The sequence below is a fragment of the Wolffia australiana genome, chromosome 7 (genome assembly GCF_029677425.1).
Source record: "Wolffia australiana isolate 7733 chromosome 7, ASM2967742v1".
NCBI classification, from domain to species: Eukaryota; Viridiplantae; Streptophyta; class Magnoliopsida; order Alismatales; family Araceae; genus Wolffia; species Wolffia australiana.
The window spans coordinates 6,926,312-7,070,490 of record NC_135841.1 but is presented as its reverse complement, the minus strand read 5'-3'; the positions used below and the strand labels follow the sequence as shown (position 1 = coordinate 7,070,490).

The following is a 144,179-nucleotide window of genomic DNA, read 5'->3' as shown; positions in this document are numbered from 1 at the left end:
TGTCATTCTGTGCCATGGTCAGCGCATGTATTTATTGCAATAAAAATTCTTCCTTTTTTATTGGTCCATGTCGCCCCATGCCAAAGAAATTCGAGATTCGATGTGTCAGAATTAAATGGAATCATCGCGTCATAAATCACAAAGTGATGATTAAATGATTGGCTGGCGTCAATCATCAGTGATCGTGATGATTCGTCGCCACTCGATTCGTTGAACGGCTATACATGGCGGCACAAGATAAAGTAAAGGCTAAAATCTCTAAAAACTTATATTAAATAAAATTAAATCCCGCAAAATATAAACAAATGTATACTTCAACTTAGAAAAATCATATCTTTCCAAATTTAATGTCCAAAAACTCTAGAAAAATCATATTCTGTCTCAAAAATTATATTCTTTTAGAATCTATTGTTTGAAAAACTCCAAAAAATGCCAAAAATTCAAAAAAGCATTCTAAAAATAGATTTAATCATTTCAAGCTTGATACCATGCAAATATGGGTGATTTACTACAAATAGACATGTGAATACGATCATATTAATGTACTAAATATGCATGTTATCGGTAGTACATGGATATGAGAGACTACACTCAGAACAAATAGTTTATAAATACATTTATATTGTTATTCTTGATTTCTAACTTGGATGTCAAGAATTTTAATATATCTCAATAACACACTTCCATGAGAAAAAAACATTTGCTCCAATTTTGAAATATTTTGGTCTCATTCAAGAACTTAAATCAAGATTTTGACTTCAGAAGTAATTTTGGATCAAGAATTAAGAAATTGAGACTTCAAAAGCAGCAGTTGTTTCTGTCCTAGCCAACTAGGTTGAAGTAAGCTTCCTCGCTGCTCTCTATCTGTAATTTTATAATATAACCATATGTATGGATAGAGGGTCAAAAGATGAACGTGCCTTCAAAGTTTTAGCTCATTCTAAGAGTTGGATGTCAAGGTATCTAATGGAAATATATGTGGCGGGCAAGCCAATCACACATTCCACATGTCATTCCATCTTCATTAATACAACATATTCATTATAGTGCACGTGTGATGCTTATAATGAAGTCTGTGAATACATGATCAAACTTAGTGAATTATGATGAGATTGCAATATGGAGATCACTATTCTTTAAGCATGTGTTCTAAATATTCCTATTCAAAGGATACGTTAGAAGGACATCAAATTATCCGAATAGAATAACACTATCTAGCCTCACTCATATGATGAGTATGGTCGGTCTCGTAGCCCTTAGGTGGAGACACTAAGGATAGATAGTGGGTGCTCTTTAGCGGAAAGAGTTCACTGAAATGATCCGTACGAATCCCTAAATGGAATTATACTGAACTGTCAATCAGGTTGATTCATGTCATGATTGTGTAAGTGGTCCTTAGACCTGAGACACAAAAGACAGCTTGTGGACGGACAGTTGTACTTTGACTATGACCAACGAGTCTCTAATCATGGGATTCTAAACGATAATAATAACATAACTTAAACTATAGTACTATAATGATAATATTGTTATTAGGACTCACTAACACATGAAAATAATATTATATATAACATATGGATTCGTGATACTTAGTTTGATAGATAACATGGAAATTATAGTGTTAATACCATGATTAGAAACTTTTATTAATTTAAATAGTTATACTTTTCTATTTCAAAGTATAAATTGGTTCAATCTAGTTTTAACGGGATATTATAATTTTATGGATTCACTCACTCATATTTTTTACGAATTTTCTAACATTACATTCTTAAATATTCCATATTCTGATTTAGAATATGTTTCTTTTGAACTTTTGACATTATATTCAGAGAAAAAGATTATAGAAGTAAAACCTATATTTCTGACAATTTTATGACTTATAATTTATTTAAATTAAATTATTTAATCTTTTATGCTCCCACACTAGCATGTTACCATTCAATTTGTTAGAATGGAGACCAATCATGCTTTTTAGAAATGACTGGCACAGTTAACCATAGAACAGGGTTATTATGGTCTTAATTTTTTGTTAATGGATTTGATTTTAATCATTAAAAACGTAAACCTTTGCTCAGTTAAGTAAAATTAGCCTGTGGTATATACTGATTTTCTCCACAGAGATTGGTAATTAAGGACTTATTATTATTTACATAGTGATTGATGAGATGAGGGGATATACGTAAAAAATATGACATCGGTAGACGAAAAGGTAAGGCAAGAGGGTGATAATTATTAATGAAGTATTGATGATTGTAGTAGATAGGGATAACAAGAATATTAGAAGAACAAGTTTGAGGGAGAGGGGACTAACGATAATGAACTAAAAGGTCAGTAATTATTATATATTATTCGTGTAAGGTGAATGTGAGCAAATTGACAGAGATACAATGACATGATAGGGTTAAGACGTGAAAAAAGGTACAAAGACATAATGTGATGGTAGAATTGTGTGACAAGATGCATACAAACTGATGTTGATGATGAAAAGAACTAATGTAAGGCGAGGTTGCTTACTGTAAATCCTTATGTTATGCCAGGATATGGAAATTTATGAGTGCAGGTAATCTCTCTCTGTTCTCTGTTGCCTCTTCTCAAACACTCAGGACACCATGAATGATCTTGATGCATCTAAAAAACTCTTTATGTTTCAATGAGCCAACACATGTAGGAAGCAAGTTTAAGAATAACTTTTAAATATCCCTGCCTAAATTACAGTTCAGCCTGGATAAAAAGAGTGGGTAAAGATCAATCTACCCTCATTAATTCAGACTAATCAGCCTTCAGGGTTGCCAAATATCAAGTTCTGAAGTTGGGGACATCTTGGCCATTCATTTTTCCTCTCCATGAATGCGGTGCTATCGCCTCCTCATTTTCTAGTCGCAGTCTAAAATCTCCAAGCATCCATATCCGGTTTGATGATGACATTTGAGCCCCAAATATGAGTGTCTAGTGACTGGGCTAACTCATGAAGGAGCATGATATTGTCTTGGATCTATTGACCCTTAATAAAACTGCACTGTTTAGGCAAAATAATTCTATGAAGGAAGGTCTCGAGTTGATTTGTAATGATCTTGGATGCAACTTTATAGCATACATTACAAAAACTAATAGGGCAAAAGTCTCTAAAAGAAGCTAGAGTGTCCACTTTTGAAATAAGGGCCAAAAAAGTGGATTTCCAGCTTCTAGGTAGGACTTTACGCGTAAATGTTTCCTTGATAGCAAGCACCAAGTCCGTTCCTACTATATCCCAACATGCTATGTAGAACTTTACAAAAACCCATGTTGTCCCGAGGCCTTGTTATGACAAAAGGATAAGGCCACCTCCTTGATCTCTGCTCACGCGTAGCAAGGGCTGTAAGTAGGGTGTTTTCTTGGTAGTCACCAAGTGGTGGATAGAATCTTATAAATCCTCACTCGTAATGGTTGGCTGTGAAGCAAGGAGTGTACTAAAGTATACGACACTGGATGCCAATAGCTGGACTAGGTTTTGACTATGTATCCCTAACAGGGTCGCATAATTAGGATGAGCTCTATGATGAATCGAGGCATGAAAGAAACATGTACTTCTGTAACCTTCTTGCAACCATAGGATATGCAATTTCTGGAGATAGAAAATCTCTTGTCTTCACATGTCCTCCTCAAGTTGTTCACTAAGCCTAAGCTTGCGCTTCCCCGCATTGTCTATCCAAGCATCTTGTAGTTGTCGCTTGATAGCTGTTAGCTCCGCCTTGAGCTCTTCGATTGGTGCGTGCACGTCCCCAACTACATGTCTATTCCACCTTTTCAAGTGCAACTTGAGGTATCTCTTTCTGTAACATAGGTTCTCCATGGTTGACGTAGAGATCTCGCCATGCTAGTGGTGATGCTCAAAGCTTTGAAAAGCTTCATGCTCCAACCACATAGATTGAAATCGGAAAGGCGGACTACGAACATGAATACCCACGTCCAAGAGAAGGAGAATCGGTGAATGGTGAGAGTGATATCGTGATAAAAGCTCAATAATAATATTGCACTACATTAGTGCAATACTATTTGTGAAGCAGCGGTCAAGTCGTTCATACATACGCATTTTGCTTGGCGTTCATTACACCACGTCCATCTCTCGCCTATAGTAGGGGACTCCACAAATGAAGCGTAATGAAGACAGTCGTTGAACGCTTGCATGGATCTTGACGTAGGCTGTCAACCTCCCTGGCATTCATTGACTCCTCGTACATAGTTGAAATTCCCCGCCATAAACTAGGAGAGATCAACAAGACACGGATGGTTGTGAATATGCCCGACAAGTTCCTCCCATAGGGCCTCGCGCTCGAGGTATCTATACGATGTGTATTGGGTCCCTTCGTCAAGGACCTCCAAGGAATAGTCTCATGTCCAAAATAGCCATATTTTATTTGAGGAGTGGCAATAGACGTGATCCATTCTGAGTTTCCTCATAATGGAGTGTGTGCTAGCTGGTATTGTCAGCGGTTCAATAAACCCAACTATTTTTGGTATGTTCGTATTGATGAGTAATAGGAGGTGTGACAAAGTAAGGGGGTTGCCTATCCCTCGACAATTCCAAATCAGACTTCGAATCCTAGAACTATTGGCTCACATGGCGGACCCTCGATCGGGTGTTATATATGCAGCGAGTGTGAGGTGTATCTTAGTGATGCCCAAGAGATGATGGGGTGTCCGTATCTGAGTCCTCAGATATGGAGGCATCTTCCTCCTTGCTCGTGGAAGCAAGCCCACTAGTGTCCCCACACGTATCATCGCTAGGGAGAGAGGCTTGACGTTTAGTCAAGCATTCCTCCATAGCAAGTGGTATATGACGTGTGTGGGGGTCACGTGGAGTGGGTGGGTTGGGTGGGCGGGGAGTGGATATGTCCGGAGGGTGAGGGTGTGGATCAATGGTTGGGCGTGAATGGGAAGGTGGGTGGTGGGAATGGCAAGAGTCAAGGGACGTCAAATGGCCAAAGGAAGGAGTTGGTTGGCTGGGAGATGGGTGATGAGGGGTACGTGTGGTGAATGATGGCGGGCATTAGGGAGAGGGAGGATAATGTGGGGAAGGTGGAAGAAGGGAATGGCTAGCTACAACAAGCGATTGGAGGCAGAGGGCATGGGGATAGATGATGAACAACGGGTGGTGTGGGGTGTGAGGATATAAGCCTAGAGGAACTGAGGGACGAAGAAATCAGATCAGCATGTGGGGCACTAATGTGAGTCATTCCTACATCATTGCGGCCTGGACTATTAGATCCATCTGCTACCTCTTAAAGGGAAAATGCATTCGAGGTTGGTGTAAGTCACCTAACCTCTATCCCTTTACGTGATAAGTGGCTAGTAGATGGGGTATCTCTAGCCTCAGGTGGGGTTTTGGGGAACTTATCAGCACCCTTCTTCACCTAGTGACCAAGTGTAGGTGTAGGTTGAACCGAAGTAGGTTTGGCTGATAAGGGTCCCTCGGTAAGGGAGGGCGGCACAATCGACACACCTTGCATTGTGGGGGTGGGCGGTGCAATAGGCAGTAGTCTCTGGTTAGGGCGACACCCTTAGGTTGTGGATTTTGCCTCTACGATATAATCATTGTAGGTTAATGGGGGAAAGTACTTCGTCGAGGAGGATGAGGTGGCATGTAGCGTCTTTTGGCAACACGTGTGGATGGTGTGTCCTAAAAGTGTACACTATGTACAGAATTATGGGAGATTCTCGTACGCTATGGACTGGTGGATCATCTCATCCCTGCTCATAATAACTATCGTGTGATGAATAGGGGCTAGTAGATCAATCTCCATAAGAACTCACACATATCCAAAGCGATTGAACAGATGTATGTCTTTATCAAGACATATAAATGTGCCTACAACATGGGCTAGGGATTCTAAGGTTGTGGGCATGAAGAGATGATGTTGTAGTCCCGAGAAGCCTATCCACACTAGGACAGATTGAGGGGAATGATCACGTGAGGTGCTCGTCTGCTCTGTCGTCCATCGGTACGTATGAATGATGGAATCATTAATATTCCAGGTGGTACGACTCCAAGCTTTCCTAAAATTGGCTTCTATTTGGAAGTGGACATAGACTCTTCGTTGGTTGCGTGTGCCGATGGCCGTCAGTCTCAGGATGTGTCTTGGCACTAAATATATCAGTGTGATGTCATCTATAAGGGGGCGTTGGTCGCAAGCCGCCCTATCAGATTGTAGGCAAATGTCGCTGCCGTTCTCGTGACCTCCTCTTTGGAAAATGCAACAAATCCCATTCCCTCAGATTTGTTATTACCTCCCGTTGGGGTCATGTCATCATAATGAGGGTGAAGTATAGACTCTGGGAGTGGTTGTTAGTAGTCGTCTCTATAGGTCCATCAACCCTCGCTATCCATGTTATCGGTGGTGTCGGTTTGTCCTCCCTATCTCGACCTGTGCGTGTGCAAGTTGTGCAACCTGTTCACTCATAGTCTGCCCAGGGTTACTCATTTGGCCGATTGGATCAGCAAAGGCAACAACTGAATCATACTCAGGATTGGCCTGTTCAACGGCGCCAGACCCAATCAGGTCGCGGGAGTCGACTCGGTCATGATCAGTCTGTGCAATCGGAGCGGACTTGGAAACGGGGGTCGGGTTGACCCGGGCATGGTGGACCGGTTTGGCCACATCAAACCTGGATGAGTTAGCCAGGTGTGTCTAGTTGGGGTTGACCGATTCAATCTGATTGAGCCCGACCAGATCAGTCCGTACGATTAGGGTGAGGTCAGCCCGGTCGAGAGCTCCTAATTCGATCCTGTCAAACATAGGATGGTCGGCTAGTGCGACCAGGTCCAGTTCAGCCGAGAAATATATGGGGTCAATCTGGTTTGGAATGATTGGTACAAACAAGTCGACCCTGACTGGGTCGATCGGGTCAAAACGGCCAGGTCCGACCTGGTCGACTCGACCAACAAGTCAATTTTCGAACACAAGGGCGATGGTCCACAAGTCCATCATGTGGACCATCGCGATCATGACACATGGGTGGGACAGTCCAGATGGGCATGTTGACGGCTTCGTTCACAACAACATTTAATGTTGTCAAGGGCGTGGCAGGAGGGGCTTGTTTTTTTTCTTTTTCTTTTTTTTTATTTCTATCATATCTAATGGCGTGGATGTATTGATGGAGGACCATCCCACTGAGCATACCTAGATACGTCTTCAGCCACGTCGTGGAGCCCGAGGCGACTTGAAAAACCTGAGTTTTTGCAACAAGGTTTGAAAATCACATTCGCATTTTTTAGTTCATGTTTGGCTGTTTTTATGGTTTTTATGGAGATCCTACACGTGTATGGTCCTCCACCCACATCGTTTTGCTTTTATTTCGTCACCCCTTTGATTGTAGGGAGGCCCCCTCTGCATGTGTACATGCCTCCCCCATGTGATTTTTTGGTTCCTTCATGTTTTCATTTACATCTTTGAGGGGGGGAAGCCCATGCATAGCTTCTTCCCCTTAAAGGACCCTTTAGCGGGGAAGCCCACTAGGCTTTTCCCCCTAAAGGAGGCAAATTAGGGTACTCCTAATTTCCCCCCTTTCTTTCTCTCACTACAAAAGAGAGGGGAGGCCTCAACTGATACTCTAACTTGTTATTTTTGAAAGAAAGAACAATACATCGTAGAGTTGTTCGTTGACCTCCTTCATCTCCCATCCTCTCTCCTTGGGCTTCTCTCTCTCGTGTTGTATTAGGGTTCCGACAGGTTGGAAAGGCGTTGGGTAAGCTGTGGAAGAAGATCGTGGGGTTGCCCAAACTATCCACCCTTCTCCAATGAGGGTGACTTGGCCATCCTTATTTCTCTGTTGACCCCCAGCAAGCGTGGTTGCAAGAAGAAGACGTACCGTCAACGCCACCCATTGATAGCCACGTTGTCGTCTGCATGGATTTCTGCACTTCCTGCAGACTCTGGGTCATTTTCAGAGTGTGAGTTACTTTGACCCCAAGTTGAAAGCTGCGCCGGACCCTGTCGGCGTTGCACCCATCTATGCCACTTCTGGAGTGTTCATTTCTTGTTTGTAACCCTCCGTTGGCTGCAGCTCCAGCACGGTCGTGCGGTGGTTACTATTACATTAGACACACCTTGTGGCTCCTCTGACTCATTCATCCCCCTCCCCCCCAACTGGTCGTACTAATCCATGATCCCTGTCAGGCTGCAAACGCAGCATGCCCGTAGGGTTTTTTTACTGCTCGGTGAATCTCTAGGATGACACCAGAACACTAGTAGTCTGACTTCCCTTCCCACTTGATCCAAGACAATCGACACGATACTTTCTGGCCATTTGAATAATGAAGCGACCTCAATCGCCAATTTCCCAAGCCACTAAACCCCGATCACCTGCTCCACTTACTCACAGTGCTTCGCGGGTTCAAGGCGGTTGCTTAAGTCAACCAAGCTGACTCTGTTGACTTGAAATCTGTCTCTAGTGTGGATTGTGCTTGGCATTGACCTAACTAGCCCGATGCACCAGATTAGTGTCACAGACAACGTCGACTGTCCCGCCAGGATGAGGTCAGCGAGGCATCTCCTCTCTTTCCCTCCATGTCCGACTAGCCCGCCCGACCCTCAAAAGGGCCTAGAACCAGTCTCTCTTGCTGACTGGTATCCAAAGCTTCTCGCGCCTCATCTTGAACATCCCAATGGCACCTGCAGGTCATGCCCCCTTATCTTCCCTCCCTCTTTTCAGTATTATTACATCTTTCAAAGCCAATTTTCTATTGCTCCGTTGCCCGAGAGATTTATACGTGATGTAGGTTTAGCTATCATACTTGTGATAGGGAATTTTATTGATGGATTCGAATCAATATTGCTCGCGGCGATGGACGTGGACGTGCATGGATGGTGTTCATCCCCCACTCTATCGGCCTTTGAGCCAGCCACTCGGTACATTGGGCGTTCGTCCATGACACGATTCCTTGTGTCGTCTATCCGTCCCAACGCCAGATCTATCGGTTTCTCGTACTTCTCGTTATGTTTTAAAACTATCGCATCTTTAATTCCCTTTCATCCCATATTCTCGTTAAGTGGTACATACGTTGTACGACCTTGGCATGTCGTGTTACATCATGAATCCTAAGGAGGATGTGGCTGAGCAACCTTATGATGTGGGCAACTTGTTAGAGGACCGGGGTGCCAAATTTTAGGGATTTTTCCTGATTTCTTTGTAATTTTTAAATGCAGAAAATAGTTTATTCTGAATTTTCCTATTTTTAATAATTTTAAATGCAGAAAATGAGGAGAATACCTGCTCCACTGACTTCTGGTGGTAGAGACGTAGTAGAGAATGGTGGAGCAGGGTAGGCATTTTCGCCGACCACACGGACTATCGGGACAGACCCGGCACTACGAGCATAGTGCTTTGTAGCGACCCTAGGAGAGTATCTCTCGGGCCTAGACCTGATCAGGATAAAATCTCCCTCGGTGTAGCTAAATGACCTAGGACCCCCATCATCAGTGACCTTGTACTTCTCATTTTGCATGACGATGCAGGAATGAATGCCATGATGTAACTCTCTCACATGATGCTCAAATGCAACTTCATATTCTAAGAACTTAAAATGCATGACTAAGGGTGTACGTTCAGATGGCTTACGTGGTATCTGGCTGTACATGGTTTTGAACATAATCATCTCATTGATAGTGATAAGGTAGCAAAATCTACCCAAGGAATAACCCATTTCCACATCATAAAATCTCTTGTATCACAAGAACATACTAAGTAATATATGAGAGAGACATCTGCCTCAATCCATCTATCCATGGCAGAGGGGTGAGTCATAATAAGACCAACTCGTGCATCTTGGAGAAGCCACATCGGCTTCCAAAAGTAACTCACGAATAGAACATCGCGATTGGGAAGGAAATACGGAGGTGTATCAGATCTCCTCTCGTGAATGTGATTCACATCCATGGGGATGCAGTGTATAGGTCTTAGCTTGAAAAGCATGGCTATCACCATCTCAGTCAGGGGGTCAATAGCGCGCATAAACTTATGTAGTGATCGTGAATCGTCCATAAACTCTCTTAGGATATAAACGTGAAGCATGGCTAAAAGTGGGTTTAAGTCTTGATCGGTACTAAATCCAAACTGCAACATCGCTAGGGGTAGGCTCTTCAAAAGACCCTACTTGGAATCGATAATTATAGGTAACCAACGATTCAACTAACTCTAGGACTACGGGAACAGTATATTGTTGCGTCTGTAGTGGTAGAGGCTCTTTCGGTTGCTTGTCTGGGAATCCATCACTAGACTTAGCCACGAGTTTAGCTCGCTCAGGTATATCAGGAGAGGTAAACTGAAGTTTCCCAAGTAGAGGAAACTCTTCCAGACGGTCTTTCAGGAAATCACAACATCTCGTAGCATCGAGCTCTACTAGCTCCAAATCAGTAGGTAAACTACCCCTCATGGTCTGTTGCGGCTTAGTCTTTATCAGAGTCTCTACCAAGGGGTCATCACTAGGCATGGCATCGAGCGCATCTACGTTTGGCTCGGTAACGAAAGTAAACTATAGCCTCGACAATGGCAGAGGCCCTTCTAGTATGTCTACTAGGGAAGTAACACTATAGGTAGTCTTGAGCTCATCTAGCTCAAGCGCGGCAAGGACATGAGCAACTCGTGAGGACTCAGTAGAAGTCATGAATGTACGTGCATATGGTGCATAACGAGCACTTCTCCCAGTCCTCCTAGAGAACCTAGCATGACGTGGTCCACAAGGAGGCTCTACAACATCATTGTAATACTCGTCGACGGATAATTACGGATAAGAATCATCATACTATGGACCGTAGTAGTCCTCATAGTTCCATTGGGGCTCATCATACCGAGTGTCATACTCTAAAGCAATGTGAGAAGACTGGTATGTGGTCGAGGGCGTAAAAGTTGCCTGAGGCACATGTTGTGCCAATGGAGCATACTGTTCGAAGGGTGTCCGCGGCGCGAAGGATGCATATGGCGCAGGTGCTATAGGTGGCAGTGAGGGCGCCGGGGTCTGGTAATACCCCGCCGGTGGCACAGAGTGTGCAGTCACTGCATAAGGCACGGGCACTGCAGGTGGATCATTCTGCCCATAAGGAATCGGCAATGCATGTGAGGGATATGGACTGGGCGCAGCTGGTGGGTAGACATGCAGCGGTGGCATGTCGGGCGCAACATAGGGTGTTGGCTGCGCATAGGGCACAATAGGCGCGAAAGATGTATAGTGGACGGGGGTTGTGAGTGGGGCCCCATAGGTGTGCACTATAGGAGGTATCCTTGCCCATGCAGGTCCGGGCAACATAAGGTACTAGTGGTGGATATGGTGCACCCAAAGCTGGGTAGTGGACAAAAATTGACTCAGAATGTAGGCCCAAGTGGTCGTAGGGTGGTCTTCGTGTCTGATGTATGTACTGATGTATGTTCGATCTGGACTCTCTGCCACACTATGTTTTAATCATTTTTTCAATTGAGTCATGAATAAGTTTTGTCAATGCATGAATTTGTGTTGAAACAACCATGAATTTTACTCATTAATCCACATCCTGGTCAGCAGCCAGTGCTCTATCAATAATTCACCAAAAAATTGGCTTGATGCTTGTTTGGATCTCACGGTTCTCATTAACTGCCATCACCCAATCTGTTTTCAATGAGAAAAAAGATGGTTATATTTCACTTATATTATTATAGCATTTGATTACGTCGGATCTCCTGATCTCCTCCACTGTGCGAGTCAACACTGTCAAGAATACAATCCCCGGTCCACATGGCTGCACAAAACCGTTTGTGTCCATATTATTGCACTGATAATTGACTCATCAGCGTTACATAAATCAGCTTTTGTGATCAGCCATTGTCTCTCCCTAGTGACGCCAAATAATTTTCTTTGAGATTTGAGAAAGAAATTGAATCGTTTTGTGGAACCTCGCTGGCTGCATCTAATTCAAACGACTAAAGCTCCATCTGTTGATATCACTCGTCAAACATATCATCCTCGGATGTAGGTATATTCGTACTCCTTCCACTTATAGTGTTACTTATCTCTTTCAGTATCAGTCTCTAAATTTCTCATCGCCTTCGAGTGAGTTGAAACACAAAATTTAGGATTAGCCAACAAATTTGAGTTAGAGATTTCTTGACAGTATTGGGTTTTGATCGATTACATTGTTAGTGCGGACACTCTTGGACGATGTCGTTCCCCACTTGTCGTTTTTTGATCTGTTCACACGGGTCATTGGGAGCTTGCTCGTGACACAAACCCATTATGTGTCATTCAATTGAGCTGCATCTCGCATCATCCGACGACTGACGTACTTCTCGTTAAATTATCTTAAATATACGCATCACTACCTTGCATTTTTTGACATTTTCTAAGCATAGTTTCTGTAGTAGACACGACGCGGCCGAACCTGGTCGTCGTGTTAAATCAAATTGGTATCAAAGCTGATCGTGCTAACCTTCGTGCTTAGCACTATCGGTCAAGGGAAAAAATTAATTAAAAAAATTAAAATTTTATTTATCTCATCTTTTCATGTCTTGCACGCATTCATTTTTCAAAATTCATACCATGTGCATTCATGCATATACTCGTCAACTTGTCATTGTAGGATCCTTATCCTATACGTAGTATCTGGCGAAGAGAATGGTTACCATTCACATGATCGATCATGGATGGGAGAATGACTCCATCACTTACGATCTTCCGATGGAAGATCAATTATACATTCATTGTTTGTGCACTTGCTCGGACGAAGACTACTCGGACACCTATCCGGAGGATAGGGATCACGCTTTTGTGATTCTACCACACCTCAGAGACCGAGTTGGCCAAGCCGACGACCATCCTAGCGCTACCAGTCACCCGAGCCGGTTACTGCCAGTACTTATGGAGTGAGCCCGACAGGTGGGACGATCTTTGCTTTATGATTTCCTCAGCCCTGTCACTTGCCACGATAGACGGACGACAGTTATCGACAGCGAGATGATCGTTATTACAGGCAGGTTGATCACCACCATGACGATCACGATCGCTACCAAGATGATTGCCATCAGGGAAATCACGATCGCCACCCAGACAATTGCTACCATGGCGATCGCCATCAATACAATCACTATCAACGTTAGAATGATTGCCAGCAAGACGACCACCACCAAGAACGATCATTATCGACAATGAGACGACCGTTACCATCTGCAGGATGACTATCCTAGACAGTATGATGATCACTATCAACATCCGGACGATCACTACTTTGACAATCACCGCATGGACGACTCTATCGCCCACATGACGATTACTATGGATATCTGGATGATCGTCCCCAGCTACAAGATGAGCGCCGTTGGCAACAGTACATACATCAGACAGGAAGACCACCCTACGACCACTTGGGCCTACATTCTGAGTCAATTTTTGTCCACTACCCAGCTTTGGGTGGACCATATCCACCACTAGCCTCAGCCATTGCTTCTCCCCGTCAAATACGCGAGCTATTCACAATAATACTACTCTACTGTGAACTCTCCCAACCACATGTGCTTTTTGAAAAATACCTTGACGCAATGTCAGATGACATCCGTTTAGAGAACTATGCTTCACAAGTGACTAACCATATACGACAAAAAGTATTGAGGGCGCTCCATTCAATCCTTTACCACAACGGATCTTCTCTTGCAGCATACCCAGTGTTTCCCCAAGTCATTGAACCTCAAGTTATAGATGCAGGATGTAGTCCAAGCCATGGAAACAACAATCAAAATGCAATGATCGCAACAGAACGCCTACGAGACATGCTGAATGTGGAACAAAGACAACTTTACGATGCAGTATTTGATGCCATCGAATGTCTACAACAGAAGCCAAGGCAATCCTGATGAGAGACTGTGCAGCAAAATATAGATATGTAAAAAAGAAAAACACTGAAATCATAACAATTCAGAAGAATATATTGAAATTGATCCCATTAAAAGGATATGAAGAATCGGCGGCCAAGATCGGGAAAATACCCGTTGAGATGAGGGAAAACTATGAATTTAACGCGATGGATAGGAGGGAAAAAAAGGAGGAGCGATGAGGACAAGTGGTTTGATGAAAGGGAGAGGGAGAGTGAATATTTCTGCACATTATCGCAATACAGAGGAAGGAAAAAAGATTTGAGTGAATAAGAGGGCACCTAGAAATAGAAAGAGAGAGTAAGATACTAACAGAGATACTGAGAAAGAGATTAATAAGAAAGGAGAGTGAGAGAGAGAAAGAGAAGGAGAGAGAGAGAGAATAAGTGGAGTAAGAGAGTAGGAGAGGGAGAGAGAGATAGTAAGGGGGAGAGAGTAAGAGGGAGAGTGTAAGCAAAGTAAGAGAATGAGAGAGAAAAAGAGAAAGAGTGAGAGAAAAAGTAAGAGTAAGATACTAAGAGGGAGAAAGAGAGATAGAGAGAGTCACTTCTTACAGTGATTTCATTATCAGCGAGCCTTAACTCCTTCAAATTAATCATGGACGGTAGCGACGATCCAAGCGTTTGGATCTTACAACTCGACAGCGAGAACTGTGATAATAACTTGAGTTTAGTCATCATAGAGCGAAATGATCAAAAGTCGGAGAAAGAGGAAAGGTCGGAATTCACCTTGGTGACAGAATTCGACTTCTTCAAGCATGAAACAGTGTAAAAAATTGGATTTCGAGATAAAACTATGACGGAAAAAAAAACCATCAAGTTAGATACAAATATAATTTCCAACAAATGACTAATCATAGGTCCTAATATTAGGAAAACAGATGAGGAATCACGCCAAACCCACCGATCGTGTTGAAGAACTTCAGCTGGCCAAGGTCGCAAATAGAGCTGATTTGATTGTCTACAACAGAAGCCAAGGCAATCCTGATGAGACACTGTGCAACAAAATATAGATATGTAAAAAAGAAAAACACTTAAATCATAACAATTTGGAAGAATATATTGAAATTGATCCCATTAAAAGGATATGAAGAATCGGCAGCCGAGATCGGGAAAATACCCGTTGAGATCAGGAAAAACTATGAATCTATCGGAGGGAAAAAAGAAGGAGCGATGAGGAGAAGTGGTTTGGCGGGGAGAAGGGGGGCGGAGGGCTGGGAGAAAGGGGGCGGAGGGCTCAAACGGAGGGCGGAGGGGAGGGGGGGGGGGGGTGGGGTGTTGGCGGGGAGAAAGGGGGCGGAGGGGGGCTGCGGGGAGAAAGAGAAGGAGAAAGAGAAAGAGAAAGGGGGAGGAGGGCTGCCGCGGGGGGCGGAGGGGGGGTTTGGCGGGGAGAAAGGGGGCGGAGGGCTGCCGCGGGGAGAAAGAGAAAGGGAGAGGAGGGCCACGGGAGAAGGGGGGTGGCGGTGGCGGGGAGGGGGCACGGACTGTAACGGGAGGAGAAGGGGGGCACGGCGGCTGGGGAAGGAGGGCGGGGCGGCGGTTGGAAGGGGGCGCTCAAGACTGGGACGGGGGTGCTGAACACTGAGAAGGGGGTAGCGGGAGCGAGGAGGGGGCGCTTTCGGCGGGGAGGGTAGCGGAGCTCCTCATATTCTCTCTCTCTTCTCCCTCACTCTCTCTCTTCTATGTCATTCTCTCTCTTTTCTCCCACTACTTTTTCAGCCAATCAGAGCGCAGAAGCGCACATGTATTTCTATTATAGTAGTATCAGTGCAATAATATGGACACAAACGGTTTTGTGCAGCCATGTGGACCGGGGATTGTATTCTTGACAGTGTTGACTCGCACAGTGGAGGAGATCAGGAGATCCGACGTAATCAAATGCTATAATAATATAAGTGAAATATAACCATCTTTTTTCTCATTGAAAACAGATTGGGTGATGGCAGCTAATGAGAACCGTGAGATCCAAACAAGCATCAAGCCAATTTTTTGGTGAATTATTGATAGAGCACTGGCTGCTGACCAGGATGTGGATTAATGAGTAAAATTCATGGTTGTTTCAACACAAATTCATGCATTGACAAAACTTATTCATGACTCAATTGAAAAAATGATTAAAACATAGTGTGGCAGAGAGTCCAGATCGAATCCACAGAGAAATAAGGATTTTTAGACTAAAACAATGCGTAGGAATGATAATTTTAGGGAATTTGAGGGAAGACCAACCAGCTGATCACATCAAGACTCATCGCCAGCCCTTACGCGGAGCCAGAGCCGACGTGAAGAACCAACACTTCCACTATCGAGCTTGAAGCAACAGTTGTGTCATCTTGGAGAGTGCCGAGATGTCTTGTTCTTTTTTTTTTCTTTTCATTGTTTTTGGATTGTCGAAGGCCCCTCCTGCATGAGTACCGGCCTCCCCCGTTGTTCGTGTTTATTTTAATCGTGTTTAATTATCATCTTTAGGGGGAGGAAATCCATAATGGGCTTCTTCTCCCCCTAAAGAATCCCTTTTAAGGAAAGGCCCAATAGGCCTTCCCCTTAAAGGGGGCCCAATTGGGCTTCCACAACTGCCACTTCCCCCACCTTTATGAAGAGGGAGAAGTTGAAGTTAGAGGGAAGTCATTGCTGTCTTGTTGAATGCCAGATTTCGTTGTTCATGTTGGCAGTTATTGTTGTTCTTTTTTGAAAGAGTTGATGTTTGTGTTGAAGTTGTTCATCGTTCTACATGGTGCTTGTTATCTAAGAGAAGAATAACTCATCATCGAGGAGGAAATAGATCGTTGCAGAAGCAGAAAAGGCTTGCTCATTTTGGAAAAGTTCAGATCTGTTTTTTTTCGTTTTTCTTGGGGCTTTATTTGTTGTATGCATCGTGTGTGCTCTCTGAAGAAAATCGTCGAAGAAGAAAGAAATCGTCGCAGGAGAAGAAGAAGACTTCAACAAAGAAGAAGAAGACTTCATCAAGGAAGAAGAAATCGTCGTAGGAGCTGAAGATTGCAGATTTGGCATGATACCCTTCCGATGAATCAGTTTTTGCCACGGCCATGATAAATCCCAGGCCTCTCAATGTTCACGGTGAAGATCAATGATGGAATTGTTCTTTGACTCCGGCTTTTGAACTTTCATATTTGGCGAGAACATCTATCGGCACTGCTTGTGACGATCTGGGATTCTGTCATCTATAGTGCCTCGTTGGATTTGGCACGGTCACCAGCGGCCGATGGTCGATCAATACCAAGGTGTCTTCTCTGCATATCGCTTCCGCCGTTTTCCCATTCATAGGGGCATCAATCCCCTCCCAACATAGCCTGTAAACTTTTATCCTAAGGTGGATCCTACATGGTGAACAACCCTTCCGCGGCTGTTCAATTCATCCTGGTCTACGAGAAGACTGTGTCCGGACCTCTCCTCTGTGATTAGAAATGGCCGTCTGAGCCTCTGTGTTTGATCATCATCATCATCACTCGGCTCCATCGACCACCTTGATCGTCAATTGCTGTCATTAAAACAAAATTGCCTATCAGTCCACTTGGTTGTTAGGGCTACCTGCAGACTGGATATTGTGTTACTCGTTGATCATCATCCGACCTCTCTGAACACCGAGAATGATTTTGATCGACAACTGAAAACATACGGGAATCGGAAGCATATCTATTTTCTTCGGTGGAGCTCAAATTCTTCCAACGCTTAGTCACAAGTTCGTCTGCTCCGCTAATCCTTTATAGTGTTACTTACTTTCTTCAGTGCTGAATCTACGACTGCTCCGCTGCCATGAGAGGATCTTTACTTGACCATAGGATTAGCCACAATATCTAGAATAGAACTTTTCTTTATCGATACTAGTGTGGCCGCCTTGCAATGCTCGCTTGGAGTAGACGGAGAAGAATAAAATATGATTGATATCCACCAATGTCAGCCGTTGACTGCTATAATGAAAAATGCGTTGGGAAAAATCCAAAAAGCTCACCAAATAAATAGATTCAGGTAAATTGAACTCGGAAGATCACCAACTGTGACACATCAATTCCACCTGCCAAGAGAGACAGAGTCATAATCATGACCAGACATAGATTCCCGATTAGGAGGCAGTTACGCGCGAGGAAATATGAAAAGTGCACGCTCTTAAAAAATAACCAAAAACGTGGAAGAAGCTAGCAGAACCCCAGCGAAATTGTAAAATGAGCGCTAATTGTTCGGAGGGAAAAAATTCTAAGAGCAACATGACAACTAAAGTGCGCCGATTACAAAAAAATTGCAGAGAAACCCTTGGAGAGCAACAGACGAAGATAGTTAAATCAAGGACTGTAGACGTACCCATGAAAGAGAGGGTCGCCTCCGTCGAGCTTGGAGACAGATGCAGGTGAATGGAGGAAAGAAACCTACTTCATTTGGAGAACATGTCGAGGGTAGCTTAGAGAACTGGTGGCCCGCTCGCAATGCTCGCTTGGAGTAGACCAAGAAGAAGAAAAAATGATTGATATCCACCAATGTCAGCCGTTGACTGCTATAATAAAAAATTCTTTGTGAAAAATCCAAAAAGCTCACCAAATAAATAGACCTTGCTTGGTCCCCATGCGACCGTTTCGCCGATCCAGTATTTGGCGCTCTTTTTTTCGTTCTCCAGTTCTCTCTTTCGTATTTTCCCTGATATTGCCGATAGAGATAGAGAAAGAGAAGGAGAGGAAAAGAGGGGAGGCAAAGGGAGAGAGAGTTAGAGACGGTGAGAGACGAATAGAGTGAGCGTATGAGGGGGACAGATAGAAGGAGATGCGCCGTGGTAGGGAAGGAGGAGATTTTATATAGAGATAGAGGGAGCAGTGGAGGGGGAGAACATAAGAAAGAAGTTTCTTGCCTTTTTTATGTGGAGGTACGTTGTGCTGTATTGCGACGGTGGGAAGGTCAGACGACGAAGATTGTTTCTCATGCTGTTTTTGAGGCGTACAATACAAATGAATGCAACCCCGCGCTGGCACGTCACATTGAAGAATTTCTAGGCCTGGGCCTCTTTGACAGGATAGATTTTATGACTCGAAGATGGTGTAATAATGATGTGGACGATGATGATGTTGTTCTGTTTAGTGGAGCGCAGATGATGGAACGGCTTCATGGGAGCTGAAATTAAGAAGTATTTTAGTTCTTGTTTTTTATGGGGATGAGAATTGAGAGGGGGAGTTTGATGTTGTACCTGAGATCGGAGAAGATCGTCTTCTACGACCTTCTACTTGACAACTCCTAGTGGAAAACCTCTCTGTAAACAACGTTGGTCACAGGCAGGCGGTTTGTGCTGCCATCGCAGAACACGATTCCTGTTGGACCGATCCGTGTCCTTGACAGAGCGACGTAGAGTTGGCCGTGAGTAAAAAGTGGGTTTGGTAGATATAACCCCACTATGTCTAGGGTCTGGCCTTGGGATTTGTTAATCGTCATCGCAAAGGCCAATTGAAGTGGGAACTGCAGGAGCTTGAATCGAAACGGAAGCCTCGATTGAGACGGAAGCCACATCAGTATCTCAATCGGACGACGGGCAGCGTCGTCTGAGAATGCTGATGGGCAGGTATAAAGGATGACGATGATGCGTGAAAGCCCTACTTTGGTACGTGCGTGCGCCGAAATGCAGTGTTGCCGTTCCTGAGAATGACGGGATCGCTTCTGGTGAGGTCAAATGGACCTCCCAAGCCTCGCCCGAGAGGGTCGAGGGCGAGTACGTCGCCGAACGGGGATACACCGCTGATATGCTCACACGCGTCAGGAGAACCCGACTCGTACCGGGCAGGTAGACTCTCGTATAAATTCATCGTTTTCTCAACCTGTCCCGCTCACCTATATCTAACCCGAGCGCGGAGGAGGCAAATTGAAAGTATACTAAATAAAGTAAGAGACGTAAGGGCGGCAAGGAGAGGAGTACCTTCGTCGCGTCCAGCGACGGTAACTTTGGTATATAATCTTTGGAGAATCAGCAAGCTCGATGGCGATGGCAGGGACTGATGCGGGAGCGGAGGGTGACAGCGTACTGGGTGCAGAATGGGCTCTTGAGCAGCGCAAGGCGGCGAGGCACGCGGGCGGGCGCAGCGCATGGCGGATGCCGTGCGCGAGTGGGCACAACGCGTTGGCGGGCGCGGCTCGCTGGCAGGCGTCGCGTTCGGGCAGCACGGGGGGTGGGGGAGCACGTTGCACAGCAGCTTGGCGGGCAAGCGCGCCGCACTGGCGGGCGCGGGGCGCGGGCGCACGCAGCGTGCAGCCGCATGGCGCGGGGAGAGGCGCTGGGCAGTGAGGCTCGGCGCTGCGGCGATGGTAGTACTGGGCGACGACGTCGAGCAGACGAGCCGGTCATGGGGGTGGCAGACTGGCGGGGCAAGGGGGGCCGACGGCGGCGACCGTCGGGCTGCTGCGAGGCAGACCGAGCAAGGTGAGATCGACCGACGGCGGTGGGCGTGATTGGTGCAGCGAGTCCGACCGAACGGGCGGTGCCGGCCGACGGCAGCGGAGCAAAGCGGTGACGGGAACAGGCACAGGGTCGGCGGCGTGACCGTCTGAACGGCGAGGTCGGCCGACGGCGGCGGAAATGATCGACGGCGGTGAGCAGATGGCGGCGGCGACAAGGTGAGTCAGACGAGCTGCGGGTCGTCAGGGTGGAGCAGGCGACAGAGCTTCTTCCTCTTCCTTCTTCTTCTTCTTCTTCCTTCTCCTTCTTCTTCTTCCTTCTCCTTCTCCTTCTCCTTTCTCCTTCTTCTTCTTTCTTCTTCTTCTTCTTCTTTCTTCTTCTTCTTCTTCCTCCTCGCATGGTCGTGACTCTTGGAATTCCAACGTTATAACTTTCAATGAAAATCAAGAGTGTCCTTGGGGGGGCGCCCACCCCTCCTTTATATAGGAAATGTGAAATGGGCCCCCCTTAAACAACAAAGGGGAAAAAAGAAAAGAAAAGGGAAGAGAATAAAGGGGCTTGTAAGGCCCACTAGGGTAGGTGGGAGGGGAAGATATCCTCATATGGGTTCTTCCCCTCGCTACAACTACAAAACGACAAAGATGAAAAGCGATGACGAGAAAATAAGAAACAAGTTAACGATCCAACGGTGGCGTGTCATCATGCCGTATATCTGAACCCGGGGTTGCGCGTCGATGCTACGGCTCGTCGTGTCGGCTGGACACGTGTCGGTGGCGGGCTCGATGACGGTGCTGGCTCCTTGTGTGACGACCCTGTGGTGTCGGACGGTGCCGCGCCATCACCCATGGTTAGGAGAGTTAGGGCCTTCTATTTGATCTCTTCTGCCCTCTCTTTCTATATCTTGGAGTTCTGCACCCAACTTGTTTTGGAGGCCTCATACATCATATTTCCTTGATCAAATTTTGTTCTAAAGAGTGTAGGACAGAGAGTTCAATGGTGATTAAGATTCTTGGAGAAAGAGCCCCGCTTGGTTTTTAGGAGAAGATACATCAAGGTTTGTATGATCCCCTGAACAATTTATTTGAATTTTGTCACAAATTTTTGTAGGCCCAGAGTTCAAGTTTCCCACGCATCAAGTGACACTCAAAATTTCCTGCTATAGCAAAAGTTACAATGTTTTTTATCCATTACCCATTTCTAAGCTCTAGCGAAGCACCCCCACTTGCAAATTGCATTGGGTGAAGGGCGGTCAAAGGTTCTCTTTAACCTCAAATTTTATTTCTTGTCCTAAAAAGTCTCAAAAAACTCCTTAAAATCAAATTTAAGAATTATAACTTATCTATAATGAACCTATCTTTAGAGGATTTTGAACTCATTCATCCTAAATTTCACATTGCAGTAATTCAAGCACTCAAAGCCGTTGCAAAAGGAGGCACCCTGGTTCTGAAGTGTTGCTCGCACTTGGCGTGCAACAACCGTTTAGCTCTGAATTTTCTTGGCCTGGTTCTTGCGCATAATAGATCTCAAAATAGATGAATAATTCAGTATGGTTTGACCTTGAGGATGGCAAACATGCAAATCACATCATATTAGCGCCATATTCACGAAAAAGGAGTAACCAGGAGATGAAATATGATAAATGCTGAAATGAACAAAATAACTTGATAACATGCATCAAATTGATCTGAATTATGAGTTTGATTTTGTTATAAATGGCATTAATGCATGTCATGATAGCAGATTATCATGAATCACAAGAGAGAATTTCATGGTTGAGATTTAATCATGGAAAAATCCAACTCCGAGGGTTAGAGCCAATAATCTCTACACCTACATGCCATCCTCCTTTAACTTCACTGTAGTTTCTAGAACTGGGGACTAGCAGACCCAATCTAATGGTGCTTGAATAATCACTTGACGAGGTTCAAGGCATCTATGTCCAGCAAAGGCCCTCCTTGACGCTTAAACAAGGAAATTTCATTTTTTACGATCTTGAGACTAATACTTCAAAAGGTAGAGGGGATCTGCTGATAACACACATTTTTAGTACCTTAACTAGACCAATATTTACATGTTTATATTCATTAAATTAAATATCTATGCATGTTATCAAGCTTATAATGATTATATCTATTTTTAGAATGATATTCTGAAATTTCCATATTTTTATGGGGGAGTTCTCTGATAATATATTTTAAAAGACTATACTTTTATGAGTCAAAATATTATTTTTCTGGAATTTTTGATATTAAATTAAAAAATATATGATTTTTATAAATCAAAATATACATTTATATATGTTTTATGGAGCTTTATTTTATTAAATATGGATTTTAGAACTTTCTTTAAATATCTAAACTTGCCTTGCCCCATGTCGCCGTTCGATTGTCGAATGAAAATGAATCATAGCTGGCAATAATGATTGGAAACAGCCAATCATTAACTCATTTAATGATTGGCAATCATGGCATTGCGGTCAAACAAAAAATGAATATATTTTTTGGCTTTTTCCTGCGAAGGATGATGCCGATGAATAAAGGGAGAGCTTTTTTAGTAAGAAATAATTGAGTGCATAGAGGAAGAAAAAGACAAAAATTGACTTTTCTCTTCTCTCTCGCTCTCTCTCGCTCTCTCTCGCTCTCTCTCGCTCTCTCTCGCTCTCTCTCTCTCTTAAACAGTCAATAAAGGCAACTGGGGTGACTGGGCTGCACGAAATAGTGCTAGGTATACATGTGACATGCGGGTGTACACATGGCACACGTGTGTCAACCAGTGGCTTGACGAAAAAAAGAAAAGTGCTAACATGGCACGTGCTGATGCAATGCCATGTCATCAGTGAAAATATTAAAGTAACATCTATTTAAATAATATAGTGATTATTCTTTTTTGTCTTTTTCTAACTACATGTACACGTGGCCACTTTAAAAGACGCGAGCGTGGAAGACGATGCAACACATAGTTCCAACGATGTGACAGTTTAACAGAAATAGATAGGAAATGTCAGCGATGCTGACGAGGAGAGAGACAAATCAAGGGCTAAGATTAGTCCAACTTAAAACTGTGAATATCTGAAAATCTACAGGTCTCATTGATGGATCTCCTCTTTCCATCCATAATATAAATAGAGGCATGGATCAGAGTGAAATTCATCTTGAACTTGCTTCCTACTTGTGTGGGCGATTGAAAGATAGTGAGCTTTGAGATCCATCAAGTGTGTTCTTGGTGTCTTGGGTGTGTGGGAAGAAGCATTAGAGAAGAGGGGGAGCTTACTAGAACTCACAAATCACTGTGATCCTAACAGAACGTAGGGATCTAAGATAAGCATCTTTGCCTTATGTTGTTCCATCCCAACATCATCATCAGCTAAATTAGGGATTACTATCACCTTTTTCACTATCATATCAACCATTTATGTCCTTATAATCTTGTCTCTCGCTCTACGATCATACTGTTCACATACTTGATCACTATCATATTCATCACATTCAGTACCGCATTCACATATCCGTTTGCTTAACCTATGTTCATTTCATCTTTCTTTTCTAACTTTAAGTTGGACATATAACTTTTACAACCTTTTACTCGACATCACTATCTCGCTTATGATATTATTTTCTCATATCATTAATTATTAATACAATTCAATCCTTAATCATTGTTCCTTGTGTAGACGATCCGTACCCATCACTAGCTAAATATTCCGAACTATGGGTAAATATATTATTATTGAATGATCTCAATTATTGACTACAAATTAAAACACAAAAAATTAATATTATCACCTGCCTTGAGCTTTGTCCATCCCGATCAGGAGTTATGACAGCTCTGTGATGGCTCATCAGGTGGCACTAAGAAGTTTCACAAGAACTAGATCTTGCAACCTTACAAGAGGATGAGCTGGGATGCACACTAAAGTTTGGAACTTGTGATCATTGACCCTACACTTTGCTCCTTTGAATGAAGAGGATTCTGGTTTCTTTCTGAACTTTTTATGGTAGCTCTAAACATTTCAGTCATAATTCGGTGCATAGAGTTAGATAAAATCAAGTCTGAGATCAATTTCTGAATCAACGTTCTTTGAATAGTGTCTTCGAGACATTTTATCAAACACCTTCTGTTACTAAGAGCTATAGTTATTTGTCGCCTATTTCCTCTTTAATTTTATATTATAAAATTTCCATAAAAATACCTTTAAATATTTAAATATGTCTGCATCTCATTCTATTAAGGTAATATACTCTCCGTCACTTCTAATTTACAAATAAACATTAATCCTTTATTTTTCTCCTCTTATCATCAAACCTTTTTCGCTTTATCTAATCTATCTAGTATATTAATATAACTAACATTTACTTTCACTACCTCATTAAATATTTATCTTCATAAAAATAATTTAACTACTTCTAAGCTAGCACATAAAACATATTTACAATTTAATAATAATACTATTTAATCTCCTAAAAGTAGTAATCCTTTTATTCTCTTCCCTCTATTTGATTTATTTTATACCTTATTCCAAAATTTTAATACAATTCTAATAGATATAATTATTTCTTTTGTCAACCCTATCAACTCCCTCTATCATAAAAACGTAAATGTAAAAAAATGTTATCTCTCTTCGAAGTATCAATACTAATATTTTATATTATTCTTTACTCAAATCATTAACCCTCCTCAATAATTCATCTTATTGCTTCACTGCCCAATTAATATAAAAATTAAATTTTCTCATTACACTATTAGTGTCATTATCTCTATCATGGTTATCCAATTTTATTACATAACTAACTTCTTTTGTTATCCATTTATCATCTCATTCCCTCTGTTTTTAACTCTAATATTAGATCTATCTCTGAGTGCCACTCCCTATGGATGCTACCTCACTCAGCATTAGACATTTCTAAGACAGTTTAAAAATCAAAGATTTTGATCAAATGAAATTATAATTTTCAGTGCCTGGTTTTCTTCTGTCAATCGCTTCCCACAAAATATTTAACATCATGGCAACATGTAGCCATCATGCCTGAGAGGACGCTAGTCCTTAGCATGTGACCAAACTTTCTATTCTTTTACTTATAATCTAAAATTAGGAGAGCTAGTATTATTTGTTTTAGAAATAGTCTTTTCTTTGATTTTTCAAAGGTTCATGTAGTACTTTATCTTTTCCAATCTTTTCTTGTTCTCTAGTTTTTTGTGTGATTTATATGAGGATCATAGAAATTAACTTCTATGTAGTGATTTACTCGAATTTGTGAAATGATCAATACATTAAGGAGCTTTAGGTGTGGCATATTAGGGTAGACAGATTACCTAATTTCTGAACTATCAAATTAAATTTAAGTTAAAAGTAAATGGATAAACTGGGAACCAAGATGTGGATTTCATTTTTTATGAAATTTTATTTAAAATAGGTGGGCACTAAATAAGCAGAATGTTATAAAACAAGGTAAAAAAAATTTATTACAAAAAAAACCAGATTCTAACAAATGAGAGAAATTTGAATTCAGGAAAATTGTACTATCTTACCTAGCGGAGGCACCCATCATTCTGACATAATCCTACAAATGATAAGGGGCGAGTTTACGAGTACGGATGAGTACTACAAAATCAAGTAAAGAACGAATGTTCAGCATCTGAAAGAAGCCAAAAACGTTATGAAATAAAAGTCAGGGTTAAAATAATATTTATAAAAACCATAAAAATTCAAATAACTGAAGATTTTCATGCTAACTACAAGCATTAAAAAATCCTGAGATAATTTATAGAATAATAATCTTCAGCATAGAGTCAAGTCATTCTTTAGCTCCTCGACGTGAGTGATTTTCTGGTTCTAAGTGGATATTCTGATCCCCACTAGGAGGATGTCAGTTTCTCCACTTCCGCACATGTGAGTGTTGTATGGATTGATAAATTTTAGTGGGAGCCGTTATATATGAATAGAACATCTGCTAAAAATTTCAAGGTCTTTCATTGACCTAATCTCCTATAAACACATGTCATCAAGTAGCCCATTGAAAAGTCGATAATTTATGTTGTGCTCATAAACTTGATGAGAGTCTTCAAGTCTAAAAGATTAATTTATGTCCTTACAAATGATGCCGATCTCAGTGATGGGATACGAGTAAAAGGTTGAAGTGAAGAGTTCACTATGACATGGTTCAATGTTAACACACCATCAATGAGATGTTATATATTGAGATAGCATAAAGACATAGAACCTAAGACCATGTAGCACTATATGATGGTTGTTTGAAGAGTAGAATAGGACTTATGAATGTGCAATCCCAAGAGTCTATTCAATGCTCACATGTTCGGGGGATTTTCTGCATATGAGGATATGCTGGAGATGATTTAAATGACAAGAGAGTGATATCTATTAGGAGAATGGTTCTCCGTTCAGTTTATTGTTGATCTCATCATTCAATTCCTTCATGAATCGAACTTAACTTGCTTAAATATGTCAAAGGTGAACTTTTACAAGGTAACATCCCGAGACACCTTATCACACAAGGATATAAGCATGTTAAGGTGTTCCATGTCCTTGAGAAGGAAAAAGGAACAAAGCATGTTAAGGTGTCCCTATCACACAAGGATATAAGCAGCAACAAATATTTATTCTACGGTCTGAAAGGTCACTAGAAGAGGAACTATGTGTAGTAACTCGTTAAGATTGCTTAGAGCGAGTTGAAACATATGGATGTTTTTATTGCTTTACATGTGAAAGAAATTTTAGGAAAATGAAACATGAAGTTGAGGCTAGGAAGTATCTTAAAGGTTATGATGATCTCTCTTTGGATAGTGAACCTCAATTTTCACTTTGGAGATATGGTATCTTTGGAAGATAATCATAATCCTATCATGAAGAATAACATCACATCTGTTATGAACAGAATTTGGATATTTCCAAACTATTGAGAACAATAGTTGTTCCTAAATGAGAAATAATTTGATTGCTTTGGCATCGATAGAAAGGGAATAATTCTAGTGGATGGTTCTCACCATTATCTCAAAGTGATATTGCTCCTAACAAGAGCAAAAACTATGTGAAGAAAGATCATCTTTATGAGCATATGTAGTATTGGCAAAAGGTACATAACTTAAGATGCATGAGATGCATCTTAATTAATACCAGATCCATAAATATCATAACCTCATTGGATGAGTTAGTCCTAAACTTGTTCAGAAGTATACCAAAGAAGTTCATATGTTTGTTAGAAGGCACTAGATAAATTGATCATAATGTTGGACATCGTGATTTCGAGTTAATGACAAAACACTCTATCTAAGAGATGGTGATCTCTAACATACGAAGATGTTATTCTAACTTTTGGAATGAGCGAGAACATATGTATTCTGGAATTTGGTCCACACATCTCAACCAAGTTTTGAACTTGGTCAAAACTCTAAAGGGTATGGTACCATTATACGTAAGTAATATTTTGATAAAGATTACGTTCTGATGGAAAAAATGAAATTGTTCAAAGGAAACGTTCATGGAGTAAGGGTTCGCACTATCTGCCATGATATAGTCCACCAGAATCATTCTCTCCCAGAAGCACACTATCATTATGGAATGAAGAAATGGATAAAGGTTCATATGATACAACCTAAAATTATACATCCAAGTGTGCAAACTTCCAGAATCCAACTATGGATTGAAGCATGCATTCTGAAGTTAGAATATGAGTTTTGATAGAGTGATCAAATCTCATGTCTTCATTGAGAATGAAGAATGAGCCATACGAGTATACATGAGGACTGATAACATGCAAATAAGAGTTGTTAAAATGCTGATTTAATCATATTTTTGGGCTTTTAATGCTTAAAAACCCTAATTTTAATGCATGTCATCAGGATTTAAGGTTAAAAGAATAATTTCCTTAAATTTCAACTTAAATAATATGTTTGATAAATAATTGGGTCAATATATACATTTTAAACATTTTTAAAATGAATTTTAAAAAAATTAAATGCTTAATGAACCTATTTCTATAAATAAAAAGAAAGTAAACAAAAAAACATATTTTTGAAATAAATAAATTAGTTTCTATGCATCAATAAACATCTTTTTACGATTGTTACCATTTAATTTTGAATTAAAAAGTTATTTTTATTTAAACTGGCCCTTATTGGGCCAGTTTAGGCGCTCACTAGTTGGTAAAAGGTGTGGGGCGTACGAATGTCGTTCACCGCATGCAGCACTGTGCAGACGTATCAGAAGGTGTGCTCGCGCCTTCGGTGCGCAAGACGCACGTACACAATTCCGTGCGTGTCGCGCACAGAGTGGAGCCATGCGAAGGCGCGATGAACCAATCGCGTTGTGTTGTACGCCATGCATACAACACGTAAAAGAGAAAAAATAGTAGAATCGGAAGAACTTGTTCTTTCGATTCTGCGGCGATAAATGGGGAAAACGAGCAATCAAATTGGATGTTCTTGATCTGAAAGCGAGAGAAGTCCCCTGCTTCCTCTCTGACTCAAGAGCAGCCTGGAGTGCTTTCGGAGCTCAATTTGGGCTGGAATTTTGCAGATCTGTTGCAACATTCTGCCCCAAAATAAGCATCAATTTTATGGAAATGGGATAGTTTGTTGCGCGAAAATCACCCCAATCAACTCGAAATCATTCCTGGTACTTCTCGGATTATTCCAAATCAACTTTACTCTTGATTTTGTACTTAATTTCAACAATTTTATAGTTATCTTCATGTTTTCCGGTTTTCCCAAATTTTGATTTTAATCACTTTAATTCGTAAATTTTACCTTTTTTTTAATTCAGTTAGTATTCCTTGAGTCTCAATTAACAATTTCAAATTATATTGAGCCCTTAATTCATTCAATTGAGTCTATTGTTTCTCAAATTAGCAAATCGTAGATCGTATTCATGATTTGCTAATTTAGGACTCTTAATTATTTGGAATTAAATAGGTTGAAATAAAAACTCAATTAAAACATTTTTATTATTCCAAATACATGAGCAATAAATTAGATAAGGAGGGAAACACCATAAAATTTTACCTTAGGGCTTCTAGTCCATGAGAAGTTGGATTAATCTTTCCAGAAATACTTGTGCTAAACAATCAGGATTAACTATCTTCTACAAATAATTTTTAATCACTAAAAATACAAAAAATATTATTCAAGCTGAATTAGGTATTTGGGTTAAATAAATAAGTAAAAGCATGATTAATGATAAACTGTTGATCTAGATTTTAGCGACGCTCACATCTTAAAAATCTAAGATCAATTGAACACTTAAACAATCTAGTTAGGGGATTAGTTAATAATTCTTATCAATAATTGCTTACTAATCATAAATCTGTCAAATCTGAGTAAAAAAGTTTATATCTGTTAAATATAGAGTGCTAATCCCCAATCCGATAAAAATTGAATTTCCCTATCGCCTCCCTAGTGTTCGACCCCTTACTTAAGCACTAAGGGATAACTAAATTTTATTCATTAATTTCATAAACCACTTAAAATAATGACATATAAACAGGTATTTTTGAACTTATCATTTGGCGTCATTGCAAGGGAGACAACAAGGCCGACGTTCATATTTTTTTTGACTTAGAGATTAGTTTGAACACTTACTTGAATGATGAATACTATTCAAGTGTTTTCTATTAGAACTTGATTTTTCCTCAAAAAAAGGTTTGCATGAAATAATGTTGAACTGTTATGGAATTAATTTATTCCATAACAAAAATATGGAAAATATGGGAAATTATTCTCCATATAATCAGGGAAATTATTCTTCCTATTCTTCTGATCACACCGGTGCATCGACACCGAGTTTCCCTGATTATTACAATAGCTTTAACTCACATGCTCTGGTTAATTCTCAATTTTCTAATTTTTCTTATAATCATTCACATGATCATTTTGATTCTCCCATGAATAAATTTCAGGAGAATAGACAAGAGATCAACAATAGTGAACATTATTATTCGGGAAATTTTATTTCATATAATAATTTTTCCAGTAATTCTCCATATTTTCATCCTACTCTACCTTATTTTTACGATAATATCCCTATTTGTGGGAATGTGAATGGATTCCAAGAAAATGAATTTGCAAATTCAAGAATTCCTGACATATCTACTTCCTATGAGTCCCAATCTTCAAATGATTATTCTCCTTCTACTTCCGATTCTGGTGATAAAACTTTGTTTGAATTGATGATTAAAAAAACAAGAAAAATACTTCAAATGTCATGTATTTTTCTGAGAAGTATGGTGAACTGTCTGATAAAACATTGTTTGATCTGATGACTGACAAAAACATCCAAAGTGCTTCAAATATCACTGATTTTTCTAACAATTGTAATCCATATGCCTATGCTAATCCTGAATCTTCAAATGCTGTTTCATTTTATTCTCATGATCAAACTAACCAAAATCTGTTGAATTTGATTGATGAAAACAAACTATGGGAGGAGTATATAAGATTGCATGAAAAGGAAAAGGCTTGGGAAGAAGAGAAGAAGCTCATTATGATGCATATCGACATGCTGAAATCAACACAAATCAGTATGAGCTATGAGTCCAGAATATTCTGCCCAACTCCAATCTGCACGACCATCTGATGAAAGGGAAGATCAATCTTCACTCAAATCTTCTATGAGTTTTCAAATTTCTAATTCATCATCTTCATACAGTGAAAATGATTATATTTATGATCTTGAACCTAGAGAGGTACCATTTAATTTCATTGATGAAGTTCATGAATATAAAATCAGAGATAATGATATCATGCATGATAGGGATGCAAATGAGGTAGAGGAAGAATCATTTTCTGATTTGGTCAATGATTTAAACGATTTGATTAATGGAGATGAGAATAAGAAAAATAATGACTTAGTGATTGAAATATTTTAGATTTTGAGGAATATCTTCCACTGATCCCTTTTCCACAAGCACTTTATTCCAGAGCTCCAAGGAGACAAGTTGATTTTATTATTGAGGATAAAGGTCATAATATGGAGTTGGATGAAATTCTTATCAATATGCGTATGATATTTGAAGATTTTGGAATAATTATTGAGGATGAAGATGAACAATTGCTTGAAAAATATTTAATTGAGGATAAAAAGGAGTTGTATGAGAATAAAAATATGACTCTATGTGATTATGATGCTGAGCAAGAAATAGATTTCATTCATGATATTAAATTAGTTGAAATTTTTTTTTGTTGATTTACCTTTAATATCCATGAATGAGCTTTTAAATGTTATATACTTGCCTCTTCATTTCATACCTTTGAAAAGGAAAATGATGAGAGAAGTAAATGTTATGCCAAATCTAACGAATTTTTTTTTCACTGATTGGCATAATGATCTTATAAATAATGAGAAAGTGATTTTTAAAGTTCAATATGTTCAAGAAATCATGCTTAATAAATCTGTAATTTCATATTTTCATCTTAAAAAAATTTTCTTTTCAGATTGGCATGATCATTTCATGGAAAACAAAAGTCTATCTCATATGGCCATTGATTATAATATCCCATCTAAACCACTTGATATATCCTTTCAGGAAAATATTTTCAAATATCTTTTTAGGAGATCGGACGGCTCGTATTACGTCACAGGAGCAAAGGAGAGTGAATTCGTAGTTAATGATATGGAATGAATGTCGATTAGAAAACACTTGGTGAGCAATAGGGGACGACTACGAATGAGGAGGGAAGATCAATGACGTCCACTAAGAAAGATAATGATCTGATTAAATTCCCAATGACCCTTGAAACCAAATACAACGTCTACAAGTAAGGGTCGTTTGACGGCCCAGAGGTGTCCCACGCCTAAGTCGACGATTAAGCCTTTACTGCAAGAAAATCCTAACGCTCGACAAGAGGTTATCCTATAGCAATTTTGTTATATTCCAAGGCAGAGGAAGAGATAGCGGGAGACGACACTGGAAGCAGGTAATGATACTGGGAATTAATGGTGGAGAGACGAGTAAATACCTGGTTGACGATAGTCCACAGCGCGGTAAGTTGTTCAAGAAGCTGGCGACGAAGACGCACCAACGCAGGGCGTAGGGCAGTGTGCCTGCGGGCGGTGGCGGGCAGAGCAGGTGGAGGTGGCGTCGGATGTGCAGGCTGTGGCCTGCGTGTGGGGCAGAATGGGTGCATGGGCAGGAGGCCTGCGCGCGGCCGCGGCAGGGTGAGAGGCGGCGGGCTTGGGCACACAGGCGGGTCGCTGGCGCGCGATAGTGGGCTGGGCGTGCGCGCAGGATGCCGGCGCGCAGCGGGGCCGGCGCAGGATGCCGGCGCACAGATAGGGTACTTGCGCGCGACATCAGGGTTGGGCGCGCAGGCGAGATGCTCCCGCGCGGTTGAGGCTGGTCGAGCGGCGGTGGCCTGGGCGCGCGGGCAGGGCATCTACGCATGGCAGGCGGGGCGTGCAGGCGGAGGCCTGCGCACAGTGGAACCGAGCGTGCAGGCTAGGCGCCTGGGAGCGGTGGCAAGGTGGGACGTGCAGGCAGAGGCCAACACGCGACAGAATCAGGCGGGCGGGCAGAGCACTTGTGTGCGGCGGTAGGCGGGGCATGTGGGCAGAGCGCTTGTGCGCGGCGGCGGGCGGGGCGTGCAGGCGGACGCCTGCGCATGGCGCCAGACGAAGGGCGGCGACGGAAGGTGCGGCAGTCTCCAAGAAGGAGTTTCTTGAAGAGCAACCACCCCAAGAACCCAAGATAGGGGCAGTTTCTTGATCTGAGGGCGGGTTTCTTTCTGGCAAGATGGTAGGATCTTGGAGGAAGGCGTCGACGGCACAAACCCGGAGTGATCTTGACGAGGAACGTGCTGGCGATGATACCCCCAACGTTGGCACTTAGATCTTCAAGATGACGTCGGAGTAGTCTTGACGAAGAAGCCTCAATGCTCCAAGAGAGGGCGATTCTTGAATCTTTAACTCTCGACCTCGGAGTAGTCTCGACGAGGGCAGTTGAACACGTCTTCACGGAGTGGTCTTGACGTGAAAGCGCGGGCTCTAATCCACCGAGTAGTCTCAACGTGGAGCGAGAATAGCCACTTCTCTCTACACTCTAATTCCTATCTATGCTAAGAAAGAACGATGAGACGACTTTCAAATTTTCTTCAACAATTGCCTGCTTTCACTTGGGCATGCTATCCCCTTATATAATGAGGATAGGTGCCAAGTGAGGTTGTCGAGAGGACGAACTGTCGTGAGATGTGGTTTGGCCTCTCTTCAATGGTTACAAGCAAAAGGAAAAATATAACATGGACGAGGCCCAAAACATCGGCCCAGTCCGTAAAATCCAAGAACGAAAATTACAACAAGACGAAGCAAATACGAAGATAGAGGATGCTTACGCGGAGTACTTAAACCCCTTGTGGCGAGCATTGGCGGGAGCAGTCCAGCGTGGTTGGACTCGCCCCCTCCCGGCGTCAGCTGGATGGTCCCCCATCAAATTACTTGTACTAGTATAGAAGTATCATTAAATTCAGCTTAAAATCTAGTTTTTAGTTTACACGCTCTTTAGCTTATTGATAAATTTCTTTCTTAGCAAAAAAAAAAAACAAGCTAAGTTATGCATTACATTGTCTTTTGTTTTTTGCTTGCTTTGCTTGAATTCTGCGCAGAAGAGTGGCATCATCTAAATGGCAAGGTACAACAACGTCACTACACCCAAGGTTTGTCTTTCTAAATTTCTATTTTCTGAATTTCTTGTTTTTGTTGTTATTTTTTAGTTTGGAATTGCGTATAGCTACATTCATTAGGTACACCCATTAACAAACATAAGTGGGGGGTAGACGTCCTAGGAAGAATATTTTCTTCGTTACCTAAGAATTTTGCATAAATAAGTAAAAACTTCACCTTGCTATGCCATAGGAATAACTTAAGTCGACGAACTGAGACGATCCTCTAATTTGTGCTGAATGATAGATTGGGTAACCTTTTTGTGCCATCTAATACCATTATAGGAGTGGCTCTGTAGGCAAGTCCCTTTGGTGTTAAAACTCAACATAGCTTAGAGAATTTCAATGCTCACTTCTTCTTCCTTTTTAGTCTGAAATTCTTTCCCCTATCCAATCATTCTTCCAACATTGAAGGTTAAGGGTATTATCACTCCAATTCTATTTGTGAAAGAAAAAAAAGAGTGAAATAAGCTGCACTATGACATACTCAATAAGTGGCGTCAGCCGCAAATACGTGCTCTGCACAAAAGTCGTTAGCAGCACTGATGAATTAAGTACTATGTACACAATAAGTGACTTAAACAACATACAGAGATAAGCCCAATCTATCTATACATAAGTCTTGCACATGGGCACTAGATAGAAGGAGTCCAGTTTAAACCCTAAATACAAACACCAAAGGATAAGGGCGAAAAATCATGCAAAAAGAAGAGTTGTTCTATTTTGTTTTACTCTTTACGCATTGAGATTCAGTGACTATTGTTGAGAAAAACAAGGACCCTTTATGAGCTACTTAATCTTTTCCTTATAAGGTCTGTTCTTTATAAGAACAAGCCGCATGGCACTTGAAGGGGAAATTTAAACTACCCAATATTATGATGCATCGAGGGAAACTTGGACTTGTCTAACCATTGATATCTCAGTTATTGCTATGGACTAGCAATAGGCAAAGTGGGGGGTTATGATAAAATGCAAAAAAGAGCTAATAAAGTGCTAATTTCATTATATTTTTAGGATTTTAATGATTTTAGGTCAAAAGAAGTATTTTCTTAAATTTCAAGTCAAACGACACTTTGGACAAATAATTTTGTCAATTTATACATTTAAAACGGTTTCAAAATGATGATTTTCAGAATTTAAATGTTTTTAATTAACCTATTTCTATAAATAAAATGAAAGTAACAATAAAAATTATTTGAGAACTTAATAAAAAAAATTCTCATTAATAAAATTTTTTACCATTTACTCCATTTGTTTTTGAATTAAAGTTTTTTTTATTTAAACTGGCCCTTATTGGGCCAGTTTTGGCGCTCACCAGTTGGTAAGTGGCACAGGGCGTACGAAAGTCACGCACCACACGCAGCACCGCACAGACGTATCAGAAGGGGCGCTCGTGCCTTCAGTGCGCCACACGCACGTACGCAATTTCGTGTGTGTTGTGCATGGAGTGGAGCCACGCGAATGCATGAAGAATGAATTGCGTCGTGTTTTACGCCACATATACAATGCGAAAAAGAGAAAAAAAAATAATGGAGTCGGAAGAACTTATTCTTTTGCTTCCGTGGAGATAAAAGGGGAAGAGGAAAAATCGAAGAGGACGTTCTTAATTTTTAAGCTCGAGGAATGATCGCCTAGCCTCCTTGAAGACTCAAGAATGCCGTATTTGTCCCCAAATTGAAGTATCTATTCTCGGGAGATTCGGTCGTTTGTTGCGCGGGATTCCTTCCAGTTGATTAAAAATCACTCCTGGTACCCCTAGGCTCTTATTGCTCTGATTTTACACCTAATTTCCTACTTAATTTTAGCAATTTTATGATTCCGTTCATGTTCACCGTCTTTTTCCTAAATTCCAATTTAAATCCTTCTAATTCTGAAATTCACCTTCTGAAATGAATTAATATTTCTTAAGTTTAGATTGACCACTTCAAATGATAATTGATTTTTAAATCACTCATTCTAGTCTGTATTTCTTAAGTTAGCAAATCGTAGTCACGAGTTGCTAATTTAGGATATATTTGCCATTTCGAAATAAACTAGGATGAAATAAAAAAATTAATAAAAACCTTCTTAACATTATAAATCTGTGAGAAACATAGAGCATGAGTTATCAAATAATTGTAATAAATCCATTAGAATTTATCAAAATTACTAAATACATTTCTAAAATTGATTTGGCATATGATTGACCCAAATTAATTGACTATTTAGCAAATCTTACCAAGAATTGCTAAGTAAACATAAATTTAATTCTCATGGATTACCAAGAATACAAATATTAAGACATTTTAACTCTATGTTGATAAATAACAGAGGGTTCATTTTGATACTTTGACAAAAAAAAGATTAGAGTGTCATATCCAAGGTGCAAGCACTTGCTATAACCTAAGTATTACTCATCTCATTTACATTTGGATTTCTAGACCCTTATTCGATCAGAACTTCAACGTCACTATCACCTCCCTATGGTTAGACCCCCTACTTAAGCACTAAGGAATAAATAAATGTTATTGATTAAGTTCAGAAAACCCTTAAAATAACGACATATTCACATATTTTTGAACTTATCAATGACCAGTGGGAGCACAAATACAATCATAATTATCATATTCTTTGTGTAGAGTGCATTCTTCTCGTTGAAATTGATGTAGGAACGTTATACCAGATAAAAGATGACTGTCAAATATCTTCTCCATGAAGGGATTTTTGAGAAGTAACCTATGTATTCAGAATACCTATCTATAGGGATTTTTGAGAAGTAACTTATCACTACTCTCCAAATCCATAAACATAGATATCATCACCAAAGAAGTTTTGGGATGGAGAACTCTAAGAGAGGTTCATTGTGCCGTGATAATAATATTAATCATGTACATCATTCTATGTGCAAGGCTTAAAGTGGCCTAAGCTCTAATAGTTATGAGCACTAAAACAATATGAGATGTGTTCGGATATCTTGAGAGGACAAAATGAAATGTTTGAGTTCATGGAGAATATGGGTTGAAACTCAAGGGCTACATAAAATTGAGTTTTCAGTAATGTTCAAATGATAGAAAGTCTACATTTGAAGTTTGCTTATACAGAGTGATTGAAGAAAAGGAGTACGTCACTATAGTTGAAGTCCCTAAAGAAAACCGAGTGATTGAAATGTTCATCACTAACCGTGGATTTATATTTCATCATAAACCCTATTCAATGTTTGTATGACACCAACGGTGCTTTGCACAAGTGAAATAGTCTAGGTATCATCAGAGTTTAGAGAACTTCTAAAGACACTTCACTTGATTAGGAAGATTAAGTTTTGATAGGAGATTACATAAGGGAAGTGTTCCATTGAATGACATTATAGCAGATCCATAGAAGGAGCCATTCATTCAATGTATTTTGAGTATCACTCCAAAAAAAAGGGTTTGTTCACTAACAGTGATTGGCTTTTGTCCAAGTGGGAGATTGATGGAACATATTCATTACAGTGCACGTGTGATGCTTAAAATGAAGTCCATGAATACATGATCAGACTTAGTGAATTATGATGAGATCGTAATACGGAGATCATTAGTCTTTAAGCATGTGTTCTAAACATTTCTATTCGTCGGATACGCGAGAAGGACATCAAAGTATCCGGATAGAATAGCACTATCTAGCCTCACTAATATGATGAGTATGGTCGGTCCTGTAGATTAGTGTGGAGACACTAAGGATAGATAGTGCATGCCCTTAAGTCAAAAGAGTTCACTGAGTTGATCCGTGCAAATCCCTGAATGGTATTATATCAAATTGTCAAACAGGTTGATTCACGTCACGGTTGTGTAAGTGGTCCTTAGACTCAAGACACCAAAGACATCTTGTGGACGAACGGTTGTACTTTGACTATGGCCAAAGAGTCTCTAATCATGGGATTCTAAACGGTCTTAGTTTGGGTACATCAAGAAGTTCACGAAGACAATTGAGTGGACAAAATGGGATCATCCACCCTCGGCATAAGAGGTGACAGCTCAAGGAAGAAATGCAATGAAGTCCTTGGCCAAGGTAGTGAAATATCGGAGAAGATGTCTCTAATGATTTTCAAATGCATCAGTACTAACTCGAATGACCAATTAGGGTTTGACAATTGACCGTACCCTAAGTCGTCCAAGGAGCATCAGGTGGAAGAGGAACTATACATACATGGTAACTGATGACGAAAAAGTTCCATGTACTAAGTCGAAACACACTCCTTTGTATCTTCTAGAACACGAGGTGTAGCTTGGTACCCCACATGTTGGAGACTCGGCCTATCGATTGGGTTAAATCAATCTGACACTAATTAATCTATATGATGATATAGTAAATTAATTTGGAAGGACAATAAAGGTTATTGGACCACTAGAGTTGTTAACTAAACTGATACATGGCCCTAGAGGGTCACACGCGAATGAACTTTTAGACGTCAAAAGATATACTTAAGTTTTGGTGGTTTATGAAAAATACCCACTTAGTATAAATTGGGGAAGGCCCTGAACAAAATTTACCTAGGCCAGAATTGTTCAGGAGGCCTTCCCCTTCTTCTACCTTCTCCCCACACACCCTCTACATCCCGATGTGATCGGGACGACGTAACAATGATGATGGAGGTAGAATGGGGCTTGTCAACAAGTAGAAGATCTGACGTGTCGAGGATTGAGTCGATATATTTAGATGTTTCACATTTGAGTAGCTCAACTCAGCTCGCTCCGGGATCCATGAAATCACGGATGCAATCCGTGTAAAGGTACTTCATTTCATGGCTTTAATGAAGCCGTTCGATTCCGTTCAAGTCTTCCGCTGCGGAATATTTTGATGTATTCATCCATATCAAGGCCTCTAGAACCCAACATGGATCAATATAATATTAGTGATAGTTTTTTATATTAGTGATAGTCAAACATAGTATTATATAAACATGGATAAATATAATATTCTCACGAGGCAAGATCATCAAGGTCTCACCAAATAAATATTTTGGGACAGAGAGAAGAAATTCAGTTTCTTTCCTTCAAATGGCTTCGCATTTTCCACACCTATATGTGGTCAAATTGATGTCTTACCCTAGCTTATCTTGTAAGCCTGACTCTCTAGGTGAGTACTGTTATTTTTTCTCTTCTTCTTGTGACCTGTTGGGATCCATCGTTCCTTGGTGCAATACTTCCCGCCATGTAATTCAGAGAAGAAAACATATTAATTGACACATTTTATTCCCCAATGAAAAGGTTTCAAGAGGAATATTGAGTAAATAATTTGAAATATTTATCCCCCTTTGAAAGTTCTCAACTCCAGTTTTCCCAAGAGGCTTTACAACACTTGCCCCCCCTTTTGTCTCCTTTAGCTATCTGGGCTCCACCTTATTTTGATGTTCCTTGTGAGCATGCCAATATTTTAATACGTCACCCCAATATGTATATTTAGTATGGGATCAGCTACTACAATAAAACTATACTTAAAAATATAATTGGAGATTCTCAATATTTCTTTATATATTTTTGTTCTTCATCTTCTTTCAACTTTATTCTCCCTCGAATACTTTGTATAATTATCTAATAGAATTGCATATTATCTCATTGAGTATCTATGAATTTGGTCCTTAAATGATCTAGAATTGTTGAATGTGAGTGGAGTAGTATTACATTTATAAGCATACTAACCTTAACAAACTTTTAAAATGTCATTATATTAACATACTTAAGCTAATAGAATGTGATTCTAATTGAAATGATAATTAAGATGTTCTATATAAAAATAATTAAATATATCATAAATAGACGTCATAAAAGATAGACCATAGTTTTTGAATCCAATAGTTTGCAATGAAAGGTGCATTCCTCAACATTAACTTAAGAGCATATCCCATTAAGAAGGACTCTCTTGATCTGATGACATAATTAAACATACATATCTATATCTGATTACATCATAAATTAAAAAATAATTATGTTCCTTTACACATAAATTCATCATGTATATTCTGTTATGCACATGTAACATTAATCATTTATGGATTAGTTATTTAACCCCTGAGTTATGTATTATATCTTAATTTTATGTATCTATCCATTATGAGAGGGACTAACTCCACTTGACTTCTTCAAGTCAAGTGAAACTATTTAGTTCACTTAAGAATTAAGCATTAAATTTAATTTATGGATGAAATTCAGAGAAGAGTAAAAGTCCAAAATTAACCTGGATCAGAACAAGAGTCTCGATACTCAAGAGAGATGTGAAAAGCTCAAATTAACCCTCTTTAAAGACCATGTCAAATGAAAACAAACCTTTTTAGAATCACACCATGGTTCAGAAGTTGATTTTTTATTGCAGGATGGATGAGAACATGATCAAGACTGTTTTAATTCCATTAGGTCTACATCCCTATGTTTATATTTCTTTGAGTTGTTTGATTTTTTAGATGAAAAAATATCATCAATGGCATATTTTATCTGTATCATGGATTTGACCACCTTAATAACTTATTTTCACATGTTAATTCCTAAAAAAAGCATGAAAGTGATAAAAATATCATTGGATCTCTCTGTGGATCAACCACATTTTTCTGAAATAACATATTTTCAATATAAAGCACGAAAATTTAATTCTGGATTAAGAATTAAAAATGTGTGATAATAACAACCTAAACCAAAGGCAATGTTATGTTATATGACCTGGAAGAGACAGGTCCATGTATGTAACTATTTCTAAGATGTCAAAAATACCTAATCTAGGCTGGGTTTCACTCTGCATAATAAATAAGTTTTAAGGCTTAGAAAACTTTTACCTCATTTTCTGTGTGCATTTCCTTATTCTATCTCATTAAAAGTATTGAAACTTTGAGATGTTCCTGTCCTGCGTACGATCTGTTTCTTGAGAATTGGACTCAAAGAGCACTTGTAAATCTTCCCACCAACCAAGGCCTCAGGCTTTTGAACAAACCAACAATATAAACCATTAAATTAAAAAACTTTGATTATGATTTATTAATCCACAAAGTCAATGTGTATTTGAGTCCCTTTCTATCGGACTATTATCCTTTTAATGCTGAATTTATAATGTAAATAATTATGGTGTGCACAATATTATTATTTAAAGAAATTGTTTTACAAATGGCCTACAAAAGGTTGCAAATTGGGGTGTAAATAGGAATAAGATATTAATATTTACAGAAAAGGTCAATGACCTTGACAAGGGAGTATTACAAAATATTATTTATTTTTCTTGATGTTATTTCTGAAGTACCCACTATGATCTCAGAGCCCTTATTTATGAAAATAACAAGGTAAATGGGTCAAGAACCCAGGGAAAAGGGAAGTCAATAGGGATCAATTAAGTAGGAAAAGCTCAGAAACTACTTGTTATTATTTTAATATGGTTAAATATAAATTATGAGAAAAATTTTAAAGACAAAGTCCTTCCAAAGAGAAACTGAATATTAGGTACAGAGATAAGATGTAACAGACAGCTTTTATGAGAATTAAATTCAAATAAAAATAATAAACAATATTAGAAAAGAGAGTAAATTACTAAATAAAACATATCACAAGTTATCAAAAACCTAAAAAACATTTTCAACTCTTGTTTCCAGCTGTCTAGTTATTTAGTAGTGACTAAGTAGAAGGGACAACTGAGATTAAATTATTGAATGAATCTAGAAAACTGCAATGGATAGGTGTAAAATTAAATCATAAAGTTAAGAAAATAATTTTAAATGGCTACCGCCCTTCAATGGTTTCTTTACTAGCCCATGGGCCAAAATTTATATCTGCACATCATTTTATATTTTTTTCATATGAGATTTTTAAGGTGAGTACTCCCTAGTAAAGTCAGTAAAATCTTAAAGCAGATTGAGTTTAAAATGTAAAAAGTACAAGGTCATTCCTCTTAAGTATCGTTTTATTTATGATTCATTAAGACTTGATTTCCAAGCCAAACTACTAGATCTCTGAAAATGTCTAATTTTTATACATTTATGCATTTATTTACCACGTATAAGCATTTGATTGGAAATTTACAAGCTTTTTTTTTGAGTTTGTTAAAAAATACAAAATAAATGTATTAAAATTAGACGTTTTCAGAGATCTAGTAGTTTGGCTTGGAAATCAAGTATTTGATTCTTCCAGTAACTATTAAAAATAAATGAAATGTATGGTACAGTTTTTACTGGAAAATATGCATAGGAATAAATAAGCAATTTTAATTACGATATTGAAACAATATCTGTAGTAAGGTCAAGATTAAATATATCTAAGTTATGCATCCTTTTGAAACAAGCAGTGTAATATATTAGAGGAAGGTTAGGTCTCTTAGTTATTCCTCATCTTTATCAATATTAGATCATTTTAAAACAACTACTGTATGATTATCAATATATATATATATATATATATATATATAATATTGATAATTATGAAATATTAACAATATGGCGTGTATTTGACACAAGCTACTGGAGAGTAGCTTCAATTGATAGATACTAAACATGTTTCAAGCTAAGAACTGGTTTACATAATTCTTAGCTTGACTATGTGAACCAACATGGTTAAAATAACCCAAACATTATGATCAAAAACCATATATGATAAGATTTTTATGATTTTTGGACAAATGATGAGTCATGCTTTGGATAGATGTGACAAGACTCAACGAACTTCCATTAAGTCATTCGTCCACAACATTTCATTTCATTTGTTTTGTCATCCGAGAACAAAAGAGCATGAGCGAGAGAGAGAGAGAGACAGAAAAAGATAGACTGAGATAGAGAGCAAATGAAAGAGAGACTGAGACAGAGGGTGAAAGAGAGAGAAAGAGACAGAACACAGAGAAAAAGAGAGTGATACTGAGAGATAGATGGCTAGAGAGAAAGAGAGAGAGAGAGAGAGAGAGAGAGAGAGAGAGAGAGAGAGAAATAGTGTGAGGGGAGAGAAAAGGTGAAAACAAGAGTGTGAGTGTCTAGTGAGTCAGAGAGAGAGACAAACAGAGCACAAACAAAAAAGAGAGAGAATGAGAGGAGTCCAGGACAGAGAGGAATTGAAAAAAAGAGTGCAGATATAGAGTGAGAAAGGGAGAAAAACAAGAAAAGTGCTAGAGAGAGAGGGAGAGCGAACGAAAGAGAGATGGAGAACAAAAGAGAGAGACTGAGAGAGTGCAAGAGAGAGCAAAAGAGAAAGAAGGAGAGACAGCTAAAAAGAGAGAGAGACAGAGAGAAACTGAGCAAAAGCGTAAGAGCGAGAGAGAGCTATAGAGAAAGAGAGAGAAAGACTGTGAGGAGAGTGAGAAAGTGAAAATATAGTGTGAGAGAGTGTGATTGCTTAGTGAGCCCGAGACAAAAAATGGGAAAGAGTGCCACAGAGAGAACGAGAGAGTGCAAAAGAGAGAGTGAGATAGAGAGAGAGCTAAAGAGAAAGAAAGAGGGAGTGAGAGAGAATGTGAGGAGAGAGAGAAGGTGAAACTAGAGTGTGAGTGTCAAGTGGAAAGAACTGAAGCACTCTAGACAGGAAGGAGAAAAGAGGAGGAAGAAGGAAGATGAAGGAGGAAAACAATAAGAAGAATGAAATGCTGAATTGCACTTCTGAATCCCTGCTAAAACAATTACAAAGAGGAGAGAATTACACGGGAGAACGAGAGGGAGGAACCTATACAATTTCCTTATATTGAATTTGTCATTGCGTGGTTTTGCCGTTTTCTCATTTTTAACATTTAATTTATTGATTTCTAGCCATTTCCTCTCTATTTTGAGGAGTAAACTCCTTATTTGTCAACACCCTCTCGCATGCTCAGATGTGGGACAAGGTTGAGCTTGGACAGAGCATCAGATCAATTCCAAGGTAGTGGCTTGGTCAGAGCATCAGCAAGCTGGTCTTTGGTGCTAACAAAAGTGATCTAAAGCTGCTTGGTGGTGAGTTTCTCTCGAACAAAGAGGAAGTGCATTTCCACTTACTTTGTGCGAGCATGGAAAATGGGGTAGGCCACAAGGTTAGTAGCTCCTAGATTGTCACAATGGACGATCGGTATCAGATTGGCTTCTATGTGTAATTCTTGGATGAGTGACTTAAGCCAAAGTATTTCTAATATGGCATTAGCTAATGCCTTGTACTGAGCTTCTGTGTTGGATCTTGCAACTGTTGGCTGCCTTTTGGAACTCCAGGATATGAGATTCTGACCAAGGAAGATTGGATAGCTTCTAGTTGACCTTTAATTAGTAGGGGATCAAGCCAAATTTTCATCACTGAAAGTCTTGAGACGTAAGTTAGACTTTGTAGAATATTTTAGGCCAAGAGAGATTCTTGACTTGCAACCAATCTTGAGAGGTAGGATCATGCATTTTTTACATGCTCTATTGGCTTACTGTAGAGCCCAAATATGCTTTGATATGTTTTGGGCACAACATGGTCAGAAGCAGTTGTTCATGACGCATGGCATTGTATCCTAAAACACTTGTTGTTCTGATCTGTATGTCAGTTTGCAGCATACGAATTAAGATTTGGAAAACACACACCTAAAATTTTTTAGAAATGAATAGTCTGGTTATTTTTGAAGTTTTTTTCAAAAGGTGGTTTGTAATTTAAAACAGGTGTGGACATTCTGCTAATGAGATACGTTGCAGTTGCAACTGCCTCATCCCATAATTTTTTAGGCATAGAGGCATGATGTAGAAGAGATAAACCAGTTCTACAATGTCTATTCTTTCTTTCAGCTGTTCCATTTTGCTGAGGGGTATGAGGACATGATACTTGATGAGTTATTTCGTGACCTTTTAAGTGGTCAATGAGTGCTTGATACTCAGCCCCCAGTCACATTGAAAGGCCAAAATTTTAGACCAAAGTTGTCTTTGGATTTTTATCTATAAATCTACAAATCTAGGCAAGACATCACTCTTGCTTTTTAGAGGGAGTTACCATGTATATTTTCTAGAATCATCTATTAAAATAACATAATAACTAAATCCAAAATGAGAAAGTACATGGGATGGACCCCAGGGACCAAAATGAATTAGAGCTAATGTTTTGGATGTTTGATGCATATTTGAATAGAAAGCCAATTGATGACTCCTAGCAATGCAAAAGGAATCACAAAGATAATGAGGAGGTTTATGAGTGGTAGGTAATCCGACTATGGCGGCGCAGCAGCTATGGATTGGGAATCCATGGATTCGGAAACAGTGTCTCAACCTGACCGAAAAGATAAGAAAATCGGTTCGTGGTAGAGTACCTGTTGTCGATCAACCGGCTATCTTACCTCAGGAGTCGACGTAGGAGGAGATGTTTTACCTGAAAGGTGGAGCAGGCGCGAGTGAGCGGGCGCGAGGAGCGGGGGCGGGAACAGAAGCCACGCGCGAGGCACGAGTGAGTATTTAGGAGCGATTCAGATTCAGATTCATGTTACGACGGTTATTCAGATTCATCTTCTTTATCCAATAACCCGCTCACTCGCCCATCAGAACCGTTACAAAGTAATGAAATCGCTTAACGAGGACTCTCTCGTTATATAGTTTCAGGTTATGAAATAAACAATGGGACATCCAAAATCTCCGGCGTATCCTCGAGGATCTATCTTTGAATAGAATGCGCACTGCTCTTCCGTGCCTTAGAATTGAAAAGGGCATTGGAAACGGTGATACTAATCATTTTTCATAAGGTCTTTTTCTTTTCCCATGTAGTTCATTTGTCAAACCTACGATTCTCTTCATCTTTATTTTTTGAGTATCACTTAAGAACCATCCCTTCCTATTTGTTTGTATTTTCAGATAGAAAGAAAATGAGACCAACCCCCTTCTTTACCATTTGAGGGGGTGGGGTGAAGGGTAGGTAATCCATATTGTCTAATAATATTGTGCAAAATCTCAAATTGTGGATGTCTCAGTTGTTGGTGCCATATTTCAGGTGAAGTACGTTCTCCTACTAGTACTGATGCTTTGAGATCTGGTGCCCGTAGGTGATACAATCCATCTTTAAGAAGCCTAATGAAAAGAACTTATCCTGTTGCTTTGTTCTTCAATAAGCAGAAGGATGAATGGAATTAAAAAGTTACATTATAATTTAATGTTAATTTTTGCACATATAGTAAATTTCTAGTAATATCGGGGACATGCATAATATTTTTCAATTTTAGAGGATAATTAAGAGATTGTAAGGTAGATGAGCCAAGGACAGAGATTTAAAACCTTTTCTGTTACCAATGTGTAGCTGATCACTTCCTTGATAGGGGTTCACATTTTGAAGATGAGATATCTCTAGAGTCACATGGTGAGTGGCACCACTACCTAGATACCATGAGATGGATGATCCACCTTCTGATAGTGTTGGGAGATTGGTGAAGTAGGCCTGAGGTCTCTGAAAAAGTTGGTCCCAAAACTGTGTATGATTGTGATTGTGTGGCTGCCATCCTTGGAATTTTTTATTAAACCTCACTCTGAATTCAAGAAATCTATGACCTATTTGGATACAAAGTTGACATCTAGGGGAGTACTTATAATTACGACATCTTCCTTGTCATGATCTACCTCTGTTTCTTCCTCTTTCTGATGAGATATTTGAATGAACCTGATTCGCCATTGGTGGAAATCCACATAGTCAGTTGCTTTTGCTCCTTTGGCTTGTCATTTCACCATCGAATCAGATCTTGGCAATAACATTATCCCAGTTCATGCCACCAATGCGAGCATTGAGACCTGAGACGAAGGCATCGTACTTGGATGTGAGACCTCTAAGAAGATGAAAAATGAGTATGGCTTCACCTGAATGGTTCTCCCACAGCAGCTAACACATCACTCAGCGACCTTAGTTCTTAAACATAGTCTTCGGTTGATTTGTCTCCTTTGATGATATTTTACAGTTTACTATGGAGGCTCATGATCTTGGATTGGTTTGTCCTCAACACTTTCACATATAGCTTCCCAAGCTTCTTTACCAGTGTTGCTTCTAACTGTGCATGGCAGAATTGACTCAGATAAAGATGTGGAAATTATCATAAATACATGTTAATCTAACTGAGCCAAAGCATCATAATCAGGATTTGAGCATTCCCTTTTTCATCCATGTGGGAAATAGGAGGGGGATCTTGCTCAATAATTTTAAAGACCCCAACTTTTTATCAAGGGGATGAATTGGGTTTTCTAGAGAAGAAAATTATCTAGAGTAAGCTTCAAAGGAACACACATACCAGCATGCAGCACATTTGGATCATTGGCATGACTTGAAAAGATGGATTGTGGTGTTGCTGCAGAGCTTTCTCTAACAATCGAAGTTGTATTTGCCATCTTGGTGGATCTGTGCCATCAGGCTTTGGGCTCTGATACCATGAAAAGAACTAAAGCACTCTAGACAGGAAGGAGAAAAGAGGAAGAAGAAGGAAGATAAAGAAGAAGAATGAAATGCTGAATTGTACTTCTGAATCCCTGCTAAAACAATTACAAAGAAGAAAGATTTACAAGGGAAAATGAGAGGGAGGAACCGTTAAAGTTTCCTTTTTGTGAATTTGTTGTTGGCTTGTTTTCCTGTCTCCTCATTTTAACATTTCCTATATTGATTTCTAGCAATTTCCTCTAAATGTTTACGTGTAAAAATACTTATTCTTCAACATCAAGGGAGTCAGAGAGAGGGCTAAAAAGAAATAAAGAGAGTGAGTGAGAGAAAAAGTACAAAGAGATAGAGAAAGTGAAAAAAAGAGTGGGAATGCCGAGTGAGCCAGGGAGGGAGAGAGGGAGAGAAAGAAAGAAAGAGAGTGAGAGAAAGAGTGCAAGGAGATAGAGAAAGTGAAAAAAAGAGTGTGAATGTTGAGAGAGCCAGAGAGAGAAAGAGAGAGATAGGGAGAGAGAGATGACGGGAGAGAGGGAGAGAAAGAGAAACAAAAAGAGAGAGAGAGAGACTGAAAGAGCACGAAAGAGAGAGCTAAAGAGATGAGAGAGAAAAAGTGAAAAAAGAGTGTGAGATAGTGTGAGTGTCGAGTGAGCCAGAGACAGGAAATGGGAAAAGAGAGAGAGAGACAGAGAACGAAAGAGAGAGAGAGAGAGAGACTGAGAGAGCACAAGAGAAATCCAAAGAGAAAGAAAGAGAGAGCGAAAGTGAAAAAAGAGTGCAAGATAGAGTGTGAGTGTTGAGTGAGCCCCAGACAGAAAATGGGAAAGAGTACCACAAAGCATGAGAGAGAGAAAGAGATAACACGGGCAAGAGAGAGAGAGAGAGAGAGAGAGAGAGAGAGAGAGAAAGAAAAAGAAAGAGTGTGTGAGAGAGAAAATGAGAGAGTGAGAGAGAGAAGAGCGCGCACAAAACAGAGAGAGAAGGAAAGAGAGGTAGAGAGAGCGACAGTAAGAGAAAGGGAAAGAGGGAGAAAAGCACGTGCAAGACAGAGAGAAAATGAGAGAGAGGTAGAGAGAGCGACAACAAGAGAAAGGGAGTGAGCGAGAAGTATCAAAAGATGAAGGATCAAAAGGGAGTAGAGACAATTCAGAAGGAACGGAGATAGGAGGAGAAAGTCCCATATATCTCAACAAAATAGGTCTGTACATGTTGTTATGGTAGCAACCTGAGAAGGATGCCAATGATGTGCAGTTAAAGAAAAAATACAATCGCCTTTGTCTTCAGTTTCCGCTTCACTATTGTAGACACCAAGATGCTGCTGTGTGACTTGATACGTAGGGTTGTGACTGAAGGTGAAATGATGTTTTAACAAGTGCTAGTGCAACTCAGAGAGGGAGGACGAGAGAGTGACAGCGAGAGAAAGAGAGCAAGTGAGAAGAGAGGACGCGAGACAGACAGAGAGAGCAACTGATTAAGAGTGAGAGAGCTAGAGAGATGGAGAGAGGGCGCAAGAGATAATTAGTCAACATCCCCATTCATGACAGTCATCAAACCCACTGTCAAGAACACTTATTTGTCTCTGTCAATGACGGCTATCGTACCTGCTGTCCATGGTCTTCGTCTCTAACGTTGACAATCATCATCCTGGTCAGCGGTAGTCATCTCGCATGTCGGGGTTATCATTTTTAGTTGTCGGCAGTATCTTCCCATATCGTTGAAAGCTACCGTTCCTGCCATCGGGCATGGGTGTCTTATGGTCGTCAGTCATCGTCCCACATCGTCGACGGCCATCGTCCCTGTCATAGACAGTGGTTGTCCTGTTGTCGTCGGCCATTGTCCCATTACTGTCCCCATCGTTTTTTTTGTCGTCCACATCGTAGTTGATCATTGTCCTGTTGTTAGTTGGCGTCCCCATTGTAGTAATCATTGTTCTAGTCTTCCTCCGTCATCATCCTTGCCATTGATGGTTATAGTTCCCATCATTGTTGGTTGTCATCCCATCATTGTCACAACTCCATCACTATCATCAATAGTTGTCGCCCCTGTCATCCGCAGTCATTGTCCCCTTTCTCCACACTCGTGATCCCCATCTTCATTTACGCAGGCAATTTATATTTTAGTTATATTTGTTATAATATTCTTTCACATTTCTGCCATCCTTGTCATTCATTCTGTCATTTTCCTCATCGGTCGTCCCTCATATGTGACAGGTGCCTTATGACAGATGATTGAAGAAAATTTGTTCAGTCATCTGTCCATCCCTCCAAAAGTTAAAGAAGTAAATTACTTTTACCCTTACATAGTCGTTGGAATAGTAGAACTAAAAAAGGAAGACCATTGACGGTAGATTTTGTTCATTCTTATGCAATCCTTATTCAACCAGCCTGGCATAAAATTCAATGATTTTTAGTTTCTTTGACGAGTCATTAACGAAAAAACATTCTGGGGATGACATAGGGATGACAAAAATTAAGACATATATCCATAAAGTGAAATTTGAAAACCAAAAGAATTGTGGCTCTCAACATAAATCAAAGTCTAAATTACTACATCTTAGAGGACATTCATTCGGGCAGGGATGGCGATGCCGGCTCTTTCTAAGAGCTTGCTAGCTGCCTTGGTTGCTTTTCTAATGATATCTCCCTGCCACATTAACACATGAATTGGGATCCATGGTCAATACTCTTAATAAGGAATAAATAAATGACCGAATGGGCACTCAAATAGAAAGTGTGCCTTTATTCTTCAGAAAATAGAATCACATAAAACTGATGTTTCTTTCATACAATATTCCGTAGATGTAAGACAATCTGTTCTCTATAGTGTAAGCCTGCAATATTTATTTATCTAGTCACCAATCCTTACAAGATATTTTCTACTGGTTCCATGCCCATTCAAATAACCCATTATTCAGAAAATAGGATCCATCACATAAAGATTATGTTTCTTTGATGCCTTGCTCCTTAGATATTTTAAAAACTATCAGTGCGAGAACATGTTTTATATGAATATTTTAAAAGTTCAACAATCCTAAGAAAATATCAACTAGGTCCATGGCCTTTCAAATGAAACGTGAGAGTGTGTTATCTCTGTATTTCAGGAAATGAAATTGCATAAAGATGATCTTTATTTGATACTCTTTTCCTTAAATGCAGAAAATATCTGCGTTCATAGGTGTTAGACAGGGATATTCCACCTGTAAAAAAATCCTACAAAGACATCATACACTGATTTAAAGGCCATTCAATTGAAGGGTGAGAATCGGTAGTTTAACATCCCGAAAATGTAATCACAAAAAGCCAATAATCCTTTTCCAAGTTTTGAAGTGAAAAAACATCAGTGAAATGTTATTTGTCCATACCTCATCCAAGTTAAAGCCAATAATTCTTTTGCAAGTTTTGTTGGATATAAAAATATCTGTGAAATGTTATTTGTCCATACCTCATCCAAGTTCAAGATGACACGGTTCCGCATAACCCACTGACCATTGCACATGACAGAATCAATATTCTCGGTGCGCATTGAATACACAAGGTTGGATATCCTGAATGTTTCAGAATATGAGAGGAAAGAAATCTGTTGTAAGTGGCATGTCCAATGTCAAATAATAAAATCGGAAAAAAAGTTTGCATCCTTAGTTTTGAGTCCATTTTAAAGAATCCTCAGTGAGCTAACTTTAAATAAACCAAATTGAAATTTTTAAGTCCAAAAAAATTATGAAAACTCTACATCTTTGTGAAATGTATCTCATCGAGACTTTGTCAACATTTTCCTCTAGTTCAACTCAAAAGTTGGTTCACAATATAATGTGAAGAACAGTTATTTGAATAAGGAAGAGAGGGATTATGCATGATTGTCACAGGATCAGGAAATAAAAGGGACCCTCTTGTTACTATCCCTCCATGTGTTTTGGTATAAAATGAGACAAATCCAGCTGCCATTTTTTTCCACATTCTCAAGATCCAGAAAAAATTTATTCACTGGGAATATTTCCGGATATGTTTTATTTTGGAGTGATATGATACTGAAAGATGGAGATCCTAACATCAGGAGAAATGAAGATAAAAGATCATTTTTTTCTTTACATTCATATCTAAATATGAGGAAATCATGCCTGTGTAAAAAGATAGGAAGCCTAAGAAAGGAAATTAGAAAAAACCCCAAATTCTAACAGATCATTCCTTGTTGATCATTTGTATCCAAGCCAAATGCAAATATTTTTTCAGAATAAAGCCAGTCTGGTAATGCAGCGGTACGCAACGCTTCTTCTCCAAGCATTATGAGAGAAAGAAGAGGAGACACATGTGAGAAGACCTGCATTGACCATGCACGTGCCAGATCTGCTATAAATAGAAGGTAGCGGGAAATAAGCGAAGGGAAGGCATTTTTCAAGAACTCGATTACCGGAGCAGGCAGAGCGCTGGGGAAGTGGAATTGGGACTATCATTGAGAGTGGAGACTTTGAGGAGGCTTCCATGTATTCTTGTTTTATTCTTCTAGTGTTCTTTCTATCCATCCGTGAATCCTCTCTGGACAGTGTACGGGAGGTCGATCAACATTCCATTTGATTGACATGGCAAGATTTGCACCATATTGCAGCTAGATATCAATCACAAGCATTATCAAAATTCTAGATTGATATCATGCAGCCATAGAAACAAGCTGGGCTGGCTGACTTCTGACATAACATGATATGAAAAATTCAATATTCACAAGCTTATTTTTCTTAGGTCTTGATATTCTGTGTTTGACATATACCAAGGATCTAAAGATGTGGACCTTTCAGGAAGCTTCCCTTGTAAAGAGGAAAAAATTATACAGAATAATTAATAAAATTACAGCTAATTATCATGAAAACCCCAAAATCAGGATTGAATAAGCTCATTAGTAGAAGAAGTCATGAACGTGTACAAACCAGTCGTGGACCGGAGCCATTGTCCACATAAAGGGGTTGACAACAACTATGTCTGCCTGAGAAAAATGACAACATAACTATGAGCGAATGAAAATAAAGAGACATTAAATAGTGAAAGATTGATAAATGAAAGTAAAAGACAGAAAAAATTAAGAAATACATACTTCACCAATCAGAAGCATTCATCAAAAAAAATTGAAGGAATACATACTTCAGCAATCAGAAGCATTCATCACTGTCATCTCCCTTCTCTTTTTGTACATGGCAGCTGATGAACATTATTCTATTTCCATACCCTTTATTTTATCTATTTGCATATATACCCTTATGAGGTTCACATGTTAGGTCTTCTTAGAAGAACCAGTAAGTACCACTAAGTAAGTAACCCACATTGTAACCCTACATAATAAGGGAACTTCTTGTTCTGAGAAAGTATGAGAGCACGTTGTTTTCCCGTTGATGTCCAAGGTTAGGGTTTCATGAGAACCACTCCCTATGTGACATGGTGTTAGAGTAGTTCCTGGAGCTGAAGAGGCATACTTTGGAGGATGACGGTGCTCTGTAAAGCCAGGTATATGTATTCATTCAAGTTTGCGCATGAACAAGATGTGACATGAGTCTGTGAACTCAAACTCCTTTGTGAACAAGTTTGATATACGTGAGAAACTCTTGTTTGTTGCTGTTTGGTCTAAGTGATTGGCCTACAGTAGAGGATTGTACATTGGTCATTGGAATTAGTCAGCATTACATACTGAAGTTTGGCTAGCAGTAATGCCTGCCCACTGTTCAATCAGTTCCACAGACAGCGATTGCCTCAAATATGTGGTCATGGCTCTTTCAAGTACCTTCAAAGGGACTACTTATCCCCCGGTTGATAAAATCTCTAGCGCAGAACAGAAACATCAGTTCAATATTCAGCCACAATTTCCAGAATAAGTCAAATATGATGGCTTCAGTCTTTTGTTTTGGAGTCAGTATATAGTGCTCATTGAATAGAGTAAGGGATTGAGTGATCATCTCATAAAGATGGTTGACCCTAGTGATCCAAAGTATAGAGTGTGGAAACATTAGGATGCTCGTGTTCATGCCTGGTTGCTTGGAGGCATGGTGAAAGGGTTGTTTTGGAGGTTTTAGTACTTAATGATGGCAATGTAGATTTGGGATCACCTACATAAAAAGTACTCAAGAAAGTATCATAACTGGGGGATAAGTGAACTTATAACAAAGGCAACTAATCTGATCCACAGTGGGATGGCAGTCATGACAGCCAAGAAGGCACCTTTCTCCTCTCCTCGCCCGACCTCCCATCCTTCTCATTCCAGTGACTATCTCATCATCGACATCATTTCTCCCTCTTGAATGGTCCTAAATCAAGGATTGTTTCCTCATTTCACACGTTAAAGACTGCAGTGCGATAGGATCCCAACCAGGATCTTACCAAAATTAAATTACATACCATAGTTTCACACCAGAGTATTGTTCCTTTTTAATGGCACTAAACTCTACAACAACACCAAATTCATGGCAGCATGCCGAAAAAGATGATTATTGGAGGAGAACTATGGATGAAGAGGTGGAGGCATTGTTGAAGAATGATACATGGGAGATTGTTAGTGCTTTCTAGGGTAAAAAGTATGTGGGATGCAGATGGGTGTATACAGTGAAGTATGTGGGATGCAAATGGATCCATAGAGCGATACAAGGCGCGACTACTAGCCAAATGTTACACAGTCCTATGGAATACTGTCACACAGTCAAATCCTGAGCTAGGTCTCTTGCTCGAATTGGGTGTGTGCTGGCCTCAATGTTCAGGGCAAAACACTGAGCAGCCTTGATCTCTTGCAGCGGAAGCTTTTGCAATTGCTTAAGATTGCATAGAAGGGGTTAAAGGAGATGGTGGTGCTCAGAACCGTCAGGGAATAGGGTCATTGCATTAATATCATCAAAAGTACATCATCGTTACATGGGGGAAGACGAGGGGTGATACAAGGAACAAGACGAGGCGCCTTGCGCCGAGGTAATGTCGCCACACCGTCTCAGGGCCGCCGCTCTGCGAGCGCACGCCCGCTCTACCGCTACACAAGTGCATCGGGCCGGCGCCACGCGCCCGTGGGCCTACCGATCACACACGCCACCCCTGCCTTGACAATCACACACGCCACCGGCACCCGTGTCAACACTCTAGTGCGCAGTCTGCGCGAGGCCGCCGCATTCAACGCCCCCAAGCTGGGCGCTGCGCGCCCAGCACTACCCGCAGGAGCGCTACGCGCCTGCTGTGCCGTCTCAGTGCTCTCAGTGCGCCACATGCCTTAGACTCCTGGCGGGATGTCTCCCGGCCCCGCGCCCTGCACACGCAATGCGCGCACTGCCCGCGCGCCCGTTGCGCGCCACCCCGCACAACTCCGCGCGCTGCAATCGTGGCATGCCGCCCGGCCTGCGCGTCCCGCACCCGCGCGCAGCACTCGGCACTGGCGCGTAGCATTGGCGCCCGCGCGTGGCGCTTGGCGTTGGCGCGCGGCACTTGGCGCGCGCGCGCACACACTGATCAGCCCCTGCGCCCAGCTCGCGCGGACTGTACTTGATCCGTCCCACCTTGGGCGTGGACGGGCACGTGCACTGTTAGTGTGGACTTATTATTATTATCACTCTCTCTCTCCTACTTACTCTCCTAGGGTATAAATACCCTCCATGTAACCCTTTGGGTGCTTATGTCATTCTGTTAGTCTTCCTTCATCGATCATCCTTCTTCTCCTCTCCCTCAACCCTTCTAGGGTTTCACATGGTATCAGAGCCCTTGGGCATCTGATACTAGGGTTTGACATCGCCCTAGTTCCGGCAGAACTCTGGTGAACCAAGGATCTGTTCGATCCTGCAGGAAGGGGAAACCCTAACTGCAATTTTGATCGACTGCTGGTTCTCCGACGAAGCTTTCTGCCGACGACCGCCAGCCGCTGCACAACCAGTCCGCGGACCTGCTGCACGAACAGCCGGCCTGCACGCCAGCCAGCCTGCGGACCCGCCGCCCGCACAGCCAGCGCGCGGACCAGCCGCACGAGCAGCCAGCCCGCACGCCAGCCGTCGAGCAGCTAGCCCACGGACCAGCCGCCCGAGCCGCCAGCCCGCACGCCAGCCGCCGAGCAGCCAGCCTGCGGACCAGCCGCCCGCCAGACGGCCAGCGCGCGGACCAGCCGCGACGAGCAGCCAGCCCGCCACGCCAGCCACCGAGCAGCTAGCCCGCGGACCAGCGCCGCGCAGCCGCGCACGCTGCCCGGCCGCCGAGCAGCCAGCCCGCACGCCAGCTGCCAAGCAGCTAGCCTGCAGACCAGCCGCCGCGCCGCCAAAGACGCGGACCAGCCGCGACGAGCAGCCAGTCCGCACTCTGTCATGGCGACGCGACGACACTCCTCCGTCTCCGGCAACTCCACCACGGAGGGCGCGAGTACCCGCCAACGACTGATTTTTCGGACGTTGACTTTCAGCGGAGCGCTGTCTCACAAAGTGGTTCATCCACTTCCGATGGTCCCGAGTCGACACTCCTCCGCGGCCCGAACATCCTCTCTGGCGCCGTTTCATCAAAACAACTCTCAAGGCCCGCCAACTGTTTAAACACTGCATTGCCGCACGCCACGCCGACCCATCCGCGCCGCTGCCTGGGAAGCGAAGAGAACTTCATCATGGGCTGGCTGTACATTCACACCCTCGCTCCGAATTCCGTGACCGGTTCCGCATCGGACTACTGTGAAGGGCTTTGGGACCAGGCGCGCCTATTGTGGTCGTGATGGCGACAACTGGCGTCTCTTCAGCCTCGTTCAGCGCGCCAACAGCCTCCGTCAAGGACAATTGTCCATTTCGGACTACGCATTGGCCCACAAGAAGCTGTGGAAGAGGTCGACTATTACCTGCCGATCGACGACCGACCTGCGTGTCCTATCAAAACACACCGCCTCCGGCTCCTGGGATTCCTGAACGGCCTCAACAAGGAATACGATGACATTCGTCGTCGAGCACTCCACCGACGCGAAGGCCTCCGTCGATTGATGATCTCGTCAAGGAACTCCAGGAGGAGGAGAGCCACTTCACCTGCAGGGTTCCTCTGAGCCTTCTCTGATTCGACGGCTCTTCTCACTCAGCAGCCTACTTCCTCCTCCGCCTCTACTTCCGACCCACCGGCCTCTGCGGTGGTGTGCAACTACTGCAACAAGCCCGGCCACGGCAGTCGCTTTCTGCCGGGCGTCGCAAGCTAGATCAAGAGAAGAAGAAGGCAGCCGACTCAAGGCGATGGTCGCCGCCACTCGTCCGCTCCTGCCAGCAGTACCTCCCCGTCTCCCATGGATCAGCTTCAGGCCGACATGGCTCTTCTTCGGGAACAGCTGGCCGCTATGCAGTCCCAGTCCTCCGCTCACTTTGGTGGTTTCGGTGCGTTCTCCTCTCTGGTGTCTAATCAGTGGTACTGTGGTCATACGGCACTTCACTCACCTATCGCCTCGGATACAACCTGGGTACTTGATTCGGGGCTACCGACCACATGACCCCGTTCAATGACCGGTTTGTATCCCACGAGAGGCACAGTGGGCGTCGTACAGTTCTCACGGCCGGTGGCGGGCGTCTTCGCGTGGCTGGTCTCGGGGCAGTCTATGTAGATGGCCTTGGTGTCGTCCGCAACGTCCTTCATGTCCCCGACCTGCGAGCTATCCTCATGTCACCACAGCGTCTGGTTGATGATGTCTTCTGTTCGTTCCATCTCCATCCTGACGGCATGTTCCTTTCGACAAGGGGCGGACTACAGCCATTAGACGGAGAACGGGCTGCTGTTGGATGATGGGGTCGCTCGCGGTGCTTCTTGGTACCTCGTGGCCTCCGTCCGTTGATGAGCAGCGTCGTGCGACTTCACTTGGCCCACCAGCGCCGGGCCATCCTCCCTTTTCTACTTTGAAGCGACTCTTTCGCCGTTGTGTACTGGACTAGATCTTGACGGTGGTTTGCGAAGCTTGTCAGTTGGCCAAGCATCGCCGGTCTACGTTTTCTCCATCTACGTCCCACACCTCGACGCCGTTGTTTCGCGTTCATAGTGATGTTTGGGGACCGGCCCCGCAGGCGAGTCTGAAAGGCCATCGATATTTTCTGATCCTTGTTGACGAGGCTACCCGCTACACATGGACGTATCTGTTGGCTGCGAAGTCTGAAGTTTCGGCCTCGGTCCGGCATTTCTGCACCTTGGTCCAGACCCAGTTTGGACGCGGCATCCAGCGCTTCCGGTCGGACAACGCCCGCGACTTCATCAATGCCGATCTCACCTCCTTCTTTGCCGAACGGGGAATTCTTCACGAATCCTCGTGCGTGGCGACACCGGAGCAGAACGGCATGGCCGAACGTCGCATCGGCTATGTCACCTCGACGGCCAGAACTCTCTTGGTGAACTCTCACGTGCCATGGCCATATTGGGGCGACGCGGTGTTAACGGGTACCCAACTCGTCAACCGCATTCCCTCCGATGTCCTTGGGTTTCAGAGTCCCATCGATCGGCTGACCGTGGCATTTCCTGGTGTTCCTCTTCGGACCGGCCTCCTTCCTCGGGTCTTCGGCTGCACCGCCTATGTGCACGACACCTCCCCCACTCGCACGAAGCTCGACGCTCGTGCCCTCCGGTGCGTGTTCGTGGGTTATGCCTCCCTCCAGAAAGGCTACCGGTGTTATCATCCGCCGTCTCGCAGGTATTTCATCTCGGCAAACGTCACCTTTGCCGAACATGAGCCCTACTTCGGTGACACCTCTTCCCGCCTCCCGTTGGATGAGGTTCCTGTGGCTCCCCACTTGGAGCCCTTTCCGCTATGAGCCCACTGCCCCCTCACCATCCCCTCCTGTTCCACCTCCACTTGACCTACCTCTGGCTCCAGTGGCGTCGTCTCATGAGGGGTATTCGCAGCTCTCCTCCATTACCCCATTGCCCCTTCCGGCAGCCTTGCCACCTTCCTCCACCCCTTTGGCGGTTCTGCCACTACCGCCCGCATTGCCTCCACCCGTGTCTCCTCTTTTCCCGGTGTGTCGTCATCCACACCTCTCGGGAGACACCCTCCATCACTCCATCTGCGGCTTCTTCTCCTTCCCCTCCCGTGAGCTCGCTCTCTCCCGGAGAGGGTCCTCTTTCCCACGTATGCTTCCGCTCCTCCGTCGAACGAGTCCTCCCAGCCCTCCCGATGATGACGATCAGTTGGGTTGGCCTATCGCCTTCGAAAGGGGTCCGCGAGTGCACCCGCACTCGCGGTATCCCTTGTCCCACTACATCTCCTTCGACCGGCTGAGTACTCCTACCGGCTGTTTCTCACTCGCATCGAGTCGGATCCTATCCCACGCCGCCTAGCCGATGCTATTGCTTGTCCTCATTGGAAAGCGGCGATGGACGAGGAGATGCAGTCCTGCTCAAGAACCACACTTGGGATCTCGCCCCTCCCTCCGGCAAGAGGGCGGTGGATCGCAAGTGGATCCACACCAAGAAGCACCGTGCCGATGGCACCTCGAGCGCTACAAGTCGCGTCTTGTGGCCCGGGGTTCACTCAGTCTTATGGCGTGGACTACTTGACGCGTTTTCTCCGGTGGCGAAGATGGACACCGTCCGTCTCCTCTTGGCAGTGGCCGCTCATCTTCACCGGGTCATCCGGCAGTTCGACGTGAAGAACGCCTTCCTTCATGGCGACTTGACGGAAGAAGTGTACATGCAGCAGCCTCCGGGATATGCCCTCGGCCCTCCTGGCACCGTCGCCGACTGCGGAAGTCCTCTATGGACTGAAGCAGTCCCCGCGATGTGGTTCAGCCGCTTTTTCTGTGATGAAGGCCGAGGGCTACACCCAGAGCAACGGCGACGCTTCTCTCTTCTTCCGCCATACTCCCGCTGGTGTCTCCATCCTGGCGGTCTATGTTGACGACATTCTTATCACCGGCTCAGATTCTGCAGAGGCTGGTCGCCTTGGTGTTGCCTTGGCCAAGGAGTTCGAGATCAAGGCCCTTGGGCCTCTCCGCTACTTCCTCGGCCTTGAGGTGGCATACCCCACGGGCATTTTCGTGTCTCAGCAGAAATATGCCGTTGACTTGCTGGCCTGGCGGGCATGACGGAGTGTGCGCCATGAGTACTCCCATTGACCCCAACGTGAAGTTGGGCACGGGAGGACTCACCACCCGTGAATTCCTTCCCGCATCAGCAGCTGGCGGGGAAGCTCCTCTATCTGCCGCACACCCGACCCGACATCAGCTTCGCCGTCAACCTCCTCAGCCAGTTCATGCACTCACCACGCGAGATCCACCGCCAGGCAGCATATCGGGTACTTGCATACCTCAAAGGCTGCCCCGGCAAGGGGTTGTTATTTCCTTGCAGCACGGATCGGACAGTGAAGGTGTACACCGACGCTGACTTTGCTGGATCGATTGTGGATTATCGTTCCACTACCGGGTACTGCGTTTCTGTTTGGCAGTCTAGTCACGTGGAAGAGCAGCAAGCAGGACAAGGTGTCCCGCTCTAGTGCCGGTTTAGTACCGCGCACTCGCCGATGGGGCCTCTGAGGGCCAGTGGATTTACGGGATTCTCCATGACCTTCGTGTGGAGTATTCCGGCCCGATCCACTTCTACTGCGACAACAAGTCGGCGATTGCGTTGGCCAAGAACCCTGGCCAGCAGGGAAAGATCAAGCACATGGAGCGCAACCGCTACTTTTTCAAGGAGCGTATGGACGAAGGGATCTTCGACCTCGACTTTGTTGCTTCCGCCGATCAAGCCGCGGATGTCCTCACCAAGGGACTGTCCCGGCCTCTCCTTCAACGTGCAGTGTCCAAGCTCGGCATGGACGACATCCATACTTCGCTTGCGGGGGGGTGTTAGTGTGGACTTATTATTATTATCACTCTCTCTCTCCTACTTACTCTCCTAGGGTATAAATACCCTCCATGTAACCCTTTGGGTGCTTATGTCATTCTGTTAGTCTTCCTTCATTGATCATCCTTCTTCTCCTCTCCCTCAACCCTTCTAGGGTTTCACATGCACAGTCTGCCGTGAAGCACCACCGACAATGGCAATGGCCTGAAAGATCAGGTATTTGGGCATCGCTACCCATAATGACTCAGTCCTTTAATGTCATGAGCCGAATTACACAGACACGCCCTCCCAATAAGCACGCAGGCCTCTGGGCAGGGAATGCCGCCTAGTTAGGGGCCTAACAAACAGACTATGGAGAAATGTTTACAGCAGTTGCAAACCTCATTTCGGTGAAGCCACAAAGCTCATAGGATGGCAAAAAGTTTTTGCCATTCAGCTTCACTTCGGTATGGTCCTCCCCGGAGCGATGTCCAGAAGGACTCAACTGATCGGGTGACCACCCCAGGGACATCTTCTGCAGTCCACACCTCCCGTGCCAGGGAACAATGGAAAAAAAGATGGTCGCAGTCCTCAATTTCACCCATGCACAGGGCACACTCGGCTGATTCCCCCAGGAGCCAGCGTTGCCTTACACAGCGCGTAGTGAGTCGACGTCTCTGCAGAAGCCATCCAAATACCTTCACTGTCAGAGGAATCTTCCGCTTCCATACTAGACGTCACCCACCTTGGAGATTTGAGGCAGTCGGGGACTGAGACTGACATAGTCGTGTGTATGCCGTTCTTGCGGAAAAAATTGCTCCCCGCCATGCAACTCGGTCAGCCTCGTCCTCAATGGGCGTAAGCTTCCCCAAAGGGAGCCGCAGCTCGAGGAGGTCCCGCTGTCGTTGATCTGATAGCTGCCCTCGAAAGGTCGGCAACCATCCCCCGCGCCAGCACTCCCGAACTGTAGCACCCGGGTCCTGTGCTAGTGCGAACAGACGGGGGTATGTCTCCTTTAGCCTCCCTTGACCCGACCAATCATCGAGCCAGAATCGAAATGTCCTCCCATCGCCAATCTGGGGGGCGTAGTATTGCCGAGTCAGTTGAGTGACCTGTGCCACACCTCGCCAGAATGCAGACGGCCTGCGTTGGCGGCCACCAAGGTTATGCCAATCCAGGCTGGTGCCGTAAGCATCTCGAAGGATCTGAGGCGCTAGACTTTCCGATGGCTGGAGCAACCGGCATACCCATTTAGACAGGAGTGCCTGATTGGAGAGCTGCAGGTCTCGAATGCCGAGGCCTCCGGCTCTGGTAGGTCGGCATACTTCCTTCCAAGCCACCCACGCCGTTCCCCGGCAATCCCCTGGCTGGCTTCCTTTCCAGAAGAATCGCCGCATAAGGGACTCCATGCGGGTCTGAACAGCCCCCGGGACTCGGAATACTGACAAGTAGAAGGTTGGGATGGCCGAGAGCACCGCCTTGATGAGAACCAGCTGCCCCCCCTTGGACAACAGCCTTGACTTCCATCCTTCCAGGCGCCTCTCCATGTTATCAATAACTGGTTGCCAGTCTCGGGCCCGGATCTGCCCCCCAGAGAGCGGAAGCCCCAAATAGCGGATGGGGAGGGTCTCGATGGGGGTAACGAGGGTGGCGGCACACCTTCGCTCCATCTCCGGTGTCATGCCAAATCCTACAAACGACGATTAAAGCCGATTGAGACGAAGACCTGCAAAATCAGCAAATAAGTCAAGTAAAGTGGAGACGGTCTCCACCGCCTCAGCCGATCCCTCGATGAAGAATATCGTGTCGTCGGCGTACTGCAATAGCGGGATTCCCTGGGCCTGGCTAGGAGATTGGAATCCCCGGAGCAATCCCCTCCCACAAAGCTGCTGAGTGCATACGGCTAAGGCGTCCACAGCGAGGACGAATAGCACTGGCGCCAACAGGCATCCCTGTCGAACCCCACGTTGTGACTGGATCCAGCCCCCTTCGGGTCGCCCGTCAAGCAGAATGGAGAACGAGTGGGTTGTCACGCATTTTTTCACCCACCGGATCCACATCTCAGGAAAGTTTAGCCGACGCAGCACCGCCCACAAAAAACCCCAGTCCAAGGAATCATGCGCCTTAGCGAAATCCACCTTCCATAGGAATGCAGTGGTTCCTCGGCGCTTCCATGCCGCCACTATTTCCCCTGCCAGGACGGTGCTGTCCGTCATCATCCTGCCCGGAATGAAGGCGGACTGACAGGGGCTGACGAGTCCATCAATCACTTCCCGCAAGCGATTAGCCAGCGCTTTGGCCATGATGAGATAGATGGAGTTAGAGAGGGAGATGGGCCGAAAATCACCAATATCTTCCGCTCCTTGCTTTTTAGGCAATAACACGACGTGGGATCGGTTAAGCCGAGCCATGTTGGCCTCCCCCCTCCAGAGTTGTGCCATGGTTTGCATCAGATCCGGGCCAACAGTTGGCCAAAACTCTTTGTAGAAAAATACCGGAATGTCGTCGGGTCAGGGGCCCCCCTCGGCATTGAGGCCTCGTATAGCCGCCACAACTTCGACCTCTGTGAATGGGGTGGTCAGCCCTTGTTTTTGGGGCTCCGTCAGCGTGGCTGCGCCGCGGCCGGACCATCGCCATACATGCTTAGGTCCCTTCCGAGAGACGGCGAAGAAATGGCGTGCAAGAGCCTGGCCTATCTCTGTCGCCTATGCGTGTATCGTGCCCCCCACACGGACTCGGGCGATCCGGTTCCTCCTCCGCCGCCCACTGGTGCACATGTGGAAGAATCTAGTGTTAGCATCCCCTCTTTTAGCCAAAGTTGCCTCGAGCGTTGCCGCCAATCCATTTCCCGCTTGTAGTCCTCTTCCATCACTATGGATTTGTTCCGGCGCCGTTCCTGCATCTCCTCCCCCATGAGGGGCCTGCTATCTTCGATGGCATCCCACTGCTTTATCTGTACCAAGGATGCATCTCTACGGCGGCTCCGTTCCACTCTCCTCTGCCTCTTAGTCAACTTTAGAAACGAGCGGAGATCGCGCAGCTTGGCAGAGAGATCCCGAGCTACAACTGAGGGGTGCGGCCATGCCTCCCACCAACCCTGGACTTCGCTCCGGAACCTGTCTTCTCGTAGCATTGATCTATCGAGCTTGAAATACGTGGATTGCCGACCATCCGCCCTTGGCCGCCACACAATAGGCGAATGATCGGACAACGGTCGTGGCAACGCCACAACTTCGGCCGACGGGTAGGTCTCCATGAGTTCTGTCGAGCAGAGGAATCTGTCCAGCCTCGATAGAGAGTGTGGTTGGGCCGAGCTGCGCCACGTATATGTGCAACCTGACGGGCCCATTTCCTGGAGCCCTTCGGTGGAGATGAAGTCCAAGAGCTGTTGTGACCCATAGTTGCGCCCCCCCCCCCCCCGCCATTCAGCTGATCTCCAGCTTCTAAGGTGACATTGAAGTCCCCCCCGAAGAGCAGGGGTAGCCCCCGGAATCGCCCCGCCACCGACTCCAGGTCCTCCCATAGCTCTGCTCGGTTGGGTGGAGACGCCAGACCGTACACCAATATGATCACCCATTGCCATCCGTCCGTGCGGCGTGTCAATTTTACAGCCACTAGATGTCGCCCGCACCACCGATCAGCTTCTTCGTAATGGTCCTCTGACCATGCCACCATCACACCTCCGGCTCGGCCCGTGGCCTGGAGAGCCGCGAAGCCCTGGAGATGTCCTTGCCCCACGGAATTCCAAGTGTGCGCATCACACGTTTCCAGCATGGTTTCCTGAAGGCAGACTGCTGTAGTTCCCCATTCCCGGAGATACTGGCCGATGATCCTTCGCCTTTGAGCATCCCGGAGCCCACGAACATTCCACGAGACGCACTTCATAGAGAAACCGGTCGGACCTCGTCGACCTGGGGCACCAGTTGTACCCCTGCCTCCTTAGCGATCTTTTCCGTTCCTGGAGTTATTGCAGACGGGACCGTGGTCCCGTTGATCTCTTCCAGGTAAGTGGTGACTTCCTGTCGTGACATGATTGTGTGCGGCTTCCTGTTGCTGCCCTTTCGCTTGTAGAAGCGATGCTGCGCCTCTAGCATTCGCTTTGCGCGCCCCACGTTCACCGCTCGGATGACCCTGTTGCCGTGGTCCTGACCGTCCCCGTAGAGGCATTCATCTGCATCGGTCGAGCCTGCTGGCTGGATCGACGCGGGGCTCTGATCGCTGTCCATCACCGGGGGCTGAGCATGGTCCGAATCCCCGGGAGCAAGGACTGAGCTTGGCCCCGGCGAAGGTGCCGGCGGCAGCACTTGTGGGGGAGCCGTCATCGTGCCCCCCTCCAATATTACTGTCCCCCTGGCGACGATGGGGATCTGTCTCCGTGGTGGGGGAGGCCGACAGACCCGTGACGGCTGATGGAGCGGGAGTCACCCGCACCGCGTCCATGCTATACTGCTGCATCACTTGGACGGGCGGCGACTGGTCCATCGCTAGTGGCGACGATTCCGTCCGGGGTGTATGGACTGCAGCCGCTAGAAGCGAGGTCGCTGTTGTCGAGGTGTTATGGGGCGCCGCCGTCTTGCTCTGATGAGTTGCCGCAGGGGTGGGATTGCTCCCTTCCCCATTGGAGATGGAACTGTCCGCCTCCAGCGACTGGCCCACGGGGCCACAGTCTTGGGCTGCTTGAGTTAGATGAGGCTGGTGACTGGGGCTTGACTGTGGCGGCGGAGGGGGAGGGGGTACTACAATCTGAGCCAGGAAGGCGGTCTCATCTCCTTCAATGGCGACTGCCGGCGGGATGACCGCCCCCGCGGGGACTGCAATCTCTACCGCAACGCTGTTCGGGTCGCCTGACTTGAGGCCGGTGGAGATGATCCGTCGTAGGGAGCCAATAGGCCGTGTAATCTTCTCTAAGTGCACCCATGCCCGGCGTCCGAAGGGGATCCCCCGAAGTTCAAGAAGCACGGTATGTTGGCTGGGTTTGTTCGCCCCATCAGCAGGAGTCGGCTTGCGCCAGAGAATTCGGCCGCCTCCGTTGACTTCCTCTTCCCGTCCCCGTAATGCCTGGAAGCTGGCCCTCGTCAGATTGCGCAGGAAGAAATCACCTGAGGATAGTTGATGAAGATCAGCGCTCTCCGTGTCTGGCCATTGGGACTGAAGGTGTTGCAGCACTTTTTCCTCCTTTGGCCGGCCACTAAGCGCCACCCCGACCAGACAGAATATAGGCAGGTCTGGTGGGGGCCATATCGAGGCAGGCGCTCGGTGGGGTATCCGTGCGTGCGGGCAGGCAGCCTGGCGGTGCCCCGAACGGAGGCATAGGCGGCAGACAACCGGTTCCCGGCACTCCCGGATCATATGATCCCGTGAGAAGCACTGAAAACATCGCTGTTCGCCCACTCTGTTGACGGCCCGGAGATCGACCCGCGGGTGGCGACGTCGACGGCGTTGTACTCTAGTCCATCCCGCTTCCTCGTCCTCATCGCCCACGATGTCCAGGGCTGCACTAGCTGCTTCTGCACAGGCTGTGATGACACCGCCTGTGCCGGTGCGGCGGTTGAAACCGAAACTACCCCGGTGCGCTCGGCTGGGGCGGAGGGCGGTGTAGGCCGGCATTGCGGACGTGTACGCGAAGGGCTGCGTGCAAGTGCTAGAGGACTGTATCGCCTTGGCCGGGTCAGGTGGGGTCTCCTTGGTGGCCGTTGGGCTTGTCGCCGCCCTGGCCTTGCCTGATCAGGTGCCACAGTCGTCAGGGGGGATGGCCGTTTCCGCGACGGGTGTCGCCGCGGCGAAGCTGAGTATTGTGCCTGTCTACGCGTCGGGCTGTTCCGGCCACGACACGGGCAGGGACTGTGCCTGCGATGCCGCGGTCCCTGGGCGAGAGGACTATGCTCGGTCGGCTCCTGTCTCGCCCCGGCCCGCGGCACGTGGACCGCTGTGGACACCGTGGCCCATGCCGGGTGGCGTGGGTGCTCGAGGACCGCCCCACGACCGATTCTCGTGCGGGCGACATCACGCGGTCGGGGACGCCGGCGACGTCGCCGTCGCCTTCGGCCATAGGATGAGGAGTGGGGCTCGGCGGGGGATTCCGCTGTCGCCGGAGTAGGGACGGGGAGGTTGGGGATCCGCCTGAGTAATGCGTCCTGTGCGGCGGCGGGGATCGCCGCCGCACGCTTGCTCCCTTTCCCCCTTCCCGCGGGGATCACCGCAGCGGGGGTCGCCGTCGCAGTCATCGCCGCGGGTTTTTCCATCGCAAGCATCGCCGCGGGAGGTTTCTCCGTCGCCCACGGAGGGTTTTTCCGTCGCCCGCGGGGGCTCCTTCCGTCACCGCGGCGGGGATCGCCGTCGCAGGCCTTTTTCCCTCCGTCGCGGGTATTCTTCTGTCCCGACCGCCGTCGCAGGCCGCGGCGGGGATCGCCGTCACCGCGGGGGATCGCAGGGGGCAACAGCAGGATTCTCTCTGTGAAACATCAATAAGACATTTTCAAATTTTTTAAGGAAATCTTGAAAAACCTATTTTGATACAAAAAATATTTTTTCCATTAATATAAAAGTTGAATCTCCCACAAAAGTGGAATTTCTATAATAATAATCGTCCTTTGATTATATATGTATAATTATTCTTCTGATAATGTCTTCCTATAAAATCTGGCATCAAAACGAAGAAAAGTGAGAAACTGTTATCCTTTCCAGAAAATCATGTCAGTAAGAAATTTAAAATCATCAAGCCGTTTATCACTAAAAATAAAAAATTGAGATGCATCAGGTTAATACAAAGATTAAATAAAATACAAAATAGTGAAGCCTACCTTTTTGCCAACCTCAAGAGAGCCTATTTCGTTATCCCACAGAACTGACTTGGCACCATTTATTGTTGCCATTCGTAAAATAGTTTCAGAGGGCATAGCTGTAGGATCAGTCTCTCCCTTGCTGAAAGCAACCCTTCCTTTGTTGATCAGTGAAGCCAAATACATCTCATCAACTGTAAAAACGGAGCACCAATCATGATCTTACTAGAAATATATTTCTAAAAAAATAATAATAAAAGAGAATAAGAGTATACAAGACTAATGAAACTCCCTAGAAAGAGAAGTTAGATAATGGGCACAGAATATCACAAGAATCAGAAACCATTCTAAAATTTGTGGAAAATCACATTCCAGAATGTAGATTGAACTGATTTCTTAATGAAGGAGACGCAGGGAATTGAGCAAGAAGTAGAAAAAAAACCACAAAAAGACATCAAGTTTCATATGCGATGACAATACACTTAAATAGCCGTTCTATAACCACTAGTTAACGGCTAGTTAAAACTAGCTGTTACTTACGTGATAATGGGTTACCCGATGTGGGTAAGAAACCCGATCGGGTAATGGGCTTAGTAACCCAATACAAAAAATAAGATTTTTTACATTTTTTACATTTTAAGAATTTCCTCCAGACATACAGAGAGGACATGACGGAGAGCATGCCTTGTGTTCTTACAATGGCCTAAAAACATACAATTATTTAATTCTTTTGATTCAAGATCAATCCACGGTTAGAGATGCTGAGCTTGAGAGAGATGAGAGAGAGATGTTCCCGGGGTAAGAGAGAAGAGTGGAAATGGGAGGGGATGACAAAGTATTGCCAACGGAAAGGTTTCTTCTCTTCAAGAGGATAACGTGAAGCCTGAAAAGCAAAAATCTGCATGTAGAAATGCATTTTTGCATCTTATTCTGTCAACTTCCAACTCTGAGGTACTGCCGCAGAGATAAGAATGCAAATAGTATTCATAGTGTCAACTGGGGCAAATGTTTGTGTGTAGTCACCATCCTACTATTTGGTGTACCCTTGGGCAACCAGTCCTGCTTTTTAGCATTCAAGTTGTCCATCAGCTATATACTTGATGTTGTAGTGCCAGTTTCAGTCAATAGCACAGTTGTGCGAGGGCAACAATGCCATTTCCCAAGTTTGATTTAGAATGAATAGCTTCCATATCGGCATCCATAGAGGCTCTCCATTGAGAGCGCGATAAAACATCACGGATGTATTTGGGAATAATTTTGAAGAAAGATAAGGGAGATAACACAAAATCGGTGAACCTCCTAATGTGATAAATAAAAACTAATATTAGATACATATAAAGCAGCAATCCTCCAAACCATGCAGAGGCAAAAATCACCACTACTAGTACAACCGCATCCATTGATGATTTCCAGCCATTGAAGATGACCTCAATCCTATGCAACCATACGTCCAGAGCACCACAAAGGGTTGATCATGCCCCTCTTGCAGTCTGAGTGCACAACCCTATGTAGAATTCCAAAATGCTTTCTCTAAGGCGACATCCAATCCTGTGGTCGGCTGGTGGGTCCACACTGCTCGAGCAGACGAGCATTTGAAGAAGAGATGGGCGCAGTCTTCTTCACCTCTTGCGCATGTAGTACAATCCATTTACTTCCAAATGAGCTTCGTCATTAGACTTCGTCGATGTAGCAGCCAACAAAATAACCGCACCTTAAGAGGAACCTTTTGTCTCCATATGGTGTGGCATGCGCAGAGGATCCTCAGTGCTTCGACTATGTGTCTGCGGCTGAGACTTGCGTAAGCATCCTGAACAGAGAAGGATGCGCCTATCCACTTCCATTTGTCTTGTGTCCCTCCTTGGAGGTGAATGGATTAGGTTCTGCTCCGTCATTAAATATTCCACCACTCTTTGGTTAGACAGGGTGTTGACCAAGCATGGATTCCGCGTACCATTTCAACACTCAAAGACCATGGCATGAGGAGTTCATGTGGGAGCAAAAAGACATGGGAATTCTGAGTTTAGAGTGTCTAGTGCCGATCATGTGTCTAGCCAAAATCTGAATGATGTACTGTCCCCAACTTGCCTTGGAAGAATTCTCAGACTTGAGGAAACACCAGCCTGAACCCTCGCCAAAATGCAAAGGACGCACAGACTGGAGTTGCTTGACTCTCCCATTCCAAGCAAACTACATAGATTCAAGAAGTCGAAGGCCCGTCAGCGTGGGGGAGGGGCTGGAGAGCAGGAGAAGCCTGCGTCCAGATATCGGGTCGAGAGATCCTGGTTTGCTGTCCTTACATTTCTTCAATTGTATCAGACGATTCCCACCTTGGGTGGAACACATTCAGTTCTATTGGTTTTCTTGATTCGATATTTCCACATTCGGTTATCTTGGAACGAATAGCATTTATCGGAATTGATTTTGCCAGCGGATCTTATCAACTGGAATCAGAGCATTTTGGATCCTGCGACATTTTGGATATTCCTCTAATACCAGATTCTTGCGACATTGTGGATCGAATAAATTCAAGAATTCTAGTAAATAAATTCTAGTAAATAATTTCGGTACAGTATATCCAATAAAATGACAGTATCGTATTCATATTTCACATCACTCAACATCTTATACCAAGAGTTCATACAAACAATTATTCCGGGAGTTCATTCAAGAGAATTACTACTTGATTCTGGTATCTTGATAGCATCATAATGGAAGGGTTGATGGACAAAGGAAAGGGGTTGTTACCGGAACAACCTGAGATGGCTGATATTCTTTCTAATATTCTGATTCAATTGCAGTAAATGAATACAAAATTAGAAAGTACAACTCAGGCCCCAAATAGACAAGCAGAAGAACCCAGGTGAAGGTGTGCACGAGTGCCAGTTAACCAAGAAACACATAGAAGGAAAGGTAGAATTTCGAAAAGGAGATCTGCCTTATTTTAATGGAGCTAATGCTCAAGGATGGTTGAATTGTGTAGAAAGATTTTTTAAGGTACACCATATTTCCGATTCTGAGAAACTTCATTGAGTATCTGTGCATATGGAAGGTCCTGCTCAGGGCTGGTTCATACACAGAAGAAAATTTTGGATTTGATCACTGGCTAGTATTTCGGCAATACTTTGAAAAAAGGTACAAACTTTCCACTAAATCACTTTGTGAAAGAATCATGAATCTACAACAGAAGGGTTCAGTATCAGATTATCGGTCAGAGTTTGAAGACCTAGCTGCATTCCTATCACATTTACCTACAGATGTGCATGAGAGAGCATATCTCAGGGGCCTACAACCAGACATTATCTCAGGAACCATATGGTATACAAGAAATAATGGATTTTTCATTAGAAGCTGAGAGGAGTCTACAGGTACTGGATAATAGAACTATAAGAAAGACGAGCACAGGGAGCAATTCTAATCCAAACAACAAGTATCGTCAGGGCACCCTTATACTCAATCTGGCAAATATCAGAATAACGTGCAGGTTTCACGCCCATCTGCTCCAATCATAACAGTCGACCGAGCAAACAAGCGAGGAAAGAAGAAATTTACTCGATTATCCACAGAAGAATTTCTTCAGAGAAAAGAGAAAGGTTTGTGTTACAATTGTAACAAAGTATATGCACCAGGCCACAAATGTCAGAAGAAGGTAAACATCTATATGCGGCAAGAGGAAGAGGAAGAAGACGTTCAACCTATTCCTGAAGAAGACCTCATGCAATTAGATGAAGATCAAGCACATAATGGAATCCTTATGGCAGTTCAACCACCATCTAATTTTTTTCCTTATAACACACATGGTGCTTTGAAACTATGGGGATTTCTGAGAGGCCGGAAGGTGAAAATACTGATTGATGGGGGGGCCTACTTACAACTGCATTAACAACAATTTAATTGCTCAGTTGAATATTCCAGTACATCCTTATCATACTCTTCAGATAGTATTAGCTGATGGATCATTCAGACAGACTACTGGACTTTGCACTAATCTACCTCTGTAATTCCAAGGAATTTCCGTTCAACAGAATATGATCCCATTTGAATTGGGAAAGTTAGATATCATCCTCAGCATCACTTGGCTCAGATCCTTGGGTTGGTTTCACTCTAACTATGATCATCTTATGTTGAAAATCTTATGGCAGGGGCAAATTGTTACTATCAAAGCAGACCCAGAATTAAACAGAAAACTGCACTCTTCCTTTGAAGATGAAAGAGCTAATGAAGATTGGATAAATTCTATACGACATGTTCATTGGATAAATCAACAACACCTCATTGCCACAGCCAAGGTAAAATCTCTAGATCCTGCTTCATACTTGTATGAGTTAAAGTCCAAATTCGCATCAGTATTTCAAAAACCAAAAGAGTTACCACCTTCTAGAGATTGCGATCATAAAATCCATCTTATACTGGGATCCACACCAATCAACATGAGGCCTTACCGATATTCTTACCTGCACAAAAATGTTCTTGAAGCTTTGACACAAGAGTTGCTAGATACGAATATTATGAAACCATCAAATAGTTGTTTCTCAAACCCAGCCTTATTGGTTAAAAAGAAAGGAGGAGGATATAGATTGTGCATGAATTTGGAAGAGCTACAAGGAATGTCTATTTTTTCGAAATTGGATCTCAGATCTGGCTATTATCAAGTTAGAATAAATCCTTCAGACATCCACAAAACTGCTTTCAAGACACACCAGGGTCATTTTGAATTCAATGTCATGCCTTTCGGACTTTCTAATACTCCAGCTACATTTCAATCTCTCATGAACAACATATTTAAAAGATATCTCAGGAAGTTTGTACTTGTGTTCTTTGACGATATTCTAGTTTACAGCAGAGATACAAATCAGCATGAAGAACACTTGGCCATGGTATTTGAAGTTTTGTCTCAAAATAGTTTACACATCAAACCAGAAAAATGTCACTTTGGAAAAAAATATGTGGAGTACTTGGGACACGGTATATCAATAGCAGGGGTATCCACTGATCCTTCAAAGATAGAAGCTATTTCGCAGTGGAAGTCCCCTACAACCACAAAACAATTGAGAGGGTTCCTGGGTTTAAATGGTTATCACAGAAGGTTTGTACATAAATATGCTGAGCTTGCTCAACCACTTACTATGTTATTAAAAAAAAATTCTTTTAGATGGTCAGATGAGGCTGAAACGGCTTTCAAGAAGCTAAAAGCAGCATTGTCATCAGCTCCAGTCTTACAATAGCTTGATTTTTCTCAACCATTCTCTTTAGAAACTGACGCATCAGGACACGTTGTGGGAGCAGTCTTACTGCAAAAATCGCATCCAATTGCATATTTCAGCAAAGTTTTATCTCCAAGGACCAGATCTAAATCTGCATATGAAAGGGAGTTGATAGCGGTCGTGTGGGCTATCCAGAAATGGAAGCACTACCTTATGTTTCAGAAGTTCTCTATATATACCGATCAATTCAGTCTGAGATTTTTATCGGAACAAAAAGAAGTTCCCTTACACTACCATAAGTGGTTATCTAAACTGCTCGGTTTTAATTTTGATATTCACTATAAGACAGGAAAGAAAAATATAGTAGCTGATGCTCTCTCTAGATCTATAACCAAAGAGGGAGTATGTTGCTCACTTACAGTCACACACTGGCTAGACAAACCCACAATCAATCGAGAAATTCTTCAAGATCCCAGGCTTTCTAGAATCAAGAACACACTATGGCAAGATGCAGAAGCAGTTCCAAATTATTCTATTTGCCAAGGAATTCTTTGCTACAAACATCGTATTTTGCTTACTGAGAATTCATCTTTAATACCATTGTTCTTAAGAGAATTTCATGATTCCAAGATAGGACGACACGGTGGATTCAGGAGAACTATTAAAAGAATATCTCAACAAGCCTTCTGGAAGGGAATGAGGAAAGTGACCAAGACATATGTCAGTCAGTGTCACATATGCCAACAACACAAAGCATCAACATTATCTCCAGCCGGCTTATTACAACCACTCCCAATTCCTTCACAAATATGGGAAGATATCTCTATGGATTTTGTACAAGGCCTACCAACATCAAATTGGTTTGATTCTATAATGGTAATTGTTGACAGACTAAGAAAATATGCACATTATTTAGCAGTCAAGCACCCATTTTCAGCGAATTCGATTGCAGCATTGTTTACTAAAGAGATTGTTAAACTGCATGGGATTCCTTTCAATCATTTCCGACAGAGGAAGCTTATTCACCAGAAATTTCTGGAAGGAGGTTCACAAACTAAAGGGTACGGTGTTAAAATTCAGCTCTTCTTACTACCCAGAAACATATGGACAGAAGGAAGTCACTAACAGAGGATTGGAATGTTATTTGTGATGTTTTTCCTCAGATAATCCCTAAAAATGGAGCCAGTGGCTTCATTGGGCAGAATATAACTATAACACTTCTTTCCATACGTCCATAGGAACATCCCCATTCAAAGTGGTATATGGAAGAGATCCCCCCTCTTTGCTCAGGTATGGATCTCCAGCTTCCCCTTTTAACTCCATTGATCTGCTATTAAAAGAAAGAGATTTGATGCTCACAAACCTCAAAACACATTTGTCTAAATCCCAGTCCAGAATGAAAGCTCAAGCCGATGAACATAGAAGAGATGAATCTTTCAAGGAAAACGAACTGGTTTATTTGAAAATTCAACCCTACAGGATGAAGAGTTTAGCAAGAAGGGCTTTTGAAAAGTTAGGCCCAAAATATTTTGGTCCATACAAAATTCTAGAAAGAATCGGCCAAGTTGCATATCGCCTAGATCTACCAGCATCATCAACCTTGCATCCTGTATTTCATGCATCATTACTAAAACGAGCCTTGGGAGTTTCACATATTGCACAATCTCTTCCTCCGTTTCTAACTCCAGAGTTGGAATAGCAGGTTTTCCCAGAGAGCATTCTTCAAACTCGGCAAACTTCAAAGGGGTTAGAAGTGCTAGCAAAATGGTCAAATTTACCTGCATGCGAGGCAACATGGGAGGATGCGCAACTACTTCACAAATCATTTCCTCAATTTAAGCTTGAGGACAAGCTTAAAGTCCAAGCAGGGAGCATTGATAAGTTCTTTCCAAGAACTTATAAAAGAAGGAGCAATCGCTCCAGTCATGCCACGTCAGCTCAACGATTTAAACGGGGTCAACCCCCTTATAAATAAAAACGGAAGCCACCATAAGGAAATAGCAAGATTCAAGAATTCGAAGGCCCGTCAGCGCGCGGGAGGGGCTGGAGGGCAGGAGAAGCCTGCGTCCAGATATCGGGTTGAGAGATCCTGGTTTGCTGTCATTACATTTCTTCAACTGTATCAGACGATTCCCACCTCGGGTGGAACACATTCAGTTCTATTGGTTTTCTTGATTTGACATTTCCACATTCGGTTATCTTGGAACGAATAGCATTTATCAGAATTGATTTTGCTAGCGGATCTTATCAGCAGGTAGACAGCGCCAACAGATATTTCTGACAGCCAGTTATCAGAGAGAATAGGAGCAATATGGGACCAAGGGGTGAGTCCTATTAATCATGTAATTAGTTGGAGACAATAATTGGAGTGCTTCCCATTTATGAAAGTATATTCTCCAGAGATGAATCTTGTCGTCCTTCTGTATCTATCAGCTCACCATGGCAATATTTTGCAAGGGTACCAAGAAAGACGAGGGGGAAATAAAGGTGGTCCTTTTTATAGAGTAAATACGATCTATATATAGATGTAAGGCTGTCTAACCTGTAGATTTCTGGGATAACAGAAGCTTCTCAACTGCCAACAATGAGGTCAATAATGATCGGATTAATGCATTGCTATGTCTGGGAGAGGACCCCACGGCCCGATCCAGAACCGCAGGCCCAGCCAGTTTTGGCTTTCCGCTTAAGCCCTCCTTCCTTGGAGGAAGGGCAGGAAGAAGATCACTGTGAGTTTCCTTGTTACCCCCTCTGTTTAGTTCCAGTCATGACTCTCCCTCTCTGTGGTTGGAGGTCATCAATCTATTTACATGATAAAAGTTCTCTTACACAGAGCCACATGGCCATACATGATCCGGTGGGGTATATAGTATAACCTCAAAAACACTTTACCCTCATCGATAATACATTTTTTTATCTGTATACTGTTATAAATTGGACACCTTATTCTATTTCCCAGGGCTTGCATCTACAAATAAAAGGTAGATGCAACATTGTCTTCTTATTGGGTTTGGTTTCTTCCTTGCGTTTCTTGATTCTCAGTGTGGCTGGTTTCTCCTGCCGCGCTTCCATTTCCTATCATTGTCTCCCTTTCATGTCTATCTTCCTCATGCAATGAAGCGTAATAGGGATCGGGGATTCGAACTGATTGTTTGAACGTTCAATCGGATCAGTCAATTGAACAATCGAATCCGAACCTCAATCAGTCCACTTAAAATTCAATCACAACCCAATCTTCGCACCAGGTTCAGATCGGTGTGTTCGAACTGACCCAACATACGGATCGAATAATCAAATTCAATTCAAAACGAATGTTCGAATCCGAAACATTGAGATTTTTATGGGGTATGGAGCGACTGGGGGGGTTCCAGGACATCTGTTACGGTCCTGCCTCGGACCTACCAGAGGAACAAACGTCGTCAGTCAACCTGCTCACCTTCGGTCAACGCAGTTGCCTATAAATAAAGGCCCAATGAGAAATAAAGGCATTCTTGAATTTTCAGTTACAAAGTTGTGAGCCTGGAGAGCAGGAGTCACTCGTACCAGAGGGAGGAGATCGACGTCGCCTGTCTCCTAGTTCTTCCATTTCTCTTCTTCTCTTTTCTTGTTCCTGGAACAGTTTCTTCAATCGACAATCTTCTGGAATTTCTATTGTGGACGGGAACTCTCAAGATTCCCTTTCTTGAATCCGTGCTATCAATTTGCTCTTCAGAACGATCTAGGAAGGGGCATAACATTGGTATCAGAGTTAACTGTTAACTGGTGACCAGAGAGAGGTTGAGAGGGATAGAGGAGAAGCTCCAGCCCTAGGCAGCGCCTGAGAGAGAGGAAGGGTTTGCAAAAGAACACTTACTTCATTTTAGGGTTTCGACCCCTTTAAAGAAAGGTTACATGTGCGACTGAGGGTCACACGTGTGACCACTTAAAGAGGTGTCACACGTGTGACACTTAAAAGAAAAGTAAAGGAATAAAAATAAAGAGAAAGATAAAAAAACCCCATGTGGGCCACTTATAGCATGTGGCCCACTCACAGATGGAAATAACTGGAATATTAGGGGCCATAATCCAACACCCCCCCCGAAGCTAGGTGTGGATATCAGCCATGCCTAGCTTGGAGACCAATAGCTGGAACCTTGGACCGGGCAAGGGCTTGGTGAAGATGTCGGCTTTCTGTTCAGCAGATGGAACATAGGTTGGCAAAATGATTCCACGATCAATGTTCTCAGAGAGATAGTGCCGATTCAAGGCCATATGCTTCGTCCTGTCGTGCTGAATTGGATTTCTTGCTATTGCCAAGGCTGACTGGTTGTCACAGTATAGCCTGATGCCAAGATTATCATACATTCCAAGGTCTTCTAGTAGGTGCTTTAGCCAACGGCACTCTGAGACACCGCGCTTAAGAGCTCGGAGTTCAGCTTCTGCACTTGAAAGAGATACTTCCTTCTGTTTCTTGCTCCTCCAAGTGACCAAACTGCCACCTAAGAAGGTGCAGTAGCCCGACGTAGAACGACTGTCGACCATAGACCCTGCCCAATCAGAATCAGTATATGCTTCCAATGATAAACCCCCTTCTCGTGTGAAGAGAAGTCCCTGTCCAATGGTGAATTTCAAATAGGCCAAAATTCTGTAAACTGCTCGTAAGTGAACCTCATGAGGCTCGCTCATAAACTGACTTAAAAGACTGACGGCATAGGAAATGTCTGGTCTTGTGTGATTGAGATAGATTAGTTTTCCAATCAACCTCTGATAAGAAGTTCTGTCCACGGGAGCTCCATCATCTCCTTTGCCAATTTTCACATTCACGTCCAGTGGTGTCGAGGCAGGTTTGCACCCCCATTGTCCAGTTTCCTGGAGTAAATCCAAGGTATACTTATGCTGACTGAGAGAGATTCCATCTTGGAATGGGCCACCTCAATACCAAGGAAGTATTTAATCTGACCAAGTTGCTTCATCTCGAATTGTCTGGACAATGCTGTGGTCAACTGACCTATCTCTTCAACGTCCCCTCCAGTGATTAATATATCATCAACATACACTAACAAAATAGTGACTGCTCCAGCTGCACTATGCTTGATAAATAGGGCATGATCTCCTCTTGCTTGATGATACTTTAGATCAATCATGGCTCTGGTAAAACGACCAAACCAAGCCCTGGGTGACTGTTTCAGTCCATACAATACAAACTTGATTTGGCTGATTCGTCAGCTGGTATCCTGGAGGGAGTTGCATATATATTTCTTCCTCCAACTCTCCATGAAGAAAGGCATTGTTCACATCGAATTGGAGAATCTGCCACTCACACTTGGCAGCTAGAGCAATTAGAACTCGAACTGTGTTGAACTTCGCCACCGGAGCGAAGGTCTCACCATAATCAATGCCATGTGTCTGGGTGTACCCTTTAGCCACCAACCTTGCTTTGAGTCTCTCCAGTATTCCGGCTGCATGAAATTTTGGGTTGAACACCCAACGGCACCCGACAGCTCTCTTGCCCTTCGGAAGTGTGGTAAGCTCCCAAGTATCATTCTTTGCGAGTCCTCGCATTTCCTCATCCATAGCCGCCATCCACCCCGGATCCCGGAGAGCATCTTCGACCCGAGTTGGAATAATAATGTCGCCAAGTCTTGTGAGGAAACTTTTATACTGACTGCTCAACTTGTTGTACCGTACATACTGCCCAATAGGATACTTGGTGTTGACCCGGCAAGACCGTACCCCTTTTCTAAGGGCTATTGGCCATCCCAAGTCAGCACTGACCTCCTCCACTTGGGTATTGGTGGTTATATCCTCTTGTAGTACACCAGAATCTTCTTGCTCAACTACTGCTTCGTTATTGACTTGACTGTCTTCTTCCTCCACCTTCTCTCTTTCATCTGGAACCAGTTGAGCCATGGGTTCTACATCATCTTCACTTGGCCTGATATCTGTGTTTGCAATATTGTCTTCTACCAGAATCGGGGCAGGATCCCGCACAGGCACCGATCCAATGAAACGCAGCGATTCAAGGTCTGTTGCTCCGGTATCTGCAGAAGGTGTTTCAGACGTATAGTACCACTCAGACTCATTAAATACAACATCTGCTGACACAAAGAATTTCCTGGACGGTGGATGATAGCACCGGTATCCCTTCTGAGTACCCGAGTATCCAACAAATATACAACGGAGTGCTCTAGGGTCAAGCTTCCCAGAGCTCTGATGTACATATGCCACGCATCCGAACGTCCGAGCAGGAAGTCCAGAAAATAACTTTATCCCTGGAAAAACCGCACTCAACATTTCCAACGGGGTCTTATAATCAATTACTTTCATAGGGATTCGATTTATAAGATGTGTGGCGGTTAGAACCGCCTCTCCCCAGTACCTCTTTGACAGATTTGCTTGAAATACCAGCGACCTAGCAGTGGCCAGCGTATATCCAAGTCGCCTCTCAGCCAGACCATTCTGCTGAGGGGTATTAACACATGAAGATTGATGAACAATGCCATTTTCTGAAAAATAGGACCGTACTTCAGAGTTAAAAAACTCAGTTACATTATCTGATCTGAAACGCTTAATCTTCTAACCAAACTGATTATGTATCAGTTCACAGAAATTGACAATAATCTTGGGGACCTCTGTCTTGGATTTCAGGAGGTGTACCCACATTGTTCGACTGTAATCATCCACAAAGACAACAAAAAATGTACACCCTGTTTAGCTTTCAACCGGGCACGGCCCCCAAACGTCACTGTGTATGCATTCAAACGGAGATGTGCATCGATCATCCAAAGATTTAAATGAAGTTCGTCGAAGTTTAGCCATTTGACAGGCTTCACAAAACAAATGTTCCACAGAAATTCCACGAAATAAAGATGGGTAACAAAGTTTTAAGAGGTCAAATGGAGGATGCCCCATTCGTCGATGCAGGCGAACTACTCTGTCCACTTCCAAGCCAGAAGAACTTGTGATCAGACAATGTCCAGAAGGTGCATCGAGCAGGAGCTGGCCACCCTCTCCTCTAAAGGACGAAATCCTCGTCCCGAGACCTTGTCACATAAAAAACAGTCATCACTGTCCAGAATGAAACGCCAACCACTGTCATCTACAAGTTTTTGTAATGAAATAAGATTCACTTGAAGATCTCTAACATGAAGAACTTTCTTTAAAATACCAAGTCGATTAAGTATGATATCACCCATTCCTTGCACTGGCAGGGTTCCTCCCCCAGCAGTTTGAACTCTGTGGGGTTCCTCTGCTAGTGAATATTGGACAAACAGATTCCCTTCGGAAGACATATGATCTGTAGCCCCTGTGTCTGCTATCCATTTAGAGGTAGAGGGTCACCTGATTTTACCAGTGAAGTGGAACTCAGCTTCTCCTGTATCTGATTCATTTGATCTTCTCCTGAATTCTGAGTTTGGGAGGTAGCAACATACGCCTTTTTCCCTGCATTCTGATTTTTCCAGGCCAGTTTCCAACACTGCTCCTTCGTATGACGACGCCGTTTACAGTAGGCGCACACGAGTGTGTCCCTGTTGTCTTCTCCCTCTGCCACAGTAGTAGCGGGTTGGCTTGCCTGTACTTGACCCTGAAAGGACCATTGATGATTTGCTGCATGTCCTGCTTGGGTTGTTCGAGACTCTGGCCTTTTTGCAATGAGCGCAGCGGAGTTGTTTGCCTGAGATTCATGAGCAACCCTGAACCGACTTTCTTGCTGTGTCATGGCGGAGATAGCTTCCTCCAATGTAGGTATTTTCTCTCTATGGAGGAGTTGGCTCCTCACAGACTCATAGATCTGATTCAAACCCATCAGAAAGGTAAATAGCCTCTGTTTAAGGATGTACTGACGCTCAACTGATTGAGGATTCTTTGTAGGCCAGAGATAGTCTATTTCCCTCCATATTGCTTTCAATTTTGATGCATATTGCAGAACAGTGTCACCTCCCTGCAGTGCTTGTGAAGCCTGGACATTCAATTCATAGATTCTCTAATCATAAGACTGCTCTTCACTGTACTTTTGGACATCATCCCATAGTTCCTTGACTGTAGTTGTATATATGAAATCCCCTCGCATTTCTGCTGTCATGGAGCACAGCAGCCAGTCAAGGATCAGGGACTCCTCAGCCTTCCACAATCAATAGCCTGGACTGGTTGCTTCAACTGGTGAGTCAGTGAGATGAAAACCCAGTTGACGACCATCCAAGGTGAGCTGAACAATTTTCGACCACTCAAACATGTTCAGACCACCAAACTTAACTTCAGGAACTGGAAAAACAACCACAGGGCGACCAATTTCAGAAGTATTGACAACTTCTGAAACCCTGTCCTCTTCTAGTGTTGCTGGTAGGTTAGTTGTATTTCCAGTGCTGGCCATACCTTAACCTTTGACGAGAGAGAGAAGGAACAGGCTTCAACAGATCACAAAAAAGTTGTAAGAAGGATGGACAGGTGCAGAAAGCTTGCAAGACTGTGCCTCACTGGTGCGGGATGCTCCCAGGCGGCCTAAGGAATCAGATCCGCTCTGATACCATGTTAACTGGTGACCAGAGAGAGGTTGAGAGGGATAGAGGAGAAGCTCCAGCCCTAGGCAGCGCCTGAGAGAGAGGAAGGGTTTGCAAAAGAACACTTACTTCATTTTAGGGTTTCGACCCCTTTAAAGAAAGGTTACATGTGCGACTGAGGGTCACACGTGTGACCACTTAAAGAGGTGTCACACGTGTGACACTTAAAAGAAAAGTAAAGGCATAAAAATAAAGAGAAAGATAAAGAAACCCCATGTGGGCCACTTATAGCATGTGGCCCACTCACAGAGGGAAATAACTGGAATATTAGGGGCCATAATCCAACACTAACGATCTGCATTATCGTACTCGATGGAGCAAGATTCCAGGACCAACCAAAGTACGATGGAATTTCGACGTCGCACTGCCAATGTATTGGAGCATGTGATGGAACAAATAGCTTCTATCAATCTACGTCTAGAGGAATCCAAACAGACGGCGTCTACCAGCCAAAAGGGAAGTTGATATCACCAAACTCAACCAGTTCCGCCGCCAACCAATTTCAGGTCAGATCAAAATTTTCAATTTAAACGCGGAGATTTGCCACTCTTCCAAGTTGAAAATGCGGATGGCTGGTCACATGCGTGGAACGATTCTTTTACTTACATCCGATGGAGGACAAGGACAAGTTGCATTTAATTTCATTGCATCTAGATAATGCAGCTCAGAATTGGATCGTTTATACAGAAAAGGAAGTGGGTTTTCGTGATTGGGAACATTTCAAGATTCTGTTTGCAAATAGATTTGGCGTCTCTTTCAGCAAACTTTATATGGAATTATTTGATGTATGGCAAACGGGGTCTGTTATTGAATACTGGGATGAGTTTGAGCGCATTTTGTCCCAACTCCCCAAAGTAGCAACAGAAACCAAAGAATATGCTTATCTGCATGGGTTGAAGCCGGAAATTCATACAGAAGTGCGAAAATGTAGGCCGTTCGAGTTGCAGGAGATGATGGATATATCAGTCCAGGTTGGAATAAACTTGGGCTCTCTACACTGCTTGGCAAAACTCTCCAGATTATCATCAATCAGTACAATACTCTAGTTCAAGGCATCGGCAGGAATTTCCAAATTATCAGCCAAATCACCAAAGAGCTTACACACATTCCAAGCAAAATCATACTTAGGCACAAGCCCAAGGGAATCAGTCAACATATACCCAGCACAACTATGTCTGACCACAAAGAAAAAGAAATTTACGGCTCACAGAAGCCGAGTTCCAACAGAGAAACGAAAAAGGGCTTTGTTTTCATTTTAATGACAAATTCTTGCCTGGACATAGATGTAAAAAAGATTTGAATCTCATTATGGTGGTTGACAGATCTGAACCTGCCGAAGATTCTGAAGATGATGTGGTACCAATGCAGACCGATGAATCTCCAATCTCAGGTAAATCTGCCTTTTCTGCACAAATATCTGCATTTATCTCCCAAGGACTGTCTCCAAACCACACGATCAAATTGTGGGGACATGTAGCCGGGCATCCAGTAAGAATACTCGTCGACAGTGGAGCATCACACAACTTTATTACGCCAGATATTATATCAGAAGCTTCACTCCAAATTGTTGCAGGAGCTATGTTTGATGTATTATTGGCTAATGGAACCATGCAAACATCAGTGGGAATATGTTTGGACGTTCCCATTTATATGCAGGGAATAGACATCATTCAAGATCTCTATCCATTACCAATGGGAGCTATCGATGTGGTATTGGGAGCACAATGGCTCCAAACACTTGAGTGGTTTTTGAGTAACTACAACTTCAGGACTCTGAAAATTCTATGGCAGGGAGCTATTCACCAACTCAAAACGGATCAGTATTTCTTATCGGCTTCTACTCCACTTCTCCCAAGTGCACAGGATATCATCAACAGCAAGAGACAATTCCAAGCACTCTATGCTGCTTGCGATCCGAATCAGCCCACGGTGTCCACTATTCTGAGATCCTCATATATTGATAATTTCAGTATTTCTTATCCATCTGTGTTTGATTCTGCTTTACCATTACCACCGAAGAGGGATATAGATCTTAGAATACACCTAAAGCCAGGAGTATTGCCTATTAATTTGAGACCATATCGATATTCTTACCTGCACAAAAATGAACTAGAAAGACTCACCCAGGATATGATCTCAACTCAAATTATCAAACCTTCTACAAGCCCGTATTCCAGCCCTGCTCTCTTAGTCAGGAAAAGGGTGGTGGATGGCGAATCTGCATTGATTACAGAGCCCTTAACAAAGTCACCATTCCAAACAGATATCCAATACCCATCGTCGATGAACTATTTGAAGAATTGCATGAAGCTACTGTGTTTACAAAGTTAGATCTCAAATCAGGATATTATCAGATTCGTATGTGTAAACAAGAAAAGAACTATTCTTAATAGCAAATGAAAGAGATTACAGGGTTTTATAGGAAGCCCTAATGGGCTGACTAGAGAGGGCCCTTAATGGGCTAACAAGAGAGAAAATAAAGACATGTAATACTCAGATCAACACTCCCCCTCAAGCTGGAGCGTGGATGTTATCCACACCCAGCTTGGAACAGAGCTCCTCAAACCTAGGGGCATGAAGCCCTTTGGTGAAGATATCTGCAAGCTGTTCAGCGGACGGAACATAAGGCGTGCAAAAATCTCCCGATTCAAGCTTCTCTTTGATGAAATGGCGATCGATCTCGATGTGCTTTGTACGGTCATGCTGAACGGGGTCATGAGCAAAGCTAATCGCCGATTTGTTGTCGCAGAACAGCTGGACAGGAGAGGGAACTGGACACCGTAGCTCACGAAGAAGCTGGGTAATCCAAAGTGCTTCACACAGACCATGTGCAAGGGCACGGAACTCCGCTTCAGCACTCGACGAGACCACTTTCTGCTTCTTGCTCCTCCAAGTAATCAGATTGCCGCCAAGAAGGTGCAATACCCAGATGTGGACCGACGATCAACCACAGAGCCGGCATAATCTGCATCGGTGTAGACTTCAAGACGCAGGCCGGTATGGCGGCGAAACAATAATCCACGGCCAATGGTGCCTTCAGAAACGGAGGAGACGATGAGCAGCATGAAAATGGCTCATGCGAGGAGTCTGCATGAACTGACTCAGAACACCCACTGAATATGCAATGTCCGGGCGAGTGTGGGTGAGATAAAGCAGTTTTCCCACAAGTCTTCTATATGGGCCAGGCTCAGCAAGCTCCTCATCCGCATCGGCACCAAGTCGATGGTTCGCATCAATCGGTGTCGAAGCAGGCTTGGCGTCCTCCTTTCCAAGCTCACAGAGAAGGTCCACCGTATACTTTCTCTGACAAATAAAGATCCCGCTGGAAGAATAGGCCACCTCTATGCCAAGAAAGTACCTCAACGGGCCAAGATGGCGAATAGCAAATTCCGACGAGAGATACATAGCCAGCTCAGTAATGGTCGTCGTATCATCACCCGTAATAATGATGTCATCCACGTACACAAGAAGAATAGCGACTCCCCCTGACGTGGAATGGCGGTAGAAAAGGGTGTGATCACCATTACACTGACGGTATCCACGACGCTGCATGGCCGTCGTGAAACGACCAAACCAGGCACGAGGAGATTGCTTCAAGCCATATAATGCTTTCTTCAGGCGACAGACAACAGACTGCGGAGACGATGGCACTAAGGAAGTGTAGCCAGGAGGTAATGCCATGTAGATCTCCTCAGTTAACTCTCCATGCAAAAAAGCATTCTTCACATCATATTGTTGCAAAATCCAGCCCCGATCCGCAGCAAGGGTAATACCATAGCGTTTTTCAGGCGGGCAGCGACGGATAGGGAGCGGAGGAATCGAAGAAGGTGCAGCAGAAGGGTCGAGCGCAGGAGCAGATACTGGAGGAGGCTCCACAGGAGGGACTGAGACGGCGGCCGCAGGCGGGTCGGGAGGCACAATTGCTGGAAGAGCAATAGGCGGAGACACGTCGGGCGGGGCCGGTGAAGAGGGACGAGGGACGAGGATGAGGAATTCGAGTGGATAGGAGGGAGATGGGGACGATGAGGGTTCAGGAGAGGAGGAGGAATAGTAGGGAAGCAATTCATCAAACGTGGCATCTTTGGTGACGACGAACCGACGAGAGGGTGGATGATAGCATAAATAGCCTTTTTGGGTGGAAGAATAGCCAACAAACACACACTTGATAGCACGGGGATCCAGTTTATCACGACCAAGTTGGTGGTTGGGCGCATAGCATACACATCCAAATACACGAGGAGTAAGATGAGTTCGGAGAGAGAGAGTTGGAAAGGAATGCTGAAGACGGTCAATGGGAGTGGAGTAGTCAAGCACTCGAGATGGAAGGCGATTAAGAAGATGGATGGCGGTGGAGACGGCTTCCCCCCAAAAATACTTGGGCACATGCATATGGAAGAGAAGGCTCCGAGTCATTTCAAAGATGTGACGGAATTTTCTTTCGGCAACGCCATTTTGCTGTGGTGTATAGGGACAAGAAGTTTCATGGATAATGCCTTTGTCTTGGAAGAAGGTGCTTAACGTGGTGTTAACGTAGTCTTTAGCATTGTCGGAGCGGAAGCGAATGGATATAGAGAATTGAGTTTGGATAAGGAGTAAAATTGAGGAATGACACGAGATATCTCCGATTTGTTCTTCAAGAAATATGCCCACGTGAATCGAGTAGCGTCGTCAATAAAGATGCATAACCACCGAGAACCGGAAGTACTATGAATAGGGGAAGGCCCCCACACATCGGTGTGAATAAGGGAGAATGGGGTCGAAGAATGAGAAGACGAGATAGGATACGTGGTACGATGATGTTTGGCAATTCGACAAGCAGTACAAACAAAACGGTCCACAGAATGGCCTTGAAAGAGTTTAGGAAAGAGACGATAAAGAGTAGCAAAAGAAGGATGGCCGAGACGTCGATGAAGAAGCCACAAACGCTCGTGGGAAGCCGAAAGGGAAACTGCCGCAGCAGCAAAAGCAAGAGAACTCGAACAAGGACGAACAAGATAGAGCCCCTCATGCTCCTCAGCAATGGAAATCGTCCTCCCCGACACCTTATCACGATAAAAACATGAATTAGGAGAGAAGGTAAGGTCTTGTTTCAAGTCGCGAACAAGGCTAGATAGGGAGAGAAGATGATGAGTAAGGCGAGGAACATGAAGAACTTTAGATAGATGCATAGAACAGGAAAGGGCCACACGACCAATACCCGCCACGGTGAGAAGATCGCCGGAGGCTGTTTTAACTTTGGAGGAGCCAGAAACGGGTGCATAAGTTTGAAAGGCTCGAGGATTTGGGGTCATGTGGGCGGTGGCACCGGAATCAAGAAGCCAAGTGGAAGAGGAAAAAGAATGGCCAGGAGGGGATGTAGGTGTGGGAAGACTGGTGGACATACCTGCGTGGGCCAAGGAGCATGAGCCCACGACTGGAGGATCAAGCAAGCGGCGTAGACGCTCCATCTCTTCCGGAGTGAAGCTAGCGGGCGAGGCACTAGTCGGGAGAAGACCGTACCGCATAGGCACTTGACTCGGGGGGGCACGGACGAGGCGGCTGCAGCAAGGTTGCTCGGTTGTGCGCGTTTCCGTTGAAGCTTGTAGCACGTCTCCTTAGAGTGACCTCGCTTCTTGCAGTAATTGCAAAACAGCGAAGGATCATCCTTTGGAGAATCCTCCGTCCGAGCCATCGGACCACGTGGCAAAGAGCCGGGTGGTGGAGTCGACGATGGGCGTGCAGACGAAGAGGAATGAGCTACAAGTGCCGAAGCCGAGTTCTGGGCCTGCTGAAAGCGGGATTCTTCAACCCGCACACTGTGGAGCGCATCCTTGAAGGTAGGACCAGTCTCCCGATGAATAAGCTGAGCCCGTACAACTTCATATTCTGGGTTCAGTCCCATAAGAAACTGGAAAACCCGAAGTTGAAGAGTATATTGGCGGTCCACCGAATGGGGGTCGGGTGGCATGTAGTAGTCAATTTCATTCCACAACGAAATGAGCTCCGTATTGTACTCCATGATAGACCGGTCCCCTTGACGCAGGTTAGCGGCCCGATGTACCAATTCGTACAGAGTCGCAATGTTGTGCTTCTTGGAGTGGCTCTCAAGTACTGCTTCCCAGACCGCCCGAGCTGACTCTAGAGACATGAATTCACCTTTAACACTAGGTGAAATACTGTCCAAGAGCCAACGATGAACTACCCCCTCAACGTCCAGCCAGTCATAATACTTGGGATCGGTCTGGGAAGGTCCGTCTTCTAGAAGATGGCGCATGAGACGCCCTTTTAAAGTTATCTGGACGTACTGGCGCCATTGTAGGAGATTGAATCTAGTAAACATACCATCCGGAGGCATCCGAGGCAAAGAGGATGGTCCAGAGGAGGACGACCAATTCCCGGGCTCGAGAGGCACCGCAGATGCATGTGGCGTAGATACCGGCGTCGAGTCTGGCGTAACAGTAGAGGTCTGGGCTTCAACCGGGTTCGTCATGATGAAAGCAGAGTAGACCACAGTCAAGGCGCCGAACGACGAAGCGGGACTGCAGCGCCGACGCCGGGCGCCGGACGCTGGCGCCGGACGGCGGCGCAGCGCAGGCAGCGGGCGCGAGGCGGCGGTCGCCGGGCAGCGGGCGCGGGCGCGACGGAGCGGCGAGCGCGGCGCGCGAGCCGGGCGGCGCGAGCCGGCGGCGAGCCGGGCGCGAGCCGGGCGGCGCGAGCCGGGCGGCGCGAGCCGGAGGGCACGAGCGCCGGGGCGGCGCGCGCCGAGGCGCGGGCGAGCAGAAGACGCTGGGACGGCGGACGCCAGCGCTGGAGGCCCGAGGCGAGACGGCGAGAGACCGGAGCGCGAGATCAGGCGGTTGTGAGAACCGCCGAAGATCGGAGCGCAAGGTCGAGCCCAGGAAACCCAGATTAGGGTTAGGGTTAGGGCTCTGATACCATGTAAACAAGAAAAGAACTATTCTTAATAGCAAATGAAAGAGATTACAGGGTTTTATAGGAAGCCCTAATGGGCTGACTAGAGAGGGCCCTTAATGGGCTAACAAGAGAGAAAATAAAGACATGTAATACTCAGATCAACAGTATGCATGAAGAAGACATACATAAAACGGCTTTCAAAACTCACCAGGGGCACTTTGAATTTCTGGTTATGCCATTTGGTTTAAGTAATGCTCCTGCCACTTTCCAAGCTCTAATGAACTTCATTTTTGGACCATATCTGCAAGTTTGTGTTGGTGTTTTTGATGATATTATGATCTATAGCAAAGACAATACCGATCACGATTAACACCTTCATCAAATTTTTCTACTACTACAGCACCACAACTTGAGAGTCAATCCAAAGAAATGCTTGTTTAATCAAAATTGCATAGAGTTTTTAGCCCATCGAATATCTGCACAAGGTTTAGATGCTGACCCAAGCAAGGTCAATACCATTACTTCATGGCCCATGCCTAAATCCTTGAAGCAACTCAGATCCTTCCTCGGACTGACAAATTATTACAGGCGTTTTGTTGCACATTATGCTTCCAAGGCTCAGCCATTAACTTCTCTACTAAAGAAAAAATCTTTCACTTGGACAGAGGCAGCTGACAATGCATTCAGTGACATGAAGTATGCACTTTCCAACACTCCCATCCTGAAATTACCTGATTTTGAGAAGCCCTTCATCGTCGAAACTGATGCATCTGGATTTGGGTTAGGGGCGGTGTTCATCCAGGACAACCACCCAATTGCATATTACAGTAAGGCACTCAACAGCAATTCTAAACTTAAATTGGCATATGAAAGGGAGTTGATGGCAGTGGTACTATCAGTCCACAAATGGAAGCACTATCTTTCATTTCAGAAATTCATCATACACACCGACCAATTCAGTTTAAAATTTCTTACTGAGCAGAAAGAGGTGCCGCATCATTATCACAAATGGGTATCCTAACTACTGGGTTTCAACTTCAAAATCAGATTCAAGGCAGGACGGCATAACACAGTGGCAGACTCCTTATCACGATCGATGACAAATGACCAATCCCATTGCTACAGCATCACAGTAACACATTGGCTAGATAAATTCACCCTGGACCAGGAAATTGACCAAGATTCAAAAATTTCCCTTATCAAAAGGGAACTTCTCAATCAGTCCTCTACTACGCCCCACTATACTCTACAAAACAACATGTTACTTTACAAGGACAAACTGGTCCTCCCTGCCAATTCATCCCTTATTCCGTTGATCTTAAAAGAGTTCCATGATGCTAAGGCTGGGGGGCATGGAGGGGTCCTTAAAACTCACAAACGAATTTCACAGCAGGTATATTGGTAAGATATGAAAAAGAAAATCAGAGAATATGTAGCAGCCTGTCAAGTTTGTCAACGACATAAGGCTTCAACACTCTCTCCAGCCGAACTTTTACAGCTGCTACCCATTCCAAATCAAATATGGGAGGACATATCTATGGACTTTATCGAAGGATTACCCAAGTCAGGAGGTTACAACTGTATACTGGTAGTGGTTTGCAGATTAAGTAAATACTGTCATTACATAGGGGTTAAACATCCATTCACCACCCCTGAAATTGCTAACCTCTTTATTAAAGAAATAGTAAGACTACACGGCATTCCTAATTCAATTGTCATTGATAGGGGCAGTACCTTTACCAGTCAATTTTGGAAGGAATTACATAGATTACAGGGCACAACATTAAAGCTCAGCTCATCTTACCATCCTGAAACGGATAGACAGACAGAAGTCATGAACCGAAGTTTGGAATGCTATTTACGTTGTTTTGCTTCTGAAAATCCCAAAAAGTAGGCACATTGGCTGGCTTGGGCAGAGTACAGTTACAACACTTCTTTTCACACATCTACAAAAATGACAACGTTGAAAGCTGTGTATGGGCGAGACCCACCTCCTCCCATCCATTATGGCTCCCCACCGTGCCCCTTGGACTCACTAGATTCCTTACTAACAGAGAGATCTCACCTTGTCTAGATTGCAAAATCACCTAATCAAAGCTCAAGCCATTATGAAAAAGCAGGCAGATCGACATCGTCACCATACAGAATTCTAAGAAGGCGAGAGAGTGTTTGTTAAGTTACGACCCTATAGAATGAAATCCTTAGCCAAGCGCTTATCTGAAAAATTAGCTCCCAAGTACTTTGGTCCCTATACCATTGTCAAAAGAATTGGCCCTGTGGCCTACAAACTGGAACTCCCTGAAACAGCAACCATCCATCCAGTTATTCATATCTCGAATTTACGCAAAGCTGTGGGTGATGATGTTAATGTCTTACATATTCCTACTAATATCTCTGATGATTGGGAATGTCAGGTCTCGCCTGAATCAGTGCTTAAAAGACGATTCAACTGAACAGGGATGCAGCTACTCGTCAAATGGAAAGGCTTACCCAACTTCAAAGCAACCTGGGAAGATGCTGAAGTCATTACTCGTCAATTTCCAGAATTCCAAGTTGGGGACAATTTGGACTTGGAAGGAGGGAGTAATGTTACGATCCTGCCTCAGACCGACCAGAGGAACAAATGTTGTCAGTCAACCTGCTCACCTTCGGTCTACGCAGTTGCCTATAAATAAAGGCCCAATGAGAAATAAAGGCATTCTTGAATTTTCAGTTACAAAGTTGTGAGCCTGGAGAGCAGGAGTCACTCGTACCAAAGGGAGGAGATCGACGTCGCCGGTCTCCTAGTTCTTCCATTTCTCTTCTTCTCTTTTCTTGTTCCTGGAACAGTTTCTTCAATCGACAATCTTCTGGAATTTCTATTGTGGACGGGAACTCTCAAGATTCCCTTTCTTGAATCCGTGCTATCAATTTGCTCTTCAGAACGATCTAGGAAGGGGCATAACAACATCATGGACTCTGCGGCAAAACGGCTCAAGGAGGAGGTGGGTCTGCTGGACAAGGTCTCCCCCAAGAAGGCCAGGGGCATCGTCAAGCGCCTGGCCTGCGGCGCGGAGGTGAAGAAGCTCTGCGCCCTTGCCGTTGAAGCTGTCAACCGAATGCTCTCTACCGCCCCGGAGCTGCCAATGTCCTCCACTGCCGACGGTCTCCCCCATGGTGAATTTCCTCTGCCCTCTCTGCCCAGATTTGGTAGAACCCCCAAGTCCTTTACATGAAAATGGCAAACGAACACGACACTGATGTCCGATAAGTGCACCTCCATGAAAGAAAGGAGGGGAGGTGGAGAGAGAGAGTGCCGCCAGAGTTGATGATTACGAGATGGAGAGATCCGCACTCCTCGCGTGTAGGGGCGGTCAACTGCGAGAGAAACGGTGAGATTGTGTTTAGGAGAAGTGAGTATGCTAGAGCACTCACCTGAGAACCAAAACTGCCCATCCCGTGTTGTGGACGCCCTAAGAGCTGTTGTGGCCTGACCTGTCATGGGGTGGGCCACTGACATCGTGCTTGGGCCGATGCCATTGTTTGTATGTGCGTCTTAGGATTGAATCAAGATTTCCCTATCTTCAAGCGACTCTCATTGATTTCATGTCCTCAGCAGGCTCTCTACCCACAGACTTGTGATAGATTTTATTCACGCAAGTATCAAAGAAAGAAGAAAAGGGGGCCTGGTCGACGCAAGGTTGACCAGGCAAGTTAACCAGGCGCTCCAAGGTCGCAACTCTATAAAAAACGACCTCCAGTCAGGTAGGAGGGGATTATTCGACATTTCTTGGTTTTGCCCGAGCCAGAGTGAACATGAGAAGGCCGGAGCGGGGGAAGCTTGATCTTCTGTCGCCTGGAGGAAGGAGCTCGTCCGGAGAGGAGGAGAAGCCCGTGTTCGAGGAGGAACTCGTCCGGAGGAGAGGGGTCGTCTCGATTTATTGATACTTTTCATTTACATCAAGTTTATCCCGATTTCCACATTCGGACTTTCGGCAGCATTCTGTGAATGGATACATTGTTGATATTTTCTGGAGGGAATTCTGTTCACGATTCTAGCAATATTTTGATTCTATCAGCTTGCAACCAGCCTCTCATTGATATATCCACCCATATCTGCTGTGGAATAGGCAGGGGTTATAGAAGTCCCCGTGGAGACAGGGAAGATGTCTTGAATTGTTGACATATGGGGCATGCATTGACATGGGCTTTGATAGTGGTCTTCATTCCACTCCAATAGAACTACTGCGATTCCCGCTTGTAGGCCTTTAAAAATCCCCAATGACCCCCCATGGCTCTGTCATGAAGTTCATGGAGAATACGCGGAATGAGGGTGGATGTTGCTGGGAGAAGCAAGCGACCTGCATGGAGAAGAGTCATTTGATAATGAATATTTACTGGGGTACCTGGATTTTCCCATATGTTCTGGACTAAGAGTTGCAGCTCTGGGTCAAGAACCACTTCCCGATGAACATCGTCTATGTTGCCCCATGAAGACCGTGATGTGACAGTCACGGACAATGTGATGGTGGTGGGTTGTCGCGAAAGAGCATCTGCCACTTGGTTCGAGCTGTCGGCCTTGTACTGAAACGAGAAATGGTCCCCCAAAAGCTTGGACAGTAAGTGATGATATTCCCTGTGTACTTCTGATATAATCCTCTACCCCCAAAGGGTATCTTAGGAATTTTAGCCCGCTAGGGGCATTTTAGTCATTTCATGCTTAGGGTAGATTGTTTCCTTTTCTTATAAATATGTGTAGCCCTCCTTTGAGGAGGGCAGTCAAGACTTACAGTGAGATCGGCCTCTTGGCTCATTATCTCGATCCTCCCTATCGGTCCCGTTCCCTTGACCGTCCATCGATCCCCTATCCCCATGATCATCTCATCGGATCTTCAGCCAGCTCCCCTCCAATCCGATCCCTGCCATCGCCGTTCGGTTCTCTTCTAATCTCCGACGACTCTTCATCGCGTCATCAGGCGGCTCGTTCCCGGTCGATCCCTATCCCATCTGTTCAACTTCTCCTATCATTGCCGTTTCGACTCTCCTACCCCGGGAACGTCTACCTCGTCTCGCCCTCTACCCTCCTTCTGATACAAACCCAGACCGAGGTTCGTATCAACTTCATGTTCTTTCATTAAATGTTTCAAACTGCGTTGATCAGTACAGATGATGAACTCCCAAAACATCAGGTAGTGCCTCCATTTGCGGACCGCTAGCACAACGGCCACAAGTTCCCGCTTCCGCACCATGGGGGGCAGCGCTTGACTAAAGAACGCAATGGGGCATTCTTTCTGAAGGAGGACTGCCCCCACTCCCACACTGGATGCGTCGGTATCGACTACAAACGGTTGGGAGAAGTCGGGAAGGGCCAAAACTGGAGCCGATGACAGGGAGCATTTCAAGTTCTCAAACGCTTGTTGACTTATAGTGACCACGAAAAGGCCCCTTTTTTAAGTTGGGTGAGTGGCCATGTTTGAGCGCCATACCCTTCTACGAAATGACGATAATAGCCTGCCAGCCCCAAGAACCCTCGAAGCTGGCGGCTGTTCTGCGGGGATGACCATGCTTGGACTGTTTCCACTTTCCCGGCATCCAGAGCAATGCCTTTGGCCGAAATCCAGTGGCCTAGATATTTAAGTTTCGGTTGAGCAAATGAACACTTCTTGGGATTGATACATAATTAATGGACTGCCAGCAACTGGAGAACTTGTAGCAGATGTGCATGGTGGTCGTTGTCTGTGCGGTTGTAAATCAGAATGTCTTCGAAGAATACGAAAACAAACTTGCGTTAGAGCGGTTGGAAGATGGAGTTCATGAGTGCTTAGAACGTGGTTGGGGCGTTGCATAAACCGAACGGCATCACCACATACTCATAATGCCCCACGTGGGTGCGGAATGCCGTCTTCTCGATGTCGGCTGTCTGCATGTGAATTTGGTGGTAACATGATCAAAGGTCCAATTTTGAGAAAACCGTCATAACTTGGAGCTCTTCAAGGAGTTCGTCAACCACTGGGATTAGAAATCGGTAAGGAGCAATGATGCTATTGAGGGCCCGGTGGCCCACGCAAAGCCTCCAACCGCCCGATTTTTTCTTCACCAATAACGCTTGGCTCGAATATGGGCTGCGGGACGGTCGTATAATATCAGCTGCTAGTTGCTGTTCCACGAGTTCTTCCAGTGCATTTTTTTGAAGGCGGGAGTATCAATAAGGGCGGCAATGCACCAGTCCTGTGCCTGGCCGTAGCGTGATCTGAAGGTCGCATGAGCGATGGGGAGGAAGCAACATGGCTGTCTTGAAAATCTCCGAGAAGCGAGCCTGGCAGAAGGACTTCGTTCTAGCCTCGCGGTCCGTTGGTGACGATGAAGCCTGGCTCACGGGGAGCTTGTATAGACCGGGTCCAATGGCCTGAGTTGGCTGTCGACGAACCACTACTAGGAGAGCCTCGAGAAGTGTGACACCCGGTTCGCCCCATAACAAGTGCCATATGCTGTAAGTTTGGAATTTCAGCAGAAGAAGATCCCATTGCGTCACTGTCCATCCCAAGGTACGCAGCCATGCGAAGCCCATAGGATCGCTATGCGTCCGCTCATAAACTCGCGCCTGCGCTAAAAGCTCTTGGAGAGCTTCTCTGGCTACAGATCTAACACCATTCCTTTCAGTCCTATCGGATGAGAATTTTTTTAGGCGCGACTTTAGGCGCTAAGGAGCGAGTTACTTTAATCCGATCTTGGTTTGTAAAGTTATCCGATAGATAACCTAATTTATCCGCTGCGCTGGATAACCTCCTTTCTGGTTGTTGACGAGCTCCGTTTTGGTTAGTTTAAGAGCTGCGGGAAGCAGGCGATCGTAGTGAGGACGACAGCCAGGAGTCACAAAGGGCTAACCGAAATTTTTTTTCGTTGTTCTTTCGCTCCTGCTCCTCGTGCCTTTGACTTCGTTTCTTGAAGAATGTGTTCTTGCAGAACCTTTGACTATGTACTTGAAGATGAATCTGAATAACCTTCGTAACATAAATCTGAATCTTCATCGCTCCCGCTCGTAAACTTGCGCCTACGTCAAGGCAGAGGTTCGGGACGGGGTAGAAGGATGCTCTGGTCGAATAGCCTTGGAGTTGAAGATGGACTCCCGAGCAGACATCAGACCCTTGTTGCTACCGGCTGTCGCCATAACAGATTCGGTAGGGTGACATGAATACCCTCCCAAGGCCCACGGTGTGCGCTAAGGCGACATCAATGAAGCTATCCAATGCTTCGGAATCTATCAGAATGATGACCTCATGCCCACAAATACTCCCTCGTAACTGCAAGGAGTGCGGTGATGACATACTAGTAACTGCGTGTAGCTATAATTGCCGGTATTCCAAACACTGGTCTTCGTGAGGAGTCATAACAAGTGGTCCATCCTCGTCAGGGTCCTCCACGATGGCTGTGGAGTCCTCGGTGTTCATCACCACGGAGACGTTCAGAGTTTTGCGGCAAGCATGGCCTGGGGTAAACTTCTCGTTGCATTGGAAGCTCAGTTTTTGGGCTCGTCGGGCTGCCAGCTCCTCCGAAGTGAGGCGGACTTGGCGAGCTGGTCGAGATGGTGGAGTGCCCGCGTTACCTGCTGGAAAGGTTACCAAACCCTGTCCCCTAAGGGAGTCGGTCCAGCTGTGGGTTCTCGGAGCGGTCTTTCAGAGTCGACACCGCGTCCACTTGTGCCAAGGATCGTTCTGCCTTGAAGGCGCAGTCGATGAGATCTTCAGTGGTCTGTGGCTCTCAGTGACTGACCCTTGCTTTCAGCGATGGCTTCAAGGCCAAGTAAAGTGCATACATGGTCATCTCATCTGACACTTCAGGCAATTATCTCACAAGGTCGACGAAGGATGATACGAGGTCGTCAACCGACTCTGACTGCTGCAATTTGAACAGTTGGTGATATGCTTCTCTTGGTTGTTAGCCGAATCGATGGTAAAGTTGCCTCTTAAAATCGACCCAATTGAGGAGGCCCGCTCGGTCGTCTTTGAAGCAAAACCAGCCAGATGCCCTGCCTTCCATGTACGACGCCACCACCCGAGGCGCTGGGCATCTCTAGCGGGGTAAGCACGGAAGTAATGCTCCACGTGACGGAGCCAACATTCCGGGTCTCCCCCTGTGAATGTAGGAATCTATGCAGTTCAATGGTGGTGGTTTTGACGGCCCTGCCGAGCTCAGAATTGCTCTAGATGAGGAGGGTAGTCAACATCCTCGTCTTTGTCAGATCCTGACTCGGTCTCTTCAAAGGCTCCTCCACCTCCCCGATCGGGACGAGGCATGACGGCCGGCAGACAGAGCAGGCGAACGGGGCGGCGCCTTGGAGAATATTCCTCTCTACTGTCAACTTCCCGCTCCACGTTCCGGTGCCGATAAGGGGGGAGAGGGGGGGGGGGGGTTGTCCCAATTCTTCCTCCGGGTCCGAGTGCTCCCGCTCCTGGATCACCAGCCAAGTGCACGGAGAAAGTCTGTTGCAAACGACTGTGGCTTGCGGTCGAACTGTAGCCGACGCCTACCTCAACTCCCGTGTGGGACCCTGTGTTGGGAAAGCCGGACGGGTCTCCCGTGCACCTAGCAAGACGACCAGTCCCGCAGCTTGGAAGCCTCATAAAGAGGCCCATGGGCTTCCTCCCGCAGATGGGCTTTCTCGTGGCGTGAGAGGGTTATTGGGCCTGCCTTGACCTCTTCCAACTGATCCCCTTGGCCCGATAAGGTTAGTGAGCCTAAGGTCGCTGAACGGTGTCAGAAGGTCGTCATCATTGTCCAAGGCGGACAACGGAGGTCGAGGCGGAGGCACCGGCGGCGGTTGGCATGGCAAGGGGGGTGCTTGTATGAGCGAAGGGGTCAGGAGTTGGGGTCCCGAGAAGGACGACCCTGGCTCCTGTCTTGGCGTGGATTGATCCGGTCGAAGCTCCAGCACGAGGAGCAGCCGGTCAAAACTGTTCTTCCAAGAGCTGAATGCGAAATTCCATATCCTCCAGGAGAACGGCTCTGATACCAAATCGGTAGAACCCCCAAGTTCTTTACATGAAAATGTCAAACGAACGGAACACTGATGTCCAATAAGTGCACCTCCATGAGAGAAAGGAGGGGAGGTGGGGTCAAGAGAGAGAGAGAGCCGGCAGAGTTGACAACGGTGAGATGGAGAGATCCTTGCTCCTCGCGTGCAGGGGCAATTGACTGTAAGAGGAATGGTGCGATTGAGTTTAGGAGAAGGGAGTATGCTAGAGCACTCACCTGAGAACCAAAACTGCCCATCCCATGTTGTTGACGCCCTAAGAGCTGTTGTGGCCTGGCCTGTCATGGGCCGGGCCACTGACATCGTGTTTGGGCCGATGCCATTGTTCGTATGTGCGCCTTAGGATCGAATCAAGATTTCCCTATCTTCAAGCGACTCTCATTGATTTCGTGTCCTCAGCAGGCTCTCCAGGAAGCGACGTCGGATTGGAGGAAGACGCGGCGATAGTGAACGGCGGCGCCGCCACACAAACCTGCAGCATCGGCCGACAAGCTCCGGCGATGGCATGCTGGGGGTGAGGAAGAGAACGAGGAAGTAAAGCCCGAAGAAGAAGCGGAGCAAGAAGCTGGCCAGGAGAAGCATGGAGCAGCCGATGACGACAGCGTGATACTCATGCCCAATTGTTCGAACAACTATTTGATCAAACACGAACAAACAGAAAAAATCAATCGAATTTTTTGTTCGAACACGATCAAACATCTTGTTCGTCAAAAGAGTCAAACAGTTCGGATAGAATCTCCAGTTGTTCGTTTAAAAATTCCGATCTGGATTTGAACGTTCCGATCCAATCCGAACACTGATCCCTAAAGCTTAACATCCATCCACAGTTGTCATATTCTCCACTGCTTGCATCATCGCCAATCAAGTGACATTCCTAACAAGAGCTTTGACACGCCAGACATTAGGATAATCAAACCAAAATATGATAACCCCATTTAATATAAGTACTTGTAACTATAAGATTTTACACAATCGGAAGATATAGATCCAGATTTTGTTTTTGAAATATAGAAATCAGCAAGATATAGTTATAAAAGTGTGGATACCAACTTATACTCATCCTATTATTTGAGGGAGCCCCGTCAGTTCCAATAGATACACAAACTCCAGAGCCTATCATCTCCTTTACTGGTGCAAATCCTAGCATTCGCATTGCAGCTGCAGGGCAATGAGAGACCTTGACATTGGCATTAGACAAGAGACGAATCTGCAACAATGAAAAAAATTAAATGAATTAGAAAAAACTAGTTCTCTGTTTTTCTAAAGGATTTTCAAAATTAAACGTTGAGAAAAAATTGAATTAGTTCTTTTGATACTCTTCTTTATCATCTACCTTCAAATTGATGTGGAATCCATTATGTAACAAGCTGGTGAGAAAGAGGGGTTCGTGAATCACTTTCAAGAAGTCAGCAGCAGCTCAGTAAAGAGCAATCAAGAGGCCAGGAGGGCTCCAGAGTGGAGATACACAATTTATCATTCAATTTTTGTTTACATTCTAGTCTGGTATAGCATAAATCTGGATTTACATTTTAATTTGAAGTCCTTTTACCCAATTCAGTGTTCTCTTCGCAAGAAAAACCTTCCCAAGATCTTAATACTGTTTCAACATATCACATAACCCCTTAAAATATGGACCATCAAGTAAGATGTCAAGCAAAGAAACATTTTTTTCTAACAGATTTTATAAAAGGAACCATATTCAAATTGATGCGGACATGCAAAAATCTGTTAGCCAAGCTCAAGGAAAGCAGAGCAGATAATGCCCAAGGGAATGACTACGTTCGTTCTTTCTAGTAATTCACACATGCAACAAAACTAACAAGGAAAAATAATTTACAGATATCATGGCTAAATTTTAGAAATCATAACCTGACCTCAGCATCTGTAATCCAGACTGAATGAGCTGCTAGTAAGTTGCATCGTAATAAGCCCATCTTCTCCAAGTATGTAACAGTTCCATACTCAACCCCTCTGGTGCTCATTACATGCTGATTCTCATAAGCTATCTCTGAAACATGCTACAACAAAATATAACATCGAAATTAAAACCCATATATATTGAAAAAACTGTGTTTGTATCAAAAAATATGCATATCACTTCTGAAGAAAGTATATAAAAGATCCAGACAACCTGAATTTCTGGTTGCCATTTGCATCATCTGTGTTGTATGCCATAGAAATTTGAGCATTGAAGTTTTAGAGAAAAACATACCATGTCCTGAAACTTTATTCTTGAAGCAGATGAGCTGCAGATCATAAATTCATAAAGAGCGTGATAGGATCCCGGACAGGATCGTATAGAGGACGAGGTTGACCCTGGCGGGTGGACGAAGCCAAGGGAACGAGAGAGGCAGAGAGTGGCGGAGTAGACGTCGCCAGAGGAACTGGACTCGACGGAGTGGATGTCATCGAGAGAGGAGACTACTGGAAGGAAAATATGACTAAAAACTCGTGTCCTGCCCTCCAACAACGAGGGCTAAAGATTTAATGGGAAACGTAAGGAAATGCAGAAAGATGATAATGCCCCTAGTGGGCTTAGTGGATCCTAACAGAGCGAGACTTCCCTAGGTTTCCCTTAGCAAGTTATTAGTACAGTTATGACATATCAAAGAATCAATGTCATTGTTTTCATTAAAACAGTGCGACTTTTGATGGTTAGAGTTTTCTGACATTTCTATTTGACATAGGTTAAGCTAATTATAAATTTAGAATAATCATCTGATCCCTTATCCTTCTTAATGCCAGTCATGTCTTTTCCCTTCTGTGTGTTCCCTTTAAATAGGACGGCCCTCCCTTTAGGATATCAGCAAGGAAGTATGAAGAAGTTCAAACTCCTTGTCTCTTCTCCCTAAGCATCTCAGTCCCGTCTCTCTCTCTCTATGATCCTTGTCCTCCTGATTGTTTCCTCTTCACAGTGTCTTCAGGCAGCTCGTTCCTAGTCAATGTCTACCTCCTCCATTCAGCCTCTTTCCTTGATGTTACCATTCTCCTCTCTGTCCCTAGAACTCTCTGGCTCATCATCCTCTTGACCCCTTCCGCCTCTTTCCAGTCGACGTATTCATCATTGGAATTACATCGAACTTGATATGTCCCGTGAGGAACGCATCAAGTAAAAACTGAATATTTCTATAGTTTTATTTATCTACTCCTATGAATGACATTGTTCAAAAAAATGAATGACATATTCAGACAAAATCATTAATTTCCATCAAGTACAGAATCATGCGTGTTGAGCATTATTTGGCCCTCTCTATGTTTGGCCCTCTCTATATTTGGCCCCTTCTACCTTTAGCCCATTAGGGCCCCCTATATAAACCCTTGTAATCACTATTCTCAGATTAAAGAGAATCATTTTCTTGTTTTCATGGTATCAGAGCCCTAACCCTAACCCTAATCTGGATTCTTGGGACTCTCCTCCTCTTGCGCTCAGATCTCAGGCAGCTCTCCGGCCAGCCTGATCTCGCGCACCGCCGTTGCCCTCTGCGCTCAGCCGTCGCCCTCGCACAGCCGCAGCTGCCGCACACCGCGCGCAGCATTCTTCGGCCGCGCGCAGAGCTTTTACGGCCGCGCACAGCCGCGACAGCCCCGCACGCAGCCGCGCACAACCGCGCTCCGCCACGCACGGCTGCACACAGCCGCGCACGGCCGCCCACCGCCGCGCACGGTTGTCTTTGCTTGTCTTTGGCTGTCCTTAGCCTCCTGCACGCTTGTCCGGCCTGCCGTCCGTGAGCTTTGCTTCGACTGTGGGCGTTGCTTTGACTGGGCCTTCATCTGCCGTTTGTGCTGTCCAAGCCATCTCAGCACCTCTCCTTTGGCCAAATCTCAGCAATGACGAATCCTATTGCTGCTGCTGAGTCACTTGAAGCTCCGACCTCCTCGGTTACGCCAAACTCGACGCCGGCTTCGACGCCACATGCACCTGCGGCGCCTATTGAGTCGGGAAACTGGTCTTCCTCCCAGGACCTTTCTCTTTGCCTCGGATGCCGCCAGATGGCATGTTCACTGGCTTTAATCTGTTGCAATGGCGCCACGTCCAAATTACCCTAAAGGGGCGTCTCATGCGCCACCTTCTGGAAGACGGGCCTCCTCGGACCGATCCGAAGTACTACAATTGGCTGGATGTCGAGGGGATTGTTCATCGCTGGCTCTTGGACAGCATTTCACCCAGCGTTAAGGGTGAATTTCTGTCCCTGAGTCGGCTAAGGCAGTCTGGGAAGCGGCGCTGAGAGTCACTCAAGAAGCATAATATCGCTACTTTGTATGAGTTGGTGCATCGGGCCTCCAATCTGCGGCAAGGGGACCGGACCATTATGGAGTACAGTACGGAGCTCATCTCCTTGTGGAATGAGATCGACCACTACATGCCACCGGATCCTCACTCGGTGGATCGCAAGTACACTCTTCAACTTCGGGTGTTCCAGTTCCTCGCGGACTGAACCCGGAGTATGAGTCGCCACGGCTCAGCTAATCCATCGGAGAAGGAGCTTACCTTCAAGGATGCTCTTCGCAGTGCCAGAATTGAAGAATCTCGCTTCCAGCAGGTGCAGACCCGGTCACGGCACTTGTAGCTCAGTCCTCTCCGGCGCGCCATCGACGCAGCGACACCACCCGGTTCTTTGCCGCGTGGTCCGACTACTCGGTCTGAGGAGTCTCCAAAGGTGATCCTCTCTTTTGCAATTATTGCAAGAAGCGGGGCCACTCCAAGGAGACGTGCTACAAGCTTCAACGGAAGCGCGTGCAACAGAGCAACCTCGCTACCGTCGCACCTTCCGTCAGCCAAGTGCCTCCTCCGGGTCAAGTGCCTATGCCATACGGACTTCTTCCCACTGGTGCCTCGCCCGCCGGCTTTACTCCGGAAGAGATGGAACGCCTCCGCCGCTTGCTTGATCCTCCAGTCGTGGGCTCATGTTCCTTGGCCCACGCAGGTATGTCCACCGTTCTTCCTCCACCCCCATCTCCTTCCGACAATCCCTCTTCATCTTCCACTTGGCTTCTTGATTCCGGTGCCACCGCTCATATGACCCCTAATCCAAGAGCTTTTGTAACGTATGAACCCGTTTCTGGATCCTCTAAAGTCAAAACGGCCTCCGGCGATCTTCTCACCGTGGCGGGTATTGGTCGTGTGGCCGTCTCTTCCTCTATGCAATTACCTAAAGTTCTCCATGTTCCACGCCTAACTCATCATCTCCTTTCCTTGTCGAATCTTGTTCGCGATTTGAATCACGATCTTACATTCTCACCTCATTCATGTTTTTATCGTGATAAGGTGTCGGGGAGGAAGATTTCCATTGCTGAGGAGCATGAGGGGCTCTATCTTGTTCGACCTTCTTCGCCTTCTTTTGCTGTTGCTGCTACGGCAGTCTCTCTTTCGGCTTCTCACGAGCGTTTGTGGCTTCTTCATCGACGTCTCGGCCATCCTTCCTTTGCTACCCTTTATCGTCTCTTTCCAAAACTTTTCCAAGGCCATTCTGTGGACCGATTTGTTTGTAATGCTTGTCGAATTGCGAAACATCATCGCACTTCTTATACTATCTCGTCTTCTCATTCTTCCACTCCTTTTTCTCTTATTCACACCGACGTGTGGGGACCTTCCCCTATTCACAGCACTTCGGATCTCGATGGTTATGCATCTTCATTGGCAGCGCAACTCGTTTCACGTGGGCCTATTTCTTAAAGAATAAATCGGAGATATCCCGTGTTATTCCCCAATTCTACTCACTTGTTCAAACTCAATTCTCTACGTCCATCCGTCGCTTCCGCTCCGACAATGCTAAAGACTATGTTAATACCTCGTTAAGCACCTTCTTTCAAGACAAAGGCATTATCCATGAAACCTCTTGCCCATATACACCCCAACAAAATGGCGTTGCCGAACGTAAATTCCGTCACATCTTTGAAATGACTCGGAGCCTTCTCTTCCATATGCATGTGCCCAAGTATCTTTGGGGGGAAGCCGTCTCCACCGCCATCCATCTCCTTAACCGCCTTCCATCTAGAGTGCTTGATTTTTCCACACCTATTGACCGTCTTCAGCATGCCTTTCCCTCCCTCTCTCTCCGAACTAATCTTACCCCTCGTGTATTCGGATGTGTTTTGTTATGCGCCTAACCATCGCCTTGGTCGTGATAAACTTGACCCTTGTGCTGTGAAATGCGTGTTTGTTGGCTATTCCTCCACGCAAAAAGGTTGTGTATGCTATCATCCACCCTCTCATCGGTTCGTCGTCACTAAAGATGCCACTTTCGATGAATTTCTCCCTTACTATTCTTCCTCTTCTCCAGAGCCACCTTCAACAACACCCTCATCCGATCCACTTGAATTCCTAATTCTCCCTCAACCATCTCCTCCATTATCCGTCTCTCGTCCATCCTCTCCGGCCCCGCCAGTCGTGTCTCCTCCAGAAGTTGTGCCTCCCGACTCGCCTCCAGAAATTGTGCCTCCCGACATCTCTCCGGCCCCCATCTCCGTCCCTCATGTAGAGCTTCCTCCTGTCCCGGCTGCTGAATTCTTCTCTTCGGCAGCACCTTCTTTGCCTCCACCACTTTCTATCCGCCGATGCCCGCCTGAAAAACGCTATGGTATTACTCTCTCGTCGAAGACCTCGGGTTGTTACGTCCTCTTCCGATGCCCCGCCTCAGTCGTCCTCCCCACCTCTAGAATCCTCATTAGCCGTGCTGCCCTCTTCACGTTCTTCTCCTCTCTATCCCTTAGAGGCATCCATTTCGTCTCACCGTCTCTCACCATCCTATCATGCTCTTCTTACCTCACTTGATGCCACTTCCCTTCCGAAGACGGTGGACATTGCACTTTCATTTTCGCATTGGCGTCAGGCTATGGAGGAGGAGCTTCGTGCTTTTGCTCAAAATGAGACGTGGGATTTGGTTCCTCTACCGGCCGGGAAGCATCTAGTGGGTAGCCATTGGGTTTATGCTGTGAAGCATAATTCCGACGGTTCTATTGAGAGGCACAAAGCTCGGGTTGTGGCGCAGGGGTTTACTCAGAAGCATGGCATTAATTATCAGGCGACATTTGCCCCCGTTGCCAAGCTGAATACGGTGCGGATCCTCTTGGCTCTTGCTGCGGATCGTGGCTGGACTTTGCAGCAATATGATGTGAAGAATGCTTTTCTGCATGGCGATTTGACTGAGGAGATCTACATGGCATTACCTCCAGGCTATAGTTCTTTAGTGCCGTCGTCTCCGAATTCTGTTGTCCGTCGCCTGAAGAAAGCACTATATGGCTTGAAGCAATCTCCTCGAGCGTGGTTTGGTCGTTTCACGACGGCCATGAAGCGCCGTGGCTATCGTCAGTGTAATGGAGATCACACCCTCTTCTACCGCCATTCCACGTCAGGGGGAGTCGCTATTCTGCTTGTGTACGTGGATGACATCATTATTACGGGTGATGATACGGCGACCATTACTGAGCTGGCCATGTATCTCTCGTCGGAGTTTGCTATTCGCCATCTTGGCCCGTTGAGGTATTTTCTTGGCATAGAGGTGGCATATTCTTCGAGCGGGATTTTTATTTGTCAGAGAAAGTATACGGTGGATCTTCTCTGCGAGCTTGGAAAGGAGGATTCCAAGCCTATTTCGACACCGATTGATGCGAACCATCGACTCGGTGCCGACGAGAATGAGGAGCTTGCTGAGCCCGGACAATATAGAAGACTTGTGGGCAAACTGATTTATCTCACCCACACTCGTCCAGACATTGCTTACTCAGTGGGTGTTCTGAGTCAGTTTATGCAGACTCCTCGCAAGAGTCATCTTCATGCTGCTCATCGTCTCCTCCGGTTTCTGAAGGGCACCATTGGTCGTGGACTACTGTTTCGTCGTCATACAGGCATGCGTCTAGAAGTCTACACTGATGCTGATTATGCAGGCTCTGTCGTCGACCGACGGTCCACATCGGGCTATTGCACCTTCTTGGGCGGCAACTTGATTACGTGGAGGAGTAAGAAGCAAAAGGTGGTCTCCCGCTCGAGTGCTGAAGCGGAGTTCCGTGCTCTGTCGCATGGTCTTTGCGAAGCACTTTGGATTACCAAGCTCCTCCGGGAACTACGGTGTCCAGTTAGCTCTCCTGTCCAGCTGTTCTGCGACAACAAATCGGCGATTAGCATTGCTCATGATCCCGTTCAGCATGACCGTACAAAGCACATCGAGATTGATCGTCATTTCATCAAAGAGAAGCTTGAATCGGGAAATTTTTGCACGCCATATGTTCCGTCCGCTGAACAGCTAGCAGATATCTTCACCAAAGGGCTTCATGCTCCTCGGTTTGAAGAGCTCTGTTCCAAGCTGGGTGTGGAAAACATCCACGCTCCAGCTTGAGGGGGAGTGTTGAGCATTATTTGTCCCTCTCTATGTTTGGCCCTCTCTATATTTGGCCCCTTCTACCTTTGGCCCATTAGGGCCCCCTATATAAACCCTTGTAATCACTATTCTCAGATTAAAGAGAATCATTTTCTTGTTTTCAATGCGAAATCATCTCTAGAGCTTCTGTGAAACTTAAATAATTCATAAGAGTAGAAACTTAAATCTCAATTTTTTACCAAGTATTGATATTTTTTTTAAAGATGTGCATCATTAATCATAAAATGGAAAATAAAATTAAATCAATAGAACTCCTGTATATTCATGTATAACTGAAATTTTTCATAGTTTACCATGTGAATTCCTGTGCCAAGCTCCATAGCCTTATCTCTTGTTTCAAGTAACAGATGATCAGTTGCATTCATAATTTGCCTAATCCCAAACCATACTCTAATTCGCCCGTCAGCGCTATTATGATGTCTCTCATAGAGATGTAACTGAGACTGTGGAAATGTTAAAATAAATGTTTTACGTCAGAGAAGAGAGTCGGGACATTGAAAGACAAATATAATAATATCATTGAATAAAATGTAAAACTCAGAATGATAAACATTTCTCATCTTGAATCCTTTTCTCTCATGGTGCTGGTTCAGACTGGGTGATTATGCTTTCACACCCTTAGTCCAATGCCAAAGAAAGACAATTAATTCCCCAACAAAGACCTACCCAAGGTCTTTGTCCTCAGTATCAGAGCTGCGTCCTACCCGAATGGTGATCGTAGGTTCTTGATCCACGAGAAAATGAAATCATTTGATCAAAAGCTCAATGCCATTGCATAAAATCAGTTTGGACACTGCTACCAACAACCACCATTGCCTTGCCATTCGCAGCCACTGCATTTAACACTACTGCAATTGTTTCTCACCATCTTGCACTGCAACTGCAGAACCTGTAGCCTCAATTGCTGCAAGCACTAGAGCTGCTTTCATCACCACTGTTTGCATAGTCACCACTGTCACCACCAATACAGCAGCCACTACACAGTTGCAATCCACCACGCGCCACAGCTACCATGCCCCCTATGGCTGCCACACTGCTGCAGCTCTGCCAGCCCGAGCTGCTGCCAGTAGGTTTGTAGCCTCCCTTTTATCAGATGGGCTAGCTGATCAGCCTTGGCCCAAAACTCTGACCTCTGGAAAAGATAACCCTCAGAGGCTCCCCAATCTCCTACGTCGTTGTCGACGTCTGTATTGGTGTCCTAGGCTCCGTGAGCCGAGTCGGCTCCTTCCTCGTCCCTCTCTTGAAGGAGATGGATCTGTACATCTTTGTGGTAGAGATGGCCCAATGTGAATTTTTCGTCACACCTAAAACATAGTCCTTGATCTTTGCGCTGGGCCACTTCCTCCACAGTAAGACGCAGCATGTGCTTGAGTCCTTGGGCTGTGCGGGTTGCCGGTTGCTCTGGCGTCGTGCTGTGGTGATCCCGCGTCTCTCTCGACTTGAGAGAGCGTGAACCCCGGGACCCTTGAGTAACTTCCTCATCCTCTCTGAGGACTTCTTCAACTTCTAGAGCCAGATCAAATAATTCATCCGGAGATTGTGGGTCCCCCCAACAAATCTCCTTACAGATTGATGGCTTGAGAGCCACCATGATGGCTTTGATAGCTGTCCACTCGCACAAATCTGGAATGTACCCCACCAAACGTACAAAGTCGTCGAGTATTTCATCCACTGTTACCTTTTGACGCATTCCAAAAAGGTTGGTGTAGGCCTGGTGGGGTTTGAGACCAAAGAGCCGACATAGTTGGGCTTTGAAATTATCCCAGCTTTGGAAGCCTGCATGGACGTCTTTGTAGCAAAACCACTTTGACGCCGTGCCCTCCAGATACGAAGATACCACCCGAAGTCGTTCTACGTCTTCAGCAGTAAGACAGGAAGTAGTGTTCAGCTTTTCGCAGCCAATTTTCTAGGTCACCTCCCGAGAAGAATGGAATGTCAGCAATGCGATGGAGTGCCCCCCCCCCCACGCCAACCAGTAGCAATGTGGTGCCCTTGATGTTGGGGTTCAGCGTCTGAATACTCTTCCAGATCCCGGATGTTGTGGTGTCCGACGTCTGGTGCCCGGTCATGGCGTGGCATGAGGGGGGGAAGGCATTCAGCATTGTCGCGGCCTTCGCATCGATATTCCCAGAAATTTTCCCCGACTCGGTTTTCGGCTTGCTCACCTAGTTCTCAATGCATAAACGTGCGAGTGGGACAAGGAGGTCGGGCCAGAAAGTAACGACCCTCCTCGGCCTCGTCATCCTGATCAGGGAAATTCCCGACAGCCCAATGCTGCTCCCTCAAAGGAGGGGGTCGTTCCCAGGCTATGTCAGTCTCCAGTTGCACCGGATGGGTGGGTGACGGATAGCGCGGCGCTCTCTTGTTGTGTTGTGACAGTGAAGGTGCATGGAGGTAACAACGCGGAGAGCCCACTCGATCCATAAGAGCCCCAAGCCACTGGCCTGAAATGGGTGGGTTCGCAACCCATCCTTCTTCCTTGGGTGAAAATTCTGCCCTGTGTCTCAACGGACCCCGAGAAGTTCCCGGTTCCAAGTCGATACAGTGGGTCCTCCATTGTCGGCTTGACCGGTGTTCCTTTGGGATGCCCTCGTTCCCAATATCCGGGCTCAGAGTCGCCGGTGGCAGCTCAGTGATGGGTTGCTTTCCACGGTCAGCTCCGACTGCGGCCAATTGTGGCGGCATAGGCAGCAGGCCTTCCGGAGTGTGGGCAGCTGCCGCCGAGGGTCTCTCTGGCGTGGCCTTGCAGTCCCGCAGGGTTGGTGACGACGCCCAACTACTAACCCCTGTGTGGGAACCCAGGTCCAACCGTTGTGAGTGTCCCAACCTCCTTGAGACAGAGCTATGGTTGGCCAGCATGGTGTCGAGCTTTTCATGGATGAGGGATTGGTCTGCTCGCAGGGCTTGGACATCAGTTGCCTTGGCACTCTCAGCCACCCGCATCTGCAACTCAGATATACTAGATGTGTCGCAGCAAGAGAGATCATAGCAACTTGGAAGAGACACAAAACCAAAGACTTCATGTGGAAGGTCGATTTTACCAAGGCATATGACACCCTAGACTGGGGATTCTTGTGGGCATCCATGAAACGAAGGGGCTTTCCAAGGGAATGGATCACATGGATGCAAAGATGCATTACGACACATTCCTTCTCAGTGTTGGTGAACGGGAGACCAGAAGGCGGGCCGATACAACCTCAAAGGGGAGTGAAACAGGGGTGTCCGCTAGCACCCCTACTGTTTGTACTTGCAGCAGATGCACTGGCCGCATGCACAAACCTGGCTTGCTCACACCATCTATTGAGGGGGTACCAAACAAAGCCACCCTGAGGGCATACCAGGATGACACTATTTTTTTATCAAAGGCTTGGTAGAGGCGGCAAAAAATCTGTCCATGCTCCTCAACCTGTTTGCAGACTTCTCGGGCTTATGCATAAATCGGGCCAAATCTGCATTTGTGGGCTCCAATCTTTCTCAAGAGGAGGAGACTCAGTGCGCAGAGGCTTTGGGTACACCAATTGGCAGTCTCCCTATGAGATATTAGGGACTGCCATTGACTAGAGGGCATTTGAAGAAGGCAGACTGGCAGCCGGTGATAGAGAAGGTCGAGAGAAGGCTGGAAGGTTGGCAAGCTAAAGTGTTATCCAGAGGGAACCGGCTAGTGCTGCTGAGGTCAGTGCTATCAGCTATCCCCAACTTCTATCTCTCAGTGTACAAGATGCCAATCCAAGTCGGTCAGAGACTTGCATGCTTGGTGAGAAAGTTCTTTTGGAGAGGACCCAGACAGGACCAGAGCCGAGGAATGGCACTGGTCGCATGGGATACTGTTTGCAAACCCCTCAACCAAGGAGGCCTAGGTGTTCTGCATGCCCAAAGTATGAATACGGCGCCACTAGCGAAGTGGGTGACAAGGATGATGCAGCCAAGTGAGGGCCAACTCATTCAAATCTTGAGAGACAACTATGTATGAAGAAGGTCTAAACTGGGATAAGAAATCAGCTCCAGTCTGGGGGGGGCGTCCCATTCTGGAAAGGCCTTAGGCAAATCTTCCACAAAGTTCAGGAATTCTACTCAGCCTGAATAGGAGACGGCTCGCTATTTCGTTTCTGGACAAACCATTGGTTGGCACATGGCCCTTTGCGACCAACATTCGCACGGCTATTTGCACTAGCACAACGCCCCAAAGGCACAATGGGAGAGTGTTGGGACGGCACATGGACCCCGAGGTTTGTGGGTGCTCTGTCAGCCCGAAGACGAACAGAGCTTTTGGACATGCAGCAAGCGTTGAATCAGCTTCAACCTAGAGCCGCCATGAGTGATGGCAGGGACTGTTCCAACGCCCCCTTTACAGTACGGAAAGCCTACGTGAGAATCCGTCAACCAAACATAGAAAATATAGAGATGGTTCACACATGCCAAGTGATATGACGTCTAAAGGTCCCTCTGAAAGTGAAGATCTTCGGGTGGTTTGTGTTTCAAAAAAGAGTGACGACCCGAGTCTTCCGAAAGAAGATGTATCCCGACGCACCGACGGAAAGCGTATTGTGCACAGGAGGAGAAGAGGATCGTAATCACCTATTCTTCGAGTGCCCTCTTGCTTGCATGATTTGGGCTACTCGAACGCAGAATACGGTGAACCCGATATCAGAGGAAGCCTTTTGGAACTCGATACAGAGACTCGGCTCTAGACAATGAGAAGAGGGGGGCAAAGCGTTGGCAGTGCTTTGGGGAATATGGTGCCACAGAAACGACGTGATCTTTCCTGGGGGGATGACCTCTACGAAAGGGCTAGCCCACGATGTGGAAGGACTTCTGGTAGCTTGGTTCTCTCGAGTTGGGAAAAAAGAGGGGAGAGGATAAACCCCTTTGTAATAGAGCCTTACGGCTTAAGGCATGTAATCGAAGGGTGGTTACCGACCCTTTTCGGGTGACCGCCTTTTTTGTTATTAAAAAAAAAAGCATCCAGTTCCTTGAGTACCCCCTGGGAAGCGCTCTTGTTTTCCGTCACTATTTTCTTCTTCGCTGTGTCTGCGTCTGAGGATCGTTGTAGCTTTGATACCACTGATAGGAAACTCAAGGATAACTTTTCTATTGCTGCAATAGGGAAAGAATCCTCTCTTGAGGGCTTCATCTATGCCCAGAAACAAATGATCAGTCCCAAGTACAATAAGAAACAAACGATGTCTGTTGTAGGGAGGAGGAAAGGGAAGAGGGGAAACTTCAGGGGAAGAGGGAAGATCATCGCCCCAGGGTAGGATCAGCTGCCTCTATCGCAGGGAAGAACATCTGCATGCACGAGGAGATGAGGGATGAGTGAGGCTCTTGCAATAGAAAAGCCGCCAGAGAGGAGGGGAGATTTGCTCACGGTGAATTTGCCTGCATTCTCTTCTTTCTCCCAACCCTTAAGTTAAAATTGCTGTTGGGCTTGTGGGTTGCTGTTGTTTCTTGGGCCGCCAACGCTCGTAAATGCGACCCAGTATCATATCAAGTTCTTGTTGTTTGTTCAAAAAAAATCAAGTTCTTGTTGTTCTAAATGTTCAAGCCTTTGGCTTTGAAAGCTGCAAACTCCTCATCAATGTCACACAACATCTTAGGAGACCTCATTTCAAGCCTTTACGAATGTGCACTCTGGCACCTTGCTTACTCTTTTTACCCCCTGGAATGAAAGGAATGGCCTCTCCATCTTTCATGATGCTCATCAATATCCTTCTATGTCCCAAGCCTAAGTGAATGGTTTTATCATGAGACACCCCTGTACCACAAAATCTTGGTTTGCAGGGATGCCAATTATCTTCTCCATGCACAGGAAGCTCAGGCCTTTGGTTCTGTAAGTCATAAACTCATCAAGTGAGGTGAAACCTGCTGAACCTTGAAGTCTCAGTGATGGAGGCAGGGCACTAGGAGGAACATGCCATTGTGGGAACTAAGAGTATGCGAAAAAAAAAACTGGAATAGCCCATTATCCACTCCAAGACACCTGACTGAAATAATTAGATAAAGAAATACCTTTTCACATAAATCTCGCACTTAAGTAGGGATGGAAATCTTTGTCATGTTCACCCACCCTCAATCTGGAAAACGAAGAACTTCATTTCCCAGATTGGAGGTTGGTTGTATGATGGAATAAATTGTATGCAGTAATTTGTTGATAGCATGGCAACCAGACATGCAACACACTGATAATCTGGCAACCCACTCTGATATGGCAGTGCTCCTAATGCAATCCCCCCGATATAGACTGGACACATGTTGCCCTTGTTCCTATGTTAAAGAGATCATCCACTCCAGCGCTCAGATTGCAGCATTGTCAATGCCAAACCTGTGGAACCCAGCGGCCTAGCCACCGCATATCACAGCTCAGATCATGGCCGAGCCAGCAGCGCAAACATCAGCTGAGCTACATCCTGGCCGAGAGCCCAGCTCAGGTTTCAAGATCTAGGTTGATTTGGGGGGAGTATTAACATTTCCACATACTCTCATTTCAGCATTAGAGCCCATTATGGGCGTTTTGGTCATTGTATAGGACAATTATCCATTTAGGATAACAGTCACAAAGGAAAAGGTAAGCGAAAAATGCAGTTCCCAACTCAGTTCCTGCCTCCATGCCCATGTCCCCTCGTCCTTCCCTCTGCTCATTCTCGCCACTTCCTCCCCCTCTTTTCAATCTGTCCTTCTTCCCCTTCCCAATATGAATCTATATCAAGGTTCATATCATGCCATCACAGGCCTTCCAGCATGGCTGCATGGATATATGCATTATTGCCCAGTCTTCAATGCCGCAGCTCTGTAAGAGAGAGCATGCACCTTCATGTGCGCTACCTCCTCAAGGTCTAGAATACAGCTGCCTAAATATGTGCCCACAACCGTGGGGTCTTAAATGCAGCTGCTCGTGATAGCACTGCTGCCTCAAGCACAACAGTGACCTCTTGTGCATTAGAATGGCATTATGAGAGTAAAAGGAGGCCTCCGGCACTACATGGCCCCCACCCTCCTACTTGTATGCACACACTGTACATCAGTGTGCCCACCCAGCCTGGTGGGCCTCACCCCGCAGTGAATCTAGTTGAACACCCATTGGGGCTGCGCCATAAGTGTGCCCAATGTTTTGTGGCATGCTCATACTTCTACAACGTGCCTGTGCTTCCACGAGGCACTTGCACTTCTGTGATGCTCTAGAAACATTTGATTGAACACTTGTTGGAATGTATCATAGGTGTGCCTGCTCTTCTGTGTTGCCCCTGCCTTCTCATTTTATGCCTACCTTTGCTGTGAACAGCCCTATTGTCATGACGTGCCTACCCGTAGATATTGCACCTCACTTCTATGGTGTGCTGCCTTAACGTGCTACAAATGTACTCTAAATGCAGTGCTGCAAAACCATGTTGACTTTGGAGTTCTGAAAGAAAGAATTGGATGCAAGGTGACAGAAGGAACCCATCCCCCTTTACCACCCCACCCACCCATCTGAAAACATTTTGGAGGACCATGAGTCCCACCTCATGGAGTGTTATCTGTCTCATTGTTATCTGACTCATTAAAATGAAAAGAATGGCCTTCTAAGTATGATAAAAATAATGACCCGTCTGTCTGTTGTGCACCTGTTGCATCTGCTTTCCTGTGTCTTCTGCCTCAAGCACATAGGTGAGGAGGTCATTTGTACTTAAGAGGATATCATTGATGTATTCCCTAATCCTATAATAGGTGTAGGGTCACCAGTGAGACTTGCATGGTCATCTCTTCTGACTAGTCCTCTAGAAAATAGCCCACAAGTACATGAACAACCGTGCCTAGTTTTTCAAAGGGCATCAACTGTCATAGATTAGATACATATCGTTAAAGAAACTAGCCGTTAGGCTAGCCATTAGGCTTCCATACTGGGTCATCTATGTTTCGTCCCAGTAACTTGTGTATATACACTGTGCCTAAAATATGAGAAGTATCTATTTTTCTGGTTCGCCTCCAGCTTCTTTTTCTTCTTCTCCACAAATCTGTGTTTCAATCTAGAAGCCCTTTATTCTTGACATGGTATTGGAGCACTCGGTGAAGCATATTCGTGGCAAGACTACCAAGCTTGAGGGACAGGAAAGGGACGTTATACTTCTGGATCTTTGTCGTTTTCTCCTGTCTGCGACAAGAATTGGGATTTTTTCCTTCTTCCTCAAACCCGTCTCCCAATTGACCGGGAACTACAATGCCAGGACGGTGATACGGTCCCTATAAGGATGTTTGAAAGAATAAAGAGAAGAGGACAGAAAAATAGGGGCCAGCTGGCGCTGAGCTGGCAAAATAAATAACAGTTTCTTGAATAATAGTTTAGAAAGGAAATAAAGAAAGCGGAGGTTATAAATAAAGGTGACGGGAAGGAGAAGGGGCACGGAGGCTTGTATTTTCTGGGAGCTGGCTATTCTTGAGGAGAGAGGGCTGCATTCGGCGTGAGTCTCTTCAGGGGTCGTGGCTACAGAGAAGAACGAAGACGGAGTCAGGTGTTCATATACAACAAGGGCTAGGGGCGTGGATCCGATTTGTAAGTACCATTTATCAGCAATTTCTTTACCTTTCGATACGGGAGTGTATCAGACGGCATCGTCTCGCCTAACTACACTTCGATGGCCTCATCCATTGCATTTTCCAGAGAAGACTCTCCCGACTGACTCGAAGAGCACGGTTGACGGGATTGCTGCAAGTTCATCGGTCTATTGTGACCACACGACAATCACAAGTATCTCATTTCTTCACTTGTTTCACAACGGCAAAAATCAGGTGCGGTTGATCCATCTTTACTCACTAATTGGAGTTCTACATCCGCTGTGTTACATCCTTCAATATGGTTAAAGAAGAACATATATCGGCATCTGGGATAGATATGGGTGTTGCACTTGGTCCCGTAGGGAAATGGTACACTCAATTGCCTCACACAACTCCAAGGAATCTGTTCACTGGTCCTTACTTGTACCAGCGGACGAAATACATCAATTGCACACTTCGAGCAAGAGGTCAGCTACAACACTTGAACGATGAGTCACCTCAGGAAACGGATCAAAAGTATCTAAATTGGAGATATGAGGACATTCTCTTCTCCTGGATTTTAGATTGCATGATTCCTGAGGTTTCTTATACAGACTATGACAGCATTTAGGAAATCTGGGATCTCATAAAACAATAACACTTTATGAAAAATGACGAATCACTCATTGCAGATCTTGTAGATCACTCAATGAGTTTACTTCAGGAAAATCAGACAGCTTTAAAATATGCTAATGAGCTTCAACCCTTATGGAAGGATATCGATTTCTATCGTACACCAGCTAATTCTGTAGATCGTCAATATGTGTTACGTGATAGGGTTTTTTTTTTGAACTATTACGTGATAGGGTTTATGGGTACCTAAAGGAACTTAGGTCTGAATTTGAACCTGCTTGTACACAACGGTTCAATTGTGAACACAAGCTCAACTTTGAAGAAACTGTACAACAGATTCTCAAAGAGGAACACAATCTCGCAACACGGCTACACCTTGACTTCAAAGCTTGGTGCCAGCTGCAGGGGAGGCCCTGACATCCAAAACTGCATCACTATCTACTAAGGAAGGCTAATCCTGGATGCTGCATCAACAGTTGGCTCACCTGTCATTCCACCTTTTAAAAACTTTCTTTCCTAAAACTTGTCAAGGGTTATGCATTGACCATTTTATAATTGATGTGTGTCAACTTGCTAAACAAAAAAGAACTACTTGTCATTTAACGGATTCTTCTGCCACTAACGTTTTTGAATTGATACACAGTGATGTGTGGGGACCAGCTCCCTTCACTAATCTTCATGGATTTTTATGGTTCATTGTTCTCAAGGATGATGTTAGTCATTTCTCTTGGGTTCATTTAATGGAACAAAAATCAGATGTATTCCTTATTATAAAAAGATTTGTTGCTATGATACACCGGCAATATGGCACTCTCATTAAGCGATTCAGAACAAACAATGGCAGAGAATTCATGAACCTTGAGATTTCTACCTTGTTTAAAAACCAAGGCATTATTCATGAATCTTCATGTCCACATACACCTCAGCAGAAAGGAATGGCAGAACGAAAACCGGGCCACATTTTAGAGAAGACCAGGGCTTTACTTGTCCAAAGTAATAGTCCTAATATACTCCGGGGAGAAGCAGCTATGTTCTCCACTTGATAAATCATCTTCCCACCACTTAAATGGCAAAACCCCTCTCGACGTAGTAACAAACTCCTATCCAACTGCTAAACGCCATAGTGATTTGGAACTCAGATTATTTGGATGTGAATGTTATGTACATTCCCATTCCCATCAAGAACATAAGTTAGCTCCAGATTCTCTTCCCTGTGTGTTTGTTGGATATTCTAACACTCAAAAAGCTTATGAGTGTAATCATACTTCTACAAGGCACATTTTAATCTCTAAAGATGTTACATTCAACGAGCATAAATTCACTCCCGTGGCAAAAATGAATACGATACGGATTCTAATATCTTTGGCAGCACTTCATCAGTGGCGCCTTTTGCAATTTGATGTTAAAAATGCCTTCCTTCATGGACACACCTCAATGAAGAGGTGTACATGAGACCACCACCACCTCAATATCTCCCATGGACAAGTGTGTCATCTCCAGAAAGCTCTGTATGCTCTCCCATGGTTTGAACGCTTTACTCAAGCCATGAGCCATCTTGGCTACCAACAAACTAATGGTGATCATACCCTACTTTATTATCGCTCCATTCCCAGCACTAAAGTTATTCCTATAGTGTAGATAGACGATAGAGTTATTACAGGAAATGATTTCATTGGCATTAAAGTTTGAAGTCACCAACTAAGTTCACAATATGACATCAAGAGCTTGGGAGAACTTACCTATTTCTTAGGCATTGAAGTCGCTCATTCACCTAGTGGTATTACTCTATCCAAACATAAATACACCTATAATCTACTGGGTTAAAACTGGGTATCTCCAATGCCAACCTGTCTCCACTCCAATGGAATTAAATCAGAAACTTAAACTCAATAACAACAAACCTGATACAGAGCCATTTGCTTATCAGCGTTTAGTTGGTAAGGTTATATATCTAGCCCATGCAAGGCCTGACAACTCATATTCTGTGAACATCCTGAGTTAGTTTATGCATAACCCTAAAGTTTCGCACTTGCAGGCGGCCTATCATATACTTCAGTACTTAAAAGGAACCATTGGCCTTAGCCTCACATTTTCTCAAGGTATGTCACTGTTCGTTGAGAATTATACTGACTCTGATTATGGTGGCTCAAAGGTCGACCACAAGTCTACCACCAGGTATTGTTCCTTCCTTAGTGGGAGTCTGATCACACGGCATAGTAACCATCAACAAGTTGTTTCCCTCGCCACCACCGAAGGCTTGAGGATTCAAGGGATTCTCAGCGAACTGGGTTTTCCTACAACTCAACCAACAACCTTGCCATGTGACAACAAATTTGATATCAGTCTCGCCCATGACCCAGTTCAACATGACCAGACCAAACATGTGGAGATCGATCTCCACTTTATCAAAGATAAATTGGAGTACAAGACTAATAAAATCAAACATGTCTCTACCAATCCACAACTTCCTGATCTCCTGACAAAGTGTCTCTCACAAGCCCAACACGATTTTTTGGTCTCCAAGATGGGAATGCAAGATAATTATTCCTCTGCTTGAGGGGAGGTGTTAAAGAAACTAGCCGTTAGGCTTTCATACTGGGCCATATATGTTTCACATGTGTATACAAACTGTGCCCTAAAATATGAAAAGGAAGCATCTATTTTTCACATCCGCCTCCAGTTTCTTGTTCTTCTTCTCCACAAATCTGTGTTTCAATCTAGAAGCCCTTTATTCTTGACACATATCAATCGGTTTTCATGGCTTGATAACAAAATGGGAACATAGCTGGCACTTGAGTTGTTCCAATGCAAAGCCTCATTGATCATCCTTGAAGCAAAATCATGATTCACCTTCTAGGTATGATAAAAATAATGCCTCCCTTCAGTGGCCAATGAACTGGATATCCCTCCCAAACCTGCCCCAAAAACAACCAAGGGATCCCGGGTATGCAATGGCAATGTCGAGGACCTGCATCCAATAAATTTCTTTAAGTCCGTCGATTGACAGCAATAGACCTCTTCATCAGATCAGTCCTAGGGGGCATGCTGTTACGATCCCCATGGAAATCTAACAAAATCAAGAAATGGGACGAGGGGTAGAGAGGAGAATAGGAGAGATGGAAGAGGTAAGAGAGAAGAAAAGAGAACGATAGGTGAACAAACTCTCAAGAACCTCCGAATCGGGAGTTCTTGCCCTCACGAAAACCGGAAACAGCTACTCGTGCCAAGAAACCACAAATTGATCTTTCATCAAAAGTCCCTCTAATGACCTTACAAGGGGGTATATATAACCCTACGATTTCAAGAATCAGTTATCTCATCAGGACTCTAACACATGCCCAACCCACACTCCAGAGGTCAAACAGGTTTGACATAGCACAATGATGCATGTCCTAGTGGGTCACTTTTGCCATGGCATCACTGGGGGTAATCTGTCAAACCTGTCTGATGCATGCTACAAGTAAGCATTCAGCAGCAGGGGTCAAACAGGCTTGACAGCACAATGATGATGTGGCCCAAGAGGCGTACGCGGCATTGAGTACCAAGATTTCACTAATGACGACCCGGTTCTGACATTGAAGTGGCATGGACAGTGACATGGCGATTGAGGTAATTTGGCACTAGAGGGTCGCGATGTGGTGACCTTGATGGTGTAGCAGTTGCTGCTGATGGTAAGATGGACACTTTGATGTGGCAACTGCTTTGTCGAGGAAGACTCATTGACGGTTTGCTTTCAACAGCGCAGCAGGCTGATGGGTAGTTGCCTGTAAAACCATTGACGTCACCGACGGTAGTAGAAATATAAACCTCATTGCTTCATAAGACAAAAGTAGAAGTCATTGTAACCTTGAGAAGGAAAAGAACTGCTGAAGATAGTTGTTGCCATCGATCGGAATACAAGAGAAGTACCGGCTGCCATCATCTTGAAATTCAAAAGGGCTGCTGCTGTCTTCTTGAGAAGTTGAAATCTTTGTCGTTGCATTAAGAAAGAGACATAGTTGCATCCAGCAGAGAAAGAATGAAACTGTTGCTGTCACCTTGAGACACAAAAAACTTAGCATTGCCGCCACCACAAAGGTGAAATATAGCAGCCGCCACTAGAGAATAATGCTGGCGTGAGGCGTTGACATCACCTCAAAGAACAGGAAACTCCAGAGAGGAAGTGGTGGAAGTGGTGAAGGTGATGGTACCTTGAATGATGGAATGTCTGCTAGAGGTGCAAACAGAGTCCAGAGAATTGAGTGATCAAAAGGTCAAGAGGCTATGATGGAGCCATGCTACAAAGAGATGATGACAACACGACTGCTCCAATGGATGTAAGTAGCACAAACACAGTCATTTTAAAAGGAAGATAAAAGTTGATTGTTGCCTTGTTTCCACATTTTGAACGAGCATGTGATGGGAACCTGATACGCAACAATTCTTCTCCAAGCATTATCAAAGGAAGAGGAGGAGGCACGTGTGAGAAGACCTGCATGGACCACACACGTGCCAGATATTCTATACATAAGAGGGAGCAGGAAATAAGCGCGGGGAAGCTTTATTCAAGAAGTTCAGTTGCCAGAGGAGGCAAAGGGCAGGCGGAGCAGGATCAGGCCTGCCAACCAGAGGGAGAACTCAAGGAGTCCTCCTTAAATTCCTATCTTCATTTCTCCAGTATTCTTCTCATTCATCTCCATTTTTCTCTGATTGTGAACGATATTGCCACATTCTGCACGGTTGAGACCGATCTCAATCATATTTTCTCACCGAATGAAATCAGAACCCAAGCAGACAACGCAGGCCATGCGGCAAGGGCACAGCAGCTGAGTTGGAGCCTGAGTTAGCATGTCCGTTATTAAACCGGAGACAGTGCAGAGGTGGAATCAACAGTGATGGGGAGCCTACGCAGCTAGTGCAGGCGCAACGGTGATGCAGTCAGTGCCGTATCACTTTGCTAAAATAAGTGATTACACTCTTCAAACAATATATATCATATTTAACCCATACGTCAGAAATCTAGACAAATGAAAATACATGAAAAGAGTAACTTGGTGGACTCCACGTTATTGAAATCTCAGGAAAGTTGCAAAGAATAACCTGTATGCATTCCTCTGTTGAGAATGACTTCCAGGTCTCCGGAAGACCTTCCCCAGAATCCATGGTGGATTTTGTAAGACAACCACGTATTCCTAGTACCGTCACAGCTTTTGCCATTCCACTGACATGTTGCCCCCCAGCTTCTGCAAAGCATGTGACCTGATTCAACGAGTAATATTTCAACTTGGAAAAAAAAAAACAGTGAGAAAAACCATCTATGACACTAAACAAAGAATGAATAGTGGTCTCAGGTTCGTGTCCTGAACATAAACCAAGGAGAAGTAAAATATGTAAATTTTTGGGACAACGAAGAAGACTCTAATATCAGCTTAGATGCTGAAGGAAACCAGATAAAATTCATGTAAGTTAGAAAAACGGTTATAAAGCATCACAAACATAAAAAAGGTTCACTAATTTATTCCAGTCCTCTACTCATGCTCCTATCCTTTGTATTTCAAGGTCATCACCTCTGGCCTTTATGGTTCAGACTATAATATCCCCCACATTGGCACCTGACCCTACTTCTTCTCATTGCTCTATCCAGCCCAATCTCTTCCGCGATCTTGGTGCATCGGATTGTTGACCACTTCTCTTCCCTTGTTGTATTTTCCGGGGAGTTGACCCTACCTTTCAGTTCTCTTGACCCTCGCGACTCTTCCATTTGTATATATGTATCGTTTGGCTGGAAAGGATGTGTTGATCAGGACCGCATGATTATTTGCATCGCATATTACTGAAACCAATCTTATCCCAAGGAGTAGTAAATATTAGATGGGAGTTGGAAAATAAAAAACGGAGGGAAGTAAGTAATTGAACGAGAAAACTACGGACTGATTGTAAAATGTTTTGATCCCCACATAGTCGGAAAAAGAAGTAAGACTGGCAGCTTAATCGTTGTAACTCTAACAGGAGAGCGGCATTCCTTGCGATAAAGCTCGAAAAAGGATTAATCTCTAGAATAATAACTGACAAGGACTTTCTACTCGGTGAGTCAAACTAACCCCAGAACGTATGAGCTCAATCCCACAAAGAAGTGTTGAAAGATACGAATCTTCTTCCGTCATACTCGACTCGTATGGCCAGATGCGCTCATGAAGCCAGGTAATCAGATCCACATCATCCGCAATCCCCCTCCCCAGTTGCTGCGAGGTATGAACATGCGTATTCACGAACCCTGAAGAGTGCACGACGGCTCACAATGCCACCCAAACGAAGACCGAAAACCGAAACAAAAAAAAGAGATAACAACAATCAAAAGCCAATTCCCAACCTGGAACCAACAAAAAACCTTGTAAATCAAGGATTTCGGCTGCTCGATCGGAGAACTCGCAGAGAATTGCAGAAGATTGGCCAATAGCTGCGATCTTGTCTCCCATCACGAAGAGTCCGCCATTCCTGAAAACTCTGGATTCCGAATCGACCGTCACGATAACAGCGTTGTGTAGTAGAATTCCGCGGGAAGCTTCAGAACTTCCCTCCATTTTTCCTTCCCCTTTCTCCTCCATGAACGACCCTCGCGCGTCCAACGAAGAACACAGAAGCGCGCCAAGCGAACTTGTAACTGTCAACTTCGTAATGTTTTCAATAACCCCATGACTCAAAAATTAGTACAGAAAAGACATGTCAAGTAATGATATCAGCTCATATCCTTTTAGTATGAGCCTCGAACCCCCCCCCCCCGCCCCCACCACCCCAACTTTATACCAATTATAAAAATGAGATTCGTGAGGGAAATGACTTTATGAACGACAATTGGTAGAGTATTTTAAAAATAATTAAAGAAAAATGTTGTACCTTCTTTTACAATCGTCCCCCCACTGAGATTCACATTATTTGATCAAAGTTCAGTCAGACCAGACAGAGACCGTTGGTCCGACGTGTTAGGCTGGCTGGCCGACCAGTTAGGCCTTGGTCAGGGGTTAAACCGAGGACTGACTGTATTATTATAAAATCTTTATTAGTCTAAACAGTTTGGTGTCAACTTCAGCTGCTTTGGCTCTCATTGGAAACCGAACTGGACCACAGCAAATATTACTAATTTTGTCATCATTTTTTGCTAGTACTATATTTAATTTATTAATATGAGGTTCCCTTTTTATGCTTCGGTGGAACAACCCCTTAGTCCTGGAACTTTTGATTTCCCTCTCACAAATCAGCTCGACCGAGCTAGATAAGGACTGAACTTTAGGCAAGGTTTAAGTATTTGCTAAAAACAAGGACAAAAACCAACCAACCTTAATCTCAAGCATGATAACATATAATTATAAAAGTGTAATAACACTTAATCTCCACTAAAGAGTAACTATGGTTTAAGTGTGCCACGTAGACAATGGATGGGATATGATTTTGAAACTTTTGTTTTTCCATTGACTAATCAACATGACCTAGTTAGGTGAGTACCAAATTCCAGGCAAGGTCTAGGTATTGGCTACAATGTAAATTAGAAAAATGTATTAACTAATAATATCCAATTAGTACATAGTAACTATGGTTTAAGTGTACCAGGTGGACAATAGCTGGGGATAAGATTTTAAAACTTTTGTTTCCCTTTTGACTTCGACATTGGCTAATCAGCATGAACGAGCACCAAACTTAGGCAATGTTTACATAAATTAGAAGACTATATTAACTCTTAATCTCCACTAAGTAAGAGTAACTATGGATTAAGAATGCCCAGGTAGATAATAGCTTGGGATATGATTTTAGAACTTGTGTTTTCCCTTTGACTTTGACACTGACTAATCAACAGAACCTAGCTAGCCGAGTACCGAATTTTAGGAACTGGCTGCAATGTAAATTAGAAAAGTGTATTAACTCTTAATATGCAGCAAGTAAAGAGTAAGTACGTATTCAATATGCCACGTAGGCAGTGAGTTGTGATATAATTTTGGCGGCGGTACAAGTCAGCGTCGTCTGGCACGGATCAGAGTGAAATTTCAAAACCCTTCAATTGAGATCGAGCCCGCGCAGACAGATTTGAGATCCGCCGTCGACGAGCTGACGCCGCCGGCTCTTCTTAATCTTCCAATCTCGATCTCCTTCCACTGTGAAGATTAGGGTTAGGGTTAGGGTTTGCGAAGGTAGTCAAGCAGCAATGGCGGCAGTGGAAGAGCTGGACGAGATGAAGAACTCCGGGGAAGTATCGGCGGAGGAGGAAGGAACGAGCGAGGAGTCGAAGAAGGAAAGAGAGGTGGGAGAGGAGGAAGAAGGGAAAGAGGGAGAGGGAGCGGAGGGAAATGACGGGCAAGTGAAGAGGAAGCGGGGGAGGAAGGCCGGGCAGGGGAAGGAGAAGGTCGCGGAGATGAAGGCGTCGAAGAAGAAGCTTGATCGAGAGGCTCAGCCTTCTGCGGAGAGGCCTACGAGGGAAAGGAAGACTGTCGAGCGGTTCTCGTCGATGTCTCCGCAGGGTGTTTCTGCGACTAAGGCCTTGTCAATTAAGCAGGTAATTGCCGGACATCAATATTGGATCGGTTAAAGGATTGCCTTTCAATGTTCCTGAAATTTCTCGTTTTTTCCTCGTTGGGTTCAAGGGTTCTGGGACCAAGCTCAAGGAAATTCCAAATGGTATGTCTTTAATATTTTCAGCATGTCCTAATATTTTTGTGATCGATGTTATTTGTTCGATCCTCCGATGATTTATCTGAATCCGTAACTTCGATTTAGAAGATCATAGTCCGGAAAATGAAAGCACATAAATTGCAAAATATGTTTGATGAAAACTAGATTGTTAGGGTATACTGTGGGATCAAGTTGTAGACGAAGGTTGGGTATAATGGATATCAATCAATTCCAATGTTTTTTGCACTTTGTGCTTAGGATCCCGCCATTTAAACATTCGTCAATATACCTGCTTTAATTTTGTTACTGTATTATGTTGTTTTCCTTGTTTTTCATTGTATTTGGAATTAACCAATTTTCTTGGAAAGTCTTTTACAAGTTATCGAAACGGAAGGTTGATGATAATCTCAAGGTTCTTCACAGCATACTGTATGGACAAAAAGCAAAGGTTATTTTGCGTCAACTACTTTTTTGTTTTGTACATTATTATCCATGCGCTGATTGATTTTTAAGAGCATATCTATCCTGCAACTTTCGCCCTTCAGCCAGTAAATAATGACACTTGTACTATCTGGATGTGTGGTTCAACTATATTATAATGAAAGGTGCAAAGGCAGGAAATTAAAATTAAGCATTTTTTTCTGAGAAATTTCGATAATAGAAGTTAAACCCTATATTTGGCTGGTCACTGCCTTCTCAGATCACTGTCTCCCCCATTTTTCCAAAAGAAAAGATAGACCCTATTCAAGTTCCTCTCGCTGTAGATGTCCCTGTTTCGTAGTAGCCCAGGTTTGACGATAAATTAAGAACCTTCAAGTCTTTCTTGAGTCCTCTTGACATATTAACTGTCTCCCTCAATATTTTTCTTTTTCTCCATATTGTTCCAACTAAACGTTCCATATTGTGCAAAGGCCACTTGTTAATTTAAAAAAAAAATCATGGACCGTTATTGTCTCTAATCCTATTTCTTGTTTTGCATTTAACGAATTGTTGAGTCTGTTGCAGGCGCTTTTCTTGAAGAGGAACATTTGCCAATTTTCTGGATTTGTGTGGACGGAAAACAAGGTACAATGTTAACCTCTTGTCTTGCTGCCCTTGCTACTTATGATGCATTGAGCTTCACAATGTGTGCAGGAGAAGGAAAAGACAAAAGTCAAAGAAAAAATTGATAAGCTTGTGAAGGACAAGTTGCTAGATTTCTGTGATATTCTTGATATACCCGTTTCGAGGGCGACAATGAAGAAGGTTTTATTTTCATTTAAAAAGAATTTAGCGCGAACGGTTTAGTACTCATGCAAGATCTGATTCGGCAGGAAGATATATCCGCCAAGTTGTTGGAGTTTTTAGAATCCCCGCATGTTACGAGAGATGTCCTTCTTGCTGAGAAAGAAGAGAAGGTAAGCCCCACCTCTTTGAGAGGCTTTTGTCCAAGAAATTTTATTTTGCTGTCTCATTGCCCCATGACTTTGACATTCGATGACAGAAGAAGAAGAAGAAGAAACGAAAGACAAGAGGTAAAGCAGCTAGTGAGTCTAAGCCTGGCCGAAATTCTGATAAAGAGAAAAAGGTTCTAAATTTTATCCCACGCATTAAAGTTGGTTCTCCTCTAACTTTAAAAATTCAATGTGTTGTGTGCGCTGTAAAATCAGATGCTTTTTTTATTCTCTTCATGTCAAGGTATATTAAAGCTAGCAAATTCTCTTTAGATGTTTTTGGCATTTTGTGCCACACCTTTAGCTAGTAAACTATTAATTCTCCATCTTCAGATACTCTTGGCATTTCGTCTATGTTTCTGTTGTGAATCTGTTTCTCTCAAAAAGTTTTGGCTTCTCTAGTGGAAGGGGCCACCAGTTTTAGAAATTTATTTTTCTGTCCTTGTCAATTGTTGGATCTGTCTGATTTATTAAGAACCATACCTAATAGGCTGGGCACCAAGAGATCGTAAATAAGATAGGACTTCATTCTTAATTATCATGACGCGGTCACAGTTGGCGCCCTTTTGCAATTCATGCTGGAATTTCCTTTATTTACATTTATCGTCATACATTTTGGCAAGATCTGTATCTCCAGGACAATAGAGGATAAAAGTTCAAATTATGAAGGACAGTGCCCGATGCCACCTCGGAAAAAATAGATGGACGAAAGATACACCTCCAACAGGAGAGGAGATGGTCGAGAGGATATATATATATATATATATATCCCCAGTGGTTACCGCTTTGTCGGGTGACCACCTTAAATCACTTTTCAAAATATATATATTTAGGGAGAGGGAGAGAGAGAGAGAGAGAGAGAGAGAGAGAGGGAGGGAGGGAGGGAGGGAGGGAGAAAGAGAGGTGGAGGCAGAGTGGGAGGGAGAAAGAGAGGTGGAGGCAGAGAGGGAGAGAGAGTAAAATCTTCACATCTCGTTTATTAATGACTATGTTGTTAAAAGTAAAATAAATTTAATCCCTATTCTCACTACACCACAGCACCTTATTAGTGAGAAAGATGCACTTTATATTTATCATTTTGTGCGGTGTGTGATTTTCTTCCAGTACCTATTGCTTAATATGTCTGAATCGTGTTCTCTTCAGATTATGGGTGCAAAGCTTGTATTTATATTTATCTTTCTATTCTCATGTTACTTTTTGCAGTTTTTATTCATGGCCAGTAATGTTATTCTCTCATTGTAATTAAATACCATAGCTTTTTCTACATAGACGCCAATCATTCTCCCCTTCTCATAAAGTTTTTCGTTCTATAGAGACAAAAGAAGCAGGTGCCTGGGGAACCGGAAAAAGAAGAGTCCTTGGAAGAATATGACTCAGAAGAAGAAAAAAGTGGGGCTTCGGACAATGACTCGCAAGAAGACAGCGATACGAAAAAAGCAACCAAAAGTGCTAATGAAAGTGATGAAGAGAAGTCAAATGACACTGCCCCACAGAAAGAAGTTTCTGTTCTTAAGGGGAGAGACAAAGATATTTCAAAGAATAACCGTTCTGCAAAGAACACTACCAAAACCAAGCAAGATAAAGAAAAAGCAGAGCACACGGAGAAGAAAAAGGTGCAATCTGGTAAAAACCCTAAACACTGAATCCACAACCCTGCATGTTGAATTTGGAGAAATTAGGTAGTTGATTAAGCCCAGCTACTGATAGGAAAAGGAAGATCAAGCACAAAGACTAAGGAACCGACAAAAGGAGAGTTGGATTCAGCCGTCCGTGATATTCTCAAAGAAGTTGATTTTAATACTGTGGGTACCATTTTTGCCTGACATTTTCTTTCATGTCTTATGGTTCAACTGCGTGGTTATTAACATGGGGAGTTCATCTGTGTTTTGCAGGCAACACTGGCTGATATTCTGAAGCAATTAGGTATGATCTGGTCATGGGCAACTTCACCAAAGCAGTGACGTCATCTGACCCTCCTTGTTTCAGGGACACGCTTTAGTATGGACCTGATGCATAGAAAAGCAGAGGTGAAGAGCATCATCGAAGAAGTGATCAACGATATGACGGACGACGATGATGAACCCCAAGAGTGACGTGCAGCGCAGAACAAGTAGCCTAATATCGACTGGCATTGGGCTGGTATTTAACCATCTGTCCCATGGTTTGGACCAGGTCAGTTCCCTTGACTCTGTACTGCTAGAGAGTTAGAAACGAGAGTTGGAACTGGGCTCCATTTGCCGGTTACCTGGGAGATGGCCATGTGGCCATAACCCAAATTACCCCCGAATCTTAGACGAGTGAAATGAAAAGCTGTATTTTATTATTGTCCTCGGAATGAGAAAAGCAACATGTCTTGCGTTATCAGCTGGGGAGATTGTGGATGATCCAGCTGGAAAAACATTGGATACAATAGAAAGGAAAGAACAGTCTAAATTGCAGAGAAGGGAAGGCAACGTTCAAGCCAGCAGAATCAAAAGCCTACAGTTGGATCTTCATTATTCTTGAGAATTTTATAGGACAATTAAATAGTTGTATCTTTGTCCTCGACCATAGTCTGGTCATCGTCCTCTTATCTCATGGATGATGAACGGATGTGGACAACAATGAGGATGAGATGGTCATCTTTATTGGACAAAGACGATGAAGATAACCATCAGAAGCTAGATAACGATGGCGGTGTCAACAAAAAATTTTATAATTGTTTTTAAAAAATAAGAGGTAATGTATTTTGTTCAAAACGTTTAACTGAAACTTTTACTCTCTTGCTCTCCCTTTCTCATAAACGACCCTGATACTTTTAGGGTATTAAATGTTTTATTGATAGAACTCTGGATGCAAATTACTGTCGGGTTATATGTCTCTCTCTTTCTATATCTCTGTATTATCACAATCTATCAGTCAGTCAGATATACCTTCCATTTTGCTGTCTGTGTATTTGTTCTGAGTAATTCAATGTTTTTTTTAAGTAATACAGCAATGTCACTAAAAAATGTAGAATATTTTGTTTATAAAAGCCTTGAACTCCATGACTTCACTAGTAGATTTTCTCTCTGAAAATCCGTACAGTTTTAAATTCAAAATATCGTTTTGTCTTTTCTTGATTGTTTTATTTAGCAAATGTAGTCTGATGCGTTTACATTTACATTTGAGAATGATGCTGTGTAGTTGGATAGGAATCAGATCTGTACCGCACATATGAATGTGAAAAGTAAACAACATAGCCCAACTAACTATTGCAGACGGTGGGTGATTTCCCATAATTATTGGCTTTATTTTAATGATAATGAGCAATATATCCCTGCGTAAATGATTTATCCCTTAATTAGTTTATGGATAATGGTAAAATGGCATAATTCAAGATAATGAAACATGACATGGGACCTAAGGACAAATGTATAATGGAGCTATAAGTAAAAAAATGGTCATTGTGTAAGACAATTTTAAATGGTTAATGGAACAAAATACAGGATGAAGTGCATATACTTAGCAGTGAAGCATAATTGCGCTTTAAGGAAAGTTTCCATGCAGAAGATATAAGCGACAGCCACAGGTTCAGTGTCATCATATTTCATGCAATACGGGATAGATAAAGTCTGCTGGATTCTAGGACCAATCCATAGATTTCCTTGATTGGAGATAACACGTGGCACTAGAAGTATGCAAATGAAGATCTGAATATAATACTTCTTATATTATATACATGATATAATCTTTTAGTTGGTCCTAATAACCTATTATTCTTTTAACGCAGAACAATAAGTAATGCTATTCTACTTTCTTTGAAGGCAGTCTTATATGCCTCTAGTTATCTCTTTCAATCAACTTCTATACACTGCACACAATATTTTGTATGAAACAAAATTAAAATATTGGACAAGTATTATACGAACATGCCACTGATGAAACAAAATAAATTTATCATTCTATTTTATCATGTTGTAGCTTAAGCCTTATTTTTGGAGATGTCTTCAAATGAAGTTGCCCACTGATCTAATTTGTATTAGTTTTGAGCAAAGTTTTCAAAAATATGATTTATGAATAGCCTGCAAACTATTTCAAGCTAAAATCCATGAACATTGATAGAAATGTTGGGTTTTATTCAAAATCTGGGTCTTTCTAGCTTGATAGGACACATTCGATCTATAATTTGATTTCATACTAGAGGAGACAATTTAGTAAGCGTAAAAATAACCATAAATGCTGGTTTATAAAGGTTCACGCTCCTCGTTTGTGATCTTTTGAAAAAACAAAAAGGTTCACGATAATGTGTGTCATTGTGCCATCTATGACAATGAAAATCCTGTATGAAGACAAATAATTCACACCATTCAAAATTTTCCTTTAACTGGTTGGATGATGAAAGTATATGCATGACAATTAAAAAATGTGACGGAGAAGGTATAGAAGCGGAAAAAAGAAAATTCTGAAAACACATCTTGACACACAAGGAGGCCTCTGTCAACTATGGGATACGAGGATGACTTGTTGACCCAAAATTAAAAAAAACCAGTTTATGGTCATTACGTAAAATAGGCCCATGCAACTAAGGGTAACTTTACTCATTGACCAGTTGAAAACCTTTGTCTTAAATAGATTAATGGATGATGAGTGTAAAAAAATAATGCTAATTTTTTTTGGAGATCTGTTCTGTGATTTCGTACTATTTCAAGAAGAATTACAATTTATTATGTTTTCTACATTCTAGGGAGAAGGAATAACCTCATAGCACTATACTTTGGAAATCTCCCCCGAAATTTCAGGTCCCAAATTTTGCAAATGGATCCCAATAAAAAGTTGTCCTGAGAAAATATCTGGAGAAATATATATAATGGTTTCAGCTTTAATATTTTTGTTATTTGAATAATATAAAATGGAATTTTATAAAATTTTATTGCAAGTAAAAAATGCTTCTTCTTAACCTTGGCAAGCAAAGCTCAATTGAGAGCATGCGATCAGAGGGATAGAGCTTGATGGCAAGTAAATCAGATGAAATGTGAATAACACAAAAAACAAGATAATTTCGAAGCAAACATGGGTGAGTAAGATTCCCTATGATTAAGGCAGAGTAAAAAATTACAGGTGGTAAAGAGAAGAAATATAAACAGAAACAATGAGATGCTTTGTAGAGGGACACAGTAAACATATAATAAATAATTAATAAATATTATAAACATATCAAAAGTGGACAATAAGCAAGAAACTGAGTGAATGATAGGGAGTTTAAAGGTAAGGTAAATAGAACAAAAAATATGAAAGGGATGAAGAAAAAAGATTAAAATGTATGATCATGGAGATGAAAGATAAGCAAACTTCGAAAGGGAGAAAGGGAGAAAAATTGATAGATGAAAGATAAGTAAATATCTAAGGTTCAAATTCTCTTTATGGCCACATCATATGGCCAGGAACATAATGAAATGAAACTTTTTATGTTTTACCATGTATCTTGTGATGGAAATATATGTGGCTGGCAAGCCAATCACACATTCCATATCTTGTTCCATGTTCATTTATAGAACATATTCATTATAGTGTGCATGTGACACTTATAATGAAGTCCATAAATACAAGATCCGACTTAGTGAATTATCATAATACAGAGATCACTAGTCTTTAAGCATGTGTTATAAATATTTCTATTCAAAGGATACGCGAGAAGGACATCAAAGTATCACACTATCTAGCCTCACTCATATGATGAGTAGGGTCGTTCCCATAGCCATTAGTGTGGAGACACTAAGGATAGATAGTGGGTGATCTTTAGTCAAAAGAGTTCACTGAATTGATACGTATGGATCCCTGAATGGTATTATATTGAACTATCAATCAAGTTGATTCATGTCACGATTGTGTAAGTGGCCCTTAGACCAGAGACACCAAAGATGTCTTGTGGACAAACATTTGTACTTTGACTATGAGCTATGTGTCCCTAATCATGAGATTCTAAATAGTCTTAGTTCGGGTGCATCGACACGTTCACGAAGAGGATTGAGTGGTCGAGATGGAATTGTCTACCCTTGGTATAAGAGGTGACAACTCAATGAAAGATGATGCGATGAAGTCCTTGGCCAAGGCAGAGCAATATTGGAGAAGAGTTCTCTAATGATTGCCAAACGCATTAGTACAAACTCGGATGACAGATTAGGGTTTGATAGTTGACCATACCCTAAGTCATCCTAGGAGCCTCAAGTGGATGAGGGATTATACGTATACGGTAACCAACGACGAACACGTTCCATGAGTGAGCACGAGGTGTAGCTTGGCACCCCACATGTTGGAGGCCCAACCTATCGATTGGGTTAAATCGATACGACATTAATTAATTTATATGATGGTATAGTTAATTAAATTAGATGGTCAATAAAGGTTATTGGGCCACTCGAGTCATTAACTAGACTAATACATGGGCCTAGAGGGTCACACGCAAATGGTCTTTGGACATTGGAAGATATACTTAAGTTTTGGGGTTTTTTATGAAAAATGCCCACTTAGTATAAGAAGATGAAGACCCTAAATGAAATTCACCTAGTCCAGAATTATTCAGGGGCCTTCCCTTTATTCTCCCTTTCCCCCAAACCTCCTCTCCACTCTCGATGCGATCGGGACAGCATAACAACGACAATGGAGCATGAACGGGGCTCATCAACAAGAAGCAGGAGTTCTGGCATGCCTAGGACGGTGTGGATACGTCTAGAGGCTGCACACTTGAGCAGCTTGACTTTTCTTGCTCTAGGATCTAAGGAATTACGGATGTTATGCCGTCCCCCAATGTTTTATGTAGTTTTCACCATATTTACAAAAATGCCACTGCAAAGTTAGGAGAGAAAAAGAAACGCTAGAGTTCGCTAGAAACCTCCGCCATCTTCGCTGAAAACTGTCGCTGTCACCGCCTTCGCCGACGCTCCAGCCGCCTCCTCCCGAGGCCTCCCAACACCACTCTCGACCGCCCAGCGCCTTTCGAGGCTGCCCAACGCCGACCCCTAGGTTGGAGCCGCTGTCGCAGCCAACCGCACCCCCATTGCGGCCTTCCGGCCACCAGCCGCAACCGCAACAGCAGCCGCGGCCGTCTGCCATAGTGGTAGTCGCAAACGCGGCTGTCAGCCGCAGCCGCATGCGGCCGCCGCGGCCGCCAGATGCTGCCACTGCGGCCGCCAGATGCCGTTGCGGCCGCTACTATCGTCGCGCCCTGGTGCCGCCGCCATGCCCTGCCATCACTGCCGTGGCTGCCAGCTGCCTACCACCACCGTCGTGCCTTGCCATCGCCGTTACGGCTGCTAGCCGCCGCTGCCAACCGCTTGTCGTCGTCGTTGCCCACCGCGCCCTGCTGCCGCCGCCGTGCACTCCCGTCGCCGCGGCGCCCAGCCATCGCCACGCCCATCACCACGCCGGTAGCCACACTTTGCCATCGTGCTTGTCTCTACAGCCACCATCGCGCCTCGCCGATGCGCCCATTGCCGCAGTGTCATGCCATCGCGCCCGTCGCCGTGCCTAGCCGCCTACTTGTGCCAGTACGCCTACTTGCTTTTTCGCATTTACTTGTGACGCCGCATATACATGTGTTGTTGTGTCTACTTGCGTCGTCGCACCTACTTGCGCCGACGCGGCTACTTGCACCACGGCGCCTACTTGCGCCGTTGCGCCTATTTTTGCCGTCGCGCCTACTCACGCCGATGCTCCTAGCTGTGTCGTCATCACGCATACGTGCTGCTCGCCTTCCATGACTGCCGAATTAGACACCTCTCAGGCCTACCGCTCTTGGTACGCTCGTCAACTCCCTCTCGGCATTATATTATTTCTTTCAATGCCTCCAAACGTTTTCTCCACCGTCGGGGTTAGGTTAGTGATAGATAGGGTCCATGGGAATATGTTTCCATCGGTATGATCTTGGTTTGCGCTTCGCATGGTGCACACACGAGCGGCAATAGTCATAACCGCACCGTCAGCCCTCAACCCATCGTCCGGGTTATCGGGAGCCTAGTGGCATTCCCAAGTCACACTTACCGTAGCCTAGTGGTCGTTCGTGTCTGTCGACGTCGGATTTATACTTCTCAGTGATTTCATCGTTGCATCATCACTTGCATTACGTTTGCACTAGTCGTCTCCACTACATGACATGACTGCCTTCGCCCTCCCTGTGTGTAACACAAGTCGTTCGATCCCGACGTCGTTACATCAATTGGTCGTGATGTCTGTGAGCTTATTTTGGATTATTGGCTTGAAGCCAATACTTCATTGACAAGAGCACCTCAATGCTATTTGGATTTAGCCCATACATCTTGAACTTGATGATGGCTTGATTCATGGAGAAGACTCAGATGGCATAATCTTCGCACACACAAACATGAGCTCACAAGAAATTTATCAAGGTTTGGTATTTAGTTCTTGCCAAAAAATTTCCAACAAGTCAATTATTTCCCTCCATCCATGCAGGAAGTCTTAGACAGATACATATCCAAGTCAGGCAGAAACTGTCTTCTTGATTATCATCTGTATCCATCCATAATAATACTCATATTTCTCTTCCTACCCCCTACTTTCTTAGCTAAGAGTGCAATAATAGAATTGAGAGCATTGTCATTGAAGCCAATATTGGCTATGGTTAGTTTTATGCATGGATCTAGTATGGCTCCAATGTTAAAGACTTCATTGCACACAAACAATTGTGGCATAGTTTTTTTTTAAGGTACCATCCACAGCCCAGAATGATGTAAATTGTCCTACTTGATGTTTCAAAAATTAAAGCTACTTGATAAAGTGGCTCTTTAATACATTTACCTGGCTAATAATGTTAAAGATCATCAACATCTTCGGTCAAGAGAAATATTAACTAGTAAAGTGGATCGGCTCAAGAAAATATGTTTAATCCTCCAACATATCTCACTCAAGGATTCATATGGATCAATTTAGTAAAATCTTTTTCTCAAAAGCACCCACCATATGTCCCCAGTATCTCCACATTAATGGCCACATGATTAGCCATATTTTTCGTATTGCTATGATTGGATAGTGATTTTTTTTCTGAATATTTTGATGTTTGTCTCAAGTATCCTTAGAATATGACTATTTATAATACATTCTTAAAGTCAAGTGATTAATGTGTTAAGATCTCATTATAATTCACCAATTCATTTCATGAATTCATGGAGTTCATTATAAAGACAGTAAGAGAATAGTAATGAACTAATATATATTATAGTGGAAATGTGTTGGTTTTACTGCCACATAATATTCGTCGTTATACCACTTGGACTAAATCCTATTACCCTTATTAAAAATCCATTTTTTGTAGTGATATGGAAAAACATCATGAGCTAGAGGCTTCATTAGTGGTTCTATTATGTTGTCAGTAAATGAAACCATTATTGTCATAATGTCGCATTGTAAACAATCTCTTTGATGGTGGATCTTTTGCTTGTGCTATAGCATAATTGCACCATTGTTGTCATAAAATAAGGGAATGAATTCTGAGATCAAAGGAATAATGCAATGTATAGTGATTAATTTAGATTAACCATGCTATTTGGTAGCATTGGCTGCTGCAATATATTTAACTTCTATTGTTTTGGAGTGCTGCTCTACTTGTAAGTTTTCAAATATATTATGCCTTCATTCAATGTGAAAAGGAATCTTGATGTAAAATATAATTTGGTTCTAACTAGAAACTCAAGGAAATTTAACCTTTAACCTTCAGCTATTCTTCTCAGTAATTTGGAAATAGATCATTGGTCCTTCTCAAGTACTTAAGGATGAATTTTATTGCTATCTAGTATTATGCTTTTGGATCTGCCCTAAATATGCCAGTAAAATGTTGATAACATGCAATATCAGGCTTTCTACATAGTATTCCATAGATAATGGATCAGATAGTCTAAGCAAATGAGACTTTCTCCATCATCGTTCTAACTTAGATGACTGATAAGATTTTCATACTTGACCATACCCTAAGTTGTCTTAGGATTATTGAGTGAATGATGGACTATACAAACACAATAACTGATGACAAACAGGTTCTATGAGTGAGTCAATTTACTCATTTGTATATTCTAGAGTACAAGCTAGAGACTCAACCTATCTATTGGGTTAAATCAATAAGTGATTAATTTATCTATATTATGAAATACTTAATTAAATTTTAAGTCCAATAAATATTATTGGGCCATAGAGATATTAACTAGACTGACACATGGGCCTAGAAGGTAACACTCAAATGGTATTTTGGATGTCATAAGACATACTTAAAGGGTTTTATAAAAATACCCGCTTAATATAACTAGGGGGAGGCTCTGAATGACATTCACCATGACTCGAATTGTTCAGGGCCCTTCACCTTCTTCTCTATTCTCCCTTTGGCTCCTCTACATTCCCAGTGTGATTGAGATGATGTAACAACGATGAGGGAGCATGAATGAGGCTTATCAAGGTAAAGAGGATATTTGACATGCCAAGGAATATATGGATAAGTCTAGAGGTTTCAAAGTTGAGAAAGTTAATATGTTTCACTCGAGGATCCAAGAAATCAGCGGTACGATCTGTGCCAAGGTGACTGATAAAACATTTTGTAGATGTCATTTTGACTCTGTTTGAAGTCTTACGCTGTAGGTCAAGGACATGGAACCCAATACTATCAAATCCTAATTCATAATTCTAGTTAATACTAATGACTAACAGAAACCATTGATATTTTTGGCCTTCGAGCAACTTGATCTAAGCTCAATCATATAGTGGAATATTGTAGTAAGGGGACTTGATAATGTAACACATAGAAAAACCAAAAACATCATCTTTTCACAAATTTAATTTGTGATTTTTTGGTTTATGGAGGGAGCATCTTCCAGCTTTTAAGATATTTGGCTTTACTCATATCCACATTATCATCAATGAGTTGGATTTCCTCTTACTCTCCTCAAATTGTGATGCCTGAAATCCAATTTTCTCTTCACCCAGTCTCATCAGAAGTGGCACCTATGAAGATTAAGAGAATAAGGGGGAGGGATACTCAAATTAACTCAAATGGGTGAAACGAGGGTGGCACCTCCTATTTTTCCTTTGTGTGGAGATTTTGAGAAAAGTCCCTGGAAAATGTCACAAAAATCCCCATCTCTAGGAATAATTAATAAAAATCTCCAAACATAGAGTATACCATCACCTTAAAATAATATTTATGACCCTATTAGCCATGTATCAATCTAGTTAAAAACTTCATGGTCCAATAACCTTATTGAGCCCCTTTATTAATTAATTATATCATACGTATATTAATTAATCAAGCATCGATTCGACCTAAGTTACACCTCATGCCAATATGGAAAGGAGCATGTCAATTCTCTTTTGGAATATTTATTGCCATCAATTACTATGCATGTATGATCCTTCATCTATATGAACCCGAGAATGACCTAGGGTATGGCTAACTGCAAAATACCAACCAGTCATTTTAATTAATTCTGATGCTTTGAAAAATCATCGAAGAACACATTGTCTAGTATTTCCATTACCATGGCTAACGATCTAACTACATCGTATCCCTTGAGTCATTCTCATCTAACACCAAGGATAGGTGACCCCATCCGATACACACAATCACCTTCACGGACTTGTTGCACTTGAGCTAGGGCAGTTTAGATTTTGATGATAATAGGCTTGTAGGTCATAGTCAGAAAACAATTGTCCATCCATAAGGCATCTTCAGTGTCTCAAGTCCAAGATCTACTTACACTATTGGCTACGTGATTGGCTATACTCATGTGAATGAGACTAGACAGTGCTACTATTTACATATTGATGGGGGACCATCAAGCCTTAAGGAAATATCTTCCTTGTTTTTTTTGTTGTTTTGTTTTGTGGTTTGTTTCCTGTTTTATGTTTTGTCTTTTCACCTTCCATAACTGACATGGACCCTCCCTATAAAGAGAAGGGAACCCCTTGTATTAAGAAAGAAGGAGAAAGACTCAAAAAATGTGATTTGTTTAGCCATTTTCCTGATTTTTTAGTGTTTTTTAGTTTTCAACTTATTTACGAAAATGCCACTGCGAAGTTAGGAGAGAGAGAGAGAGAGAACCCTAAAGTTCGCCGGGAACCGCCGCTGACATCGCCGGAAACCGCCATCGTCGCCAGAAACCGCCACCCTCGCCGGAGTTCCGTCGCCGGCTCCTCAGGCCTCTCAGCGCCGCCAGCGGCCGCCGAGGGCCACCTACGGCCGCCTAGGGTCGCCAGCGACCGCCAAGGGTCGCCAGCTGCCGCCCAGGGCTGCACGCAACCGCCGAGGGCCGCCAGCGACCGCCGAGGGCCGCCGTGGTCGCCAGCGACGCCAAGGGCCGCCAGCGACCTCCCACGGCCGCCAGCGACGCCAGCAGCCGCCACGGCTGCCAGCGACCGCCAGCAGCCGCACACGGCCGCTAGCGACCGCCCACAGCCGCACACGGCTGCCAGCGACCGCCACGCCGCCAGCGACCGCCAGCGGCGATCGCAGCCGCGGCTGCCCACGGGCGCCAACAGCCACTCTCGGCCGCCAACAGCCACCCCGGCCGCCAGCGGCCGCCCACGACCGCCAGCGTCGATCGCGGCCGCTAGGGCCGCCAGAACTGACCGCGACCGTTAGGCCGACCGCGACCACCGAAGCTGCCCGCGCCCGTGAACGCCGACCGGGGACGCAATCCCTAGATTGCCGGGCCCGCAGCCGTCCCCTGGCCAGCCGCCTGCCATTCTCTCGAAGACGCTGTCCCATCCTACGGGGGCCCCATAGCTTCGCTTGGACGCCTCGCACCTGTCCGCGGCCGCGCCTCGGCCATCTCCAGCATCCTATCCCAGCTGATCGTGGTACCGCCGCCGCACCGTGTCGCTCACCTTCCACGGTTGCCGAAGAAGATTCCCCAAGCCTATTATTCCTGGTACGCTCTCTGACTTCCCCATCGGCGTTATATTATTTCTATCACTGCCTCCGAACGTATTCTCCACCGCCGGGGTTAGATTAGTGATAGATAGGATTCACGCTCTGAGGGCTAGGATTTCCTCTAAGACGTCCTTGGTTGCGACCGACGAGGGTGTGTAGCCGAGCTTGCACCGTCGGCCTTCAACCCGATATCCGGATCATCGGGAGCCTAGTGGCATTCCCAAGTCCTGCTTGCCGTGGCCTAGTGGGTGTTGGCGCTTGTCGACATCAAATTCATACCTCCCATCGATTTTATTGTCGCATTATCCTTAACATGACATCATCTTTATTCATCTTTGCTCTATGATATGACCACATTAGCCCCTCCTTTGGTGTAACACGAGTCATTCGGTCCGAGAGCACGATCGTGTTACATCACATATATTTGGATATCGTTAGCTATTATTATTAAAATAGGATTACTAGGAACACATGTTTAAATACTAATTATCACTATATTATGATCTCATCATAACTCACATAATCATTATATGCCTTCATTGACCTCCATTATAAACATTGCACGTGCATCACTAAAATTTTGAACTAGACGTGGTATGTGTAATTGGATTGAAGGCACGACAGTTTTCCATATTTTTATACAGTTAATTTCCATGCAAACTAAAGATGAACACCCATCTCGATCATACAATCACATTTATGAACTTCTTGCTATATCTAAGATAAGAGTGATTCAAATGTCATGATTAGGGATTTTTAAGTGAAAATAAAAATATTATCCTGCATTCAAAAGATGTCTTTGTGGCATCTCAAGATTTAGGGATTCATGTGGATCAACCTGAAAGAACCTGACTGCTACTTAGCTATAATACCAATTACAAATTCATGCAGATCAATTCAATGAATCATTTTCCTAAAGAGTACCCACCATTCATCCTTACCATCCCTATACTTATTGATTAGAAAGTGTTATTATTTGTATATCTTTCAAGATCCATCTTGAGCATCCTTTGAATAAGAATATTTTTATAAAAAATGATTAAAAATAATTTATTACTATAAATGGCGTGTAACCCAATTACACAATCCGCATATTGTTAAGTATTCATTGGCACAATATACTCATTATAATGCACACGTGATGCTTATTATTCAAGTCCATGAATGCATACAATTACTAAGTAAACTATAATGTGATTTTAGTACAGTGGTCATTAGTCTTTAAACATGTGTTTGATAAACCTAAAATATGGCACGGAATTATACACATTTGAAAGACATTTTACGATAATTTTGTGTATTATCTTCAACTTCACTACAATTTTCATTTCATGCAATAAATAGAGAAAGTGATAAAATAATTCATTTAAATGTAATTTTTACAAGTCTAAGTATTTCTTAGTAAAAAATGTGTTTAAAATATTTTTATTTGTAATGAGATTAATTCTCCCTCTAGTCTGTGAATCTTTGATTTTTCAGGGAAGAAGTGAGAGTAGAAGAAACAAATAAAAGAGAGAAATATGGAGGAAGAAATAATATCACATATATAGTTAAAAAAATGGTTCTCTGTGGGCAGTTAGGGCTGAGCCAGGGCGCAGTAGTGTCCCAGCCAGACAAGCAAGCAAACATAGGGTTCTCAAGCACTTCTGTTGCCAGCACGGGGCGGCAACCCACACAAGCCCCAGCAAGTGCACCAAGGAGGGCCCATAGAGGCCCATGACAATCAAGCACATGGACACGAAAGAGGGAAGTAGTTATTTCAATCATCATTCACTGATTGAATTTATATAGTAATTGTTTTTATAAACTTTTCTGATATGCGATATCCCATTGTTTATTTCAGCTCCGTGCCGGTATGGGCAGAAAATGCAACAAGTATCACATCCCAACAAGCCATGATATTTAGAAAACTAAAAGGAATTATGATTGGCTTTGTTAGACCAATCCAGCTTGAAGCCTATATCATAACAGGTTGTTTTAAGTGAACTGATATAATCTCGACCGTCTGATCTTCTTAAGGAAGATAAAATGGTGAGATCTTCTTAGTATTAATAATTTTATAAATTTATTTATTTTTAATGCTTCCTATTGGCTAGTGATTGACAAGGATGGCGGGGCCCCTAATGAATGAATCAGGACCGCAGAAAGTGTTGGGTTTGGTGCCTTGGTTCGTCCATAGAAAACACGTTCCATGGATGCAGAAGCGTGTCGATCCATTCACAATCGATCTTTAAAACAAAATATTGGGTGTAACTTTTTGGGGAACTTTTTCCACCCTTGACATGCTCACTTTGAGATCATTCCAAAACCGTTCACGTGTCCGGCCTCTAGAAGTATCCACGCGATCACTCGACACTTGGATCTCCACCTCTTCCTCTTCAACTCTTCTTGGAGACTCTCTCCTTGGTTGATGTTGGGAGTGAGGAAAGGAGGGAGGTCTCAAGTCAGGCTTGCATGGGTGCTTAAAATGAGACCCCTTTCCCTCTTTATATTTCACTTAAGGTTTTTCTCAAAAACCCTCCAAAGTAAACTATATCGACCAATGCCCTTATGACCTTGTGCATGTGACCCTCTAAGCCCATGTATCATTCTAGTTAATAACTTTAATAGCCCAATAACATTTATTGACCAACCTTATTAATTAACCATATCAACATATAGATTAATTAAATAAGGATAGATTTAACCCAATCAATAGGTTAAGTTTCCAGCCCATGGGGTGCCAAGCTATACCTTACGCTCTAGAAGATACCGAGTAGTCTTGAACTCTCATATGGAACCTTTACCGTCATCATTTACCGTATATGTATAATCCATCATCTGCGTGAGACTCTCGAACGACTTAGGGTATGGTTTATCATCAAACCCTAATCTGTCATTAGATTAGTGCTGATACGTAATGGGGATCATTGGAGAACGCCTTGTCTAATATCCTCACTACCCTTGCCAGAGATTTTTCTGCATCGTCGTCCTTAATATTTATACTAAGGGCGGAAGATTCTGTCTTGACCACTCAATCATCTCCTTAAGCTTATTACTACATCCGATCTATAGCTTATTTGAATCCCATGATTAGAGGCTCGTAAGTCATAGTCAAAATGTAGTTGTCAACTCATAAGATGTCTTTGGTGTCTCAGGTCAATGGATCACTTATACAATCGTGACTTGAATTAACCTAATTGACATTTAGGTATAATACCATTCAGGGATTTGTACAGATCAATTAATTGAACTTTTTCTCCAAAGAGCACCCACTATTTGTCCTTTGTGTCGCCACACTAATGGCCACATGATCAGATATAATTATCGTATAAGTAGGATGAGCTAGTGCTATTCTATCTGGATAATTCAATGTCCATCTCGACTATCTATCGAATAAGAATATTTGGAATACATGTTTAAAGACTAGTGATCACTGTATTATGATCTCATCATAATTCACTAAGTCATTGCATGTATTCATAGACCTCATTATAAGCATCATAAAAAATAATAATGAACGTAAATATTTTATTCAATGAACTTAAATAAACATGGTAGTGTGACTGGCTTGACGGCCACATAATATCCATCAAAAAGGGCTAGCAGGAACGTGATGAGGATGATGACACGACAAAAGTGGGTGCACCGAGTTACTAAGGGTCCACGACTGGGTTTAAATTGCAGTTGTTACACCAATTATGATGGAGATCAGATGACCAAGGGCAGATCTGTCAATCTATGCCCCTGGCGGTCAACAGCGTCACTGAATGACAGTCTTTGGCCAGCAGGGGGGACAACCAAGGTAATTTGATGGCTTGGGAGGACCCCCAAGGCCGTCCTAGTGCATCAACAGCCATGGGAGGTCTTTCCCAAGCCATTAGAGGGGCTCGACGACGCCTTCTTCTATCTTATCTTCCAGACAAGACGGTGGGAGAACCTTCTTTTGCGAGACAAGCCAAGAGAGGCACAATGACACCTTACAACAGCTCCAAACTCTCAAGACGGTGCCAAAGGAGATGTAGCGTATCTCAGGAGTGCGCCTGAATGGAGGAGCCAGATTAGAAGCATTTCAAAGTCAGGGGATGATGAACATCATTGCCATCCTCAACCACCCAAATCAGGGCATTCCTTGGGATTCGCTGAACCTTCTTTGATAGATATATAGTTTGCACTTGTGATTCTATGTTGATCTTTGATAGAAGTTTGTGTTGCAATCCGTTTTGATTGGCGTTTTGATAGGTTAGCTTCATTGAGACATTTTCACAAACACCTGCCATGTGTAGAGGAGTTTTTCTCAATTTATCTTATTTTTTTCCATATTTTACCTAATAAAAATTACTAAAATCACGTATTATGTATAAAAACTTCTATAAACCGCATCTTATTATTAAAAACTACCCCTAATCATATGACATATATATATATATATATATTAATCTTTCTCTCTTAGTAACTCTATCCAAATTCTCTTAGCCTCCTCTCTATATCTAATTATATAAACTTCTAAAAATTAGATAACATTTATATTCTCATCTAACTCTAATAAGCTATTTGCATGTATGACTCTTTCTTACATCATTAATATATACTTAGATATTTAATTATATTATAAATTAGATGATCCCTGCTCTCTTAACTATTTCGAATCTTAATCTTAACCTCTTAACATTGATAAATATTTATATACCTCACTAATCTGCACCTATTTAAATAATCTCTACCTATCTATCAAACTTCTACTCCCATTTTTCTTCTTTCCTCTTATTAAAATAACTATTCCTATTCAGTAACTCCTTACATCTCACTAAGAATAAAATTACTCTTTACCATCTAATTAAATCTTAATATTGATTACTGTTATACATATATTTTCTTTAATATATAACTTAATATTAATTAAACAAATAATCCTCCATCATCTATTAGTAGTACTCCATTATTCTATGTTATTAATCTTCTCTGCTTCTTCACTACTTATACTAATATCATCCTTAACTGTAACACCAAAAATTCATCTCAATATCCTACGTTATTATTGTATTTAATAACTATAAAACTTATAAATAATATCTTATATTCTCTCTCTTTCTCTAGTTCTCTTCTTATAAATTACTATTTATTATTATTGAATATTATCTTAAATTCTCTAATCCATTAGATCACATCCCCTAACAAATAATTAGTTATCTTTTACTATATTCACCATCTTTATTTCTAGTGTTACTTCTCCCTAACTATAACTCAATGCTTAAATTCACATCTAAAGGCCAGTCCATGTGGAAACGACCTTGCTCTTACTATACATTTGAGTGAGTTTTCTGTCTTTTATCAAATTCATTTGATATAGGCAAATTAAAATTAGAATGACATTAAATTTTGATACATAATTTTACTCCATCAATTTTCCTCATATTCCTATTTAAATAATACTAGACTAGATTATAAAAATATCTATAAACAGTAACACTGTCTGGTCCTAATCATATGAGCCCTATGGCTGGTCCCATAGCCGCTAGTATAGAGATAAATGGTGTGAGTTCTTTGGAAAGCAGCTCATTGAATTGATTTGTATACCTAGCATTATTGAAAGATACCTTGGGGATGGAAAATTGTATTTTTAATATGAACCAAGAGTCTCTTATCATCAAAGTTCAAACAATCCCAGCTCGGGTACAATTACAAGTCTATGAAGGTGATTGTGTAGACAATATAGGATCCATCCACCCTTAGTGTTAGAGGATATAGACTAAGTAAGAAAATGTAGTTAAATCTTTGGCCAAGGTTGTGAAAATATTAGATAAGGTTTTCCTCTATGATTTTTTCATGCATTATTAATAATTTAAGTGAGCAGTATGGATTTGATATTTAGCTTATCAATAAAAATTTATGCATGCAATAATATACCAATTAAATCAAAATGAGATTTTTCATCTTCTCATTTTGACGTGAAATTACATTTTATGGATTAAATTGTGAGTTGTGTACATTTACACTTCATTATGAATTTTACATGATTTAAAGTCCCGATTCTTTGACCTTTCAATTTTATAAGGTGGAATATGTTTTCAACCTTAATTATTCTAGAGTGTATGGTTTTGAATTTTAGGGGTGAACTGAAATAAAAAGGATAAGAAAAATAAATTAATTGGGGAAGCAGCTTGCGACCAGCTAGCTAGTAGATAATGCACTCATTCTATTTGGAAACTAGCATGAACAACAACATTCACGCCATTGGTGCTGAATGAGCACTGTAGTGCTCAAGCTAGCACGCATAAGCGATCACACTGGGGAATGATGTTTTATCAAAGTGGGCCTAGTAAGCTCTAGAGAGAGCCTAGTAGCAATGGTGAACCTACGCTCACGAGGATAATATTTTCAAAGTTAAAATATTCCTCGACACAAAATTTACATAGATCTTTGAAAATTTTTAAAACTTTTCAATATGGTATTGACAATTTTTTTCAGTTCAGTGTAGGCTGGGCTGATTAAAATCAAGATCATGGACCCATGGACCATGATCTTAAGATAATGTGAGATACAAAAATGACCATGCTTGAGCTTGGCCGGCCCAAAGGCCCCATATTAATGGGCCAAATTTAAAGAGAAATGATGCAATAGCAACTGTTCAATCTTTTTGAGGAAGATCAAACATATGCAATTAAATGACTAGCCTTTCCCCTTTTATTTCATAATTTTTGGTTTAGCAGGCTCCTAATTTTTCAGCGGCCATTGCCTGGGATGGTTGGACCACACAATGGATGGGTCAGACATCCATCTCTAGACAATAAGGATTGTTGATTGGGGGGAGGAGGGGTTACACTGAAATTAAAGGGATATGCAGTTGTAACTTAATCGTAGTCATTGGCATTCTATTAGGGAGATTGAATGATAGAGCACTACAGCCATACTTCTCCATCCCCAGATATCATCTCCATCACTCATCTATTGGAAGATGGATGGCAATGAAGGGCAACTCGGTCAATCCTATGGCTCCAAAGAGAGCATCTTAAAGTGGTCCGCACGATATAGGGTTGAGAATGGGGCCTCTTGGCCCTTTAAAGGCATTTTCTCCTATTGATCTCAGTTTCTTTCATCATGCGAATTAAAGAATGGCACATGGCCCTTTTTTGGACAGTTTGATGCACTCTGGGGTTGTGTAAGGCCCCAAAGTAGGCAGTACTCCTGCAAAGAGGTGTGTGTGCTAACTGTGTGGACATATCCATGTACTTGGAGTCCAAATAGGGGATCAAGTCCTTAAGTGTGAAGACCACACACATCATGGGTGGCGACAACCGACTCGGGTCTTTAAAGTCAATGCCCTTTAGGTACTTGTGCTCATTGATGCGCA

At 43.8% G+C, this 144,179-nt stretch overlaps 3 protein-coding genes and 1 long non-coding RNA gene across 5 annotated transcripts; 1 reads left to right on the top strand and 3 right to left on the bottom strand.

Moving 5' to 3' along the window:
- Positions 1-49,667: 49,667 nt before the first annotated feature.
- Positions 49,668-120,520, bottom strand: LOC144705848 (uncharacterized). The gene is made up of 10 exons (XM_078578685.1): positions 120,243-120,520; positions 119,974-120,146; positions 118,973-119,131; positions 105,049-105,198; positions 98,255-98,398; positions 97,431-97,587; positions 66,763-66,935; positions 52,123-52,178; positions 50,649-50,751; positions 49,668-49,850 (listed from the first exon to the last, which is right to left on the bottom strand). The coding sequence occupies exons 1-10, from the start codon at positions 120,475-120,477 to the stop codon at positions 49,761-49,763; spliced, it is 1,440 nt and encodes a 479-aa protein (XP_078434811.1). The 5' UTR covers positions 120,478-120,520; the 3' UTR covers positions 49,668-49,760.
- On the bottom strand, positions 81,519-86,960 carry LOC144705380 (uncharacterized). Its single transcript, XM_078578012.1, has 3 exons — positions 85,860-86,960; positions 85,007-85,518; positions 81,519-81,651 (listed from the first exon to the last, which is right to left on the bottom strand). The coding sequence occupies exons 1-3, from the start codon at positions 86,943-86,945 to the stop codon at positions 81,519-81,521; spliced, it is 1,731 nt and encodes a 576-aa protein (XP_078434138.1). The 5' UTR covers positions 86,946-86,960.
- On the bottom strand, positions 115,948-118,956 carry LOC144705849 (uncharacterized). Its single transcript, XR_013582123.1, has 3 exons — positions 117,740-118,956; positions 117,537-117,657; positions 115,948-116,861 (listed from the first exon to the last, which is right to left on the bottom strand). It is a non-coding gene; the product is annotated as an uncharacterized LOC144705849 (long non-coding RNA).
- Positions 120,521-121,895: 1,375 nt separating the features above from the next.
- On the top strand, positions 121,896-126,324 carry LOC144705716 (DEK domain-containing chromatin-associated protein 2-like). 2 transcript variants are annotated; one of them, XM_078578498.1, is made up of 11 exons: positions 121,896-122,414; positions 122,503-122,536; positions 122,899-122,978; positions 123,536-123,595; positions 123,665-123,775; positions 123,844-123,927; positions 124,017-124,097; positions 125,277-125,586; positions 125,671-125,765; positions 125,856-125,886; positions 125,950-126,324. In XM_078578498.1, the coding sequence occupies exons 1-11, from the start codon at positions 122,067-122,069 to the stop codon at positions 126,054-126,056; spliced, it is 1,341 nt and encodes a 446-aa protein (XP_078434624.1). In that variant the 5' UTR covers positions 121,896-122,066; the 3' UTR covers positions 126,057-126,324. The 2 variants fall into 2 exon arrangements, with proteins under 2 accessions (XP_078434624.1, XP_078434623.1); XM_078578497.1 differs by having other exon boundaries at positions 124,014-124,097.
- The last annotated feature ends 17,855 nt before the right edge of the window (positions 126,325-144,179 follow it).

What these genes read in the sequence shown, in the direction of transcription:
- LOC144705716 (XM_078578497.1), top strand. Translation starts at nt 122,067, where the DNA reads ATGGCGGCAGTGGAAGAGCTGGACGAGATGAAGAACTCCGGGGAAGTA. An exon ending in AGGCCTTGTCAATTAAGCAG is followed by an intron (nt 122,415 to 122,502) that starts GTAATTGCCGGA and finishes GTTGGGTTCAAG; the next exon opens with GGTTCTGGGACCAAGCTCAA. An exon ending in TGATATTCTGAAGCAATTAG is followed by an intron (nt 125,887 to 125,949) that starts GTATGATCTGGT and finishes TCCTTGTTTCAG; the next exon opens with GGACACGCTTTAGTATGGAC.
- LOC144705848 (XM_078578685.1), bottom strand. Translation starts at nt 120,477, where the DNA reads ATGGAGGAGAAAGGGGAAGGAAAAATGGAGGGAAGTTCTGAAGCTTCC. An exon ending in CTCTTGAGGTTGGCAAAAAG is followed by an intron (nt 52,179 to 66,762) that starts GTAGGCTTCACT and finishes CATTTTTCTCAG; the next exon opens with GCAGACATAGTTGTTGTCAA. An exon ending in TCATCTTGAACTTGGATGAG is followed by an intron (nt 49,851 to 50,648) that starts GTATGGACAAAT and finishes TTAATGTGGCAG; the next exon opens with GGAGATATCATTAGAAAAGC.
- LOC144705380 (XM_078578012.1), bottom strand. Translation starts at nt 86,945, where the DNA reads ATGACGAACCCGGTTGAAGCCCAGACCTCTACTGTTACGCCAGACTCG. An exon ending in ATGCTCCTTGGCCCACGCAG is followed by an intron (nt 85,519 to 85,859) that starts GTATGTCCACCA and finishes TATCGTGATAAG; the next exon opens with GTGTCGGGGAGGACGATTTC. An exon ending in CCGACAATGCTAAAGACTAC is followed by an intron (nt 81,652 to 85,006) that starts GTTAACACCACG and finishes CTTTGTGGTCAG; the next exon opens with ACATAGTTGTGCTGGGTATA.